The following is a 109,687-nucleotide window of genomic DNA, read 5'->3' as shown; positions in this document are numbered from 1 at the left end:
ATTTCTTCCTGTTAAAAACGACTTTCTTTCTCCCCACTCTTGATTCATGGACTTGAATCATGGACTTTAACAATAGTATATCTTACAATTTAATAAACTAACTTTAAATTTGCTCAAGGTTACTATTTCTATATTTGAATTCAAACGAAATGCTTGCTGTTGCTGCTTGTGTTGAGCAGATTGCAAACTTTGCTGCAGCTAACACAAAAATAACCACAACTCAAATATTCAAAATTATGGAGTTATATATACTTCTCTGGACCTTGACTCACATGTAAAGTCTTTGTTTCGTCCCTGTTTCTTTCATTTAAGGAACATCTCTAAACTCCAACATATGGTTTCCTCAGAAAAAATTGTTCATGCATTTGTGTCATCACGTTTAGATTATTGTAATGCCCTGTTTACCAGCTTGGGCAAATCTTCTCGCCTCCAAACGATACAAAATGCAGCGGCCAGGCTACTAACACGTTCTAGTAAGCGTGCGCACATTGCTACCATTTTATATTCTTTACATTGGCTCCCAATAGATTTTAGAATCCGTTTTCAAATTCTTGTTTCAACATATAGAGCACTAAATGGCGAAGACGAAAGGGGAGAGAGCCTTTCAGTCTTTGGCACCACGGCTGTGGAGCACTCTACCACCACAACTACGTTTGGTTGACTCTGTGGAACCCTTTAAAAAGCAGTTAAAAATTTTTTTTGTTTAAACAGGCCTTCTTTTAATCAACGTTTTTGAATTGTTTTGAATTTGCATTGTTTATATAGTCTATTTTATTTTACTTAACATTTTCCTTATTTTAACATTTGTGTATAGCGCTTTGTGACTGCCTGTCTAATAAATAAACCTTACTTACTTCCAAAGTTCAACAATGGTGAGGTTATAAGGGCAGACTTTGTTATGCAAGATTCATATCTAAGAACTAATGCCATTGTGTGGCTGCATCGTGAGGGCATCTGGTGTGAAAATTAAAAACTGCCAAACTCTGCCAAACATGCAGAGCTACCTGATGTCATGACTTCTTGTGACAAACGAGCGTCCACAAGTAGCTTTTATATCAGTAATAATGAAACTTAACCTGACATGTAACACAGACTTGTCGTCACTTAGATCAACATGTGAGTTTTCTCCCTCTTACAGAATGAAAATTCTCCACTCTTCATCTGCAAGTTAAAAGCGAAAATATTTGTCAGATGTCACACATCGTCAGGGTTCTGTGAGAGAAAATTAATAAGATTTTCCCAGTATACCATCGCAGTGTTGTCACAGCTGGACTTGGAGTGGTTCAGTGCCCTCACTGGGGATCCTTGGTGATAAATCTTGTTATTCCTGAATTAATAGCTAACTATAGCACACCACAGGATGACAGTTTGTCATTAGTTTCTGAAATATCAAGCAAAACTGCTTTGCTAAATGAGCTGCTGCTCTAATTTTATTCCCTAACATATGTCTTCCCTTTTTACTGTAACAGGACAGTGAAGAAAGTGGTTTGAGTTATTTAGAAGATTCTACTATGTAAGTGTTTCCTGGAGGTGACTGGGACTCTGTGTAGTGCCAGGGGACGAGTACATGTGTGCCCTCCACATCAATGTTTCAGGGTCTGTTCACTCCACTGGTCCCCACAGAAACGAGAGCACTGCTCTTTTTGCTGTAGGCCACCAACAAACACAGTGTATGGATCCAAAGCAGGGGTGAAGCAAGGACCGTGTTTTCTGCTGAACTGTTTACACACAGAAACATTTATTTAATCAAACATGAGCTCTCGCAGTTCAGCAGCTAGAGTAAGACTTTTATTAAACAGATCCTCATGAGCCTTATTAAAAAACTAATTAAAAATACAAACTATCACCTGTTAATTCAACTCATCAACAGATTAATTTTTTTAGAGATTGTGAAATATTGTTATTTTTGCCTAACACTATTTCTAGTATCAACAATCAAATTTCACCACAATATTTAGAACAACATGAATAAAAAGTCCTTAAGATTGTCTTGAAAATGGAAATATAAATCCTCCATTGCGAAGATCAGTAGCTCCCATTGTCATTAACAGCTACAGGAATATTTTTATCAGTACAATTTTCTGTACATTTTACATTGTAACTCTCCCTTCTTGAGTCTGATAGGATACAGTAACTACATTATGATTAAGAGAGAGGATTTTGCAACCCTTCCTGCATTTAATTACACATAATTGTTACACTTGGTTATAATCAAGATCATTATGAATGAACTGAATATTTATAAGGCCTAAGAATAGGTCATGTGAAGATAATGGTGTTAAGCAAGTACCAAATGAAATTTAAATGACTGGTCTAATTAAATATCTAAGAGGCCACATGATTCTTTGAAAAGTGCCACACTTGTCTTTATTTCTAATTGAAGCTGCAAAGTCTGCTGGACCTGGAAAATTCTTTGCAAATAATCACCAAATTTTATTCAGTGATGTGACTCTTTGTAAAACACAACTGCATATCTTCATTCATGCTTTACAGCAGTGTTTTGAATCATAAGTTGTAATTTTTGCATGAATATCTATTGCAGGAAGAGATCAATTATCCTAGGACAAATCCCCTGGGACCCCTCAGCAGATCGTGTTTACAAAAACACTGAGAATCAATCAAAAGCAAGTCCTGACATGATAAATGGCAGCCCTTACCAACACAAAGTGAATTAAACAGCCTCACAGCGAGGCAGGGGGAAACTGGGTGTCAGGCTACAATCAGAGGCCCCTTGAGGTTAATCTGATCTCTCAAAGAAATCCAATTAAAAGGCCACAACTAAAGAGTCATACATTACTGGGCATCTTTTATTGTACATAGCTTCTGTACAAGAGAAACAAATCACCATGACACCTGGGGAAATAAAGCCTGGTTGCTGTGGCTATTATAAAAGTCAGCATTTCCTTTTGTTCAGGGGAAATGTGGAGTCTGTCTGATATGAAGACTCTTTGTTTCTCTGCTCTGATTGTTTTCCAGGGGTCACTTTGCCATCTTTCTTTGAGGTGACAGAAGGGAAACGTTAAGACCGCAGTAGTAGCCACAATTAAAGTAAACAACAGGAGACTCTTTGCACCAAGAACATTTCTGCTTTTACTGGCTCATGTTGTGAAAAGAGGAAATTAAACCTTGAAACCATGCTATGCTCCAGCCAGCCACAAATTATTCAGCATCCATCGTGCCCATCGAAACACACAGTCTAAAATGGCCTAGTCGGTGATCTGTGATCTGTATAGGTATTAATGTGATCGTAAAATGTGTACCTTTCTACTAATGTTTTTTTTAAAAAAGGATTCAAATAAGTATCTCCCTGGTCACTAATAAATACAAGCAGTGTGAGAGCTATGTCTCAAAAACTCTATTGACTTTACATGTTATTTGATCTTTATTATAAATTAGGGCTGGGCAATATGGCCTAAAATCCATATCACACTATAAGTTGAAGCATGTGTGGTAACGATATATATTGCGATATATTCTTTTCTTCTGTATAACGGATTTTACACACTATAAGGCACACTTAAAATCCTTTAATTTTCTCAAAAATTGACAGTGTGCTTTATGTATGAATTCTGGTTGTGCTTACTGTCCTCGAACCGATTTTATGTGGTACACGGTGTGCAGAAATCTGTCAAAAAATGTTTTAGTGCGACTTTGGTAAGCTATGAAGCCGCACCGCTTGATGGATTGTCGGAGCATTACGGCTACCGTAATCAGGAGCCTTGCAGAGTAATCTGGGTCCAAACTCCGTCAGCTTCAGGTCCCAAAGTCAAACGAACACTGCGGCATCACTGAGAGTTAAAAACTGTCTAAATTCTTTCATCTTTAATAAAATGATCAGCGTTGCTGCTTTACCAGGTGTAACTATTAAGTTAAACATCCAAACATCCATGAAAAAAGAATTTATTAAATTCAACAGAGTTAGACGTCAGCTCGCTAGTTTCCACCTAAACATGATATAGCATGTTCTGACTGAGAGATTTCTGAAAAAATTTAAACGTACAGCTCTGCTATCACTTCCAACATAAATGAAGACTAAACAGCAGTGACTTTTGTAGGGTTACTGAAGTTGGGGTAGCTGGTATATAATGATGTCCTACATGATTGCTAGCAAAACAGCTACGTTAGCATAACATTAGCACAGTGAAGCTGGGGGATGAACGCTAACTTTTTTCCACTCGATAAAAGTTAATGTGAGGGTTTCTGGTAGTCAGGGACAAATGCAATTGCATGGTAGGATGCTATAAACGGACCAAACTTCAGTCAGGAGAACAACTGAGATAATCCATCCACAATATGAGGTTAGTCATTATTATACTGCAACAACATGCGAATAGAGCAGCTGCGAGAGAATTCAGCATTAATGAATCAATGTTACGGAAGTGGAGGAAGCGCAGTTTTTGGCTTTCCCCATATTCCAAAAGTGCTTCGACTCTTTGCTATTACTGTCGCCTGGTGTAATTTGCAGATGATGTTGTTTGCAGCCGCTGCAATGCTTTCGACCAAAACAGGCGCAGCTTGATGACGCCATCAGCAAGATAGAGCGGTATAGTCAAAATCTCTACCGTTGGCCAAATTTATATCGTTTCTACTGTATACCGCCCACCCCTATTATAAATCCAGTATTTCTTTAAAACAAAATCATATGCAAGTCTTCACCATAGAAATATCATGTTAGTTCAGTCCTTTAAAAGTTTACGTAACCACTGCAGATATCGAGTACAACTACTTCTTCTGCTCCAAATGTTAACATTAGCAGAGAAAGACTTGCTCAGAAACACAGGCCTGTGGTGCTGTTATCTGATTTACCTTAAATAAAAAGAACATGAGGTCATAATCACAGATGAATCCTAAATCCTGTCTTAATCCACCGCAGCAGCAATGAATAAGAAAGCTGAGTGAATTAGCTCCTGCAGTTACCCATCTAGCTGATCGCTCCTGAGCACCCACAGTTGATGGTACACCTCATCAGAGAGAAGTGATGCAAGAAAATTCTAAATAATGCAAGAAAACATAAAACTTGAAATGAGGGAAGCTCCTAAAACTTGTGAAGAAAGGCAAAACTTATTCAAAGTGATTGTAGAAGAAGATGAAATTCCCAATTTGACGCTTTGGTGCTCTAAAAATCTGACCATTTCTTGTTGAAATATTGCAGGTATTAAAAGAACTAGCCATTCACATTATTGGATAGGGAATGGTTAAAAACACTATTTATTACCTGGAGTTGAAGTATGTGGGCTAGCTGATGCTCCCAAATCATTGTGGGGACCAAAGTGTTCGAGTGACCCATGCTCTTCTTTTTTCCAATTATAATGACATGCAAGTAGATCATATTTGTTCTCAGTAGTCCTACGTCATACTATAGACATGGAGGTTCACTAAATAATTTGGTACTGTGCTCACCTGGTGTCCTTCAAGGTCTGTTTCTATTTTTAGTTCCAATTAAAGCTGCGAGAATCTCTACTGTTGAATTCTCCGCAGAGAAAATTGCATGTGTTTTAGGTGCACTCAAGCAATCGCATGCTGTGCCTGGCTTAATGAGCAGTCTTATCTGGAGCTTCTAATATTACTGGATGCAAGTCGAATGTGTTTAATGAAAAGGCATGTCGCTTTTCTAACTTATTTTGATTGAAGAAAATCATTTTGTTTGGATTTATTTGTTCCCAACAATCATTAACATTAGTATGACTTTAGATGCTGTGTGTTGTAGATCTGTTAACAGACTATTTTAGACTCACATTGTCACCATTTTATCAGCTCTATGATTTGTAGGTCAGAAAATCCACCTATTCCTAATATCAACACAACCATCTTTTCTATATTTTCAGTTTATTCTTTCTGAAGCTGAACATCCATATGGATACAGAGATAAGGAATGTGCCACAATAAAAAATAAAAATATGGGTGATCTATTTTCATCTCTAAATGGGAAATTTTAAGTGATTGCAAGATGACTGTTCTAGTTTATAATCTGATTTTAAAGACTTCAAAAGAGGAAAATCAGGTCAGAAATCTTACAGGCATCGGCATGGAAGATGACCTAGACAGGGAACTGGACCTGGGAACCAACAACACTCAAATTTCTGATCCAGTCGATGTATGATGTTCTGCCAAACCCTTCTAACTTGCATTGTTGGGTTCTTGCACCTAGCATACCCACTGTGCCAGGCAGGATGTTTCCTTGAGCATGTTTTGAGCTGCTACCTCAAAGCCTTGGTAAAGTAAAGAGATGCATGGCGCCACAATCAGTATTTGAAGGCAGTAGCTGACGCCATCTGCACCTGGATCCAACAGGCCTAAACTAGACATCATCAAGGTGAAACATTGTCTTCACTGAGGCAGCGATTCTTTAAGCAAAGGTAACTTCCAGTCACATAGCATTAAAATGAAATTTTGTATTTCAGTGTTAAAGTTTGAATTAACAGTATAAAGCAGAGCTCTGCTGCTTAACGTAATTGGGAATCTACATTTTAAGCACATAAATCTCCTAAAACACACTGCACTGACAGGGATCTCAAATTAAACGACCTGCTCTTTAAGTCACTGGCTTCAGAGTGAAGATCATAAGCTGCCCACTGGTTCCTCTTATACAAAAGCCAGCATTTCAATTTCAAAGCTGCCCATTTGTTCAAAGCAACACAGCGTCTCTTCTGCATAAATCGCAGCCCATCTCTTGACAGTGGAACAAATGAACGACTTAAATTGAATTTGAGTCAATTAGGCCGTCTGCTATATGTAATTGGTTTTCTGGATGGATCACAGTGCCAGCTAAGGCTTGGATAAGAGGAAATGTGGGTGGATTCAAAGATGCAACAAGGGGGAACTTGGACTGAGAAGTTCCAGATGGTTCAACAAATAAAATACTAATAAGATATTACAGTTTTTGACTGGGGACCTGAGCAATCTTTACCTCCTAGTCTGATTTCCTCTTTTTGTTTTTTCCACCTTTACTACATTGCCAACCCACTGATAGCCATATAGAGGGTGATTTACCTTATAGCGCTCTCTGCCACAGCTACTTCAGAGTGAGAATTCAGACATCAGGCTCAGAGCATTACCCTCTGTTATCAAATTTCCATAGACGACTGGCAGTTCAATTTTGCAGCTCAGCAGAGCTTATTCCAAAAGAGCACTTTCTGGGAAGTAAGGCTTCAGATTGAGCTCGGCTAAATGTACTGTTATAGTTCATGCATCACGTTTGAAAGTAAGTAAGAGTACACTGAGGAAGCTAGACCAAGACTCTGATGTTGTGAGATACAAGGAGGCCTTTTTTATGACCATAACATGTAATGTACTGTGTGGGATCAATAACTAAGAAATAATTTTGGTGACAAAGTGTGTCACATTATTTAACAGATGCCAAGAGAACAATGCATGAAATCTTTTTAAGTGTAAAAGGGAATATTTATGATCTCCCTTGTCCACTAGAAACAGCATAAAAATGTAAACGGAGAAGGCACGTGAAGATGCCTAAAATGAAGTTAATGCAATCAATGAATGAAATCCGCACAGATGATTTTTCCTAATGTGTTTTAAAAGCGGCGTCAGTCAGTCTCTAAAGACTGTTGATGTCTCTGAGGCAATGGGCCATAATTTCCATGCTCAATCAGTGTAACATAGTTCCAGTTTTAATTAGAAACAGCAGCCCTCCCAGTCTGCTCATCAGAAACCATCTCCAGATCACATAAACCCAACTCTTTCAGTTCCGACTTTTAGCTGTAATAACGCAGTAAAATGTGAAAGACGTGAGACACACGTGACAAAACATACATGTATTTGTATAGCGCTTTATTTAGTCCCTAAGGACCCCAAAGCACTTTACACATTCAGTCATTCACCCATTCACACACTGGTGATGACAGCTACATTGTAGCCACAGCCGCTCTGGGGCGCACTGACAGAGGCGAGGCTGTCGGACACTGGCGCCACCGGGCCCTCTGACCACCACCAGTAGGCAACGGGTAAAGTGTCTTGCCCAAGGACACAATGACCGAGACTATCCGAGCCGGGGCTCAAACCGGCAACCTTCCGATTACAAGACGAACTGCCAACTCTTGAGCCACGATCGTCAAGGTAAAACAAAAAATTTCTCAAGCATTTCTAAAGCTTTTTGACTTTTGCTGCCATGATGCCAGGTCTCTCTTGGAAACGAGATTTTTACCTGGAGAAATAAAGGATTAATAATTTAAAAAATAAATAACTTGCTGCGTGCTTTTGTACAGATCATTGAGGAAGTCTGCACTCTGGGTTTAGTGAGAAAAGTCTAGGAATCAATTTGGATGTTACTGAGTATATACACATGTTCACTTATAGATCCAAAAAATCATCATGGAGGTTGCCAAAATGCAAAAAAAAAAAACAAGAGAGGCTTCATAATAGTACTTCTCAAACCAATGATTGACGTCATGCTGGCTGCAGTATGTCCATCTTTTATATTCAGCCTAGTCAAAGTCAAAGCCTGCAGGACTGTCATCACAGTGTCTCTATTGTAGAAAAAAGGGCAGGGCGAAACAGTTACACACTCTAGACAACTGACGAAAAGAATTACAGGTTAAGAAAGAAGAGAATAATCTTACCTGAATACATGAAGGGCAGTGACACTAATAAAAAACTATGTCAGGTAGTACCACATTTATTTAGCTCTAAAAACAGAATAACAGAAAAGTTTGAGAATCCTGAGCCACATCAGCTGAATCTATAGCACAGCTGCTATCCCAGTGTGAATGCTGGTTGATTTATTGTATTTTTCTTTTGGGAGACAGAAGAAGCAGCACTTCCGACTGACAGATTCCCAGAAGGAGACGTTACTGAAGCGCTGTGGTATTTATAGAAGGAGGAAAACATCCTGTTTACCTCCTTCAAATCCTGATTGAGGAGTTCATGCAGTATTCATATTCCCAGTCTCCCTCTTCTGTTCTTAGATGGAGGGAGTTTTATAGATAATGCAGAGCAACTCGCATAAGGTTTCGAGGAACAGTGACAAAGACTGCGCATCATCGCATGTCAGCTATGTAGCACTTCATACTCGGAGGAGAAATGCTCGTTAATTGAGGTCAGCAGTGCTCTTTAACTGAACTTTTTAAATCCTTTTCTGCCCATTTGTCTGCTCCTTTTAACACAGTGAAATGGAAGATTGTTCCCTGGGAGTCCTCTGCTTAAATTAAACGCCTTATAATACGTCCGACCTCTTGTCACCAAGGTGGATAAAAAACCGCAGCTCCCTTGTCTGTTGCTGATATGTGTGGGGAAGGTCTCTGAGCTACTTTTTCATTAAATGGACCTATTATAGCTTCACCTGAGCTTTGCCGGCTGCTGCAATCTTATGTCAGTGGACTTGTCAATCACAGGGTCCCCAGGATGCTGCTGATACCTATCTGAGTCCAGTGGATACAGGGCTGAAAATGGAGAGTGAGGTGTTTTCACAGACTTGAATCACATTTACTTCCCAAGAGTTAATTTGCATATACATAATCACCATATGCTAATCAGAGGAGTCAGCAGGCTTATCTGTTTGGAGCAGTGTGTCCATTTTGGATTTAGTTGAATGAGAAAACACACAAACCTTTTTCAGAGTGATTTCCTGTTTCTGTGTTTTGGTTTTGCTCTGTAGAAATATGACCACACTGAACGCACACTGTTGGTCTTACTGTATGTTTCACTGTAAAACTACACAAGCACACACATGTGTACTGTTGTTGTTCGCAGACCTATAAGAATAAACTTAAACTTACAGGAGATACAGCTTCTTTAAAAGTAAACTTGCTGTTAATCAAATGATTGTGGGCTTGACATTATGCAATGAGCCAGAGAATTAAGAATGGTGAACATTCTGCTGGTATTTTGGTTGCTGCCAAAAGCATCGACTACAGGATCTCTGAGCTGATGGCCTTTGGGATATCATACAAGGACTTCAGCTGCTGGTCCTTTAAGCCTGTAAGTTGCAATTTAGGATAGCTCTTCATGTATTCCCAGCATGATTTGTTCCAATATGCTTATTACAACTGACTGTACCTGTACAGATTGTGTAATTATGCAATAAAAACCTATTCATTTCATCTGTCAGATGTGTTTTGGCATCTGATTCAGAAAACGATTCCCTCCAGCATCGCCGTCACGCAGAATAGCAGGTCAGTAAGAGCACATAAAATATGCACTGATATTATTAGTGTCACATGTTGCCTCACCTTGTTATTAAAAAGCTTCTTCTCTGGTAAATATAACCAAACCTAACCAAACAATAACTTAAAGAGATAAACATAAAGATAAGATGAGTAAATCCTCACAAACTAAAGTCTGAAAACACTCTTCTGACATTACGAGGCACAAGTCTCTAAACAGTCCAGGAAAATGACCTGTCCATTCACAATAGCCAACAGAGTTTTTCAGCAAACATGCACATACTGCATGTATAACGCTCCTTCCATTCAGTGAAGACCTGAGGATCCATCTTGAAGAGTCACACGTGTGATCGGCAAAGAGCTGTAACAACTGTTGATAACTTTTTAATGGTCTGATGAATGTAAAATGACAACAAATCCACTTTAATGTTGGAGCTCTGATTTATGTCCACAGAGATTGGAGAGTCACACTCCATGAAATCATTTCAGCTGAATCAAACTGAATTCACTTCAACTTTATTCAGTTTTATTTTTAAGCGCCAAATTACCACAGCAGGTGCCTTAAAATACTTGTAAAGACCCTACAATAATACTGAGAAAACCCCAGAAACCGGGCACCGCCTGTCAGCACGCACTCGGCAACAGTGTGAAGGAAAAACTCCCTTTTACCAGATGAAACGTCCGACAGAATCAGATTCAGGGAGGGGCGGCCATCAGCCGTGACCAGCTGGTGGTGAGGGGAGGGAGAATTTGGTTTAGCATCTATACGGTAAATAAATATTACGTAAAGACCTAATTGCAGTATGGCTGAGTATTTTTCATTTGCTTCATTCAGTATTGTGGGATTATGAAAAAAGCTATCAAACCTGGATTGTTAGATCATGAATTAACTGTGGTTAACCACAAAAAGCATCAAGTCATGCTAGCTTTAGTTGGACATTTACTTTTTCACATATAGACAAGTAGGTTTGGATAGCCTCAGGTTATCACTCAGGTTATCTGGCTATTATTGTCATTTAGATTTATTGTTAATAGAGTTATATATTATATCACAACAGTGCGACAGCAGTTCTGTCCATGTTCCCATTAAGTTTTTTATAAAAGAGAAAAAAACACTGATTCCAGTTTCAGTGTGAATGGTGTAAAGCCAGGAGTCAGTGCCCAGTAGAGAGCAGTTAATTGACATCGACTGTTGCATGTCTATAGGACACCAATAGAGCCGTGGCTCTCCTGCTGCCTAAGTGCTGCTCAGAGAGCACAAAGGCTGCTGGGTGTGAAAAAGCTGCCTCAGTGCATGAATGCTAATGGAATTGATTTATACCTCCATTTCCTGCAGGGAGACTTGTGGACTTTTATTGCAGAGGGGGAACCAAGACCCTTCTGTGTGCTCAAAAGTGTGAGGAGGTTGAAATCGTAGGAGGCAACTACAATCAAGATTTAAAGAGTCCAGAGCTGTTATGAAAATCCACTGGGGAAATGACTGTGAGCATATAGTGGCACACACAGAGACAGATGTTGGTGGTTTGGGGTGTGTTTTAATTTATTTTGAAAACTTTTTAAAACGTATATAAAGTGAAAGAGAAAATCTGTCCCATCTTTTCTTTAACAGTGATCTCAGTTAGCGTAGTAGTAATTTCGCAGCCTCGACTCTGGTGAAAATAGAAGAATATATGGGTTCATGTACAAACACAACTGACATAAGCCTTGTTTCTCTGAGTTAAGCTTGAGGAAATGCTTTGAATACGTCTTTGCTTCATTTGGTGTTGTGAATGACTCCAGGTAACTTTAGAAAAGACATTTAGTCCATTTTTTATTCAAAAATATGAAGGTTGTATTTAGTTGTTAATCTTAATATATTGCTGTTAATGCCATTTTAAATACTAATAATAACAACCTGTCAAGTGATGGGGGTATCTATGCGTGAAGAGCCGGCGGAGCATAAATTGCTCAGCATCTGCTGGAACAGACAGTAAGAAAGATTTTCCCCATGTGCACTGGAAACCACATGTAGTTTCTGAAGTGCAACAGAATGCATCCAAATTGCCTGATTTATCACACAAGTGAAAATACTATTATTTATGGATATATTAACGTGTTTGTTATTCTTGTAAAAAAGCTGTGTATTTCTGAAAACGCACGGCAGCACTGCAGAGAAGAATGAAGAATGTCAGCATACCTTTACCAAGTGGAACTTGCTGATGCATGAGTGGGAGGTACATAAATGACAAGCCTTGAACAGTAAATGCTAAAATGTGATGCTTGCAACCTTGTGGGCAAGCAACATTAGAAATCCAAAATAGTGAGATAAGGAGTAAACACAGAAATGTCAAAACACATTAATTGAATAATTTGGTTTTACTTTCTGCCTGCTTTCTGTTCCAAATTAAAACCAGCGCAAAAGTCGGGCGCCATCCCTAATCCCTCCTCGGCATACCGCCATTATCTTTTCAGTGGATTTGTTTGATGTTAAAGGTCTGCCGTTACCCGTAAACCCATTATCACAGATGCACTTATGGCAACCAGTTTGCTATGAGAGATATTTGCATCTCTTTGATGTCTATGTACTCACTGTGACACGATCACAAGTCAGGTCTGCCTCCAATTACGATTTGAACGACAAACTGCATTCTGTTTACAGCCCTTTTCGCTTTTATTGAATAGATGTTGAAATTCCTTCTGAGAAAAAAAAAAAAGTAAAAAATGCACAACAGTCATGTTGAGATGAAAAACAGGTTTGACTGACACAAACAGTAACATGTGAAATACATTAAAGGTCTTTGCACATACTTCCTCAACGAATGCCATGCAATGGGATATGATCCATGACGGCAGGCCACGTCTCAGAGTCACAAAGCGGGGATGATCCCGCCTCCCAGAAACACACTACATCACTCTACCACTCCTTCCATATATTGTTTTCTTTTTTTTCTCTTGTACACACAGGTAGCCAAAGACTTGCTGCTGTACCGTTTGAATGCAGAAACACAAGACGATGAAAAATCATATGAAATCACTTTATTCTCAGTGTGCGGTGATTCCATTTTTGCAGGAAAGTTACAGACCGAAATATTAGTCTAAAATGGCATGCAGTGAGGCTAACAGGTGGAGCTTTGAAACACAGAGAGGACACGGAACGATTATATCAACAACCTTGCCTACATCGCACACCATAAGCATGCATACATGTTGGTCAACAAATAGGGAGCTACAGAGAAAGAGAGAAAGAGAGAGGAGGAGGATGAGAAGATTTTGCAGTACAAAAGAATACACTAAATGAACATGTTTTTTTTTTTTCTTCTCTCAAAATATCAACCACCAGAGGACAGGACCGGCTACAGACAAGAAAGAAAAACATACTGCACCAGACTAAATATCTTCTCAACAAGTACAGAAAAGAGAGAGACAGATGCAAGAAGAGAGAAACGTCAGACAGTTACATTCAAGTCACATCAAAAGAATTTTTTTTTCCTTTTTTGTGCCATGTTTTTCAGGCAGCTTTTTAAATTCTATCAATGGCTGTATGAGCGGCACAAATGACTGACTGGGTGTCTGACACAGTCTACTGGACAACAGGATATTGATTACGCATGACTTGGGCAGTTTGTTTAGGCAGTGATCAAAAAGCCATTTGGAGCGCAATCAACCGACATTTACAAGATGATGATGATGATGATGATGATGATGAATGAGTCCATGATGATGTCAGTGGATGAGAAGCAAAGCTTGATCTGATTTCAGAGCACACTCACTCATAGCCTGAAGGAATGCACGCGCTAACGACGTTTGCTAAGGTGTTGTCGTCCTTTGCAGGGGCAGTAATTGTAGCTTTCTAGATTATTATCTGGGCCAAAAAAAGAGATATTTCACTCATAAAGAAAGACCGTAGCTATAGGCTTGCTAATCCGCTAGCAATGAAAATATAAAATACTTTAGCCGAGAACCCAATGAGACTCTAAGTGAAGGCTAATTATGTTTAACGTCTATGAAAACATTACTAGAATACCTGAGAATTTTAAAATAAATCAGATATGCAGGAACTAAATGTGAATGACACCCCTTGACTAGGTCTAATACTAACAGCACTATTCTTTGGTTTGACTGAATAACTGCTGTGATGATGGATTTGAGTGCATGAAACATCTACTGGCTTCTAGCTAGCTGCTAACACACTGTAGGAACAGAGGCTGGCAAAGGCAGTTTACAGGTACTATAAAATCACAGGAAGTTCAATAAATGTGCTCTACAGATGATCTTACCACACTGTGCCATTTGATTTTGTTTTAACATTTTCAGGGTATATATGTATATATATTCACCATGATTACAGAGCTCACAAAACACAGAGAGAAGCTAAATTTCCCTTTCTCTACGCCACAGAAATACACAAGATCAGAATTAGTGTCATTTCATGGTTAGCTAGCTTAATAAAAACTGTCATAATGTGGCAAAACAGCTGGTTTTGAAAACCCTAATTTAACACCTACCTATGGCTACTGCGCACAAGTGGATCACAAAAGTATTTTCCAACAAAATTTGTCACAAAATGTAACTGATCACTGCAAAAAGCACATTTATGATTTCCCCTAGACTTCATGCGGGACTTTTCCTAAATGGCAGCTAATATAACCTCTCTGCAGCAACATTTTAGTGCCATTAATTTTGCGGTTACAGCATCAAATTTAAGTTATTCATTGTGATGTACTTGTAGGCTGAAAAGGCATTTACTGAGGTGTAGTGTAAATCTAAGTTTGCGTGTTACCAGCTCGAGTCTGGTGGAATGTCTGAAATATCTGGAATGTTTAACAAGACACTGGGAATGATGGAGAAATTTAAAGAAAAGGCATGAGGAGAATATATTTATTCTGTCCTCATTTGTTTTTAAATTTGTGCTATTACAGTTACCTGCAAGGCAGAGTAAACTGTAAGCTATAAACAGCAGGTAAATGTTATTTTTTCATGATGCCAAGGATGACTTTGATTTGTTAATGTCTGCTTGTAAAAACCTGCAGTTTGTAACTTTGAACACAAACCCTGGATGCTGTATGTCACGTGGATGAACACTTCTCACAACATTAAACGAATCATCCCACTTTCTCTCTTCCTTGTTTTAAGTAAATACCTCTGACCAATGAAGGCTTAAGTCTCGCTACAGTAAGTAGCCACCCTCGCGTCTTTAACATCGACTAACATTAAGGATTAACTTCAAACACACAACAATGAAGATTGTCTGTTATTGCTGATTTGGGACTCGACTCCCATCAGTTAAACCAACGGACACGAGACAACTTCATTTTGAACAATATATTGCACTATTGTCACTGTCTGTTCACATATAGTGTATTCACAACATAGTTGTGTTTGGGAAGTGTCTTTTTAAAAAGTAAAATGATGAAAGTGTTAGCACGATTCGAAATTAACAAGCCTGGCCAAACGTTTACATTTCCTATTACAAAACGCTGAGTGCGCAACACCACAGAAGGAAAAGAACTTTGTTTTTTTTAAGCCTCAAACATGTATAGCCAGTGACTTTATGGAATTTAAGGATCTCATCTTCATCTTACTCTTTTTAAGACAAACTTTATGGAGAACATTTATAATTTCCTCCATGGAAGAACATTTTAGACACAAAGTCAATTATCACTTACTGTACACGGTGGTGGATGAGACGTTAACTAAATAAAAATGAAAAACCAGTTATTGCCTCAAATTTTCAGTGTATTTTGCTTCATCATAACAAAGGAAATGGTATCCATATATGTACTTCACAACTTTACTGCATGCTTAAAAAAGTAAACAAAACAAAGCAAAAAAAAAGAAGTTTCATTTCAACTGAATTCCTTCACTTTTGAGTTTACAGATGTATTGGCTCTGCCAGTGTTCGTACCACACGTTTACATTAAAACAGTGAGAACATATGGGACAGTTTGTGGGACTGATCCTAACCAAGGAAAACCAATAAAAATGCAAGTATATATACACTGTATGTATCAAATATTAGCAAGAACATAACAGGACGATTCAATTAAATTTGATATGATTTGGATCATTTCTTACAAGTTAAAAATATGGCTTATACTCTTAGTTATCTTGTTATACGTCATATTTCACTGATATATAGTACTCTTTTTATATAACCGAGGCTATTTACAAACAAAAAGGGTGGATGATGGGTGATATCTGGTCGTATTCTAAGTGCTGGGCATTTTGAAAACATGCCATCAGTTTGCCTTAAGTAAAGACATTTGATCTGTGTAGGTGTTGCATACTTTTTAAAACACGATAATAATCACAGGTTATCAAGAAAGATCTCTGTCGGAGATATTAAAAAGTATGAATCACCGTGAGATCAGAAAGTTTAACTTAAGGGCAAAATCACAGCATGTTGTGTAATTCCAGGACACTTAGAAGTTGAGTTGACTGGGTGGGAGGGAGGTGAAGAAAGGTGTGGCTGCAGCTGGAGGTGGGGCAGGGTGGTACAGCATTGATTAGATGGACGTTGTAAGAAGTTAACCATTTTTCTGCCAGAACGCTGTTACTTTTTATTGAACATATCCATGAGTGGTGCAGGGATGAATTTCATGACCGTATCCACGATGCTCTCTTCTTCCTCCTCATCCCCGCAGCCAGCAGGAACTGCTTTTTTCGGGCGGGTGAGGCTGCCCTCGGAGGCCTGCTCCATAGCAGCTGCTGCCTCGGCTTCCTTCTCCTCCTTCTTCTTGATGCCATACTGCACGGTAAAAGGAAAAACAGGTAAAAACAAAAAATAGTTAGAAAATGAACACAGTGTAGATGTTGCAATCAAGACAGAAGCAAAGACAGAAGCCTGCAGGATGTTACCATAAAACCACCAAATCTGTACAGGTAGGCTAGATGGATGAGTTGACAAAAAATTGAATTTTAGCATAATTCTTTTAAGTTCATGTAGTCAGTTTTGTTACAATGATGAAAATGGTTCTTTCAGTTGAATAAAGTCTATCCTTCAAGCTTGGATCCTCTACCAGAGGCCTGGGAGCTTGAGGGTCTTGCGCAGTATCTTAGCTGTTCCTAGGACTGCGCTCTACTGGACAGAGATCTCCCGATGTTGTTCCCAGGATGTGCTGGAGCCACTCGCCTACCTTGGGAGTCACTGCACCTAGTGCTCCGATTACCACTGGGTCCACTGTTACCTTCACCCTCCACATCTTCTCCAGCTGTTCTCTGAGCCCTTGGATTTTCTCGAGTTTCTCGTGTTCCTTCTTTCTGATGTTGCTGTCATTTGGAACCGTTACATCTATCGCTACGGCCGTCTTTTTCTGTTTGTCTACCACCACTATGTCTGGTTGGTTAGCCACTACCATTTTGTCTGTCTGTATTTGGAAGTCCTACAGATTCCTTGCTCTGTCATTCTCCACCACCATTAGGGGCGTCTCCCATTTTGACCTCCAGGCCATACTTGGCACAGATGTTTCTGTATACTATACCAGCGACTTGGTTATGGCGTTCCATGTATGCCCTGCCTGCTAGCATCTTGCACCCTGCTGTTATGTGCTGGATTGTCTCAGGGGCATCTTTACACAGCCTGCACCTGGGCTATGCTTCATGCATGAAACAACACCCCATTCTCATTCACATACTTCCACTATGTGTCAAACCTGCTTGAGTCTCACAAGATACACAAAGTGTCCTTTGTTGTTGAGTTGTGTTGCCTAAACATAACAAAGCAATGACCAAAATTTCTAAACAGAACAGTGTCCTGACTGACAAACTTAAGCCTTTCCCTACCACAACCCCCTCAAACTCCTATTTACCTAATTTGTGCTGTTCTTTGTTACCCGATGAAGGAGCTCTAAAATCACTCAGCATCTGATATTAGTATGGAGGGTTCAAAAGACACCTTGTATCTATCCCTGCTATGACAGCAAAATCTGACAGCAAAGCTGTATCTGATGACAAGGGATTAGAATATGCAGTTTTATTAAATTTGTATTAAATATTCACCAACCAACCTGCATAGTTAAGGCCAAAATTCTTCACCAATTATGATCAACTAATTTTGTCAAGAACTTGAAATATGAATGAATAATAAATTTCATTGTTACATTTCATTAAGCAGTATATTTGCCTCTTTTTAAACTCAACCCTTTATAAAGTCTATTCATTCTGTCAATTAGTGTCTGTCCAAAAGCGTATTTATTATATTTGTAGACACAGGGCCTTAAGCTAGTTAATTGCTTTTTTGTTTGTTTTGTTTTTGTTTTTTGCTTTAATGCTGGTCACGAGGCTTGCAGAGAAAACTAGGATTCACTTTAAAATATCAGTTTCTTTTAAATATAGGAACATAAAGACATGAATATTTCAAGCAATTCCAGGAGGTGGTGACTGGTTAATTGGAAAGCAATAAGTATTCTTATAAAGTAACAGATTTCTTAATTTGCATGGTTTAGCTTGAGGCTACACGCAAATTAAGTTAAACACAATGTATATAGCAACCTTTAGGTCCTGTTGCAACTGATTTCTGCAATTAGATGCAGAAAGAAGTTCAGGTTCTTGTTTTATTTTTGGTTATGTTTTTGTGGGTGTATATGGAGGCTTGAACTGCTGCTAGCTCTAATTTAACCTTCCTGGATATTTTATGTAGCTACAGAGGCACTTGGCAGGTGTCCTGGACAAGGTTTGCTTTTAAAAAGCCCATTATTAAGACTACTACTAAATCAAGAGTATGTTTGGAGAACAACAAGCTTGTTAAAACATTAAAGACATCAGCTGGGAAATGCATTCCACTAGTAAGTCCACTGACACAGCCATACTGTAATGTCTGTGAAGAACTGCATGGAAGATAGTATGGAAGTGATTTTGTATTTTATGATATGCCCATAACTAACCAAACACTGTGACAATATGACATGAAACATGAAACAAACAAGTCCAGACAGGCTGAAATAATTCATCGTTATTTCAACACATTAGTTCAAGCACCACAATTGAACCTGAATCTTTTATGAATTCAGAATAGATGGATCGATTGAATTTGTTGCCATACGGAAACTAGGATCCTGACTTCAATTTCTGCATTAAACCTGAGGATCTGTGTCCAGTTTGGTGTATTTTGTGCATTTGTGGTCATAGATTGAGAAAAATCAATACAGGAGGACTGCAAGGAAAAGGTTGCAGTGCACGGGGAGGTCAGCGGGCCGAGTGATAGTTGATCTTGAGGCAGGGAAGGGGAAAATGAGCTGCACTCCTCCATGACCTCTTGACTGCTTTGCCAGGCACACACTAATGTGATTCTGTGGCAATAAATATCTTAAAGGAGGAGTTGCATTTCCACTGCAGAGAGGAACAATGTGGGTATGTCTGTGGAGTGAAGCTGTATGACTGTTTGAGAGAACAACAGCTGAAAAAAACTGTTGCTTTAAATATTTTTTGTTTTTTGCCTTCATGACTAAACCACTCTTTTGTCAAGATCTTGTGTTTTTTTCTCTTTGAGGTTTGAGCCTCAAAGACTTGATTACAGTTTAAAAAAATGAAAAGACAATCTTGGAAATAAATATGTATCAAAGAGCTGAATCAACAGAGTTGGACACACTGACAAAGCACTTGTTATTTCTGGTTTCTCATTATTTTACTTGAAGCAGCCAGTCATGACAGAGATTATATCTAACATGATCTGGTCTCTATCCTCAGAATGTCTTTGTCTAAAAATACTGGCTACCTACAAGATGTTCCAGGGCTTTATTACATTTTGACAATTTTAGGCCTAAATCAGGTATCATAAGGAAAGAGTGGGAGTCGACCCTGGGCAGGCCAACAGTCTATCACAGCACTAACGCCGCGACAGACTATAAGTCACATTTATGGCTGATTTGGATTAGCCAACAATGATTTTTGACATTATTTTTCAATTATACCGCATACTAAATTGTGTTTTATTACAATATATTATTTTAGGCTAGACTGGCTCAGATCAGGCCAACAGAAGAATCCTTCAGAACTGTTGAATTGTAGGTTTTCATTTTCTCCTCGGTTCAGTTAAATCCACTGATTTTCAGAAACGGCATCAAATACTGATGTTTTGTCACATCTCAGCCTTAACCATCAAATGGTGAGGAACGACATCAATGCTAAAGGACAATGTTTGTGTATCTTTAGGTGGGTCAAACTCACAGCTCATCAGGTGTATTTTCTTGTAAACAATCCTTTGCATACATACACTGGGTAATATGCAATGTTAATGTTAAGCTACCATCTTTTCCAAAACCTAACCAAATGCTTTTGGTGCCTTAAACTAAGAGGTGTCTTAAAAACAAAAAGAAAAAAGAAAACCCAAGTGAAAATTAAGCAAAACAAAAACATGAAACCTCCATATAGGACACAAACTGCAGTCCCTAGCAAACATTTGACTCACTCAGCCGCTCCAGGCTGCACACGGACTGTCAGAGGTTGAGTGGTTGGTGGATGTTGTTGCCATTTTAAAGAATGACGTAATCTCTCAGCACTGATGCTTTCCTGTGTCCCCAGTAGTACACATGAGCATAGATATCTCTTACGGTGTCGACTGCTTTACTGACAACATTTTATATACCGGTAATAATTCATAAACTGTCACAAATCTTTCAATACCAAAAGTATATTAACACTCCAGCTGCTGCAGTTGGAAATGTGGGAATCCTCATATACATATCTTCAACAATGACTATTTTAAAGATGTGACTATGAAGAAAAGTTTAACTTGAGCAAGATCGAGAAACTAAATATTTTTTGACTGGGTGGAGGGGTGTATCTTACTTCAGTACCTAAGAAATATTTCTTCTGAATTTCTGACAGAAATAAAACAAACATTGGTATAATTGGTTGATGTAGCTCTCTTCTATAACTCCCTCTGTTTCCACTCGGTCTCTCTCTCTTTTTTAGACTTGTTCCACAGTGACAAAGACTTGCATCAGTTGAAACGAACAGCCCCTTAGTGCTTAGTCAGCCCCTCTCACCTTGCTATAATCAAACGCTTCCCAAAGATATGCTGTCATATTGTTCTTTTTTGCCTCTTTTCTACCATTGTTTCAAAAAAAAAAAAAAAAAAGACAGAGAGAGCGAGAAGGAAAAGTGCTGCGGCTCAGCAGAGTTTAGAGTTGATCCCCAAACTCCAAACATAAGTTTTATAAGAGCTACACATAGAAAAGTTTCAGTCTCTCTCAGGGCATTCAAGTCAAATATCTAATGCATTATTAGCAGTGTGAAGGGTAACCCTTCCCGGCAAGCTGCAGATACTTTGATCATCATATCTTATTACAGCCTAATCAAATATTAATTTAAACATTATCAAAGCCAGAATTATCTTAGTGACATAAAAAGGGCCACTAAGTCAAGAATTTCTATTGAACTTTGAAAATGAACTCCAGAAGGGAATATGTTTAAGGACCTATATGCAGTAATTAAAAAAAATTAAGAGTGCAGAGTTTTAAATCAAAACAGAAGGACTAATATATAGTCCAGTTTTTTAAACCTCCATTCTCCATTAGCTAATTCATTTGAAAGTGCAATTTGCAGTATAAAGCTTGATTTATAGTACTTGCTGAATCCTTATAGAGCCATGCCAGAGAGGCTGATGCTGTTGATTATATTTGTGCAATGGTCTCGCTGCACTGTTTTGTGACCATGAGTAAAGCTGAGCTGTTTATGACGGGCCTGAAGCTAATCGGTCTCGAACAACAGTCACCAAAATGCAAGAGATGTTTTTTTTTTTAGAGCAGATTGAATTTATTGCAGTCAGTGTATAAAAGATGGATGTAACCACCATGACTTCACCCTCTGGTTCTGACCCTGCAGTTTGAAGCCTCAGTATGTTTATCACTATGTTTTTCTGTCAGATGTTGCAGTTTTTGGATCAGAAAGGGTAACTGTTGAGTTATTAGCCAATACCACCTAGACTGGTTCGCAGCCTGGATTCATGGCCCTGTGTGGGCTGAACACAGACACATATATCACTGACGACTTTAGCTAACAAACTAGTAAAACCAAAACTGAAGCACAAACTTCTGGACAGTCTGTACCTCATCACAAAAACAAATATTTCTCAAATAATTTCATTACAAAAGCTCAAGCAGCATAAAATGAGCAGAAAGGTCCAGATCAGTGACTCCAACTGTCATCAAACACATGCAAAAAGTTTTTAAGGAAGCCTGAGGAAATGCAGTTTTTGGGATGTTGAGTTTGCTGCTTGGTTTATTGACATGTTAGCAGAACTATACGAGAAGCAAAAGCAGCATCTCTCTACGACTAAAGCCAATCCCACTTTGTTTTACAGAAGTTATATTTGTTTTTTTACACTGTTTCTATTCTCTCCTTGTCCAATTTAGGGTCAGTCGGAGGCTGGAGCCTATTCTGTCTAGGGCAAGAGGCGGGGTATGCCCTAGACAGGCCAGTCTGTCATAGGGCTAATACAGACAAACGGGCAAGCGTTCACACTCACATTCACAGCTAACGTCAATTTAGAATCACCAGTTAACCTAACCCTATTACTTGCATGTGTTTGGACTGGGAGAGAAAGCTGGGGGAGTACCCGGAGAAATGACACAATCTCCACACAGAAAGGCCCCGGACAGGTGGCGGAGCCGAACTCACAACCTCACGACCTTCTTGCTGTGAGGCTGTAACCATGCTGCCCAAGTTTACATTGCATATTTCTACTAAACAGACCTGTTTGTAAGCCTGTATAACAGCTGAACAGCAGTTTGTTTAGTCCGTGGACTGGATAACAGTTTAAGAACAATGAGAGCTCTTCGACCATGATTAACTCGTGAGGCTCTATTAGTATTAAAGTTTACCTTATCCCTGATGCCCTGTCGGATGTTTTCTCTCTCTGCCTCCATTCTTGCATATTTGGCCTTCCTCTCCTCTTCCTGTTGCCTCAGCGCTTCTTGCCTTTCCTCTTCTTTTTTCTGAGCATCAGGATCCTTCTCCTCCTCTCCACCAAGCATCTTGCCCATGTCTTTGGTGGCCCCTGTTGTTGGTAATAGACAGAAAAAAAATGGTGGAATAAAAGAAATTCAATCATTTCTTTTATGGAGTGACACTGGCAGTTCATAGTGATTGCACATAATAGATCACAGCTATTGGGCTGGTTTTCAACATTTGATGTGCCCAGCAGTACATCTGAAATCTGGATAATTCAATAGATACTGCTTTGTATTTAAATCCTCTCTCAGGCCAGTGAGAGAGCAGCACTTGACTGAACCGGAGACAAAAGGGTCTGACAATAGAGAGAACAAGAGGTGAGCAGCACGAAGAGAGCTGAGATAAAAGACACCGTAATAAATTATTAGCAATTCTCTTGATTGCCTTTGTGCTGCTCATTTTGGCCCTTTACTATCTCCAAGAGCAATTTAGATACAAGCGCCCACTTGGACCATGGGTTAAGACCAGAGAACAAAGGGCATGGGGAGCTTTTGAAGGGACAATAACAATCAGATAAAGGGGCTCATTCTGCTACTGACGTCTGAACTTATTAAATATGTAAAAACTGAGGATGGAGAATGTGGTAAAAAGATCATATCTTCTGTGCTTCACAGCTGGCTGCTGAAGGTTTAACCAATGTGTGTCTTATCTGTTCAATTTAAATGCTGCTTATCTTGGAAATTAAACATTCTATCACTGATCTGTATCTTAAATGTGAATGTTTGTCAGCGATGTTTACGTGGCATTAATGAAACACCTGATTCTTAATTTCGGGAAATGTAAAAAAGAATAGGGAGAGAGAGGTGCCAGAAAGTCTTTTTAATGGGGTGCTCTCTTGATAAAGGCTGGATTATCGAAAGTCCTGCTGGTGCTGCAGCAGGCACTGTCATACTGCTCTATCTGGACCACTTCTTTCGTGTATGTGTGTGTGTGTGTGTTAGTGGATTATCTGGTGTGTGTGCTGCAGGCGTCAATTGACATTCCTCATACGTCACTATATGGCCAGTGTGTTTATTTCCACCCCAGCGCCTCTTGGAATCATTCTGTAATTTACATCAAGCTTCAGCCAAGGAACACGCCTGCCTTTGTAGAAATACACGGGATGTAAGGGTCTGAACATTAATCGCACACGGCAACCGTGAACTTTTTATAGGAAGAAAGAATATTAAAACATCGGCTTTGGAAAAAAAAATGCATTAAACATGCCGGCTCCACACTGTCAAAGCTGTCAGAGCTCAAAGTAAGCCAAATACTGCGCTGGAAATGAATCAAATAAAAATATCTTCCACACAGATCTTTGCCCCTGAGAGGAAATATTTTGTTTGTTTTCCATTTTATTGTGTTTTAAAAGGTATGATTACTGGACTAAGATACAAATCCATCCAGGAAAACATAACACTCACAGGTATTGATGCTTTATGCTTGAAATGGTTCCCGGGGTCATTTCAATGTTAAGCAGTTCAGCTAACCAGTTCATGACCCTTTTAGTGTCCTTCTGGATGAGTGTCCCACAGTTTTATTCAATACACTCAGAGCAACAAGAATGTTGGTTTAAGTGAAAACCCTCCGCTAACATCCTTAAAGTGACAATCACTTGAAAAGCCAAAGATCAAATCAGGAAGTTACCCAGGCTAATCCTGACTGTCAGTCTGCATGTTGAACTGCTCCCGAGGTGCTTTTGCACACTGGCTTAACACGGAGCGCAGCCTGTATGTGCAAACTCCAGAGGCATTAGCTCTTCTTTCCAGCTCACTGGCTGGAAGCAAGCCAGCACTCTAACAGTGGTCTGACGAATCTTGAACCCATGACTCTCTGCTCACTTCCAACTTGAAAGAAGGGAATTGATTTTAATGAGAACTGGACCTTTGGACATGAGTAAATTTGAAATACACTCGGTTCTCTCTCTGCCCTTGGCCCAGCGTACTTGCTTTCACTGTTAGGGCTTTTGCTTCCTCCACCGCTCTGGGCTTGACTGTAAAGCTGAGCTTCACTGGTTCTCTGGAGGAAACACTCAAAGACTGAGCCATCTGTTTAGGCGGTGAAATTGATGAGACAGCGATGACCTTAAGGTTCTTGGCTGTAGTTTGAGCTTGCCATTTTGACATACCAGTACAAGCCCCAGTCGTTACTCACAAAGCGCAGGGCGATTGCTAATTAATGTTTCTTCACGGTAACTCTTTAATGTCTCTCACACGTGGCATGCTGTCATATTGAGAAGGTAGTGCATCATCATTGATATCTGTGAGATTTTATGATATACGTGTCAAACATCTGCTTGCACAGTGAGCAAACGTGAGCCCTTTAATAGCAGTCTATGTAAAGTCTTATTTTGATAGTTTTATCACTGCTAACCAGGTGGCACGTTGCTTTTGATAGTCCTCAGTGTCATTCAGCTGGCTCTTCAGTAAGCCTCCTCGTCTCTCAGTGACCACAGACAGACTCTCTATGCCATCTTGGGCAACTTGTTCTTGTTCTGCTCTCCAGCCTTGGGGAGCTTGGCATAGTAGCCTTTCTACAAGTGCAGTTTCTGGTGGGAGTATCCCTACAACTTGCAACAAAAGACTGCTGCTGCTAACTGAATCATGAAATCATAGAAAGAAGAGAATCTCTGGAGATGCCATGACAACAGTGGCCTTCCTAACTTGCAGGTAGGAAAACTAAAGATGGGACGAGGTGGAGGAGGATGGCTGGTTACTTACAACTACAATTTTTACAATAAAGATTGTATTTGTTGTGAGTTTTTATTGTCTCTGCGGGTAGAAAGAAATAGCTGCTAGCTGTCATTATAGTTTAGTCTCTCTATGAGGCTGTTATTTGTTCATATTTGCTATACATGCCATAGTTTATTTCCATTTCTTAATATTAGTTAATTGATCAGGATTACGATGCTGTTTTCATCTGCTGTTATGATCCTCTTGCTTTCTGTGCAATCACATGTTTTCCTTGCAGGCACCAAGGAACTCTGGGGTTTAATTATTTAAAACATTTTCTATGCATTTCTAAAGAATTCAGATTTGTTTTAGGCTACTTTTTTGGTATAACACAGAATATGTGTAGCCTAGAGATTATTTATTTTTGTCTGTGCCTTGCCTCGGGTTGAAGTGCTGAATTAAACTTTGCTTTCCTGTGACTTTGTTGGTAGCTTGAGGAGATTTTCCAAATCTTGTATGAGCAGCAATCACCACAGAAGCTGAGTAGACTCTACAAAGAAGATACCCTTAATCACTTAGGGCTAATACAGTCTTCTTTGGCCAAGCTGAACAGAGAAACTTTTAAAACTCAAAGTAGTTATTATACGTGAAAATCTGCAGACACAAATTAAAATGCAGCACGACAGATACTGTTACCTTGTCTGGGTTTATACTTTATTAGATATATATTCCTACATTCCTGTCATCATGAGCTATTCTCACCATCTCATTTGCACTTCCACTGATACTGAAATGTAAATTTCTGCTAGCAAAATTGGATCACACTATGCAGAAAATGTATTTCTACCCCAAATTAAAGTCATATATAAAGGAGGTTTTGAAGGGTGTTTGATTTTTGTTTGATTAAATTGTACTCATCGGTATTGTCTCATATAAATAGGTTTTCAAAGTGAATCATATTCTTCTTTTCCAGTTAACTGAGATATTTCTAATTGTTCAGATGAATAAGCTGTGTTATATTTAGGCATTTTTCAATAGAAAGAAGCTGTAACATCAGACTGATATATCGTCTGTGGCTGATATAACTTTTTCTTCCTGATTTTTTGTCAGTTCCCATGTTGCTGTTATTCTACGCTCGCTTCTCCCAAACCTCTGCATGACTAATCTCAATGCTCAAGCCTAATTAGCTCATCTGATTGTGACAAAGTTGTTGTGTAAAACTATGAGACATTTATTGTTCCCCAAAGCCTTGGTATCATCAAAAGATGCCAGCTATGAAGTCTTGAAGTAGTACAGCGAGAAAGCCCTAGAGGAAGAGCTAAGAGCCTCAGTTATGGTTAGAAAAACATCATGAGATGGTTTAGAGTACTCCATTAGAAGACACAATGCACCACAAAATCAGTCTTTTACAGATTTATAAGATGACTTTTTGTTGTTGTTGGTTTTTTTATGTTAAGACCATAAGGTTTTTAGTGGGTTGCTACATTACCTGCCCTTAGAGATTATTTAACCAAGCCAATCAAGCTCATGCACAAGGAGATATGATCTGTAATGTTCAAGATCAAAGACACATAGTCTAAGTCAACCCGGTTAATGTATCCAAAAAACATTATATTATAAACCTTTCATCATACCCATGGCTCCTTTTTAATGCAAAAAGAAAGAGAGTGGTTCTTCATGGTGTCTTATAATGTCTGTTAAGTAAGAAAACACTGTTGAAATAACTAATATCAAATATATATCAAAGCAATGCAGACTGTATGAGGATACCAGATCCAAACTGCAACATGGTCAGCAATCAGCCAGGAAACAATGAACAATAACAAAAATAATCTTAAACATGGGATAGAAAAAGCCTCCAAAGTCTCAAGACTATTTGTTGTACTATTTGAAAAAAAAAAAAAAAAAAAAAAAAAAAAAATATATATATATATATATATATATTTATTACCTCAGACTGTGAATAAATCCACACATAATATACATTTCATTCCACACATATTTAAAAAAGTTGACTTCTTTATCTTAAACTCAGAATGTATTTTCATTTATTCAGAATGACTCCATTAATACTTTAAAAAGGAATACAGCTCATTAAATCTAAACGCTACGGTGCAATGACGTGGAACATGACATGAAACAAGACATTTATGTCTGTCTGCATGCTAACACATACAAAACGTATACTGAGGAAAACCAAACTTTTAATATCAGTATATAATGTATAAAATTTTTGGACTGATTAAACACTTGAGATTTGAACACGGGGAAAAAAGACCCTAAATCTGACGTTGCAATTGAGCCACCAATCTGAACATTTCAATCTGAGCCACAAATATAAAACTGCTGATATTGCTGGAGGAAAATATAACAACAGGACCACTGAGTTCTGTAGCAAAGTTCATGGCAATCCATTCAATACTCGTTGAGACATCTAATTATAAAAAATGTCAACCTTAGGGTTGGTGAGCAAAAATCTCTTTCAGGGTACCATGAAAGGCAAAACCAAATTTCAGTGCAATTGACTGACTGGCTGAACTCATTCAATACCTGACAGACAGATGTTGCCATTTCATGAATTATAACGCTTGAGTGTCTAAAACCATTTTTTTCAGTCACTGCAATACACCAGAAGCACACTATCAATGCTAATAATCACATCACTTCTATAAATACAGTAAGCTGTATTTATGCGTGTCGTCTCATCACGGCTTTTAGGGGCCTTTTTTTTTAGTTCAGCTGAGACATAGGGGCTGATTTTAAAGGAAGAAAAGACTTGGTGAGAATAAGGGCAAAAATTTAAAAGGGGATAACGAAGAAGTTGGAAAGTTGTGGATGGTTGAGTCTAGGGACGGATTAAACTGTGCAGAGTTACATAAAAGCTGGCATTGGATTTGGAAAAATGTGGAAGCATCAGTGGTACTCTGCATGTGTGCATGGACGAAACACTGGAAAATGAAAACAAAATGTACAGGTCTCCATTGTGCTATTAAAGTAAGATTGAGTGCATGTCCTCCAGGTGCATTTGAGCTCCAAGAGTATTTCCTCTGAGTAAGTGCGTGAGCTACAGTAGCGTGTTTCATCCTGATAGACTCGTGAGATCACGAGATGTGTCCCCTGTGGAGCACAACACATCTGAAGGACAGAAAGGGAAATGGGAGCAAAGTCAAAAGAAGGGAAAAGGGAAAGAAAAAAAAAGCAAATAAACAAGGTAACATGTAAAGTGTGAGCAAGCAAATTAGAGGTTGAAATAAAAACTGGCAGTGCAGAAGATTTAGAAGAAAACAGTATATCCGAGATAAGTTAAAGAGCTAAAAAAAAACACAAAAAAAACCCAACAATTAAAAAGAAATCAAGAGAAGAAAAGAAACTTGTGTATTCAGTTAGGAGAAAAGACATAAGCAGAAAGACAGGGCAGTGACTGGTAACAAAGGAAAAGCACAGAGAAGGATGACTGAATGATAAATGAAGTTAGGTGGGAGAACAAAAGAATAATGAACATATTCGTAAATGACAAAAGATTTCTCAAAAATGATTTTGTGCACTGTGAGAATGAGATTGCTGCTGCAGAAAAAAAGTGATAGCATAAGAGAGGAAAACAGCGGGACCAGCTCAAGGACTCTGTGTTCCTGCTCTCCCATCTGTCACTACTCCTCAGCAGTCCCATAGCTGCCTACTGACAGGTCCCCCCCGTCTTGACTCCAGTGGGTCGGACCGTCTTCATCAGCCTCCCACCCCAACCTGGATGGTCCATAATCCCAGTGGGAAAACTACTAAAGACACCATGCATGGCTGCATTCTCTTTCAGTGCCTTCCACAAGTGGGATCCCACATCTTTTAGAAGCTATGACTCGTTCCCTCAAATTGCAAGACAAAATAATATATAAAATATATATTTAAAACCTCAGAATGGTGTAATGTTACAGAGGAGGAAAGTCACAGTATTGCTGATAAGAGATGAAATGTGGTTTTAATTTATGATGGACAAAAAAAGGTGGGGCACATCCTAGAAAGGTCAGCAGCCCATCTCCAGGGCAAGCACAGAGAGAAACAATCACATCCACGCCAGTTAAGTTAACAAGCATGTCTTGGAAATCTAAATTGAGTTATTTAGATCAATGAATGGGCATGACGAACATCAGAGGAGGTATTATGTACCATGACTCATCAAAAACCAAAGTAAAGTAAGCACAAAGCTTTTACATTTACTGATAGATTAAAAAGGATGCTCCAGTTTTTCCAGATTTTAGATTAAAATAGTCTAAATACGATTTTAGATTTAAATAATATAAAATAACTATGTAATAAAATTGGTGACCATTTTTTAATTGGATTCAATAATTACCTAACATGCATTTTTCCTTGACTGGATTAAAACAGTCATGCTGATGTCAAGGAACCAATGGGGCGTCAGCGTAGGTGTTTATAAAGTGTCAAAATTTCTTGCCAACTTTTTAGAGGTGCCATAGAAGTTGTGGTTGCATCGTGATGCTTTAGATCTGTGGCTGTGTTTCAACTCCTACACAAAGTTTTATCAGTGTCAGACCTTGAAAAGATCTTTTGTTGAAGCAGCACTGAGTCACTTTTCACACTGAGCTGTCTGTTCCCGTCCTAACTATTGACTCGTTCTCGGAGACTAGTCTGGTTTTTGGAACACAGCTGTCCTTGGAGAGCTCTAGCCACACTTAGTGTTGGAGAAAAGGAGAACGCCCCATTCAGTACAGAAGATTACTTCTCTATTGCTATGAGTGACAGGCTGACCAGGGAAAGATTTTATAATGCAACTGCGCCAAGTTAAATCTTCTCTGTCCTTGAGCGAGAGACAGAACCATCTCCTTTTCATTCCTTGTACATTCTTATGGATAAGAGAGTGTCCTTTAAGTGGCCTTATGTATAACACTTTTCTTCTACCAAGGTAATTGAACGCATTAACTCACTAAAATGAAAGCATTACGCTACGACAATAATAAGGAAAAACGGATATTGGTGGATAGAAAACAAATTCACTGTACAAGTTTGTATGGGGATCCCATTGTTTCTTCATTAACAATTTGCATTATAGCGTATCATTACAACAAGCCAATAAGGATCAGTTTTATTTAAAAAAATAACATAAAAGACACCATGTAGCCTTCACGGGGGACATGGCTAGCAGAAATAAAAATACTATGTAAATGAGGCATAAAAGAAACACCGAGCATTCTGACTTCCGAGTTATCACATCTATAAAAGCATAAAGCTCCAGATTTTTTTGAGTGTACACAGTAGTCCAATACATATGCTATGACACTGAGAGAAAAGACTGGTGTAATACCAACCTAATGCCTAATTATGGTAACCAAGGAAAAGCCATGCAATGTGTTTGTCATTAAGCATGTTTTTAAAGCCATTATTCTCTGTAAATGTAACCAAAGTGACAGAAAAGTTAACGTCAAAACCAAAGTAACATGAAGCCAACCCTGCCCCTTTGTGTTAAATGATTTTTGGAAGAGTGAAACAATGCGATGACGCGTTGGGAATTGAGTCTGTCCTTGCTGTTATAGGTTAAAAGGTAGTATGACAAAGGTAAGCTCAGCAGTCTTTTCCAGGGCCAGTACTGACAGACAGAAAGACATTCACAGCTCTGACCAATTTAATCAGGACACCTGCACAGCCACAGGGAGAACATGCAAACTCCACACACATGGATGCTAAAGTAAAATTTGGATGTCCTTTTTGATCTGAACAGGACACATTAGACTGCTCTCCTTCCCTGTCAGCCACACACAGCCAAGCAGTTCCAGTGATGTTAAAGTAACACTAGAGAGTGTTGTTTTCAACTTCCTGTGGTATTTTTAGTGATTGCTTGAGAGGATCGGGAGTATGACAGCCCTCTAAAGTGGAGTGTGACTGGCCCTGATTTGTATCCATCTCAGGAAATCCCAGATGGATGAGTTCAGATTTACTGAAGAGATGCAATACAGAAAAAGATACATGAAATAAAGAAGTGTGAATGAGGCCATATTGTCACCATCTGCAAATTCAGAGGAAAAACAATGTTTACTGCCCTATTTGTTTACAACATTTGATTTATGATGACAATCAATCTAGAGGATTTTGGTTGAGTATTTTTCTTTAATTTTACTTTAGGAATGAATGTTATTTAAAACCAATTTGAAGAACTAGATTAGAAAAGTATTTATTGAATGATGTGGACATCCCAGTGTTCCAGCAAGTAAATCTGATAATGCACGATGGGGGTAAAGTGGCCTTATTTTTCCAGATTCACTGAATACCTCAGTAAATCTCTGGGGCACAAGGGAAACGGAGGCTTGAGCTACATCATTCCTGTGCTTTATCACCCATTTGCAACCAGTATCATTGGAAGACAGCCTCGCAGAGGTTGGCCTTGGAGATGTGCAAGCAGCGACAGAGCACATTCATCACCTCTGAGGATGGCACCAAGCACGAGGCAATCCATCCATCCTCTTAAACACACACCACACGCAGAGTTGTGTATCAGTAACTTGAGGAGACATTAACTTAAATCAGTTTCCTAAAGACTCTAACTCAATCTCTACCCAAACCAAATAATACTAATACAGGGAACACATACCTACACATTTACACAAACAAAAACAAATCAAAGTGTTGAATTGAAAATCAAAACAGCTGTATTATCGCATCATATTATGCAAGACGAACATTTTATAAGAACTTTATCTATCTAGAGGAAAAAAGGCAAATCCAAGTAAGCCTTGAACAAAATCAAGTCAGGGATCATTTCCTTCTAAGATTATATAAAAAAAGCCCAAATAACCCTAAATGTAATAATTTCTGCCACAGTTATCTCGAGGGTAATACCACTCTAGGAGCCACTTTCATCATGACATCCAGGCCTCATTATGATAACTGGCTTTGTATATGGAATCTAGGTCTGATTTCCTTTTCTGCCTCTTCCAATAAGGACTATCAGCGTTAGAGCGTGTTCACCCAACCCCCCACAGCTCAGGGTGTCACGTTTGGTTGCGTGCCACAGATCACTGAGAGCAATAGCAGAACTTCATAAGCAGTTACTCTGGAGTCACTGCAGTAATGAGTCATAGGAGGGGACACAGCAGCAGGCTGAAACTCCACCAGCAGCACCAAAGATGCTGCCCCCATTGGAAGAAGAGGAGCAAGAAAACAGCGAGAAAATAAAGATCAAATATCAAAGTTTTAAATGGGAAAATCCCAAAAAACAGATTACTTTGAAAGAAACACACACACACACACACACACACACACACACACACACACACACACACACACACTGTGCTGGTGTTCTCAGCCATGCCCTGCACAGTAACCTTTAAGCAAAAGTCACATAACTGAACTTGAAAACAATGTAGGAGTACTTTAGGATGATGGACAGCAAACATTTTGGCATCAGAATATCCTCGATAGATAATTAGATTCTAGTTTCATTGATCAGATATTTGGTTTCTACATTGTTTCAGCTGTTGTTTTGCTGTCCAAGGGGACAAAGAAGACACCAAAAGGCAGTTTACCGGTTTAAAAAATAACTTTACTGCAGGACTCTTTTTTTATTTAGCAACCTTTACTATAAGATTTAATGATAGTATTTAAGTACTTCAGTTAACTGACAACAGAATGAATAGCTGATGAACATGTGATGTAGATTTAATGTATAGAAATTTCTCATCCTAAATCAACAACTTCCTTCTCTCACCTCAACTGGTCAAGGTACAGGGACGCCCCTCCTTGAGCCTGGTTCTGCCGGAGGTTTCTTCCTGTTAAAAGGGAGTTTTTCCTTACCACTGTCACCAAAGTGGTGCTCATAGGTGGTCATATGATTGTTGGGTTTTTCTCTGTATGTATTATTGTTGGGTCCACCTTACAATATAAAGCACCTTGAGGTGACTTTTGTTGTGATTTGGTGCTATATAAATAAAATTGAATTTAACTGAATACATGAAATTAATTCATTATATGACACTAAGCTTTTGGTGACTGTGGGTAGCCTTGGTAATAAAGATTTTCCAATTAGTTGAGGAAATTAAAAAGTGTGGTATCATAAAAACCTCATTGCCATCTGTTGTTTAACCATTAAAAATTTAGCTTCTTCTAAAAGTTATTCATTGACTGTCCCCAAACTTGCACAGTCAACATATATGACCATGAAAGCGTCCATAAAAACACATATAGGAGCTTTTTACAAACACATCTGCTTCAATTGGGAGACAAATTAACTTTCAGCTGTGACCAATTTTTAGGTCTTGATTTCACTTCCTGTTCACTTGTGTTTGGTATCTGCCTTTACTATTATTGGAACCCCCCACTGTGTAGGTTTCCAACTCCATCTGAAAAACAATCTAAAAATGTGATAAAACAAGCAGGTGTTTAAGCGTCTGTTTAAAATATAGCTACAGTGCAGGTTATAATAGCAGCTTACACAGATGACCTATCGGATCATTTAAAGGGGGAGGGCAGTCTCCACAATTTATGAAACTGCATGGCTGTGTGGAGGTTAAGTCATCAATTCAAGGTTTCAACCTCTATCACAGCACTGCTGAAGAGTTCTTCAGCAAATTACTGCATATTTGACTGCTTCAAGGGCCCCGCTCTAAAAACCACAGATCTGTTATGGCAGACTCTGACCTGTCGACAGGGGATGAGAGATCAATAAGGTATCAGACAGTGCTTTGAAGGCATAATCTTATACCACGGCTCTTTTATTGCTATGTCTGAGTTTCTGAACGTTGTATGTGCTCACACTATAGAAAATATCCAAACACAGCCAGCAAGACAGCTCATTAAAGCAGCGAGAGATGAAGCATAAAAGTTGGCCTTTTAAATAAAATAAAGAACCTTTGTGCACTGAAGGCCAAATTTACAGTCATCTTCAGGTCAGATTTTAAGTTTTAGTTACAAAAAGTAGATGAAAAGTGGGAGCTACCTCTACTGACCTGTTGTTTCCCCTTCCAGTTCAAATCTTCTCAGCCCATTGAACTGTTTAGACAGTTCAATGGGCTGCATCAAGCCAGAAGGTGAATAACCCCAGAAGTAACTCCTTTTGCATCAGTCTGAAGAAACACTTTGGAGAAGTATCCTCTACAAATCTGTTTCATTTTGGTGCACTTATGCTCAGAAACATTTGACTGCATGTATCTATACATTTTTGTGTGTTAAAATGTGTAGAGTGTTACTGAGTGTTTCTTATCCTTGGTGCTTTTCAAGTCTTGGATTGTTCATTGTACATGTTCAGTCATTTACTGATGAAAATTAAAAAGCACCTGTTTTATCTGCACCACACACAAAACAAACAGCAGCTGTCAGCTGAAGACCACCTGGAAGTGAATGAAGCAAGGCTTTACATCCATTTTTGATCCTTGCCGTCAAGATAACATGCACTCTGCACTCTGCTATAGGACTATCTGAGGTGGCGTTTTAGTTACATAAAGCCACAGTGACGTGTGAGAGCTCACCTGGAGGACGTGTTCTGAAAAATTCAGACATTCCTCTGGTTTACTGTCCTCATTTTAAGGAATTATTAAACAAAGCACTGCAGCTTTAAGCCTAAAAAGTTATTTTAGCATTAGTTACTGCTCTACTACTTATCCACACATTCACTCCATTCATATTTCACTTCAGCTCTCCACTGCAGTTCAGACACAAATGTTGACTAGCAAGCTAATTAGCTCTGTGAAGACGCTGTTATGTGACAGGGGAAAAGTGAGCAGATAATCAGCTCTACAATCACATTTAAATGAAATGTTCATTGATTAAATCTTTTATTGCTTTTCTATGAATGAACAATGGGAGTGTACTAAACATAGTTTTTTTCAGTATGCTGGGGTAGTTCAGCACATTTTAAGGGCATTTCGCTGAAGCTAACAACCAGTTAGCTCACAAATTACAAATGTAATGTAAATACATGTGTATTAAAATGTTTTTAGATGGATCAGGTGATTGTCCAAATTTTGTCTGAATGAAAAATCTGATTCACTGTCAGCTCTGTAGCTCTCTTATTGACAAGAATATTATCAAGGACATGCTACAATACAGCAATGAAAGACAAGTTAACCCAAGGAGCCATGCAAGAGATTTGCTTTGAGATAGTAAACTGAGAAATTTGTTTTTTGTAGACAAATATTTTATTAACATGACGACCTGTGGCTGTATGTCCATATAAACTAAAATCAGCGTTGCACAATTTTAATATCCTATGGAATCTACGATTAGATTTTTACATATTTCAGCCACTTTAATGTTAAAAACATGGTTTTACAGCAGTTGCTACATTTAAAATGTCCTCATGTCTTAAACTGTAAAAGTGTAAACTACCAATGAGTCACTTTCAGGGCTGATTCATTAAAAGTGTTTTAAAAACAAGCTGTACAAACCTGTAGATGTAAATTATATTATATAACCTCACATATTCCTGAATACATTCGCTTTATTTTTGTGTCCTATTTATACATCTTTTTTTTTCTACATATGTGAGATGTGACTTCTAACACATCAGAATTCATACCAGAGCTAATTAACAGGTTGATTAACAAATTCCTTCATTTTCCCTTATTACAGCTCAGATGAACAAACTCTCGTGCTTTATAATATTCATTAGCGATAACCAGGCAACCAGGGGCTATGTTTAGGAGAATCCAGCATTCCTACATTTACATTTAGAATTAGTATTTCCCACATGGTTAAAGATGCTAATGCAACTCCCTCGTCAGCTCTGGGATAAAATTCCCCATCAGCTATTCAGCAGACAGACTCTTTGATGTTATGGACAACAGCCTTTCCCAACATGACTTTCACTTTAACCCATTTCTGCATCTGTCATCTAAAAACCAATCATCCAATCACTGCCATAATGACATCCCGATCTGCCTGAACAGCCCATCACATCTAAAGGCTAACATTAAAGTAAAAGATCCTCGCGATCATTTAAAATACAGGAATAAATACAACTAGACGTTTTAAACCAACCAGTGAGATTAAGAATCTAAGCCTGCAGCATTCAAATCCCAGAAAGATGATTAAAGAGAGAAAAAGCTAGATGTTTAAAGTTTAACAGACTTCTTCAAGTGGGTCAAACTTTTTTTATAAGCCAGCTTGTTTACTTTATTAGTAAGGAATTGGGGCATCACAAAGAGTCAGTTCTCTGCTGCATTGACATTAATGAAAAGCTGACTTTATAAATTGATATTCAAAAATTCAATCTACATAAGCCAAGGTAAACAGAGTCTAAATCCCAAATTGTGGAATGACCTTTTTGGAAAGTCATCTTTTCAAATCCTGCAGCTCCTTAGAGAGCACCGTGAAGCTGCTGTCGCCTCCTGAAACAGGAATTATGAAAAAGCCAATGGAACCGAGCTCACTGAGATCCTCCTCGGGTATGTGTTGTCAGTATTATGCACATGCATATTGATCCCTAAGACCCTAGGCTTTGCTTGCCTTTCACCCTCCCCTAATATGCTTTTAGCTTTTTAGCTCCAGTTTTGCCTCCTGCCTCTAATATCAGGGGCTGTGATTCAATCCTCTGTGCCTCCTGACAGCTTTGGAGAGCTTCGGTTTGGGAATTAGCTAGATGGATTCATGGTATCCTGCTATGCGTTATCACTCTAGTCTCATCTTCCCCTGCCACTCCCTGAATATACTCATCGATCACGTGAGGGAAATCTGATTTCAATGATAACCTAACACCATTACTCAAACATGAGATCGTGCCGACCTCCACGCCGTCACCCGTGCTTTGGATTTGTGCAGCTTTGGAGCATTTTGAGTGTGTGAAATATGAAAATGCAATTCATACCAATCCCTCGAACAGCATGAGTGGTCATGCAGGGGCGAAGACAGTGCGTGCATACAGAGCTGGACTGTGGAGCTCTGCATGACTCAGATGAGGTTGCAATTTATAAATCTGCTGCTACAAGTGTGAAAAACAACAACTGCCACTTTATTTTATTTAATCTGCTGAACTATGCTTGTCTGCAGTTCAATGTTCAACTCATGTCATTTTGAGGTAGTTGTAGTTTAAATATTTCTATTATAGACTAATTAACGGATGAAGGCACACTGTACTTTGCTGACAGAACAATTTTGCTGCTGCTCCTTTATGTGCCACCATAACAGCCATGACCCCCTGAGGCTTGGAGTGCACACGATTTCCCTGTTGTCCCTAACAGCAGTATGTTAATAGCCACTAATTTAAACTAAGACTGGGAGCCAGCATTGATCAGTCTCATTACAGCACATTTTCCATCACATAGAAGCTTTAACCTGATTAACAATAGTTCTCCTCATTAAGTATTTTGACTTGAGAACCAGCTTTCTGACCTTCCACTAAATACTAAAATATAGCTGACAATCATTAAAACCTTAGATAACAGAGAAATTTTATAAACATGTTTTTTAGGTTGATACAAGCACCAAAAAAACAAGACCACGTAAACCACCTAAAACCTGGGTGTCGAAAATAAGACCAGGGACTCAATCCGGATCACTTGTGAATGTGAAGGAAAGCATACATTTTTGGACTTTTAAATGTTTTTTTAATACCTTTTACATCTTTTTCTGGTGATAAAGGACTCCCACATGGCCATTCATACTACACCACACTAATTAAGTAACAGATAAACAATTAAATGACTAAAGAAATCTGCCTCCACAAAGAGGCCTTTTTTTAAATTAACATAAACTTTCTATTCCATAATTACAGGACAGTCTGGTCAGTGTGATGCCAGATGTGTTTCTGTAATTTTACACATTTATTTCTTAAAACTTAAGCTGAAAGAACCATATTCAAAAATGTATTTTATTTATTACAGCAGCATTTCTATATCGTGAAAATTTGGGACTGTTGGAACTGCACTTCTTTGTCATATATTAAGCTATCTCAGGGATTACATGTGCTGTCAATTTACATATTCCTACTCTCACCTATGGTCATGAGCTGTGAGCAGTGATGGAAAGAATAAGAACATGGGTAGAGCGAGCGGAAATGAGCTTGGGTTGAAGAGGTTCAGGCATTTGACCAGGATGCCTGTGGGGCACCTCTTAGGGTCAGGTGTGGAAGGAGGTCTTGGGGCAGAACCTGGAGCGATTACACCTCAGTAATCCCGCAGAAAACCTGGAGGAGGGCACCAGGGAGAGGGAGGTCTGGGCAACTCGTTTTAAACTGCTACTATCTGGACAAAGAGGAACAAACGTTTTATGAAGGAGCAAAAAATTTTAAAACTACATTTAAAAGTGTAACGGGAAAATACCTCTAAATATTTGCAGTAACAATCTGCATCCTTATACACAAATTACTGCTTCTGTTTCGAAGATTAAAAAGTCTCTCTGTCGCTCATTAGTGAAGGTTCAAAGAGTGAATTCAGACTTGGGAACTGGGTGAGCGCAAAACAATGTAAAAAAAATGTGACACTTCGAAGTCAACCTGGCCTCAATGAACAAGTCTGACTGGCGGAGAAAGAGATGAATACAAATGCTAAAATATATTTTAACTCTAGGCACCGAGAGTAATAGAAACTCTGACTTTCCACTCCTGAATTATTCTGACTTATCATCCTGTCTGGAAGTAAAGCAACAGTTGGTAATGGGATACAGCCGAGCTGATTCATACTGTGAATCAGAACCTGTTGAATAATTATGGCCTCTCTCTTTGTCTTCAGCTCCATGTTCCCATGTGCCCCGTGTTCCCAGTCGAAGTTGACCGGTATGTTTTAACAGCTCTTAAATTAGCACAACAAACATTTTTCGCCACCAAATTCAGTTCGGTGGGGGTCATTCAGTGGGCCATTCAGTAAGTAAGTGAGTGGATTCCCATTAATTTCCTATGGCTGTAACTTTTGACCAGGAACACCATAGGTGTCACGGTCCTGGACCTGTGACCCAGTGTTTTGATTTGTTTATTGTTTATTTGCGGGGTTATTACTGTCTGTGTTTTGGTTTTGTATTTCTAGATCTTTTGTTCTGATCTCATTTGTTCCGTCTGTGTTCAAGTCAGTCATGTCCCTGTGTGAAGCCCATGTCCTTGAGTCTGTGTACTTCCTGTTTTACTTTGGTAGTCTTCAGTCTGTGTGTGTCAGGTTCTGTTTTTTTCTGTCCTCCGTCTCGTCATTGTAGTTCATGTCAGCTGCGTCTCCAAGGTGTTTGCTCTTTTCCCTGTTTCCCTTTTGTATTTAGTGTCTGCTCATTGTCACGTCGTACCCTCAACCAGCTGTGTGTTCTGTCTGTCTATCTGCCTGCCTGCATACTTAGTTTGTATTCTCAGTTAAGTTCAGTTTGTGTACAGCAATAAAGCTGTTTTACAGTTCACTTTTCACCTCCATGAGTCTGCATATTGGGTCCTTTTCCTGCCTGCCTGCACGCAGTCATGACAATAGGTGTAACAAGGTCGATTAAAACACTCAAAATTCAGTGAAAGAGGTGATTGTCACTTTTATATGTTCAAGTGCATAGTTTGGAGGATATCATAAGGACTTTAGATCTAAAACACAATATTTATGAGTGTTTTAAGTTGTAAATCGAACACAATGGGAAGGCTAGGTCAAGTCTTAAAATTTCTTATGGTCCACATATTTAATGGTTTTCTAGTTTCTTTGTTTTCCTATTTATGGCTTCATGTTTCCCAGATATGCACTCTTTGAAGGTTATTTTCCCCCACGAGTGTTACTGTCTTTGTTCTCGATGTTCTGCACTGGCTTGATTGTTTCCACCTGTGTCTTGTTCCTCAATCAGCCCTCTCCCCGTCAGTCGGTCCTGTTTGCATCACCTTCTCCCTTCTTCATGCTCCTTTCTGTATTTTGAGTTTCTTTGATTTCTAGTTTGTTTATCTGTGGGTTTTGTATAGTTGGCCGTGCATTTTTTAAAGCTCATTTTTTGTTGTTATTCATCCTCATGTGTCCTCTATTTAGATTTTTCTCCAATGGATCTTAAAAAAAAAACACCTTTCAAAAAAAAAAGATGAGGTGATAATGTGAAAATGAAAAGTTTTATTATTTGTATGCTACAGAGGACAACGATAACTTAAAAAGCTCACACATATGTAAACAATGTTTTTGGCTCGCACCTTTCTCCAAATAGACGACTCCTACTTGTCACCCACTGTGAGAGCGGTACGGTAAGTAGGTGTAGCTGACAGCGTTCCAACTAAAAACAAGCCGAAAGGTTATCTCTGCACAGCACACATTTACTTTATTTCACTTTCACTATTAATCCTAAGGAAGTCATGTGGCTGCAAATGGCTTTTCATAAATGAAAAGAACTTCCATTAAATGACGTTTTTTTCCCCTCTTAAAGCCTGGCTTGACCTTCAGTTTGACAACCTCTGCTGTGACACGTCCACTAAGTTAGGTGTGAAAAGTGGAACTGTCTGCAGCATAAAAATCCCATCATGCCTTTCGTCTTGACTGAATCTTAATCGTGCCGCCTGCTCTGGCACGCTTTCAGGCTTGCTTGGTGCTTGAGTATTTCTAGAGGTCCTCTGATGTTCACCGGGTGACTGGTCCCCTGCCTAACCCACAGCTCTTTGAAGTTCTTCTCAGGAAAAAAGGACAAGAAAATTGTAAGAATCAAACTCAGAATTCGGGTCAGCACACTTTCGGAAGCCTGATATACCCTCAATTTTTCTGTCGGCCTTTCAAGAAATTTAATACCTACGTCATAGAAAATGGAGTAATAGGAGAGGGTGAAGGTGAAAGAAGGGGAGAATCAAAGAGAGATTGGAGCAGCAGACAAAAGGAAACCAGGGAACCAAAAAAAATCAAGAGAAAAAGAAAGAGGTCGAGAAACATCCTTTTTCTCCTGGGGAGAAAAAGGAAGTAGAGTGTGACAACAGGGCTTGCGATGCTGACTCATCCATATCGGTGACCTTGGCTGGCAGAGGAAGAGGAGCAGCACAGAATATCAATGTTTTCCCCTTGGATATAGAGTAGAAGGAATGGGTCATACTTTACATGTTAAAACCTGACATTGTTTTCTAACAATGTTTTTGGTTACATTCAAACATAACCACAGTTGGCTTTGTTTTAGGAGGTCTGTTGATGAACTAGGTGTACTAATGAGTTAATTCATTGGGTGGTACAACTGGGAATCCACTGACAGCATAGAGACACTTGCTCAGTAACAAGAAAAATAAGAAAATCATCTCACTGCCTGCTTTCCTTCTTATTGCTGTGATGTGTTCATGGTGCAAATGTTTTGTTTGGGTTTTTTTTGTTAGTGGTAACTTAAATGCAAGTTCTTAAACATCTCAACAAATTAAAAGAAATGTACAACTACTGTGTGAGAAATAAATATGTGACACAGAGATGGAGAAGAAGATGAGGTTATTTTCAAAGATAAGGACTGCTCGGCTCACGAGATTAGATAAACTAGCATTTTAAATCATATACAGTAAGTAATGTCCTCAGTCATTTTACAGTTTTGAAATCAGATATTGTGTTATTCAAAGGTTGCATGAAAGTACTGTACTACGCCATTTAGTGCGGACAGACTCGGTTAGCTTGCGTATGTATGTACATCAAGTATGTACATCAAGGGTAGCAGATATTAGTTTATATTCCAGCTGATGATGTTGATTAGATCCACTCACTGAATCCTTTTATACTAGCTTTATCATGTCAAGAAGGTAAAAAAAAAGATTGTGATACATCTGCATCTATCTTGTTGAATTTAGTTAGCTAAACAAAGGGCAGCAGTGCAGGTCAGCTGATCCCAGCCTGTAACATTTTATTAGGCAACTTATTTCAAAGTGATTCTTCTCGCCTTGCTACAGCGCTACACACTTTAACTCCACTTTGACCCCTGACTGTAGTACAGAGGCGGTTGTCCCCTCTATTAAACAAATGCAGTATACTCCTGCTTTGACATGCTAAAATCTTGTTTGCTAGCTAAATAAACAGCAAGTTAAACATAAGGGATTTTTAGTGAAAAACAGGCTTTTTCATGTCTCATGGCTTGGTTTCAACCAATCATATATTTAGTTCAATTATTTGAGCAGTGGGTGGACTCAGCCCTTTAAAAGACCACACTTCAGGTACATTATATGTGTGAAGGGAGTGGTGTTGGTGAGTGTCACTCCTGATAAAAGTGCTCCTCTGTGAGATACGCAATCACCTCCAGCTGCAGACCTGCTGCTGTTTCTCTGATGTGTGACCTCAGAACGGAGGAAGGGCAGAAAAACCAGCATTTAATAATAAATATATTTTTGTTTCTTACTTCTATTGCTTTGGATTCATCATGTCAAACAAATTCAATTAAATCTGATGAAGTCAGGGAGTCTATTGAGAATTTTCTGACCTCTAAGAGCAGAGCTGTATCAAAACACATTTCAAAGCCGCTTGACTATAAATGATCTGCCGGTGTGCTGATGTATTATGGGACGCTGTGGAGGTAAGGTCAGCGAGGACAGGCAGAACAGAGATGGATGTTCTGTACTGGAACTCTGAGGGAAAATCATTAGTGCTAGTTTATGGTGTCTTTATTACAAACATTGATAAAATTACATAAAAGGATTTCCCACATGAAAAGGTAATTATGTTCTTTAGTGAGCCCACCTAGTCCCAGTGGGAGAGTGCATACGGAGGGCATGCATTTCACTGTCTTTGGATAATTACAATGTCCTCGAATAAGCATGGAATACCACACAACACAGGAATGCACACAAACCATAAAAAGACAGTATTCTCCCAAAGTTGGAGGACTTCGGGGTGCTGAGGGTGCTGCATCACCCCCTGGTGAATGATGGAGGACTTGCATGTTCACGATGACAAAATAAATCAACAAATGAGTTTTCATTTGATTTTTTCCCTTATATTACAGAGCGCTATGATATTTTAATTATAATATTAATCATTTTAGCCTAAGTGTTTAACAGTTGATCTATGGCGCGGTCACCACAAATCTTCCAAACAGGAGCAACAGCAAAGACAAAATTTAGTATTTCCTCATGGATCCATCAAAGAGAGCAAAACTAGATTATCAGCAGCTCACAGCAGCAACTACAGTTCACAGGTAACTTAACTGTACCTTGCTAACTCTTTGGATGCAAGAAAGCAGAAGGTAATATTTATGAAGCTAGTAAATGGATACAACCATTTTTTTAACTCTCTGCCACCATACAGTCGGCGTATATGCACATTAGCACATTATTAACTGTCGCTTAATGATCCAATGCAGCTTGCTTTGCCTGCAAACTCTGTGTCGTATCATTAATAGATTAGATCATTGTAGGCTTTGCTGGTAAATAACGGAGTAGCTGCTTGCCATTTCTTTGAACATTATTGCCAGATACTGTGTCTGATGTATAATATATTTTGTGCATGTTTTTTGTTCTCACATTATTATATATATAAATGTATTTAACATACAATCCAAAGAGAAAGCATGAATAAAAAATGTATTTTAAAGCAACATCACTGATGCACATCTTTCTTGTATCTGTGTTCAGGCTGTCACGCGTCAGCTCATACAGCTTTTCCTCCCTGAAACAACTTCCCTCAGGTGTGCATTATATCAAGTACTCAAAGCAGAAGCGAAAGCATTTCCAAGAACTCTTACAGTACTCTGTTTTCATGTGTGCTGATCCTTTGACTGGCACAGAGGATTATCACTGTAGCAGGGTGTTGGTTTGCTTTAAACAGCAGAACATGGAACATGAATTAAACCCATACAATAAAACAGATCACACAAAGTGCCACAAAATTCTTCAAGCAGCAACAGATTATTTGGCAAACAGGAAGCTGAAGGAAATATTCATGAATCTTTGTTTGCAGGGAGTCTTCATTAGCATCAGTAGTCCCCATTACTTTCTTTCACTACATTTGTATAGAATCTTATGAACTGAACATTAAGCTGTGCCCTTTACCCTTTTATATAAATCTGAAAAAAGTATAACAACATTCACTTGCATAACCACAAAGCACAGCAATTTTTGAGGTGGTCGTTTGTTTTTTTTAACCACAAAGTAAAACTGAATTTTAGTATCCTTGTATTGGTAATCCTAGGTGTAATCTGAAACAAGTATAACACAATTCTTCTGCCTCCTACAGCAAAGAAACATTTAGGCATCTTTTAAATCACCGTTTTTGTGTTGCAGCCCACAACTTGACTAATTTTGGTTCAGCCTCAGCTCTTAGACTAACTCTTGCTTCCCATCCCAGCAAACAAGCTGTTTTCAGTGATAATACCACCACTACCCACCAGTAAATGGCAAGCAAATTTAGGAAATAGACATGAGCAAGTGCAACATTTAGCTGCTAAAGAGGCTTTAGGAGATGTTGGAGAGCCAAAAAGAGCTGAAAGGAGAAAGAATAAAGGAGCAGCTGCTTGATCGCTGCTTGATGTTTGTAATCATATATATGATTATATATATATGATGATATAGATATACAGTGGCTCATCTGCCTTCACCTCATCCTATTTCCAGCATCCTCCTCTCTCACATCAATCTCTCTGCATGTCCTTCATTACATCCATGAATCTCCTCTGAGGTTTTCCTCTTTTCCTCCTGCCTGGCAGCCCCGTATTCAACATCACTAGTCCAATAAATTCATCCAATCCTCATGTCCAAACCCTCTCAGCCTTTCCTCTCTTTGTTTCCAAACCAATAAACTTCAGCTGTCTTCTGACAAAGTCATTTCTAATTCTGTGCATCCTGGTATCTCCCAACGAAAACTCTTCCGCTCAACCTGCTGTCTTTTTGTCAGCACCACCCTCTCATAGCAGGTTTATCATCTTGTAATCCTCCCCTTTAAGTCCCGCTGCTATCCTTCTGTCACAAATCATCCCTGACACTTGTCTACACCCTTGGAGACCTCGGTGGATGTAAGCAAGATTTTAATGAATTGTTAACATGACCGCGCTCTGCACCCCTAAAAAGTTTTTATCAGAATTTATTTAAAACTTTTCAAGCTGCCATATTTACAGATAGAATAACAAACACGATACAAATGCTACTGTGGCAGCAAGTGGTTTGCGACTCCACTGCAGGTGAGATGGACGCACCAGCGTGGCATCTACAGTCATGCCTCACCACCTTAAAAGCTGTACCGGGTCCTGTATTGAGGGTTGTTGTGTGCGTGTGTAAATAAAACCTGCTGAAACCAAGAGAACCGTGGTCCTGTTGTGCCTCTTACCTGTCACAGCTACCAAAAAAACAAACTCCTTAGGGGAGGTAAATATATTGTAGATACTCATAGACAAATTATTGAATATATTAAGTTACTAGAAAATGTTAAAATGTGTAAGTTGCTAAATAGCAGATTTGATGTTTCCAGGTATTGAAGTTATTAAGCATCAGTTATGATGAGTACCGGGTTTCAGTGAGTAATTTTATCCAGATATAGCAGAAATCTGTCTTTGTGGGACTGATCCAAAGTGTCACACACACACACACACACACACACACACACACACACACACACACACACACACAATATAAAACCACTCACCACTCATATTCAGCTTTTTTTTGTTTTTCCTGTGTCTGAGCTGGACAGCAGGACCAGTCATGCCAGAGCTCACTGAAACCTTCTGACAGTCTCGATGTCCAAGAGTCACACAAGGTCATGAGTCAGGGCGAGATACACTCTCTGCCTGGAGTTGTATACATATCAACACAGAGCCACTACACAGTTTATGAATTAGCATGTTAATGCAAGTGACAGGAGCAGCTCAGTCGGAAAATTAACCTTTTTTCCTTAGGGTTGAATGGCGGTGGCTGGCCATGTTCAACCCGGGAGGAGAAGCTTGTGTTTATCAGGTTTTAGGAGGCTAAATGGACCTGGAAGATGTCAGATGTGAAGTAAACTGATGTCAGACCAACTTAGATCACTCAGCTGCCTGAAGCTTGGCAGGAACACCACACTGTCAAAATAAGAGCGTGAGTACTTACATCATAAAATCGGAGACTGAAATCTCTCAATTTATAATATATGTACAGTATCTCACAAAAGTGAGTACGACCCTCACATTTTTGTAAATGTTAAACAGAACCGATCAGGACAACATTGACACTTTGATACAATGTAAAGTAGTCAGTGTACAGCTTGTATAACAGTGTAAATTTGATGTCACCTCAAAATAACTCAGCATACAGCCATCATTTGTCTAAACGACTGGCAACAAAAGTGAGTACACACTAAAAGAAAATGTCCAAATTGTGCCCAATTAGACATTTTCCCTTCCTGGTGTCGTGTGATTCGTTAGGTCTCAGGTGCAAATGAGGCGAAAGTGTGTTGAATTTGGTGCTATTGCTCTCACACTCTCTCATACTGGTCACTAGTAGTTTAACATGGCTCATCATAGCAAAGAATTCTCTGAGGATCTGTAAAAAATAATTTTTACTCTACATAAAGATGGCCTAGGCTATAAGAATATTGCCAATACCCTGAAACTGAGCTGCAGCATGGCCAAGACCACAGAACAGTTTAACATGACAGGTTTCCACTCAGAAAAACAAACCTCGCCACAGTCGACAAAAGAAATGGAGTGCACATGCTTAGCATCATAATCAGAGGTTGTCTTTTGAAAATAGACGTATGAGTGCTGCCAACACTGCTGCAGAGTTTGAAGGCATGGAGGGTCACCCTGTTTTTTTTTCTGCTCTTGCTCTTGACGAAGGCGGTCGCACTTTTCTCCTCTCCTCCTCTCCCTTAGCTTCCCTGCTTAGCCTCTTATGTCCTTGTCTAGTCTCGTGTCTTTTGTATTACTTCTCCCTGGAACACTCTCTCACAGTCTGTTCTCTAAAACCTAAAAGAGGAATTATGGATTTGATCAACTGGTCCCTAAATGCAATTGACACCCCTTTAATGAGAAGTCTGGGCTTGGGTGAGCCTGAGTGCTGAAGATATCTACCTATTCGGAACCATGATAACAGGGTTCTGGCTGATCGGAGCTGGCTTGGCCCTGACTTATCGAAGAATTAAGAAAGCGGAACCGGCTGTTCAAACCCCCACAAGGCTGCCTGCTGGGATTGAAACGATGGGAAGAGGCGTGAGTTTCTCAAAATGGGCTCATTGAGTGCAGCATGGATAAGATCTTGGAGAAGCTTACGGCTGCCGTGAATACTCAGAACAAGACCTCTGAGTGCAAACTGGATTACATCTTGGAGGGGCTCGCTCGGAATAACACCTCTGAGCGCAAATTGGATCACATCTTGGGGAGGCTCACTGCGGTCGTGAGTTCTCAGAATCGTCTCTTTTAGCACAAGAAAGACAACATCACAAAGGCAAGTTATATCATGGAGAAGCTCACGGCTCTCCAACGGGAGATTGAGAGACCAGTGTTGGACTGTTAGAACAGCTTTGAAATTCATATGAGCTGTTCGCACTAAAGTAAAAAGCACCATCACTTCATGCGGATACCCTTTCGGATACCCTTCGATGCTTGTTCCCTCCTGGGAACACGGCATATCGGAATACTCCGACATCAAATTTACACTGTTATATAAGCTGTACACTGACTACTTTACATTGTATCAAAGTGTCATATCTTCAATGTTGTCCTATGAAAATATATAATAGAATATTTCCATAAATGTAAGGGGTGCACTCACTTTTGTGAGTAAGTGCATATAGCTTATAGTAGCCTGAGTGCAAAAGGACCTTCAAAGTACAACATAAGGCCTCTTTGACGTTTCTGTCGTTATTCCAGTGTTGCCCCCTGACAGCGAAAACAAAAGAAAACTAATTAATCAAAACTTCTTATGTCACGTGACTCAGTATCATCTCATTTTTCACACCAGCTCGAACCCTCATTAATTAGCAGCTTTACATTAGCATGCCATCAGTGCTGCTTTGCAAATCACTCTCTCCCTCTCTCATTTGCATGCTCTTCATCACGTCTTCTGAGTCTCATTGTGTTTTTCTCAGCTTTGAGCTGAGCTTGACAAGCACAAGAACACACAACAGCCTTCAAGTGTAACCTCCTGTTAGGATTTCTTCTGTTTCCTTTTTGTAAATGTTGCCTAATGTGAGTCTTTGATGCCCCTGGAAATGTTAACGATATCTGCATTGAAGATAAATGAAGTAAAAGTTTAGTAAAGATATAAACTAATGTGATTGATGCAGAGTTAGCCTATATGGGGAGTGAGCGCACATACATTTTTCAGCCTAATGGACTGTGGTTGCTGGCATGTATGCATTAGCTGATAAATGAATAGCTCTAATGAAACCTTTATTGTACTCCCCAGTGCTTTGTTTTCTGCCGGTGTATCTTAAATCTTAACGTGGAAATAAACTCAAAGGCCTGAAATCTCAAACCTGTTTTTCCTTTTGTAAATCTGGAGGTAAAATGGCAGTTTGCTGCTTTTACAGGCTGCTCAGCGAACTGTTAAGAGGTACAAATATCAGAGATTGTCATTCATTAGTGACATAGCTGTGAGACAGCGAAAATATATGTGTATACGGAAACAACGTAACTGATGCAATATAGATTTGAGGTTGTGACATAAATTCATTATTGTTAAAACATTTTAAAGCATTTCTTCTTGTTTAATTTTAAAGACCAGCTAAAAAAGTACATTTTAAAAACACAAAAATCTCTTTCCACCACCGGCATTTCACACATTTTTTTTTTTTACAAATAGCTGGTAATCAACATGCAGTGTTTAAGTTTTCATGAGTACATACATTAAAATAACAGAGGTGAATACAAAATAACAAGCAGTATGTGTTCACTGAGAATGTCGGTGATAGATTTGAGAGATAAACATATTTCTTGTCAAGTAACTATAAGATTTCAGTTTAAAAGGTTGAATCAACCTCATCACAGCGCAGACAGCAAGCTTACTGTTATGCCTGCAGTAGACGACACAATCAAATTAAAGCCTACAACTCAGAAGCCAGGAAGGCAGAAATTCCCCTGAGGAGACATTTGTGTGTACTGGATCTTTCGCAGGACAAAAGAACAAACTTGTTTGGATGCTCTGATGGGTTCTGTTTAACAACACCTACAAGGCAATGGGCAGATGCAAAGATGCTGCTAGTTACATAACCCACACAGATGCACCTCCACACTGAAGTGACTGTGTGGCATTTCACGTCTGTGGTGTGATAAATGTGCCACGTAAAGCCAGTTAATGCGTTTCTGATGAATGTGTAGCTTCAGTTCAGGAGAATTTCTGAGCTTTTCTTATATATTTATAACTATTTTTTCTGGCAAATGTATGACTTTATACTTTTTTTAATACTTTTATACTTTTTTATGTACCCATTTTGACTTTAATGACTTTAATCTCAGCAGTTGTAAATATTTTCTCAAAAAAGCAGCCCTATCCTTGTGCACTACTTTAAAGAAGACACACTTTATTGCCTAAAATTGTTACCTCTGAAGCATGCGAGTGCATAAACTCTTTTTTCCTCCTGAACAGCTGCTGTCCTGTTTCTTATCTGCTCTGACAGGTCGAGGTTTTTATGCTGCTCGTTTGGCACGTGGGACAAGTCTCTTTGTAGCTCTATAGATATGGATTTAGAAGATATCTTCTCTATTGTCTTGGAGGACAAAAACCAGCATTGGCGTGCAAACTGTGCACTACCCTGATAACAAAGCTGTCAATTCTCTGTCACGATCACAGTGGCAATAGAAAGAGCAGCATGGCCCTCGGGTTGTTGTCGATTACTTGTTTGTTCGGTCAGTAGTCAGGAAGGTGACACGATTACACTAAAAATATATGTAGCTTTGAGTCAGTGATAGCCTGAATGCCTATAGAGAGAGTGGCCTTCACAGCAAAGTGCATCTCTACTTCTCTTTTAGAGACTTATGGAATCTATTCATGTCTGCATCCTTGGGCAGCATGCTCATAAATGTCTGACAGGAGCTACTTTTTCATTCACCTCATTTCTGACCCTTAAATCTGAGAGGCAGGCTCACCTAAGACTATTTGCATCAAGGTATGCACAAATAAATCATGTAAACAACAAACTGCCTTTCAACTTGCTTATTATTTCTCCCATCTAAACACATCGTTATATCTCTTAAATGTTCACCACACATACCCAGAATCTGATAGTTTAGTGCGTCTGTTGTTGTGGCTTGAGGTCCTAGTTTTGTTGGGAGGTATTTGTTAATGTGACGCTTATGTTCAAATCGCACCTTAATACTTTCCCGATGTCCTCAGTGATTCATTATTCAGCTGGGAGGGATATAAGCGAGGCACACTAATTTGATGCCTCTCTCTTTTCCTGCCAGTGACACATTTAACTGTCCCCAAAATTGAGGCACTTGCCATCCAATTCACATCTGCAACCTAATTAGCGCTGCATTGTGGCAGTTGGCTTCTTTTTTATTCCTGTTTTTTTCCCCTAGAGTTTCTCTCTTCTCGGTGGTTTGGCATCTTACAGAGGTTGTATTTGCTCAGTTCTTTAAACTAGCCTTCAGTTAAACACTGCACAGAACGTGGACACCGTTTAGCTGAGAAAATGCTACTATCGCAAAGACCAAATATGTCAGATTATGCAGATAAAAAAGCAAATATATCAAAATAGGGCTTTTTTTGGATAGAAATAGTAAAGGAAAAAAGCCACCTGATAGTCAGTTGAATACAGAGTGTAGTTCCTATAAGTTTTACTCCGGTTTCTGCAGAGATTTGTTCTTTCTATTCATCCCCATGGCACAGACACGTGACTCAAAAGCTGCTTCCCTTGTGGGCAATGGTCAGTGAGAGTCAGTGAGGCATGCATAGTGTGCTTCAAGTGCACTGGCTGGAAGCTTAAAGGTCCTGAACATATATGCCGACACCGAGAGCCAACAGTTATGCCTGCAGCGAACTAGTTCAATGAGACAGCCCAGAGCTGAAGGAGGGACCTAGTTGATGAAGGGGACTCTCACCCTCTTGGTCATGACTGGATGAAAGACCAGTGTCAAGTGACTTATGGTCTCTATCTTGCTGCTAAACACAATTTTCCATTACTAGTTAAAAACAGCTAATCTCAGGTCCCTTCTGCCAACAATGATGGTTTGATCCAGTTTCTTGAATCCCACCTACTGCTCTTTAGGTGGAATAATCCAGGTAGCTTCATAAAACCTTTTAGCAGTCAGTAGAAGTTAACGCCCCCACTCACAGCAACCCAACTGCTTTTTCTCCACACTCATACTGCATGTAGCTTCACAAATGTTCACAATATGAAGGTATCCCAAGCAAAATCTTTAGCACTTTGCCTTTACTGTAGGGGGAAGAACTGATGAAAAACAAGGTCAAAATGGCTAAAAATCTATTATGAAGTTTCTTTCTGAAATCTGTTGTTGTGCAGTGTTTCTGTTGTCACACAGGTCTCCCTTTAAACAATTCAACTGCTTCATGAAGACAAATTCAGCACTGAAACAGTGCAGTATCCAGATTTACTGTTTTTTTTTATGAAGGGATCTCATAGAAATCTACTCAGACAAGTATTTTTTTAACCAATATCTGTAAAATATTGAACTTTAGCAAAATTGAAAAATAAATCATGTTATCTTTTAATTTGGCAGAATAGCTTAGATTTGTGTCATTTCACAGAATTTTTTGTTTTAATGAAGAAACTGTTCAAAAAGTAAATCAAGGAAGCAAATTGCTTCCTTGCTGCTACAAAGCAGTAGTTGCTATTGGACCTACTGCAGAGCTGTATGAAAACCAGAAAATCCTTAATCAGCTTCAGGACACAATCATCCTCCCCACAATCATCACCTGATGTCAGGAGTTTGCTGGAGGATGCATGAATCATGTTATGACTCAATGCTCAAGTAGGAATAAATAAAAAAGGGATTCCACCCTCTGTAGGATTTCAGGTCAGTAAGAGACAAACCATGATACTCAATCAGCTGTGCTATTTACAGCATTTCCTTCTTAAAATCAATATAAAAATAAATAAAAGGACATTTGGGAATGAACACTTGCCTGACTTTCTGGATGAACTTACCTTAAAATCAGAACAGGACAAACAAAAATTAGTTAAACATCTTATGTACTGTTTTAAACAACAGTAGAGCATGTGGAAAAAATCTAATTCTACTGTAACGTGCTTCTACCTCCCTGTACTTCACTTCTGTCTGTACAAACTTCCCCGAAATATACGGAGGCTAACGTGGTCCTGAGCTTGGCAGCATAGTCAGGGCAGCATTGGGCGCTCGCCATCATCCTGTTCTCATCTTCATGTCCCGTTCTCCAGCAAGTTCACTGCTACCAGGCCAAATACCACAAGCTATTAATCCCCAGTACCATACTATATCGTGAGTGTATACATTTTCCGCTTGGCTTGTTCCAGCAGGATTCGAACCACAGAAACCTTGGCAGTGCTTGAGACCAAGGACTGTTGAGGACACTCGGCATACGACAACCAGCAGGCTATAAAGCTTGTCCTGTACAGACTGTAAAAAGATAATGTTCATAGTTACGCTTCTAGAAAACATCTAGATGCATGGGATAAGCTGGAAGAGTGACATAAATAGCAGAATTTGAATTTTTATTAATGCATGACTTCCTGATTCAGTTCTGTTTGAACTGGACTTCACAGCGTTGTCGATGAAAACAAAAGTTTCTGCTCGCAGTCCTTTGGATCCAAAGTCCTGTTGGCTTTTATTCCTGCCAGCTAATCAGGGACTAATCTACACCTGGGAAGCCATGTGAATTCTGTTAACACCAATTAACTAAGAAGAAAAACCAGCAGTAGTCATATCTGTAAAATACAGAGGAAAGAACTGCCCATGATTAAACAGAGGGAAAGATTATGTTAAGGTATTTAGACCTAAACTAGTGCATATGATCATGGCTGCTTTGTATGCCAGGTGGGCCTATTCAGAGTTAGATGTATTAAGATAAACTAATGAGTTTGTTTGTTTTTAGTTTATTTTGGATAGCTAGAATCTAACATGCCATTTAAAATCACGTAAAAACATCTGAACAATTGTCATGACCAAAAAAAAGTATCAATACAGACAGAATTTTTCTCCACTTGTTTGTATTCTGTGAACACAGTTCAATGTTTTTTTTTACATTTCCGTGACATGCTAGACTTGTCGTGTGCTCAAATCTGACACTAGTCTGACAGACTTATGTTGCTCTACCTTTACCAAAAACGTCTGAAGCATGTGCACATCTGTGTCCAGTTTTAGTATTTATAAAATAAATATTTGCCCAAAAAATCAGTTTATCCAAAAAAAAAAGTAAAAGATTCCTCATGATTCATGTTGAACTCAATGATGTACAGATGCACTTACATTTGATTAGAGTTGACTAACTTGCCCTATCCATCATATCAAACCACACGTATCCTCTCATGGTCTTCATGTGAGTATATCCATATCGAATATGGAAGCATGTCTCTCTGTATGCTTCGCTCTGTATGGATATAATATGGATGAGGGAGATGCTGGAGGAGGCCAAAAGTCCACTATACCTTACAAAGCTCTCTTCAGTGATCTAAAGGATTAAATTACTTCCCTCCTTTAAGTACACCCGCCTTATTTCATTTGAGTCAGAAAATAAAACCCAAGTGATGGAAGCTAAAGATGGTGTAGCTGCTGTTCACTGACTTTAAAAGAAAGAACACATATTTCAGATAATGGCTGTCCTCTAGGTATTGACTATTTGTTCCACCGGTAGAGTTGAGATGAGCAGAATCATAATTGTTCTGCTTCCTGGCTGAAAATCTCCTTTTAACCTTCACGGAAGTCTCAGTGGGCGTTCTGCTGTGTCTCTTTGATCTGCTGGCTTTCAGCTCCACCTTTCATTGCATCCCAGACAAAATCACCAGTGTGAATCCTTCGGGCTCACAACAACAGCACTAAACATGTCTGGATGAATGCCTGTGTGCAGGGTTAAGAAACGCACACTTGCAATGTTTGCAGCAGGCGTTAGAAGTGTTGTGATTAATGATATAGCAGAACAAATGCAGCTGAACAGTTTAATGGACCCACAGCAGCTCAGCCTGCGGTAGATACAACTGACGGTCCTGTTTGTTTTGCATGAGAAAAGTGTGTGTGCTCAGAGCGTGCATCCATATGTTTGTGGATACTCCGTGCAACGTAAAGGGGAAACACCCCAAATCCCATGTTCCTCAGCAATGGAGAGGAGAGCAATGCCATGCCAAGATGACATATTGAAGGGGGCGGCCATTTTGGATGGTGGTCAGGAAGGTGTAGAGAAGGTCAGCTGTTGCTTTTTGCCTTCGCCAGAGAATTACACATTGTTCTCATTGGAAAGAGCTGCACAGTGTGCTGCAGCAGAGAGCCAAGTGGAAAATTAGTGATTATCTAAGTAGGGAAACGTCACAATAGATATTTTAGGCAACAGTGTTTCCTTTACATAATCAGCCACAGATTTTGCATTAAATTCAAAAAGTCTTCTTATCACAAGCTTTTTTTTAAACACTGTTATCCATTAAAACAAAATTTAAAAAAAGATTCTGTTCTTGCCTTCATAGTCTGCAGCTTTAAGCAGCCTGTAGCTATCAACACTTTAAAGATTCTCATTAAAGCAGAAAACTATATTTATACATAATTATCATATATTACCATAAAAACACAAGAATTTTTTATATATCCCTGTTGTTTTGTGTATAGCTCTTTTTATTCCTATTTTTTATTTCTTTTTATATTTTATAAAGAGTCTCTTAAGTATCTTAATCTTATTCTTATTTTACAAAACTTGATCCTCAATCACAAAACAGAAGTTTTTCCAGAAGTAAAACTGGTAGTTTGTGCATTTCCAAGCGTTGGGATGCTACAAAATACTTAAGCAACAGCCTTAAAAAGGATCTCCTTTGTTACAGATGTAGTACCCATTAGCTTGGGTTAATAACTAAATAGTTAATAATTGTACACTTTAATTTTATACTTCAGACTAGTTCTGGATGACTCGGATGTCTTTGTGCTGTACTTTACAATAACAAGGTGTCCTTTATTCAAACATCTGATGGTCTTCCTCTCCACGGCGCCGATATTGTGTTTTAAGCCATTTGACCAACGTCTCACGACACGAAGCAGCAATTTTGACATGTTGTTGCAAGGATTAACACAGGTGCAGGTAATTAAAATAAATATGATCATTACATTTAGTTGAGCGTAGAGCTGCTGGTTTGGGAACTCGTGGTATCTTTCAGATAAAGATACGGGGCAGGAAAGCCTGCTCATGTCTACTGGATAAACAGTATAAAGTAAATGGAAAGATAAACCGATACGCTTCCAGGGCCACGGTATCTACTGACTTACTGGAACACACAGTAAACAGTATGGAACTATAATTAATGTTATAAATTACACCTGTGTTTACCCTGCTAAGACAGGTCAGAATGGCTGCTGTGAATGGGGCCAATTCACTGAAGAGTTTCCTGCTATGAATAAGAGCCTTTTAGCGGCAGAACTGATTAACTACACTGTGTACATTTTTTTTCCTCTCTTTATATTCCAAATTTTCCCCAAAGTTATTGAAGAGGCGCTTCTTAATCTCCCCGAGTCCCCTGACTCAAACTGAAGCAGTGTTGCTTGACGTTAAATCGCCATTAAGTGGACGGTGGAGGCCGGCACAGTGTTCCATGCATAATGTAGGTGCAAATATCCAGGACAAACAGATGACTCGTGTCCTCACAATTCAACCACTGCCGAGGTAGCGAGCGAGCCCATCTGTGGTGTGCATATGAGCGGCTAACGTGCTGCGATGTATGTTTCTGCACACTGTTACATGCGAGTGTTAGCGTATGTGTTTATTTCTGCATCTAGCGCTTTCATGCATGCCAATATGCACACATGAATCGGTCCCAGTTTGGCATGTTTGTGTTTGTAAGTGTTGTATATTTGTACTGTGTGTGTGGAAGTAACACGACTCCCATTTATAGGCAAATTTATTCATGAGCATATTTATTTTTTTGTGTATATGTTACTCTTGGTAGACATTCAAATGTTTATGAGTGTATGTTTTAATGCCGTTGCCACTTGATGGATTGAACTGGCTTCACTACATCTGCAGGGGTTTTTATAAGGTTACAGAATGACTCAGCCACTTATTGGCCACATGCATGAAAATTCACTTCACAACCCAACTTGTGCAAAGGAAAACAAACTGCAATATCTAACACTCCTGCAGCAGCCATTGATAACTTCTCACCCCTTGGTGAGTGCATGTGTCACAGTGGCAGGCGGTGTCTCTTTGCATCAGGATCCTACGGGTGGCACAGCGGGCCACAACACATCACTGATTCCTTCTGCCCTTGGTTCAGACAGCCCTGCCGCTGCCAGTGTGTGTGTGTGTTTGCCAAATGTACAGCTGCTGAACCCTGCAGAAAGTTCTGGATGCTGCTGGGCTTCTGACAGGATGTCCTGGCCAATTCTTCTCTCTGTGCACTGTGCAAAGCCTGAGATGCAAACTACGTGCTAATTTAAGAGCAGCCTTTTCCGATTTCCAGGGCTTCAAGTATTTCACTGGGATTTTGTCAAAACCCCTGGTGTCTCACACTTGATGAACAAAGTGTCTGAGCCATGTTGAGCACTAGGCTATGGCAACAATGATACAGGTCCATCATTTAGCTGTAAAGGAACTCTGGTGTCTTATTTAAAGACAGTAGTTTTGCCATTTTTGGACAGTCAAGCTTAATGTTGTAATTCTGCACATTATAACCTAATTAATTACATTTTGGTTGCTTACACTGAGTAAATGTAAAATGCAAAGGAAAATTAAAAAGTGAGTGAGGGCAAAGTGGAAAAACAAAGCTCCCATTAACCGTGGTCTCCGCCGCCTCTTCCTGCTGTGCGATACTGCAGAATTTGGTATTGATCCAATACCAAATAAATACAGGACCATTACTGACAATACGTGGCGATCGTGGCTGAAGGTGACGATCGTGGCTCAAGAGTTGGCAGTTTGTCTTGTAATCGGAAGGTTGCCGGTTCAAGCCCAGGCTCCAACAGTCTCGGCCGTTGTGTCCTTGGCTAAGACTCTTCACCCTTTGCCCACTACTGGTGGTCAGAGGGCCCAGTGGCACCAGTGTCCAGCAGCCCCACCTCTGTCAGTGCGCCCCAGGGCAGCTGTGGCTACAATGTAGCTTGCCATCATCAGTGTGTGAATGGGTTGATGAGTAAATGTAGTGTAAAGCGCTTTGGGGTCCATAGGGACCAAGTAAAGTGCTTTGGATAACTTGAATCTCTAAAAATGTATTAATAAACACATTTCCTTACATTGGACTTTTACTTTCATTTTTACAGCCAGCCAGTATGTAACACTGGATATTTTATGGTCTTTATCCTACAATACTCTCTATAGATTGGAATTAACTAAATTGGAACTGCGACATAATTCATTTCTTTTGGTGCTTGCCATCATAACATTACATTTAAGTCTATCCTTGATATACAGCAAGCCTTTTACAGCCTTCTATAGCTGCATGGACAAAGCATTATAGTATATAAGATGCCTTCCATTATGTGTGTCTGGGGTGAGAGCAGCCCCAGCAGGAAGCCCTTTAGCTTCACTTTTACATTTGTGCACTGTACCAGTGTGCAGAGCTGGGAAAAGTCATCCTACTACCAGGAAATCATACACGATTAGTTTTTGTCTGATTAAATGTCAGGAACGCTGACTGGTGATGCATAAAACCAATGAGCAGATTATGTTAAAGAAATTATAATTGACTTAGAATATATTTCTTAAGATTTATGGAATAAATTTGAAGGAACAAAAGGATAGGAGGCAAAGCTGAAGGTGGAAAAATTGAAGATTTTTGATGGGAGTGACCAGGATGGATGAATTAAAAATGAGTGCACCGGAAAAAGGAAGGCTGAGATGGTTTAGATAAAGGATGATGAAGCTCGAGCAATAGGAAAAAAGGATTTTGCAGATGGGGTAAAACATTTTCTATCTTATTTATGTTTTGCAGTTTTGCAGTTACCGAGCATGTTTACTGTAGTTTTCAAACTTTTGCCACAAAACCACGTGTAAAAATTAAAGATGTTTGGTGTAAAATGACACCATACCAACTGATCTTATAACTGACATTTCAGCTACACTAATCTTTGTTCAACATTTTAATTTCTGAGATATAAGAACAACAGAAGCAGTTTTTGGAACAGATGGAATTTTATATCCAAAATTATGAAAATGTTTTCAAGTACAGGACTACTTCTCTGTCAAATCCAGCCTGCCATGCTGGTGTTACACTAAATATTTGACAACAATATTAAAAGTGTATGAAATGTCAGCGATCAGCCAACAAAAACGATATCATATTCTACATTAAGCAGTGAAGCCGTTATGTACATGTACAGAAGCTGTCAAAAGCACAACATTAATATTTCTATACAGTTATATTTTACATTACATTTGAAAGCACTCGAGAGCCACAAACCTGTCCATAAAAAATAAGAGGTGAGTCAACTGCAGATGTTGGCACCGTTCCTACCAGATAATGCTGATATACTGTATAACACTGCACGCACAAACTCAATCACGTAGGTGCTCCATAACATTAATGCGCGCTATCCAGTCATCCCTCTCACTAGCGTATAGTTAAGTGCCATGCCAGCTCGGCGTACACTATTAACTGCTTTCTAGGTCAAAGTGTGAATCAGTAATAAGCATCAGTGGCTCTCACACAGAACAGTGTCTCTCAGCTCTCTGGCGAGGCAGGTAGGAGTGTTTTGATTCCCTGAACTCCTCGCCAAGATCACACACACACACACACGCACAGAAAAATATCCATTTGGAGCTGTAATTAGCACCGAGAAGCAAGAGAACTGTGGTGTTTGTATGTTTAGGTTCAGAAAGGCTCATTTGTCTGCACGGCTCACTGAGCGGAACTGCCACGTGGTGAAACTGTGCGTGTTTTTGCTTATTTGTCATGCCGATGGCAGTCCTAGTAATGCCATTTGCATTATTTAGTAAATATGGATTCACTCAGTTAATTAGCGAGAGACATGGATTTGCTCATCTCTTCAAACGAGAAGGTGAAGGGCAATAATCAAACCAAGGATAAATGTATATTCAGCTGAGCACAATGACTAAATGGATGCATCTATCAGTGAACTTTGTTTCTGAGGCTGATGAGACATGTTAGAAAGAGAGCAGAAAGATTTTCACTAATTACGTGTCTGATAACATCACTGATCTACATGCAGATACACACAGTAAGTTGCTTATACACTGCTACAGGATTAATGTGGGGGAAATGAGTCTAAAAATCTAAAGAAAACCAGCACAAAAAACACTTTTCTTATGTGATGCTTATTGATATTCCTGATCTGTAGCTCCCTTTCCCACTACAGGTTACTCAGTCACTAGCTTATGAATCATTTTCACCTCATTTAACCACATTTAAACAAGAATGTTTGTTTTGGTGTCCAGAATAGGTGTGCGTTTATGCCTGTATTCTGCTTATTTCTTTCATGTCTTCACTCACAATAGAAGCCTAAGGGAATTTCCCTGCTGAAAGTGAAAAGTTTAGATTGACAGACGTGTTGGTCACATGGGGACTCCCTTAGCAGTTGATGGGCTGCCCACTCACGGCAAGTTGTTGCAGGGCAGAAAACCCCCACAGACTTCTGAATGTCAGTCTATTGTTGTTACTATATAAGGAATATAACTATATAACACTTTGCAAAGAGCATATGGTAGGTTGTAGCTCCCGTAACCTGAGAAACTTGTGCTTTGATTCACACTAAAACCTTGTTTTTGTCTTTGCATCGCTGATGTTTGATGTCAGATTTTCACAAACTTGTATTGACTTAAACACCAAGTCAACTGCTGCTTTTCTCTTTTAACACTTTTTGCCAATAAGTGGAGATTTTATTGTGTATATATGAGTCACTAAGCTGCTTCGGCTCAGATGTTTGTTTTTTGTCACTTAAAGATATACAGTGCAAGAATATGGCATTTTCTCTGAGTCGCGACTATTTGTGTGCCCCAGTTAGACTCAGAATTATTCAAGGTTAAGGGAAGATAATTTTCCTTTTTAAATGATAACAGTATCCTTGTGTGTATACACCTCAATTTGCTTCAAACCCTATGATAGATGATTTGTTAAAAAGAATGGCCAGTGCCCAAATCAGAATCTGGTCCAGCTGCAGCTGTAACACTGGCTGGTAGTCTTTGTGATGTTTTTTTAAGTGGTCATCTGAATTGTTAGTTAGTTGTGGTTTTGCCTACAGAAGAATGTGATTATTGTTCTTCTTCACTCACATAACTTGTGAGATAGTGACTCATCACAACAGACAGAAGGGGACATAAGTGCACACAAAGCTGACCCAATAAATTCACTTTTTGTGTATCTGATGTCATTAAATCCCATGCCACACCTGGACTTGTGTCACGGCACACCAGTGTCGCTCTGCACACCATTTTGAAACCACTGGGCTGTAACTTGAGTTTCAGAAAATTCCCCCAGGTTAGTTCCTGTCACTTGCTCTGTGATCATCGCCCAGACAAAAACACAGTGTGACATGAAGGCCTTCAGGGTGACTTGCTGGACCATGATGACAAGTAAAACATCCATACATCAATCATCTTCAGGCAGGCATTTTTTTAAATTGGCCCTTTCAGTTCAGCCAGGTGGAGGGAAAAAATCTTTTGTGTGGACATTCTTCCTTTTTCATGGTGGTTTTGAAAGGGTTTCTTAAGTATAACTTTAGAGCCAAGTACACAAATATGCAGTTAGCATCTAGCGTTTATCTAACATCTGTCAGCTTCTGATAGAAATATATTACATTTCATTTGAAGGTGCTAATGTATCCTTTTCGCCTTCTAGTACATTACATTTAAATCCCATTACACAATAATATAGTTCAGAACCATGTTACTGTTGATGTTTTTAAGTTAGCTAATTTTGATGGAATCTGATTAAGATATATCAGAATGTTTCCAGACACAATGAGCAATTTGGGATTTATTTTTCTCGTGTAAAGATTGATCCAGTTATTCAATTCATCTTCAAGGGGATATGTAAAACAATAAATAAATAAAACATGCATTTATAAAGCCTGCCAGAATACAGCAGTTGGTCACATTGTGGTTTAAAGGAGCTGAATCGTGTATTCAGAGATGTGCACTCTTAAAAAAAAACATCTCTGCACCACGCATGATAAAAACTGCTGCAGCGGAGGTGTCTAAAAATGGCAGATATCATTACCGCAGCTCAATTTATCAGCATTACATTGCCTTCCTCCTTGCCTCATTTCTTTGAATTCACTTAAAATTGGTTAATATCCACCATAAAACATTATTCTTTATATGCCAAGTCAGCTGAAAGCCATTTAAGTGTGAAGAAACTCATCTGAATTGTTCACGGAGACTGCACACTCGGGCACGGAGGTTTTACATGAAATCCAGCAGGAAGTGTATCATGTTGAAATTACATGTTGTGTTATCTAACCTTGTGGTTTCATAGCCAGCTCTTCTAAATAAGTTATGTTTTAAAACGGATGATTTTTTTTTTCATTACAGGCCCGAGGGACCAAAATAGCTTGTTGCAATAACACAAGCATGCCGGCAGGACTTCAGCTGCTTTACGATCGCACTTCCGTTTCCTGTTTTTCAATAGTTTAAATGAAAGAAGAACTAAAAAAAAAAGAAAATTGTGCCTTTACAGTTTTAAAACTGACTCTCTATTATCAGTGCAAAGGCTGCTCTGTTTAAGGACAGTAAGAGGATGGAGGTCATGCCTGTAGCTCTAAGGCTCATTAGTGAGAGTGGACAGAGCGTGAGGATGAGTGGGGTGGAAGACAAAAGGCAGAACTCTATGAGGACAAGCAAAGAGTAAAAGCATGGAGTAGAGGGCACGGAAAAGCCATTAATTTACAAATGTAGGTTTGTTTAAGGATTCTTTGAGGGAAAGGAAATCCACATTAGTGCTAAGAAAAGTGTGATTTGAAAGCACAAAAGTAATTATGTACAATACAGAAACTCATGGCGCTGTCTGAACGAGCAAACAGCATCAGCGGGTGAGTATGGTCATGTGGGAGTTATATATCTTCATACAGACATATATGCTCCAGGGTTCTCCAGCTAATCCTAATTAAGTCCTTTAGGATAATTATGTTTGATCACCTATGTAATCGCACAGCCACAGTAACACTGTCACTATTAGTCATGACACTTCAAATTAATGCATTTTTTTTTTTTTTTGCACAACTCTATGTGGACTGTATTTTCACACAAACATGGCACCCACATTAGCTTAACATACGCACTTTATGTGAGTATTTGTGCGACTAAATGTAGTGATGCTGTTATTTTCAGCAGTGGTTCAAAGCTTTTTATGTGTGACGACTACAGATGAGCTTATGACGGAACCGTCAGATTGGCTTATGTGTCCCTCCGCTCGTCAGATGTTTAGTGCTTATACTGACTGTAATATTGCACATAGTCATAAAAGTTTAGCTTGGCCATAAAATAATTTGCACATTTTTCTCTTTTTCTCAGTAGGCCTGGTGAAGTCGCAGTAGAAGTAGTCAGTACAAATATACAGATGTGTTTATGAGTACCAAACATTATTTTTAGGTAAACCGCTGAGAATCAGAGGGATGCAATGAGATATGACATAACTATGATCAGTCGGAAATTCTGATAAACACTGAGACTCAGATCTTAAAAGCAGATAGAACATTAGGATAGGTCTGTTTGTCTTCCAGTTTTTATGGAAACCCATTTGGAAATCACTGGATGCCTGAATGTTAGAATATTCTTCCTGTCCGTACCTGATACTGTGCGCTCTTGGTTCACGTCTCTGACCTTCGTTACCACAGCTGAACTACTCTTGAGGACTACCTTCAGTCCATACGCACTTGTACTCTGGACACTGAAAGCACAAGTCATTGTCAGAGGTAGTCGCTATGTTTGACAGCAATTGTACACAAAATGTGCACGTACAATTCATTTTCTCTTTTAAATCACATACTGCTGGTAAATCACAAGTAACCCATGAGATAAAAAACGTGTCATAGAGAAGAGCTGGAGCTGAAAACTGACAGTATTGTGGGCGTTCTTTTACGTCCCTCGAATGTGTATATTGGTATTGGCATTCCCCCCAAATGCATGGCATAATAGCATTATATGCAACAGTGTTATCTAGTGTTATTATCTGTTGACACAGAAGTTTGTCTAGAGAATGTTTACATGTTTGCCAAGTGGATATGTGAAGCTGCAGGCTGCTGTATCTGCACTGTTGTGGTGCTGTTTGTCCTCCTGTGGTTTATAGCTGGGGGCACGAGGCCTGTCGCATCCCACTGATTATGGCCCCAGAGTGCGTGCGTGTGTGTGTGTGTCTGTGTGTCTGTATGTATGATCCTCGGTTTGTTTATCATGTCACTAACTTTGAATGTGATGTTTTTCTCTTGGTTGTGTGTGTCCGTGTTCATGCATCTGTTGTTTGCCAGTTTCATGTTGTTTGTGCGTGTTCGTGTTTTTGTCATTTCTGTTGCAGTCTTACTTGGAAAGCCAAAAAAACCCAGAAACACACACACACACACACCTACGCCTACACACACACACACACACACACACACCTACCTTATCATCTAATGCCAGCTAAAGCCAACTACTAAGGTCCACCCTAGTCTCTCTGTTTGTCACAGACTTTGTCACTCTCTCCCTCTAGCTCACTCCCTCTCTATCCCTCTGTCACCATGCACAAAAAACACACACATGCACACACACATGCACACACACCTACACACATATTCAGACAAACATATCCTTCTTTCCCCTGTGGCTGCCTGATTGAGGTTTCTTTGCCTCGCCCTTCAGATTTACTGTAATCGGTGAAGGAGGATGGCAGGAAAGAAATAGATGGAAAGTTAAATTGAAGGATGGGAGAGCAAAGAAGGGGTAAAATGAGTGATGCAGTAAAATAAGAGAGGCTTAGGGAGCCATTCTGGGAGGGTGGGTGGAGGGGGTGATTTGGAAGTGAGAGAGGTAGTGACACGAGGTGGAGTAAAGGTTTGGTCTACAGTGATGCAACCAAAACCTTGGTTGGTTGCTAGCAGTGGTGAAATTGAGTACAGAGTACAGAAAACAGAGACTGTTTACCTTCAAAGTAAAAGTTGCACATTTTGAAGCATGTTGGTTGGAGAAATAAGCCACAACCTTTACTTTGGAGGTGCACGTTCTGTTCCAGTTTGTGTGAGTGATGGCGTAATACCACCCTGCACCACAAGATGGTACACTGAGTTAGCGTAACTTTAATTTAACCAGGCACATGAATACCTTTCAGTGGCAGCCGGGCAAAACCAAAAATTATCAAAAGTGAAACAGCAGCACACTTCAAACAACATCAACACACTTAGAGGTAAAGCGCTGCCCCCTGGTGGTGAAAGGGTAATTACAAAATGTACCTTTAAGTATGATTTGAAACTTCCAATACATATTTTAAAAATCATAAAATTGTATAAATCATTTTTCTATGACCTTTTACCACAACTTCAGCTAATCAGATGATGCCATGGCAAAGAAGGGAAAAAAACAGAAATCGGAGAATGATGAGCTTTGAAAGCTAGCAAGCCGCTAGTGAATGAAAAACTGAAAAAAGTCACTTTCAATAAAAAAGGATTGGGGGAACCATCCATCTCATCACATTTGAACAGCATCTGTAGCTGCAAACTCAGTGGCTTATAGTTTCTCATATGAGGCTGACTGGTCCAAACTTCCTGCTGCAATGAGTTTCTCCACCACTTCAGTCGCCTTTCTACAAAGGTCAGACATTTTACATGCACTTATGTACACATGCATGTGCACCAGTCATTTTAACTTCCTTCAAAAAAAAAAAGAAATCAGCTGCTATTGTCATTTCTGTGTTGAGGTCTGGCTGGAAGGCGAGAGAGAGAGACTCAGAGGCTGCTGAGGACAGAAAACAACTCCAATTAAAGAGAGATTACAGCTTCTGCCGGTCCACAGTGCAGCGTGACTTTACAACATCTGCCGTCAGCGGCCGATGATAAAACACCAAGTTTTAAAGATCAATTTGTCACTTTTCATCTCCTCCTACACCTCATTTACTTCCAAGGCTGAGGGCAGGAGGAGGCCAGAAGAGAAGGGGGGAGGAGGAAGGAGATGGAACTGCAGCCTTATTGCGAGAAAGAGGTGAAAGTGAGAGAGCTGACTTCTCTTTACGAGCACTTTTGATGATGTCATTTGGAATAAATCCTTCCCTCTGTCCCTTGGCATCGATTCCCGTTTTTGAGATAAGAGCTCTTCATGCACACACAAACATGCACACATTGCTTTAACGGCAATGGAGATCAAATCAATTCCTCATTTGTCCTGATTTTTTTCTCCCTATGTGACACTAATGAGCTGTATCAAGCAGTTATAAAACACAGATCCAGGAAGTTCAGGGTGGGATTCATCCCAATAAAATGTTTAGTCTGCATACAAGTTGTACGTTGTAATATGTGAATAAGAAACCTTTTATTTTGTGTCATATTTCCACCACACATAACTGTTTGAAGCACATTTTGAAATATGTCCTTGGAGAAGTGAAGGTTAGAGAGCTAAACCTGATGTAAACAAAGCCAAACACACAGAAGGATTGCATGCTTAGGAAGAAGGTCTCACTTTCATAACCTTCTTTCTCTTTTTCACTTCTTTCTCACGCTGTTTTTATTCTGGCTCGATAAAAGTTTGAATCTGGGTTCAGCTTTGTTCGGGATTACATGTTTTAATAATAATAATGATGGATTTGCTTCACCCACACTGGTACATGACAGCTAATGATAGGGTGATGTGATGTCAATCGAGCACAGACTGTACACACTCACAGTCAAACTCTTCATCACACTCATTGTGTCCTCACCCTTTTTACTGTTTCTCTGTAATTAGCATGAGGCTGGACCTTCACTGTGAAAATACAAATCCATACGTTTAGTGTGTTTGTCACAAATCACGTGAGTTGCCAGATTGTCTGTGAAGCACAAATTAAGAATCTATTTTAGCAGATTTAATTTGGTTATTGCAAACACTGTTTGTTCTGCTATACACATCTGACTGTGGTTACTCTCAGCATTAGTTTAAAATACTTTAACAAGCATAAAATCCCTCATATAAACACTTAAAACAACACTTAAAACAAATTCTGCAAAATTAAAAAAAGCAATTATTTTTGACTCTTAAAAACTGATATGCACAATCTCAAAATTAGCCTAAGGAGGCCAAATGAAAGAAAACACATGAATGACTATTAATCATTTCATAGCTGGATTAGCTGTCTTAGGTGAGTTTAAAATATTATTATATATTATTATATATTTGTGAAAAGTGTCTAGAAACAGCAGAAGGCAGTTAATTATGCTACCTTAATCTGTACAATATAGACCACACCAGAAAGAGCCACTGCAGCACTATGGTGCACTTAGGTGGCATATTGACTAGTCAGAGGAATGAACTGTTACGCTACCACAGAAAGCTAACACCCAGCCACTGGGCATGGCAGGATTATTTAGTCCTGTTCTCCGAGCTAGCTGACATACTAAGTTTCACCATCCAGTTAATAATCGAGAAATAAATGAATAATAAATGATTAAATTCACATTTGGGAAACTGATCTGAATAGTTTAGGGTGTTGTGGAGCACCTCCCTCACTCTCTGACCTCAGTAAATATTTTCCTGATGACTTTAAGGACTCTGATGTTAGTTTCAGGTTATTTTGATTAAAGTGTGAAGTTCATTTTGTAAGTTTTAGTCAGTCTAACAGTCAGAATGGAGGATCATCCAGGGTAGTCGACAACTTCTGAATCACAAGTCTTTAACCGATCAGGGTGCAGTGTTCTTAAATTCACAGTCAGATTGTCACAGTCCTGGGTCGTATGACCCAGCGCCTTGTGTTTTCTTGTATTTTGATATTCATTGTTTATAGTTAGTCCTTTTGGCATTAGGTCCTAGGTTGCTTAGTTGTAGTTATTATTCATTGTTTAGTATGTTTAGTTGTCTTCCCATGTGTTAAAGTTCCCATTGTTGTTTATTGTGTCTTATGTATCATGTTTCTGGTCTGCCTAGTTAATGCTGTCATGCCTGTGTCTTGTCATGTTTTCCTGTTTATTTTGAAAGTCCAGTTTTCATGTCATTGTGTTTTAGTTTACATTTCCTGTGCATCATTATGTTCATCCTAGTCAGCTGTTTCCTCACGTGTCTCCACTTCCCCTGATCACCTCATGTGTGTATTTAAGTCCTTTGTCTCTTACTGTTCATTGTCAGGGCGTCTGATCATGATAACCTTTTGTTATCATGGTCAGTCATAGGTTTGTCATAGTTTTTTATAGTTATGGTGTTTGGTGTTTCATAGTTTCATGTTTTCAGCCGAAATAAAGGCTCGCCTTCTGTTTGCAAACCAGCTCCTTGCCTCCAATGTCTGCTTTTGGGTCCGCTTTAACAAACACACCGGCGCTCCCCGGCGTGACACAGATCCACCACTCCCTTACCGTGTCCAGCAAACAAGATGGTGAAGGTGAAAAAACACAGCTTAAGGCTTCATAACAGGACTTTACTCACCAGTGAGTGACATCACATCTTTTATACTCTCTATGGTAGCAGGGGACTTGGGTAGAAGTGGATATAGGTGCAACAGTGAGGATGTTTTGTGATAACTTCTACTGTTTTTGCCTCTCTGGGTGTCTCCTGCCTCACAGCTCAGTGTTGTACAGAGTTATATGTCAAAATACACCAAAATGGAGGATGAGGGGTTGAGGATGGAGTATGTAGTTACCACTGGTTAGCATCATTACTCTATCAGTACACACAAACTTTGATTGACAGAGTAAACACACAAACCAGCGTATTTGTTCTCACATCTTTTTCAAAGTCTTCTCTGCATGGATCCTTGACATGAAAACATTTTTGAGACCTCCTGATCTATGACTTGCATTTCAAAGGATGAAAGGCTCGCGGATGGCAGATGAGTACACCTTGCGAGCGACCTTTCTCTTCAGCGTATGAAACAGACAGAGCACAGATCGGTGCCTAGATGGGAGCAGATGGAGTGTGAGTTTCTCCTAAGAGTGCGCAGAGAGAACGAGAAGTGAGATAATAGCTCACAGCTAATCCACTGCACACTAAAAACTCATTACTTCTTAAGAAGGAAACAAAAAACTTGCTCCCCGAGATGGAAAGAAATACTCTGCTCAAGGTGAAGACCTTGGCACAGCCTGCCTGATTTTCCTCATGTGTGCAGTTTCTTTTATGTGCGGTTCAGCAGATTTGACTCGTTTTTATTGACGGGGAGCTTTGCACCAGCCTGGCAGTGGGCACCTGCAGCTCCCAGGACACCCACTAACTTAACAGCCAAATGTTTGAACACATGATGAACACATTGCTACGGAACCTGTCAAAAACACAAAACAGGAAGCTTCGTAAGTACAGATAATAAATATTTTACATGTGTAGACTTTTCGATGTCATATTAATCATCGGTGCCATTGAGTTATAAGTATTCTATGGGTTTTTCTTTGCCTGAATCATAACAATTTCTTAACGAATTTGTCTAGGATCGTATAGACTGGAACAAAAGTAGCTGTGTGTTTTACATCAGTGATGGTTGCTTTTACATCGCTGAAGAGAGAAGCAACAGCAAGTAGGAAGATCCCCAAAAAAGTTTCGGGTATTTGAGATTAAAAGAAATTTGCTGTTCAGAGGAGCGATTAAAGTATATATTTTTAAAAAGTCCTTGTCATCTGCACCTGTCATTGTGCCTCTGATGATGATCGATGCCAGAAGTGGGAGACAAAAGCTGTGCATTCAAGGTTTAAAAGAAGATTACGCACCCATTTCACCTTGCATTTCACTTGATTATTCAGTAAATGCTTCCAGATTGCTTTGATGCTACCCTGACTAGTAAAAGGGAGCATTATGCTGCTCCTGTTTTTGCATGATGTAACTTGGGATGATTGGTTACAACAGCCTTTAGGGCACTACGTCAAACTGCAACCCAACTGTGATCTTCAGCTACCTCTAAGAAGATGTTAGCTAAGGATCTGGAGATCATGGCGGAAGAAGAATCGGGGAAAAGGTGGCAAGCAGGAGGTCCAGTAACAGTAATTTTCAAACTGGCTTTTAGTTTGTTTTTTTAGAGCTTCATGAAACAAAAGTCTGCGAGACAGACAATGAGCTGATCTTTTTGCTGTGGGAAAAGTAATATTAGCATGCTTGCTTTGTCTTACTGTAATACACTAGCATTGCATTTCACAGTTTCACTGCGTTTGACCAGCGACTGACTCTCCAAATCTTTTAACTTGTTAAAAACATGCATGTGTAGCTGTCCATATGGTGGTCAGTGGAGGGTTGCCAGGGTGGGATTTCTGAGTCTTACAGTGGTGTAAAAATGAATCACAATTCAAACATGTGGGGGTATCCAGCTGTAAAACTGCATGGCCTTAAAAAGACATTTTGCAAGAAATGAAATTCAATCCCCAAATGTAACATTTTAATAACAAATACCTGCTCGTCAAAGAATTGTGATGTTTAAAATAAATAACTAAAGCTTTCGCTTGATTACTCTGTAAATGAGTAGTTTCCATCCAAATGTTTTTAATGTTCTATATAATTAATGCACTTTTTTGGAGAGACCTCCTTGTAGAAAAGTGGAGTAGGCAGGTTTGTGTCTCCTATAGCAATGTAAAGGCTAAATAGTGCATGGAAGAAGAAGAAGAAGCCATTGTAGCATAGTCATCATATTAATGAACCACTGACAAAAAATAAAATTAAATAAAAAAAATGTCCAACTGGCAAAATGACAAGTTCACAAAATGACACCAGATACCAGAAGCATCATTTTAAATCCAGCATCCAGCGAAAATGTCGCCATTCTGTTATATATTCATGAATAAAGACAATCAGAAAATACATTCCCCACCATACAATATGCACTACATTACGTTTCAAAGAAATTTACTGTGATTCATATTAAAATATGTTGGATCCTCCCTCGATAAAATAATTCACATCGTCATCGAGTTTTACGATTTTTTTTTTATTTTTTTGAAAAAAAAAATTTGCGTAACGTTGAAAACAGACACGCAGTTGGAGAGATTAACTGCTCTGATCACAAAGCGACCTCCGCAAACGCAGCTTACATGCGCTTGAAAAGTCAAACAGCCTTTCGGTACCTTTGCTGTTCAGGGGGAAGGTGGACCACTTTCATTCTTTGAACTGTCCGACGAATCATCACGAACCATCCGCTGCTTTGTGAAACCCATCTCCGTCATTTCACCTTCCACTGCACTGTCTGCACATTCATAACAAGTTCATACTCCTTCAAAATCCATTACTCTGTTTTAGTATTCACATGTTCAGGGAGTCACTGCAGCACAAGCCATTAGAAAATCACCCCCGTGCCTGCACGCGGGAATGAAATTATTTAAGATTAGATTGTGCCTTGATTATCTTTTCTCCCTCAGGTGGAAAATGTGCATTCAGCATCTCGTGATAAGGAGTCGCTGCAGAGTCCCGGTCAAAAGGCATCTGTGTTTTTGATGGGTAAGACTGAAAAACCATAAAAAACGTTTTTAACTCGTCTTGGTGAAAAGTTTGAACTTCTTCGAACATAAAATGCCCCTTTGGCCTCACTGGTTTAATCCGCGTTAGAAATCATGAGCTCACTGAAGTATGCGCCACAGGGGCCAACTGCGCCACGCGCGCAAAGAGCCACCAGCAGATGTGGGAGAAATGCGCAAAAAAGCACCAAAGCGCAAAACAGGAAAGAAAAAGAGATAAATTCTTGAGATGTGACAATTCAATAATGTTTGTGTGGAAAAGGAGGGTGTTGGATACAAAAGTAATCACTTTGGAGAGTAATTAAACCTCTACAAGAAGCAGAAACATCGGCGGACTCACACTCATCACATCCGTCGTTACAGCGGATAAAAAGGGAAGAACTTACCTCCCAGCGCTTGTTTCATAACGAAATTCATGATGATGGCTTTTAATTCCCTGCCTTCCTTATCCTAGCGATGTTACATTCAATAGTTGCGGAAGATGAGAAGTCCTTTGTTGCCAGATCTGCAAATTAAAACGACAAGCACGTTAAGCACGGAGACGTGTATTCAGTTTAGACTACAGTCGACGCTCTTTATACTACATTTGTTAAGCTGAAATATGAAACGGTGATTTCTGAAATGTTTGCAGGAGGTGCCTTTGCGTGTGAAACACATTTCTTCGATGCGCCAACTGAAGGGCACCGAGGTCAATGGTTCAACACAAAAGCGCCAAACATGTCACAACTACTGACCAGCTCAGAAACTACTGCTCGCGGTTTATCTGCGAACGTTTTGTTTTAAAATATTTTCCAGGACAGCTGACGGTCGTTCAAACCGTGTGCGGCTGAGCTTTGTCTGCAGTCAGAGCACTTCTGAGAAAGTGCACCGTGAAAGACCCTCAGTCTGGCAGGACGGTCTGCTGTCACGCATGTGAATCCCGGACTAAACCACTCCTGTGTATTTTTCCTGATCATGTGGTAAAACTTTCCATCCTCCATTGGAGGGACGTGGACTCAGCCATCCCGCTTCAACATTAGAAAAAAGAAAAAGCTACTCGCACGTTAATGAAGCAGAAATATCGGGCTACGGACGCATGTCTACAGCTGAAATTGCAGTTGGAACATATGTTCAAAATGACCCCCCTTTTATGCATGCATGTGCTGGGATTATGTGAAAGGAAAGGCACACATGCACTTCCTAGTAGCTACGAGCCTGGTTTCAGCACCACGGCGAGTGGATAGCTCCCTAAACCGTTGGCTTGTGTTGAAGCAGCCGCATCAAGCGTCGATTTACCTTCGTCCGGCGCCTGAATTAAATTCTCCTGGCACACTCACACACCGAGCACGGATCGAGGAGCAGAGCTTCAGCTGCAGTACCCTCCGGAACGAACTTATCCTGCAGCAGGCAACAGTAGCACGGGCTAATCTAACTGCTCGTTCCTTGCATCTCCGTCTCCCGGGGCTGGAAAAAGGACGTCCTTGGTGCTTCCTCCTGCTTGCCGCTTCGTCTTCCTGCACTCACTCACTCACTCACACTCACACGTAGAGAGAAGGAGGAGGAGTGGAGGGGGTGGCGGTTTGCGGAGGGTGAAGCAGCTGCCGTTAACACTGTGATGGGAAGCAGGGTATGAATCACATGGAGGGATGGAGAGAGAAACGTCCCACTAACGTCCCCCTGACCGATAGAGAGAGATCAATTATTCAGCCCTGACGCTGGCTGGCTGCTCGGTCCTACAGCCCGCCCTCCCATCTCTGAGACGAGAAGGGGGACTCTGTGTGTGCTTAAAACGGTGGTGCAGAATATCAGCTATAGGCTAGGGGTGTTAAGACACAACATTTCTCGCTTCTTGGTTTGGAGGTGTCGTTGTTTGAGGTGACCCACATTTGGTTTGCATTCAGGTGTCCCCGTGGGGGGGGTGATCACATCATGTTCCAGGTGGCTCGCTACCACTATGTCGGAATTCTCTGTATCCAACTGTTCCTTCCTTCCTTTTAAATTATATCCACTTCTCTCTTTAAACAGCGTCAGTGTCGTGCACAGACTCTGTAAGGGACACGACCTAAGGGGGAAGAAGGCACCTCTGCTGTTTTACATTCATTCATGCTGTGGATCGCTGCGGGTGGGGGGGGGGGGGGGGGGGGGGGCTCCAGTATTTAAGGATATGCAAAAAAAAACAAAAAACAAAAGACAAAACAGAAACAGTTCCTTTATGTCCAAGAGAGTGGTGTGTGTCTACTACCCTGTAATACTACCCTGCACACAAATAGATTTTCTACTCTTACCTTTAATTTGACTTTGATTACATAAACACTAGCTTTGTGTAAGTGTGGGATGTACTTGGCAGGAAAATAAATTGCAGACATGCATGAAAAAGGAAGGTGTCGGTTGCACAGCGTCAATAAAATTGATAACAAAAAGAGTAAAAGCTGACCTGAAAGAGACTCAGAGAGGACACACAAACTAAATGAACATAAACAACAAAGGGGCAATAAGGCATAAGTGTGCAGGCGGGAAAGAAAAGGAGTGCCTCACAAAGAATTAGGCTTTGAAGTAAAGCGGGAAGTAAAATGAAAGAAAGACCAAGTCATGCAAAAAGCAGAGACACACAGACACGGGGACGCAACACGAAAAAGGAAAACACTCAGCAAAGAATGAGGTAAGCAAAAATTACCGGGGATAATTACAAAGACCATGACAGTGTTGTAGAGTTTGTTTTATATTGAATTTCTCATTCAGGAAAGACGTTCACCAACATCTGGTCTACTAAATAGAAAGACTGATGCTTTTTTGCTTTTTTTTTCATCTGCATGGAAACAAAAGTTTCTATTTCATCTTTATTGGAAATCAAATGCTGATTGAAACTTTAATCATATAGGATTAGTTTAAAGATTTATGGATGTAGTGATGAAGGGTTGGTGCAGCAGAGGAGGATGGCATGACCAGGGTGACCTTGACACTGATTATCTGCTGTGGTGACAGCTACACGGAGGAGGAGGAGGAAGAAGAAGAAGACTATGCTGATTTAATGATGTTTACTTTTCACAGCAAGTGAAAACACATGTCTCCTGCAGGTCTGGGGGACCTTTGAGAATATGTGGAGGCATAGTTTACAGATTTTATAATGCTGTATGGAATTTAAGGACTTTGATAGCAGTTCCATCCATCCATTCTCTTCTTCTTATCCAGGTCACAGGGGTGTGGAGCCTATTCTAGCTTGAGAGCAATTCATCTTCTGAAAAATAATCCAAGTTCTATTAGAATTTTACACATAGAAATGATAGACAAGCTCTCTTGGCCTCAGGAGCCTTGATTTTGACATTTTTTTGTAAAGTCGTCTCTTGCTATTTACCAATGGTTTGAATTGCAGGAGCACCCAGGAAAGTAATCGGACAATTTTTATTTTCTACCCTGAGAGTGCTGGTTTTTTTTTATTGATTTTAGGTATTTTCATAGCTTTTATGTCACGATCTGCAGGTGCAGATCATGTATTCGAAGCGGGGACCCAAATGCAGATGCTTGGACTCAAGTTAGCAGAAGCTAGTCGTTTATTAAGGCTGCCCAAAAATACAAAACGAAGGCAAGAATAAGACCCTTACTAACAGTAAACTAACACTAAGAACATGGATCGTGGCAGGGAAACATGGAGGGAGAACTGAAGATCTGACAAAAAGCAAGGGGAGACTGGGACACACAATGCAGGTGTTTAGGAGAGTGGAGACAGCAGGGAAATGAAGCTGGAACAAATTAGACACAAACAGGGGGAGCAAAACTGAATATAACACATATGAGATGAGGTACTGTCAAAATAAAACAGGAAGTGACACGTATACGTGAGCTGACACTAGGATGGGGACAGCAAACAGTGGAAGACATGACAGGCTGAGGAGAGAAGGAGGAAACACTAGGAAACAGGTCAGGAGACAAAACACAAAGGCATGACTTAGACACAGGAAGGGTGAGCGATATACACAGCGAGAGAGAGAGGGGGCAAACAGAGACATGACTGGGGAAAGACACATAAAAACAGAGGACATGACAGATTCTTACTGGAGACACAGGGACGAGACAAAGATACAAAAGGAACCCAATATGAACCAAAAAAACCCAAACTCAGGGACAGCAGAAGAACTGAACTAAAGAACTAAACTGAAGACTAAGCTGTATAGAGCTTAAATAATCATTATAATACAAAGAAAGAATCAAAAATACAAAACAAACTCAAAATGCTGGGTATTTCTCTTTTTATTTTTTTTAAATCACCTGTCTTGTGTTCATTAGCGTTTACTTTTCCCCTGTGTCAATTTGCATGAAGTGCTCTGCATATTTTTTGCCTGATTTATATCCAGAAACTTTATTTTGTGTGTCTTGAATGTTTGTGTTTCTCTTGTGTGTTTTCAGGTCAGCATTTTACCCGCTCTTTCATTTGAAACCTCCTTGTTTTCCAATATTTTGGGTGCCTTGCTTGAACTTTACTTGGACTTATCTTGTTTTCTCCTTTAGCTGTTTTTCAGCATCCATCGGTTGATTAGTAATTTTGGTATTTTACAGCCTGTTTCTTTGTGCATTTCAGGAAGATTTTGGAAAGAACCCTGCGACATAAAACCAGGGGTTCAAAAAAGGATCATGTTAATGTGAAGAAAGTCACAACCACACTGCTCTGACCTCTCAAAGCTTTTTTAAAAATAGATGCAACTAAAATCAGATCTTCACCGGATTTAAGGTCTACTCTAGCGTGAAGGCAAACATACACCAGTTAATAAAGCCTGGTGTATTTGTCTTGCGAATAAAGATGATTAAATGATCATTGTTGTATTGTTTTTGTTGCTTTGATTTTATAACTATGTAATCACCTGTGTAGTGAATGGGACTCTTTCATTCAGCTTCATTCTACTGAATTATATTCAGCTTTTCTTATTGCTCTGTTTGATGGGAAAATAATGAGTCTCCACTGATTTGCACATCATTTTGTTCACAATATGTCAGTCACTGATGACACAAGCATATGTTTTCTCTCTCTTAAAATCAATTTTAATTTTTTTTCCTTTTCTTCTCTTAACTCATGTCAGACCCTAAATTTCACCCATAAAATTAGTTTAAGCTCTGTTTAAAGAGAGAAATCTACCTTCAGCTATTTTCTTTATTGATTGCTGTGTCTTTAGCATTTGACATGCTGACCGAGGCCTGTAGAACTGAGATGTAGCTCTTGGTTTTTTTGCAGTTTCTCTGAGCATCGCACAGTCTGACCTTAGGATAGATTCGCAGGGACATCTATTCCTTAGAAGACTGGCAGCCGTCTTGAATGTTTCTCACTTGTCAGTGATCCTTCATGCTGAAGAATGAACTGCAGATTATTTGGAAATGGCCTTCCGACACTTCTCATACTGACAGGTGGCAGCAATCGCTTCTTTAAGCCCATTGCAGATGTCTTTCCTCCCTGTCATCATGTTAACACACACCTGAATGCTCCAGATAAGAAAACTGCAAAACGTCTGCTTTCATAGCGGTGCTCACACTCACCGATGATCAGTTAATCAAGTGTATTTGATTAACAGCACCTGGCTACTATTTATGCTTTTCGTTTTGAAGCAGTAAGGATGTATTTGATTTTTTCAAACAATGTTTCTGCATTTTGTCTTATTTTTTACAAAAACATAATTACATGGCGCATATGATGTATTTTGTAGTTCATCTGAGGTTTTGTTTAAATAATTTTAAGACATCCTGAGATGCACATTATTCTTTATTATGTCCTGATTATCTTCTTGTATTTTATTTGTTACCACGATTCTTCACCTTCACACTCATCAAACCATTCAGTGAACTTTTTTGTCCTGTGGATCGAGCTTGATTACTCCCATCACGCATCAGGATGATCTCTCAGAGAAATGTAATGGCAGTGACGGTACCAAAACTGTGCTGGCAACATACCCCCATATCAATACAAAAACCCAACAGATTCTCTCACTGAAGGTCTTCGGCATGTGTGCAATTCGCTTTAATTCGTCGCCCATCTGTATCCACCTGCTTCCCCAACTTGTAATAAGAAGTCACATGTATCATTTTATACATTTAGAACATTTGTATATGAAATTTTAACATTGTGTTCAGTACACGTTAGATGTAACACTACCTCTGTCTACCGAGCGAGCTTGAAGCCTGGCAGACGTTTTATGATTTTAATTGAGCTTGCTTCAGTCCATAATGCCACTTGAGCCCTTTTTGTTCCCAGTTCATAACATTTTTTCTTATCAGGATCTTGCTTTCAGGGAGGTTTAACCTGCTAGGTGTATCTCCCAACATAATACAGTATTAAATTTTATCCTGATAGATGGTGTGCTCTGCAAATTTATGCAAAGCTCTGACACTAAAACTTCCACGTCTTACATGCTTTCAGCTGTTCCTCATTTAGCATCCCATTCAGCATTCAAACTTGCTCTTTGGTTTGCATGATTTGTATGTAAAATCATGCCAATATGAGGCCCTTCACCATTCAGCTGTATTGCAGGGACTTGACATGTTTCCTGGAATTAGGCTTCATGTAGAGAATTTTAATCCCCGCTTTCGTTTTATCTTACTTGCTCACCTATTTGAGGATTCTCAGTAACAAAAGGTTGAGCAGTCTGCCAAACTCAGGTAATTAGGCTTCCTCAGTTTTCACGAATATTGTACTCAGATGGGTGAAAATTCTACCAATTTTCTAGGTTATGTGTTTAACTGCATATACATGAAGCTTGGTTTTCACAGAAGTCACTGCCAGTGAAAAGATATCACAGCAAACTGGAAGGAATATTGTGTCCAAAGCTTTTCCTTGGGTTAAAGCATCACATAGAATGCATTTGGCTGTCCTTGGAGAGGCTTCAGCATAAAGGAGAGAGTATGTAAACCTTGTCTTTTAGTTTTATAACAGGTGTTGTATATATACAGAGAAATTATGAATACATTTTTGTAGTTTTGAACTCATTTGGTCAGGAGGTGAACTTAAACTTAAATGTGAGGTATAGAGTTTCTAAAAAACGATTCCTTGCAGGAAGAGCAGAATTCACCACTGCTGAACCTTTCCTAATCCCTTTGGCTCCTTCTTGACATATGCAATCAAAGAGCCACTGGGAAGAATAGCAAGGCTAGATTCTGCATGTCTTGCTAACGTCACTTTACAGGATTTCTGTAAGTCCTTAAACTTCAAAGTGACCTCTCCTTTTCATTTTGCACTGAGTGCTATTTTCATGCAGACTCTCTATTTTCTATTTACTGTTTTTTTTTCTTTTTTTATCCAGTTTCTCTGTATATGTTTTTAGAGAACATGTCTTTCCACCACAGCACAGCAAGACTAAAGCTTGGATTGATATTTATAGTGAAAGAGATGTAAAAATGAGCTTGTAAGGCATAAAATGGCATACAGATCTTTGGAAATAGTAAATATGTTGCACAAATAAAGTGGATAAGAGATACAAATAAAATAAATACACCCAGACACTAAAACTATACAGTAACTATCAAATTTGAGTTCTGCACTTGACACAGGCTGCCCTCCAGGATGCCTTCGAGTCAAAGCATGAGTCCACCTATAAACCTCCATCTGTGCCTTCCATCCAGTGCAGTCGTAATTCATGTGAAGTGATTTGTTAACACAGAGCTGATGGGGATTCAGCCACTTGATCAACTGTACTGATCAATTATAGAGCTGTAAATATTCATAGCACTTGTTGTATCTGGGCACTAAACACGACCCCGAATCCTTGAGCAATCTATTAAACAAAAATTAAGGTCAAATCAAAAGGCATGTGAAGTTTTATATTTTTAATGTGAAACTTAATATTTAAGTCCTTTTTATTAAAACATTATTTATTATGACATTATGTCCCTTTTGCAAATAATTATTATCCTGTTTACAGTAAGATAACTGAAAAAGCATAATGTGTGTTTTAGAAAACAGCTACTTTAATAAATGGCTGAAATGGTCACTGCTAGAATTCTGTTTTTTGCAGCATATGTATTTTAACTTCTTTTTTTTTTTACTTGAAGTAATTAATCAGATTATTAGGGCGTATGTACCTTTTGGTTTATTATTTTTCAAAGTCCAAGTATTTGGAAGTTTTACACCCTGACTAAAACCCTTTTCATTTGATGATACCAGTGTTTTTATATTTGGAGCCACTGGTGCTGCCAGAAAGACAGGAGGGCGAGCTGAGGAATTTAAGATTTTCATTGGGATTCACCAGAATGGACAGAATAAGAAACAAGTACCTCAGAGGGACAGCTCAGGCTGAGCAGTTTGGAGACAAAGAGAGGCAAGGCTGAGGGGATTTGGACAAAGGAGGGATAGTGGATATATTTGACAAAAGATGTGGAATATGAGCTGCTGGGTACAGCTCAGTGAGAAGATTCATGGATGTAGATAGAGGGGGATGCTAGGGATAGGGTGTGCTGGAGGCGGATGATGCAGTGTGGCAATCCTTAAAAGGATCAGCCAAAATATATATATATATATGATGGACGGGAGGAAAAAGAAGACAAGTAATGAGTACCTTTAAAAATTGCAGAGTTAAATAGACTGTTCACATCTGTCCACACAGAACACAGCTAGAAACTGTAGAAACTCAAGGACATGATGACACAAAATACCACGTTGACTGAGGGTAATGTGGTGCTTGCGGAGGAGCTGAACCACTTCTTCGCACGCTTTGATACACACATTCTTCTTTTTTATTACTAAGTTATTATACTGTGTTGTGTTGTTTGTGTTGCGTTGTGATGCGTCGTATCGGGTTGTGTTGTGTTATATGTAGTGCCGACGTAGGACAGTTTTCCAATTTCATTGTACTATTGTACTATGTATGACTGTGCAATGACAATAAAGAGTTATCTTATCTTATCTTAAAAAGAGCAGGTCCTGAGATTAAACCTTTCTCAACTTCAAAGTGAGAGACTGAAACAAGGGATTGCTTTGACTGACATGTGACAGGGTGGAAAATGCATTAAAGGGTTACCTAGACAACCAGTGCTTTGAATGTCCACTAGCAGCCAGCCATCACCAGTGATGAGCAACTTCCTGTGTGGACATCCCTTCAATGTCAGAGGTATTGTGCAGTATATACTAAATATTCTGTCTTCATACATGGAGAAAGAGAGTTTTACCATTGATACCTTCCAAATCTGCAGAGCGTTTGATTAGATTAAAGTGACGGATAGTCCAAATCTAGCTGTTATTCCAGATCCGAGTTCTACTCTGTGCTTTAAACCTAACCTGATGTAATAACCTTGGGAACTCTGTCAAAGGAGCAACAACATGATAAGTTCACTTTTCCTCAGTGCACAAGTACAAAAAGGCACAACACACACTCACATGTACACTCTCCTCTCTTGCACACATGCTGTACTCCCCTGACGTCTTGTTAATGCAGCTCAGGCCCACTCTTAGATACTAGATCCTCCTTTCTTTTCCCCTCTCACTGTATATCTACTAGTGACACACTCACACATACATGCACACACACAGAAAGTGTGGCTGAAATCAGAGGATACCCACTGACCTGCCAAACTTCATTTATGCGTTTAAGCAGGAAGGTGGCCTGCAGATCAACATGGGAAGCCAGCAAGACACCACTGACGCATTGTATTATTTCCCCTGTGTGGCTGCTGATATGTGCTCAGCTCACAAATTTCCCCAGAGGACGTGTTGTGTGACCTGTAGACTGGAGTATGAGGGCAAACGCTTGTTACTTGTAATGTCGGCTTGCTTCTTGTGTGTTTGTCCTCACTAAATGTACTCACAAGCAGAGAAATCAGGCAATCTGCTTTGAAATGAGGGTTATTAGTTGTTTTATGTAATCTTGCATATATAGTATTATCCTTCATAAAGATAACATACTGTAGACCATGTTTGATTTGACAACGGCTTTATAATGTGTAAATTATCTTAGGTCGACATGTCGTTCATCATTGCTTGTTATGGAAATTATGATGAAACCAGGTTTGCCTTGTTCAGGAGATGCCGGTGAGTAATATAAACTTTTATCATTTTTATAATGGAAGGTGCTTGATATCAAGGACGAGAGAGATGAACATGTTCCAAGTGCTAATCTCACACAGAGTTTCATTTACTCCCTTCTACAGCTACTTTCAATATAAGTATGTCTCTGCTGAGGGGCAATGAAACACTGGTCACCATTATCCAACAGACTCCACTGGGCGTGACCTTTCAAGTCTCCCCAGAACAGAGAAGCCTCATCAAATACAGTGATTGGCACCAAAAATATATATTACACAAACTTTCTATGTCTATGTCTATATCATATCATATCAAACAACAAAATACTCTGTAAATAATACAGTTTATTGGAAAACAACATCATTTATCTGTTCCTTCATAAAATGTTTTCAAATTACTGTTGTATGTACTGTAAACCTGCTTTATAAGTTATTTAATTAAGTTAGTTCAGTTCAATTTGATTCTGTTTGATTTCATTTGGCACTAAATCACAACAACAGGTGCCTCAAGACATTTTATGCTGTAAGGTAAAAATCATACAATAATACAAAGAAAACCCAAACAATCAGACGACTCCCTCTGAGCAAGCTCTTGGTGACAGTGGCAAAAAAATCCTCCCTTTTAGCAGGAAGAACCCTCAGAAGAAGGCTCAGGGAGGGGCAGCCATTGGTTGGGGTTGAGAGGAGAAAGAAGGACAACAAACATGCTGTGGAAGAGAGACAGGGATGAATAATAACTATGATCAAACTCAAAGAGGTGTATAAACACTCAGAAATACTCAGTACATTATGGGAATCCCCCAGCAGCCTAGACCATTTGCAACAAAGCTAAGGGAGGATTCAGGCTCACCTGGTCCAGCCCTAACTATATGCTTTATCAAATAGAAAAGTTTTAATCCTAATCTTAAAAGTAGAGATAGTGTCTGTCTCCTGAATCCAAACTGGAAGCTGGTTCCACAGAAGAGGGGCCTGAAAGCTGAAGGCTCTCCCTCCTATTCTACTTTTAAATACACCAGGAGCAACGAGTAAGCCTGCACTCTGACAGCAAAGAGCTCTAATAGGTCATTCTGTACTATAAGATAAGATGGCGCCTGATTGCTCATTAGCGAAACATCAGATTTGGGTTAAAATGTTTACTTTGCTAAGGTTAGAGGAACCTTTGACGCTGAGATCATAACTGACACTAAAGGAAGAATCTTTACATCTTTAAAGGAGTGATGAAGCAGTTATATATTATTGTAGCACGAGCTGCACAGTGTGACTGCGCATGCTCGAACAATCACAGTTAAAAACAATTCCCAAATACAGCTGATCAGTGTGTTTTATGGTAAATTGCACACACTTGATTATTTGCGAGTTGTTTCAGGTATCAGTTGGAGTGATGAGTAAGGGATCACATTATCAGAATTAACAAATCAGTGTTGTACAGTATAATTAGCTAGTTTATGAATTACCAGCTTACTTTTGAGTGGGTGTTACACAAAGTTATGATTTCTTAATTTTCAGCAATGATTTAAAATTAGTTGTTTTTCCAGTTATCATGGCAGAAATCCAGCGAGTATTTACTGTTAGTGTTTTACAGCTTGTGACATTAAAAATAAAAGTATTTGTATAAATACAATTACATGTTTTCACAGTGAGAACAGTCTATTTGTTATTGTACATAATCCCACAATGGCATCCAGTCTTACTCACAGTACAGTGGTTATGCAGAAATTATATCTTCTACAGGGACTGTAGGACTGTAGTTAAATTAAGGTGGTTATTTTATAGTCTTTTCTGGTTTGACATGGATGGATGGACTATGAAGATGAGATCATCAGGGCAGTGCATCAAAGATCCATTAGCCCTAAAATTAATAAAGAACACTAATTTCCCTCAGGGCCTCCCCACAATGCAAGTGTGGGAAGAGATTTCAGTCAAATAGTTTGAATAATTTTTTAGTTTTTAATTTTTTTTTTCAATTTCTCTACTTCTAAATATCAAAGTCAAAACTCTTAAATTACATATATCTGCAAGTTGGAATCTGTCAGCGAAGCCAATATTCAGTTTACAGACTCCCTGCTCTGTCTTTCCCCTGTGGTGTTGTTTCTTTTTATTGTTGATTGACCTGGAGAAATTAATGTTTTATTAATATGCATTCACAGTGGCTGCACTTGCATGATTAAATTGCTCACAATTAAGTACTACTGTGGAGTTTTGCACTTTACTCATTCTAAAATAAATGCTTGAGCTGTGCCTCTGAATACCACCCAAAGGCCTTATTCTAGTGGGCTAATCCAGGACGATGTTATTAATGCTGCTCTTTACTTGAGCAGCATGAAAGTCTGATATTGACTCGGGAGGAAAAAGCAGATGAAGGTTTAAACCTTGTATATCAAAAAGTGTCAAAAAATGGATTTACAGTCTAAGCGACCGAGTGGTCCTTTGATATCCTGATCGAATGTAAATGAAAGAGACGGGGATGGAAAACTTTAAAACTATTGTTGCTCTGACAGCATTATTTGGTTTTCTTTACCACCGAGTACGTTTTTGTTGCTCATGCACAAGAGGACTGCAGCAGTAAACCAGCCTGACACGAGAGTGTATAAGTCAACTGCAGCAAGTACAGCAACTGAAATCTGAGTTAGAATCTACGCTGTAGAAGTTTGTACTCCATCACCTTTCCTCTGACAGCTCACTACAGCCAGAGGGAGGTACACAGACACAGAGACAAATACACTCACAGCTCTTTTGCAGTGACTTGATACATACCCAGTCATTTCACTGGGATCAAATGACTTTTATGTGGAATTTTTTTTTAGAACAATTGTTGCAACAGAGTGGAAACTCCATCATGAGATCTTAAAAACTGAAAATTGCGAATATAAATAAATATGACTTCCAGTTTCATGCATAGTAGGGCTGGGCGATATGGCCTAAAATCCATATCGCAATATAATTTGAAGCACGTGCGGTAACGATATATATCGCGATATATTCTTTTCTTCTATATAATGTATTTTCCACACTATAAGGCGCACTTAAAATCCTTTAATGTTCTCAAAAATCGAGTGTGCCTTATGTATGAATTCTGGTTGTGCTTACTGACCTCGAACCGATTTTGGCTTGCAGAAATCTGTTAAAAAAATGTTTTGATGGATCGTCAGAGCATTACGGCTGCTGTAGTGAGGAGCTTCGCGGAGTAATCTGGGTCCAAAACTCCGTCTGTTTCAGGTCCCAAAGTCAAACGAACACTGAGAGTTAAAAACGGTGTAAATTCTTTCATCTTTAATAAAATGATCAGCGTTGCTGCTTTACCAGGTGTAACAATTAAGTTTAACATCCAGGCATCCATGAAAACAGAATTTATTAAATTTAACAGAGTTAGAAGTTAACGGGAAGTTAGCTCGCTAGTTTACACCTAAACATGACATACCATGTTCTGACAGAGATTTATGAAACTACTTAAAACATACAGCTCTGCTACCACTTCCAACATAAATGAAGACAGGAAACTAAACAGCAGTGGCGTTTGCAGGGTTACTGAAGTTGGACTACCTGGTATATAATGTTGTGCTACGTGATTGCTAGCGACACAGCTATGCTAGCATAACATTAGCACAGTGAAGCTGGAGGATGAACGCCAACTTTTTTTCCACTCGATAAAAGTTAACGTGAGGGATTCTGGTGGTTGGGGACAAATGCAATCGCATGCAGGATGCTATACACGGGGCAAACTTCAGTCAGGAGAACAACAGATTATTCATCCACAATACGAGGTTAGTTATTAATATACTGCAACAACATGGGAATAGAACAGCTGTGAGAGAATTCAACATTAATGAATCAATGTTACGGAAGTGGAGGAAGCGCAGTTTTTGGCTTTCCCCATATTTCAAAAGTGCTTCATCTCTTTGCTATTACTGTCGGCATAATTTGGAGATGATAATGTTTTAGCCGCTGTGACACTTTCGACCAAAACAGGCGCAGCTTGATGACATCATCAACATGCGCTATCGAGATAGAGCGATATAGTTGGAGGCCCTTTCTCAATTCTCAAGTACGTGAGTACGTACTCGCGTTCTCGGCGAGTACGTACTTGCCGAGAACGCACGGGAGTATGGACTCGCCGAGAACGCGAGCACAGACTCGCGATTTGTACAATTGGAACACCAGCGTACTTGATGATGTCACAGGTCCGGAGCTTTTACTGCTGTCCCCTCTTAATTTAACTGTGAGTAATATGTTATGAAGCTTAACTTTAATCACAGCCAAACCGGTTTACTCAGGAACAAATAAAACACTGAAATAAACCAAACATTAACATTTAGAAGTGATCTAAGTGACCTATATATCATGTTTAACCTCAGTAGTGAAATCTCTATTAAATAGTGTACATGTACATACGTGTACATACCTTAATAAAAACAAGCAGGTGAGCTGTTAGAACGCTTTTATTTTTATTTTAGTGGACACTCAATACAATAGACAGCTACTGGGGCTTGGGGTTTGTTTAACCTGAGTAGCGAAAAGACCGCGGGGGGGGGGGTTGAAAACGATGTGCCGGGAGTCTGCTGTTCTCGCCGGCTGTAATAATCCTCGACTTCGCTGTCTGCTATGGAGCTGGCGGGTCACAGACGTCTCCGAAAACGTCGGAGCTCGTTTGGAAATATATGATATCTTGATAAATCGAGCAGATATTTGAAGTTTACACAGCTACATTCTCGCTTGAAAAGAACTTAAAAGTTTATTTTGTGACCCAGAAAGAGTAATATTTAAAAGTTTTTAGCCCCGCTCGTCCGCCATTGCCGCGTTTGAGTTTTGGACGAAATGCATTCTGGGATATTTAGCTGTACCAAGTCCACACAAGTCACCACCGATGCATGCTCGATAAAACGGGCGGAGCAAGAACACATCCGGGACTTTTTCGCGTTCTCGGCTTGATGCGTACTTCGATTTGGAACAGTACTTGGTCTCCGACTGATGACGTATCACGAGTACACGAGAGCACAAGTACGCACAGGTACGCACAAGTACGCATATTGAGAAAGGCCCAAAATCTCTATCGTTGTCCAAATTTATATTGTTTCTATCGTATATCGTTTATATCGCCCACCCCTAATGCATAGTGATTCATATTTTGTGTGGTGCTTTCCGAAGTCTCATACAAGTTAAAGCACTCAAATGTTTGCTTAAAAAAATCACAAACTAAAGTTACCTAATGATCCTGCTTCCTATATTCAACACATTTTCATTCCTGTAACACATTCATGCTTGTAGATGTCAATCAAAATAAAGTGCTTATCTTCAAATGTTGCAAATGCAAATGCAAATGTTCGACTTGCTGTGTGAAATATATGTCTCAATATCAAAGGAAGTCCTTAATGTGTATTTTGAGGGTAATTTCTGGTCCCCATTGCACTTCTACATCAATCTTAGGGTTCCTCCACTGTCCAAATCTTCCTTGAGCCCCTGGACTGAGGTATGACTTCCTTTTTTATTAGAGTTTTTATTAGATCCAGTAGACTGAAAAGCTTTATAGCAGATGCCTGCAATACTGAGCATGTATTGCATCCATATATCATACAGAACATTAGTCAAAATGTTGTTGTGCAAGAAGAAACATAGATTTTGGATAATTGTGCAGAGCGGCAATTGCACATAAAAGGGTTGTCTTTCCAGTGGTTTCAATCAAGATTTCTTGGCATTTTGTCATGGACTGTTAAATTCCTGATTTTTCTGCTTCAGTCCGTTGATGAAGAAAGCTCTCTGAAGAAGGAAGAGTTTCTGCAGTCACATGTAATTTTTCTTCTTCTTTCTTTTGTAGTTGAGTGTCTGTAAAAGCTGTAAAAAAAAATGTACCACATTCATATAGGTACGTATGCTATCCACCCCAGTGGCGGTCCTAGCCTGTTTGGCGCCCCGGGCGAACACTCCCTCTGGCGCCCTCCTCCTCCCCCCCCCCCTCCCCACACACACACACACACATACACACATAAAACATATTAAGGATTATACATTAACATAAAACTGTTGTCGGAACCATACCATACATAACCCCAGGGCAGCTGTGGCTACAACCGTAGCTTGCCTCCACCAGTGTGTGAATGCGAGAGTGAATGAATAGTGGCATTGTAAAGCGCTTTGGGTGCCTTGAAAAGCACTATATAAATCCAATCATTATTAATAAAGTATTCTGATTCTGATCCTGATTGTTTCAGGATGACCTGCCATTATCCAATGACACATCTGCTTACCTGCATCTTTTGCTTGTTTCTCCTCCTCTTCTTTTCTATTTTTTCTAAACTGAGGACCTGATGGCTTTGAACTTTTCTTGTCCATCTTACATTGGTTTTAATTTTGCACTCCAGTATGAACACAAATCCCCCAACTTGAGGATCGCCACAACATAACCTAATAGACCTACACCTTAGTTCACAGATTCACTTTGTCTAGGGTTTATTTCTGGGATTTCACACAACCCAGGATTCAAATCATGAATAGATAATGGGTTTGGATTTACAACATTATGAATGAAATGTGCTCTATTTGGAAGCAGCCGGCCCCCCTCCCCTTTCGACGGGTTGTGTGTGAGACTTTAAATCATCAAACTGTAAATTATAAATTTTCAATTGTTATTGATGTTATTGATTTTCTTACTCTTCTTATATTTATTGTTTGTTTACTTGCACTGCTGTAACTGGAGCCTCGTCGTCTCGTCTCTCTATATACTGGACTGTATGTGACGGAGATGACAATAAAGTTTACTTTGACTTCAGCAGCGAGCAGGCATACCGAGGGCTCTCGCGCTCACTTTTCCCGTATAGAATTTCGAAAAAACATCGGCGCAAATTACAAGTCTGTATCATAATGTCTGGTATTTTCGCGTTTGTTGTTTTGTTTTTATTATTATTATTTTGCGAGTTGGTTATTAGATGCTGCTCCAGCCAGCCAGACAATCCCCCGCCGCCCCGCCCTCTCCTCCCTGTGCCGCAAGCAGCAGGCGCACCTCGCAAACGGAGGGCGTCCTTACTCCCAGCAAATGAGCGATAGAAAACCGATCGGTGCCTATGACATTCCCAATATGCGCTGGCTGATGTCGGGTAGCATGAGTACGAGCAATTTTTTATTTTTTTTTGCCGATGCCTGTTATGCCGCCCCCCACCACGATGCCGCCCCGGGCAACCGCCCGTGTCGCCCGTATCAAAAACCGCTACTGATCCACCCACAAGTGTTTTCAGTTTTTAACTAAACTATACACTCATATTTACGTTATTATTTTTTTTGCCTTCATAATTGTCTCTGGTTTTTGTAACATGGATTCAGCAAGTTGCTGGAAACATTCCTCATGGATTTTGTTCCATATTGACATGGTAGAGTCACACAGTTGCCTCAGCTCTCCAAATCCCAAAGGGATTGGGATCTCATTACTGTGGAGGCCATCTGAGTGCAGTAAACTTACTGTCATGTTCAACAAACAGGGCAATCCACCCCAGACGATGGGTACACTGTGGTTATAAAGGAATGGGCATGGTTAGCAACGATGCTCAGGTAGGTAGTGGAAAGGATGGTTGGTTGGTGTTAAAGGACTGAAAGTGTGTCAAAATAAATAGCTGCCACCATTACACCACCAACAGCAGCCTGAATCATTGATACAAGGCAGGATGGATACATGCTTTCATGCTGTTTATGCCCAATTGTGACCCTACCTTCTGAACGTTACAGCAGAAATCAAGGCTTGTCAGACCGGAAAACATTTTTCCAGTCTTCTCTTGTCCAATTTTCAGTCAGCCCATGCAGATTGTAGCCTGTTGTTAGTTGACAATAGTGGCAGCTGGTGTGCTGCTTCAAGGTTCAGTGTTGGACGGTATAATCATAATTAGCTATTGTAGGGTTTTTGCCTTACAATATAAAGTGACTTGAGGCAACTGTTGTTTTGATGTGTTGTTTTGCCATGTCAGTAAAATTGAATTGAAATGAATTCTTTGGCTATTGTTACCTTTGTTGTAACAAGTGATTATTTGAGTTACCTTTGATTTCCAATTAACTCAGAGCAGCTGGGCCATTTTCCTTTGATGTCCAGCATAAACAGAGCATTTTCAACTGCTGCTCACTGGATATTTTCTCTTTGTCTGAATATTCTTTGTAAAGCCTAGAGTTGGTTGTGTTGGAAAATCCCAGCTGGTTCTGAACTTGTAAGACCAGCCCATCTGGCACCAACAACCATCCATCCCCATTCTGCTGCTCTGCTTGAGCTTGAGAAGGCTGTCTTCACTATGTCTAAATGCCTACATGCATTGAACCGCTAACATGGGATTGGCTAATTACACTTTTGAATTTAGAAGCAGTTGAAGACATGTAACAAAGTAGTATACAAGTATACAATTTGATATGCTTCAAACCCCAAACTCTGTTTTGGCAAAAGAAGCTATGTTTGAAATTTCATTAGATTTCAAAGTCCATGTACCAGCTACAGACTCACTTTCTGACAAAAAGTGAAAAGCTGAATATTTTAACAGCTACCACAGAGTGCAGATGATTAATCAGTAAATCTCTCTCTCTCTCCTCTCAGCTCTGGTGTCAAGCAGGAAATCCTCAGCATTTATTCCTATGGAGATGCCACATGCACTGATAAGGACATAATTGAAAACACCCAGAGGGCTGGATTGTGTGTCACTCATGTTTCAGTCAGAACCGCAGCAACCCCCAGACTATTATATATCTTGGAATATATTCCTGCAGTGTTTTCCAGGGTTTTGCTTTAGTCTTTGGGTGCAAATTGGCATATTTTTATACTTTATTAACAAATTTATCTTCCTCTGAACCTTGTTAGAGGAGGTCATCATCTTGAGCAAAGGAGCAGAGTGATGCTGAAATTTCCTATTACTCAACATCATCTGCTACATTCTTTTTTCACCCACATCCATCTCTCCTCATGTCTACTTTATTATTTTTACATCAATCAAATTCTTTACGCTTGCATATATATATATATTTTTATTATATATCTATATTATATTTTTAGACTGATTCAGATTTTACGTGGGGAAATTAAAGTATCAGACAATCATTTGCAGACAGATGCGTGCCTACTTATGTGTTTACTCATTTTTTCCAATCATTATCTTTTTTTTTCCTGTTTGGTCCCAGCATTTCAGCTCTTGATGATTAGGAAATGGATCACGGGTAATAATGTTCTGTGAAAGAAAATGAGCTGCTGAAATGAATTGTGGTTATGCTCCTAAATTGGTTCAGCGACTGGATGGTGTCTATAATTCACATGTGAAAGGACAGCAGATGTGATGTATCTCTAAAGAAAGGAAAACTGACAGCTAAAATCAGAGGGTACAGCCTCAGAATGCACTTACGTACGAGTCCAGGCTTTCAGGGTTCTGCTAGTACAATTTGCTCCATTTTGAGCAGTGACTATGGAAGATTAACTATTTTCCCACTTATAAATCACTTATGGCCATAATAAATAACTGTTTCGGAGATTTAGCAGTACTTCCCAAACTCTAATTAAGCATCGTTTTGGTAAGAGGATGTAGCAATGAAGTTAATTAAGCACTCTAATACTGTCTCATAGTTCCCATAGTTTTCCTTTTGTTTATCCCCTGTGTTTCTAAGTGCTGTCCTTTCCCCTGTCATCTACTCTTTCCTACCTCTCTCTCTCTCTCTCTCTCTCTCTCTCTCTCTCTCTTTCTTTTTACTTCTTTTCCTCACTAGCTACTTACCTATTTATATGTTTGCTGACATTTCAGATTTTGGTTGCACCTGATTATTCAGTTAGTTCTCAGTGTATTCTCGGTGTTTGTAACCAGATTTGGCAACTGGGGGTCAGTCAGCCAGGGTCTCCACAGCACTACAGCTACAGCCTGAGCCTGGATGGGCAGAGGGCTGGCTACCAGGTGTGTGTTACTCCTCCACACTGAAGAGAGCAAGTTGAGGTGGTTTGGGAATCAGCCTCCCCTCCTAAGTGAGGTGTTCTGGACATGTCCTAACTAAGAAGAGACGCTGGGTGATACTCAGGATATGCTTGAGAGATTATATTTCTTGGCTGCCTTGGGACCCATATGGAAAAGATATATATAAATATTATAAAGTTTGTATCTGTCTTGTGTGAAACTTGTATGAAAAGCATACAAGAGTGAAAACAGATATAAGATCCCTTGAAAAATTATATAATGAAACTTGTATGTTTTGGATACTTACTAAAACAATATATGAAAGTAATGAGAAAGTGGCCACTTTCATGAGTAAATTCTATAAGTTTTTACTATTTCTTTTCCATATGGGGAACACCTTCTTGTTCCACCCAAAGAGCTACAAGTGTCACAGTCAGCACTGGTTTGTTTTGAATTTCAGTCCTCTAAGCCTGAACTCCCTTTGGAGTGGAGTTCTGAAGTTTCCCACTCGACAGCCAGACCATCTGTTCATCCTCATCCTCATCCGCCACAGTATGTAAGGGCCAGCTTTTGCATCCAGTCTCCGCCAGATTGTCTGCCTCCTAAATGGGTAGCCCTCATTTGCTGAAGAACCCAGGCCTCATCTCCATTACCTACTCTTTCCTGTAAACTGACTGTTTTCTCAAGGCCACCTGTGGATACTCTCCTCTCACCTGACTGCTCACCCTCCAGCGACAGCCATCCTCCCAAGAACAAACCAGTGCGCTCATTCCCTTCTCTCAATTTATCTCATAAATACCTTTGTGGAAAAATCTGGACCATGTGGATTAACCTCTGTCTCCTCTCTCTTCCAGTGAATCTCCTCAGACCTGGAAAATAACAACTGTGTCCCGATCCGTGCTCCCACTGCTGCCACTTCCCTGTTCAGATTAGGGGTCAGTTCAATTTTTTTTAATGGACTTCAGTTAAAACTTGACAGAATGGTTAGTTAGCAATTTTCCTCCTTTGTTAAAGAAAGAGAAATAATCTTCTTCCACAGTTGTAACAGTATATTTAACATGAGACTATTAAATGTCTAGACTCAATATACTATTTTTTCCAAGTTCCAGTGAAAAACTATTTTCTACTTTCTTTTGGAAAAGTTTTGGGCTTCTGCTGATTTTAAACAATTTTGGCTGCACAGCATGCCTTTGGAGTGATGGAAACTCCACTGGTCTGTTTGTGTGGTTTCAGAGGTTAGAAAAGGGCACTTGGAGACCCAGTGGGAGAAGCATCATGGGTAGTCCACCCCCACCAAAACTCTGTGCACACCACTGTGATCATGTTCCTCAGCTTTTAGAGAGAAATATGTTTTCTACAGCTCTGGTTTTTCAAACTACTCTCTGGTTCTCCTTCTCCAACTTCTTTATTAGAAGTAAACAAGTATTTTTTTCACTTCTGTTGAGCATATTTCACAAATGATTTTGATACCAGGTCTGCAAGAAGAAAAGTGTGGTAACACAATCATAGTTGCATGATTATATTGATCTTTCTCTGGACCACTGGGAAAAATACACTTACTCCCCTCTTCTTCCTCATTTCCCTCTATATTCTTTTCCTTTTACCTTCAAACATCCACAGATATGAGAGCAATGTGATAGCCATTTATTGAAGTGTGGCAAAAGGGGAATGTTTTTTCAAAGTGTATGAAGCATGCATAATTGGCTTTTTGTCTTGAAGTGCAACAGTTTGGTTAAAATCTAATACTCTTGTGGGAGTCTGTGAATAGGTTCTTTTGTTAGAACAATGACTAGTCATCGTAGGCTGCAAAAGATTCATTTCTGCAGGGACTTTCCACACCCTGTTTGCTTAAAGGCTGAAGAGGAGGGGTAAACTGAGTCTCTTTAGTATCACTTCTCATTGTTAATAATGCACCCCACCATGCAGGTCTGAGTCATGATGGAAGAAGGTTTAACCAGAAAGTGCAAATTTTATTCAGCTAACCATGCCCTGCACATTCTGAGGTGGATCCAGAGTCATTACCAGGCCTAATGAGATGTGCATTGCCTCTTTTGTATTTTCAGTCTGCAATCTTTCTCTCAAGGTAGACTGGTCCCAGGTAAGGGCTCAGAGTCAATAAAAGGTCTTCAGGGCAAATAATCTTACATATATATATATATATATATATATATATATATATATATATATATATATATAGGGTGATGTTTGAAACATTTCTATCTGAACCACCCTCTGGCTAGGAGCTGTGTTTGTATTATGACCAGTGTTGGGTAAGTTACTTTAAAATAGTAACTTAGTTACATTACTAGTTACTTCTATCAAAAGTAACTCAGTTACTTCAAGTTACTCGTTACTTTCAAAGTAACTAGTTACTAGGGAAAGTAACTTTGGTTTTACTCAGAATTCTCTTGTTAATGTGTTGCTTCCATAACTTTGCCAGTCTTCTAGCTTGCTTACTTGCCACAAGTGCACTGTGCCACCTACCAATAGAAAGGAAAAGATAATGTGCATATTTCCACGAGAGAAATCCCACGCCTGGACCGTCATTGACTGCTGCCATGAGTCTAGCCTACGTCACAGCGTCATGTGCGCCTTTTACATCCAACACAAAAACTGCAGTCGTGGTGCTTTCGATTGTACTCAGAACTCGGAAATTCTGCCTTCTAAATAGGAAGATGTAGGTAACACCAGACTGCAGATGAGCTGCATACAGGGCTGGACGGGGACAAAAAATTGGCCCGGGCATTTTGACTAGAGACCGGCCCGCCATTATAGGAAAAATCATAAAGCCTTGAATGAAAACAAACGCTGTTGTGACAGTGATGTATACTGTTTTGATGGTATATATGCATCAATCTATCAATCGTTTGTTGTAAGATTGAGATAATTATTTTTTAAAAGCGAGACATTTTAAATGAGAATAAGAAAGAAAAGTATTTCTTTGTGCCCACCTCTCCCTGTTAATGCCCTACCTGGCCCCCCTGGCAAAACTTTGCTAGATCCGCCCCTGCACAGTTACCAGCTGTCAGCTACCTAAAAAGGATCCTGGTGTTATTTGTCTCTCAGAAACAGTTCATAACTTCCCTTCAACTCATTCATGTCACCTAAAAGGTAAACCTGTTTCTCCATCACCTGTTCAGCTCTGATGATTCAGTAAGGACATCTCCTGGTTTCATCTTCATGTTTCCCTCTCACCAGATAACCAAACCGATATCATGACCAGCAGCTATTTTGCAGCTGTGGCTCCAGCAAACATCAGCTGATACTAGAAATTAATATTAAATAAATTCTAACAACACCTGATCAAGCTTAAACGTGCTGCTGTTGTTTAACGCGACATCGGCTGGTTTCCTCTTTCTGGCGCAAAGTGGGCGATAAACAAACAAGAGAGCCGATCAGCTGATCATTGATCAGTTTTCATGATTGAAGTAGAAACGGGAGAGGGAGGGGGGAGAATGAAAGAAGAAGAGGCAGCTGTGCAGCAAAGACACAGAATAACTCCAGCTTTGTGTCTTTTTCATTGTAGCTGAATTACGGGACAAACTGTTCCTTTTCAACTCAATAAGAAACGCGTAATATTTTCTCTGGAATACCAGACGGGACGGTTGGCAACTCTAATAACTTATGAACAAAATAAAGTTCAACATTAACTTCATAGCACCCACCCAGCTGTATAGAAACTCCGTCATGCTAGCTAGCACGCAGTACGGAAAAAGTCAGAATAACGAAAATAAACTCCACCTAAACTTGGTTTATATCTGACCCAGATAGACTGCAGGTCATAACTTCTTACCTGAAGTTCAGTTCACACTTGGACCTGCGGCCGCCTCGGGTCTCTTTTCCTTCTGCGTCCCCTTTCCCTCATCCACCTGCTGCCTCCACCACTTGCTAATGTTATTGAATCTGTGGAAGCTCCGCGATAGCCACCACACGAAGTAACGAGTAACGACCCTATCTAAATCCCAGTAACGACTAACGCGTTCCTGATTTTGGCATAATAACTAGTTACCGTGCTCGTTACCACAATAATAACGTAGTTACTGTAACGCGTTACTTAATAACGCGTTAGTCCCAACACTGATTATGACAGAAAATGGCACGAGCTGATTAAAATAGAAAATAAATCTCATTCTGTTAGTTTGCCAAAAGGGGCCTGGGCCCAAAGTCTGCTCCTTTGGAACTGTTAGACTTTATAGAGCAAAGAAGCATTAAGTTAATTTCTCATTTTCACACATGCATACAAGAAGGCAAAGCTATATATAAAATTAAAAAGGCCATGGGTTTTATTTAAATACCATACCAAAGTATTATAGACTATTTAGAGTATATAGACTAAGCATGCAAGCAAGGTTTGAAAGGCAGTAATGAACAAAATACCAAATCAAAGTTAATTTCTCCAACATGATTTGTGGTTAAATGTTACTTTCTTACCTTTTTTCCCCTCAGAAAATTCAACAGGAGCAAAAGAATGGAGAAAACCAGCACTACGAATACAAGCCAGCATGTCCTGATGCCGGTCCAACTCTCCCGAAATAAATGGGGAGAGAACAAAGGCAAGACTGTGGAGGTGTGTTGGGGTAATCTTGAAGGAAGAGGATGTGAACAGTGTTGTGGATGTGTACAGAGTGACAGACAGGATCATGAGATGTGATGTTGAATGTTGTCAGTCTGCATACCCCACAGGTTGGATGTCAGAAGAGAAAGACCAGCTCTGCAGTGAGCTGGCTGAAATAATGGAGAGCGTTCCCAGAGGGGAGAGAGTAGTGATTGGAGCAGACTTCAGTGGCTCTATGGAGAGGATGTGGCTCAGGTGTTAGAGCAGGTTGTCTACCAATCAGAAGGCTGGTCGATCCCTGGCTCCTCCAGTCCATGTGTCAGAATATCTTTGGGCCAGATACTGAACTTCAGTGTTGTCCCTGAAGCATCTATGGATGGGTGTGTGTGTGTGTGTGTGTGTGTGTGTGTGTGTGTGTGTGTGTGTGTGTGTGTTAGCTAAAAAAGCACTTAAGCATACATAAAAGCACTGTCTGAATGTGTGTGAGAAAGTGCTTTGAGAGCTTAAATTAACTAATTATGAAAGGTGCTTTAAAAGTACCGGTCCATTCCAGAGATGACGATGAGGTGTTGTGTAGGCAAAGAAATGGAAAAGGATGGGTCGCAGTGGACTCTGCAAAGAGCATTGAAATGGCTGTGGTGTACTTCAAGAAGAGGGTGGAGCATAGAGCGACACAGAAAAGTAGAGGAAGGTGCAAACAGGTGGACTACATCTTAAGCAGAAGGTCCAATCTAAAGGAGACAGAACACTGCAAGGTGGCGTCAGGGGAGATTGTAGCTAGCAAGCATCAGATGATATTCTGTAGGATGACTTTGAAAATCAAGAAGAGAAAGTAATGACCAAGCCAAAGATTAAATTGTGGAAGTTAAAGAAAGAAGAATGTCACACAGAGTTCAGCAAGGAGGTTGAAACAGGCTCTGGATGGTAGGATCCAGTCATTCAGAAACGACAACCGCTGGACAGAGGTAAGAAGACAAGGAGTCTTAGTGGTAGAATGAGGAAGTACAGGAAAGCATTCAAGATGGTGATGAAAAATGATGAATGTGTACAGGAATACTGGGTGACTAACAGCATACAGAAGGAGAGAGGAAGCAAAGGAAAAGGCTTATAGTGAGTTGACAGGCTGAACAAGAAAGAAGGACTAGCTAACAGTTAGCTAAATAGTGAAATGTATGTAAAGAAACATAAGGATCGGAGCTACTGCACTTTTGTATTTTCTAATTTTCTAATTTTTATTTTAATTTTATTTTGACTTTTTAGTTTTAATTCAGTTACTAAAACTAAACTGTTCATTTCAGTTTTTAGTTTTTTGAAAATGTTTGTTTTCATTTATTTTTTGTTAGTTTTAGTCTTTAGTAATTATTATTGTATGGGCGGCATATATCAGAGGCAAGATCAGTACAGGTATTACAACAAAAACACAGAACGTTTAAAAAGCAGTTGACTCAGCAGTTGTCTTGTAGACATCCAATGTTTCAATTAATTCATGTGTCAAAGGCTCACAAGGCATGTTTTGATAAAATTATTTACCAGACTAACCAACACTAAAACTAATTATATTTCCTCTCGATTTTCATTTCATTTTATTTTTCCCAGTTGACTTTGAATGCAAAAAATGAGATAGAGAGAAGAGGAAAGATGGAGGAAAGTTAATGAATCAGTCAAGAGTGAAAAAGCAGATGGAAGAGAGCCTGGAAAGGTGCAGAAATCCATTGAAGAGAAGAGGAATTAAGGTCAGTAGAAGCAAGACAGGATAATGTGTGTGAATGAGAAAAAAACAGGCGGGAAGGTGAACATGCAAGAAGTAGAGAAGGTGAAGTTTGAGATGAGTTTAAAAACCTGAGGTTAACCATCCAAAGCAATGGACAGTGCACAAAAGAGGTGAAGAAAAGAGTGCAGGCAGGGTAGAGACAAGGGTCAGGGGTGATTTGTGACAGAAGGAGAGCCGCAATGGTTTGGTTTGGACATGTGCAGAGGAGGCATAATGGATATACTGGACAAGGGATATTGAAGATGTAACTATCAGGCAGGAGGAAAAGAGGAAGACCTCAGAGAAGATGCATGTAGTGAAGAAGGACATGCAGAGGGTTGGTGTGACAGAAGACGATGTTAGGAATAGGGTGAGGTGGGAGCAGGTAAACCCACTGTGGTGACCTCTAAAGAAAGCAGCTAAAGAAGAAGATAAACATCTCTTCTAGCTTTCATCTTGAACTCCAAGGAGCTTGGAAAGAAAGCAACTGAACTTCTGTAAGTTTTTTGAAGACCTGAAAGGCTGATTACTATAAAGACACCGGGAACTCGTTTAATCACTACACTGCAATCACTGGAATTTTTTCTAGAAATGAAAGGTTGAAAATCAATAAATGTACATTAAAAACATATTTTAACAGCATTTAACCTGTTTCATACATCTTACATTTACCAAACAGGGCATCAAGCCATACTAAAACTAAAATGGATGTGGCATAATTTGTGTAGCGTTACATTTGTTGTAACTGCAGTTGAAGATTTAGAAGGAAGTGTTTCCTTAAAAATAATGTGTGATGGCTTATGATCGAAATCTGTTATTATTTATTCCCTAAAATAAGCTTTGATCAAAGTCTAGATTAAGCTGACGTGAGCATCAGTATTTAAGTGTCTCATATCCAAAGAGATCAAAATTCTTCATGTTATTTTTTACATTTTTGCAAATGTTTTTGGGTTGAAATCTTTTGTCTGCCTGCCAGAAGGAAGGAGTATTTTCCATTGCCATTGCACAAAAAGGCCAATAAGCACTTCAGCTTTGGCATTTGCACTCATTATTACTGGTTGATTGTGATATAAATCTTTACTAGAGCAGTTATATAACCTTAATGACCCACAGTTTACTTTGGCCTGTCTCTGACCTCTGAAATCTGCTTGCTTTTCAAATTTTAACTTGATTATATCGCTGCTATTGCAGACAAAATAACATTTTTCAACTTTTTTTCCAGCTCCTTTTCATATTTGAGATGCTGCTGAAGATTTCCAGCTACAGGTTCAGACTAAGTTCACAAAGACACTGCTGCTGCATCATGACAGATCAGATACCTCGTCTTCTGCAGGGCAAGAACTACAGTGACAGTGACACTCAGACAGAAGAGAAGAAAATAAAGAGTCTGATTTCTCAGACTAGCTTGAAATGAAATGTTTGCTTTACCAAGTTTTATTAAAGGTTCTGCAAACATTTGTTTCATTCTAAGATTTTTTGAAGAAGAAACTTTATTCATGGCAGTAACAGTTATATGTAGCTTCCTCCATAAATATAATACAATAAAGGGAGGAATCAACATGAAGTGTTGCATTCAGGGTTGCTATCGGTGGCTGCTAGAGCACCTTTACTGTGCCTTTAGTGTGGACATCAAGCTTTTAAAAAGATCTTAATTTCTTTGAGGTTCTGGTCAGACTCAGTTCTATGTGTGTAAATGGCAACAGATTTGTGATTTCAAAGATTTAAGTCAATTAATCGCTAGCGTTAGTGTTCATTGTATAAACACAAAGAGTATGCCGGTAATTACCAACATGAGCCAATTCAATCAATTCAGATACTGAGACTGACTCTCTTCTTGCTGTTGTAATGTATCAAAGTCACTTCGAAGATAGCATCTGGTACACATCGTTGAAGCAATCATTTCAAAGGAATTACACTGTAAGTTCATTGCACGTATTCTTCTTCAAACCACTGTTTTCCCTGCTGACTGTAGCATAAGCAAACTCCACACTTGAAAATAAAATAATAAGAACTGTGTATCCCTGGTTGCCACAGCTGTTTTTGCGTGTGTACTAAAGGGAACATAATATCTTCTTACGACCTACCTTACTTCAGTGTTTTATTTCCATCATCCATTCACTGTGATTTGTCTGTGGAAGAGTTATGGTACCATTACTATACAAATGTTTCATCACAGATGAAAATAAAAATGTAGCTCTTGATGGATCCTTTCACTTCACAGCAGCTTGAGTTTAAAATTTACCTTCTAACATTTAACTTACCTTCACTTACTATTTGACTTTTTTCTGTGTTACTATATCTGTTAAACCAATTGCTAGGCAACTGACAGCACTGTTAGTGCTTACTGTTGCATGAGTTAGAATAATTAATGTGCTGGAATAACAGGAATCACAGGCACCTGTGATGAAAGCAGTCCGGAGGTGCACAAGAAGATGACCTTGGAGGGAAGATTTCCAAATTTAAACGTATGTGCATGAGAACACTCTATACATCTATACATGCATCTTTAACTTTTTTACTCCCAGACGATCTCAAACTAATAAACAATACTTACAGCACAGACTGGATATAACGAAAGGATGGCATCACAGTTTCAGATGCAATACTGTGCAATCATGAGTCCACATTATCTTCCACAGCTCCTGTGTTGGTTTGCACATGTCTGAGAAGCTGAAGAAGTCCTAATAGCAGACTGTAGATTTTAGCAGCTGAATAACAGTGCTCAAATGTAATCCAGACCCTGGATCAGAGCTCCGAGGAGGCTACAGTTTCTGTTTCTTTCTTTTTTTTTTAACTTCTTGATTATAGGAAACCTTCCACGACTCCCCTTGCATGCCAGTGTGAAAGCAAAGAGGCTGTTGCTGCACTGCAGTCAGTCTCAGTGGGATAGGGGGCCAATGGTGGTAAAAATAAAATGTTTGACCAGAGCTGACTCATTCTGGCTGATTCCCAGAAGACGACAGAACTAGACCTGGTGCCCAAGAAAAAGGGCTAAATGAGAAAATAACATGGCAGAATTTTAAGCATTTAACGTATTGTCAGAGGACTTAAAATGTAAAAATGTATAACTTATTTATTATTTAATTTTAATTATATAATTTTAGTTACCAGTGTGTGGTATAAAGGAGTAAAAGCCTTGTGATAAAAGCTTAAGATCAACACAGAGAGTAGCCAAGACTGTTTACCACAGAGTTACACCATGATGACTTTTTCCCCCCAAGCAAAAATAAAAGTGATCAATGTGGAACACAGTGCAGGTTTGCCTTTCCCTGCTATGCTCTCATTTGGTATTAATAGAAATGATCAATATTTAATGAAGGTCTGTGTGGGTTTTCAGGGAACTTGTGCGAGGCACAGGTGTGCAAGAGAAAGTTATAAGTGCTGTATTTATTATTTCAATACATCACGAAGGAGGGAAAAGTTCTCAAAGTGTCATGGTCCAGGTGAGTACGGGGTTTTTCCACTCCGCTGGGCTCCACCTTCAGGCAGAGACTCCAATCGGCTTCCACACCTGGTTCCAATCAAGTCACCAGCATATAAGACCAGCATTCACAACAGACCTCTGCCAGATCTTCTGCTAACTCACGACCCACCTGGCAGTCACACTTCCCAAGCTAAACTACTCACATCTCCACCTGGATGCTGGTTCTGTCATCTGGTTGCTTCCTTTCCATCATTGGACTTTACCTGCCTGCCTCCCTGCCAAGTGCCTCACTCCAAGTATATTCTGGATCCTCTCTGGACACTCCTCACCCAGAACCCCTTGGACACCCCCTCCTCGCATGACACTTTAACCTGCAACACATAAGCCCTAACCACCATAGTCTAATCCTTCGGCTGTGATTCACTAAACTGCCACTGACTACTTGTCTCCTCTCATTATAGTGACTGAGCTCCTCCATCCAAGCCGCTGCCCCTTTTTCCATTCCCAGGATCCATCCATGAAATCTAGCACCTAGTCATAGCACTCAGAGTTTCATGTTCACAGTTTGGCCTCATAGTTCTCAGTTCATAGCATTCTCCGTTCATAGCATTCGTAGTTTCCTGCTTTGTAAGTTAACTAGGCACTGTAAATAAAGCACTGTGTTCACGCCCGTTTTGCCTCCCTCTGTGTCTGCATTTGAGTCCACACCCACAGCCTGGCCCTCTCGGCCGTAACACAAAGATCATCAAATGCTGTTGAAAATGTTGTTTGTTCTGTTTAAACCACAGCCTTAAGCTGCTGTTTTAGGACACAGTCCAATTTACCACTTGATTAATGGGAAAATGTCCAAAACAGTAAGATGAGAATCTTAATTCGATCAAACTGAAGTCAGAAGAATCTGAGGCCAAAATGCACAACATCATTTTTTCGGGCCCAAAATATAAAATATGCAATAATTACTGACTAGAAGCGAACACTGCATCATGTTCCAAAGCTGTTCAAATGCATTAACACCTGTAAGCTTGACATTTTAAAGTGCAGACATCTGATGAAGAGTGCAGTGCTCACAGCATCACCTTGCGGATGGCGATAATTTCGTACACTTTGACTTTCAATTCTTATTTGTTGCACTTGTCAGATCCACCTCACCGAGCAAAACATCCAGGCAGACAAAATGGAAGACTGGAAACACAATGTGCAGACAGTAAATGGGCACATCATTTTATCTCAAGGCTGAAAGTAAGCAGGGATATGAAAAATACTGGACAAGGATCAGCAAAGAGCATTTCCTTAGAAATAGTTTCTTAGAAATGGCTTTCACAAAGACAAATTTCACATCTTTCATTATTGGCATATTTTTTAAGGTGGTTTTGTATACTTGACAAAATGTAATGTTACATTTGATATTAACTATCAGTTATTTGACTGTTAAATAAATTAAAATGTGATTAAATTAAACAGCTTAACTCAGACATGAGTTAAAGCAAATCCATCTATATGAAAGAAAAATGTTCTTTAAGCCCTTAACACCGGTTACCACTTCCAGTTCACAGATTAATTATAATTTATTAATTTTTCTATAACCAAATACAATGAAAAAAGCCAAAAGCTAAATGAGCAAATTGTCATTTTTAGGTGGCAGCTTTCTGAGGAGTATAATATGGAGGAGGTTCAACATAACTAGGCTTTCTTTGTTTAGCTGGTTTGATGAAACCTAAAGCCCAAGTCAGAGATAAAAAGAGTCACGATGGTTGTTATCAACTTTCAAACATTGCAAACATTAGATAAAGCCAAAGACCGGTGAAGAAAATGAAATGGAACAAGTGTCAGTTAAACAGCTGTATTGATGTCTCTGTTCGAAAAGGCTAAAAACAGAGGTAGGAGGACAGTTTGTATCCACAAACATGTACTGAAATGTCCGACAAACATGACTAAGCACCTTTGTCAGAAACACTTCTTAATTATTTCGCTTGCTGACTTGTTACTGTAATAGTTCAGTTAAAATATGACCTAAGAAGACGCCTGGAGCCAGAGTAAAATTCAAAATCCTAATCTTAAATTGTCAGGCAGAGTAAGCACACTTATCAGGTGAGGAGCAGGCAAAAGGCTAGAAAACAGTCCACAAGGAAAAAATGCAAACTAGGAAAATAAAAAATGAAAATAAAACACAAAGTATACAATCATGGAAGCTAGAGGTAATAAAAACATGGAAAGATACCTCTGGGTCACTTCACAAGTAGTCTTAGTCAGTTAACTAAAGAGTTGGAGGTGTGATGCTGCCATCTCACAGCGAGAAGCTTCTTTACTTGAATCTCCTGGTTGGCCTTTACTCGAGTTTTCTACCACAGTCCAAATTGTTAGTTTGGCTGCTGATTTGAACTGGCTTGAAGTATAGACGTGCGAGTGTGTGATGGTCTTTTCCTGTGTGTTAGCCTGCACCCTTCTGTACTATGATGTTAGGTAAGCTCCAGCTGACTGTGAACCTACATTTAACAAGCAGTAAAAAACTTTAACTGTGTCCCAGCTCACTGTTTTGCATGATTTGCAGTTGTCTTCGTGAGCTTGTAGTCTGAATCATTGGTACTTTAAGATCCCAAGTACACAGTATTTTTCAATGTTTCTCTATTCTGAGACAATACAAATAGTGTCTGACGCACACACTGCAACGGGCGGAGGCAAATATTCTTCCTCATTAAATTCATTAGGAGTCTAAAGGTCACAGAGGCCATCATCACGCAGGCTTTAGGTGATTTGGGCAGAAGGGTGAAATCTTGTTATATCTCCTAATGAGCAGAGAATAGCACCCACAGCACCACAACACATGACAATGTTGAGGGCCAGTCTGACACCTTGTTTTGGTGACATTCTTGTCCCTGCTCAGGCTTCAGAAGTAAGGACAAGGTTGGGGACAGCAAAAGTGTACAGGGACGCTCTCACACAAGCCACCTCCTTCCTCTGCTCGTTTTTCCCCAGTGAGTCAGCTAACTGACAGCGAGTACAGGCGGCTAATGAGGGCAAAGCTCACTCACCATGACTCTCGGCTCATTGTGAAGGTCGCTGTCATTACCAGAGCATACACTGAAATAAGTGAGAGAGATGCGGGTTGAGGAAAAGTGATTAACTGTCACACCACTTTCAAGGACAGATACGAAAATCTGCTTTTGCTTCGCCATGATTAATACAGAATCGGTGTTAGGAGCTGTCCAGGCTCTTTCATTTTTAAGTTATTTACAGTGTATTGGTTGAAGTGTTTTTCATATATTATTTCTTAGCAGATAAAAGGTAATCGTACCTGTGCTGAGTGTTGACAGGGCATTCTGTAGAGCATTTTAATGTTCTTTACAGTATGAAAGAACTGAAAAGCTTGCTTTGTCAGACCGACTAATGCATGCCATTAGCAGAGAAATGAAAAGCAGGAGACCAGATGAAATAAAACAACAAACCCGAAAGCACACAAAGCCACATAAAAAGGCTGCAAATACTGAAGCTTTTTAAGACACTGTGCATTGGATGTGTCATTTGATACAGGGGATTAATTAGTTAACCTGCTGAATTATAATGAGCTTAGCTTTCACACAGTTGCTTTTTAACTTCACCTTCTCATCTAACCAAATATATCCAAATTGCATTGTTTAAAAAAAAAAAGAAGTGATCCCGTGATCCTGCTCATGTTATGTTTTTTGATACCTTAAAGTCATAAACAAGGTAAAAAAAAATGCTGGTAAGTCCATTCTTTGTCAATGAATCGAATGAAAACCGACTTGGTCCTCCTAAGAATTGGATTTGATTCCTCTGCACTACAGAACTCCTTGATTAATTAATTCTAATTGTACTAAATAATAAATAAATTGCACAATATATTTTAAGCATTAAATTCCAAAAAAATGCCTGGTGTAGCAAATATGGTATGATACAAGTTTAAACTCATATGCAAATTTACACTTATTTTTTAAATGTCAGCAGCTTTTTTTTAAAAGGGTAAATTAAACAAACAAAAAATTCCCCAAAAAAACAAACATTTTCTGGATATTATTCCAGGGTTTAGGCTTAAAACGGTTCAAGAAACAGATGCAGCTAAACAAAAGTGCATATCTTTAATTTTAAGATTTAAACAGAAGAGATAAGGAGGTCATGTTTTTACACATCTGTATGACTGTCACAATGCAGCCCTGTTTTTCTTTTTTCATGTATCTTTCTTTCCTGATTCAGTGTTGAGTTTAACTTATGGTTTAATAATAACCTGATGATCAAGTTTATTTTTGTTGCTCGTTCTGATTGGAAGATGAGTGAAGTTGTAATGGTTACTTTTTGTTTCTAAAGTCTCATCTCTTAAAGTCAAGTTTAATAAGTTTGTTAGTGGTTTTTCTTTGCATTACACTCTTCACCAGCTGATTACACAGACAGCTCTGCTGCCTGGGCAGAAGCCTGTAATCCCAGAGGATCTGAGGAGGTAACAACTTGTTTTCAGAGCTTTGTGCTGTTCCAGCAATCATCATGCGGCGTGTGAGGTGTTGGGCAATGGTAGAGATGGACTGAACGAGTTTTTGTAGCCTGAATATTGAGCCACTGGATGTTGGAATGCATCCATGTTACTTCCTTGGGGAATTCATCATTGCTGTTGCTGATTGAATCCAACATTCAGTTTGGCAACCTCCATCAGAGGTCATCCGAATGACGGTGGCTGTGGCGAATGGCTATGAATAATTAATGGATCCTGACTAACCTCTGTGTTTCTTACTGGACAACCAGCTGAACACTTTCTCAAACATCTGTATCCGATTCACTAAAGAAAGCTCAGATATTAAAAAAAACAAAAACATTTACCAATCCATATCAGAATACAAGCATTCATTTTTGTATTATTTTATTATTTTTAAGTTTTGATTTATGGAATGACCTCACTCACTTGTTATATTTTTTTCTTTAAGTCCATTCCTTAGTTTACTTCTCTATTTTATCTGTCTGACCTATTTTGTTCAACAGTGTGTTTATTTCAGTAAATTAAGTTGTTCAGGTTTCAGTAAGTTCCCAAGTTTTTCTTTATAATAATAAAATTCCACTTTATCAAGTCTGTAAGGCTGTTTTTTGCATTTGTTATTAAACCATCTAAATATCTTCTTGACTACCTGGTTTGTCTGGAATCATTTTCCCTACTTTCCCAACACATAACAACCACATACCTGATATAACCTCAGAAAATGTAATAAAAAGCTTTGTATGCCTGCTTAAAACCTTGCACATCCTGTGAGCGACATTCAACATCCAGACTGAGATGCAGCTTTACTTTACAAAGTTTTGATGCCGGTATATTTTGTGCAATGTTTGTAGGTATATATACACTTGCACACATGATAACATACATCCTTCTGTTCCTGCCATCTTTTAGCCTGTTGGATCCTCGACACTGATTTGCAAACTTGTTATTCTGAGTTACCATTTGGGTGGGTATCATCTCGTAAACTTCTGAGTGATGAATTGGTTATTTTCTATAGAGAGAATAAACGTAATATTTCTCAGACTGAAAATGTTAAATTATGGTTGTGCAGACACTACTCAGCGATCTCTCTGAGAGCGGTAGAGTTATAAATGAGATAGGCATCCTAACAAGATGGAAATTCAGCTGTGCTACCATTCGGATTTCACCACTTCTTTCATTTCCACATCAAAAGCAGATTTTTCTTCAGTGAAAAGAAATTTCAGAACTGTAAACAAAAAGACGGAGTGAGCACACATTCAGCTTTTACTGCAAAATCCCCTTTGCTTATATGGAAACACTGTTTTTCAAGGTGTGCATGCACTGAAAAGCTCTTTTTATGTGTTTCTTGTCTTCTCCTGTGTGGAGGATACATGCCAAAAGAATAAGAGTAGCCCACATTATCAAACGCTTGACATATTTTTGACACTGACCTCAGGTGACAGCAGACGACATATAAATATGAAATGCAAATCTGCGTAGCACCTATAGACTACCCACGCATCATACCTGGACTTTAACAGAATATAATTTGAATATAAGTTACTTCTGTGTTATCAGAGCAGTACAGGCTTGTTAAACAACCATCTTAACACCCACCCACACACCCCTTGTCCTTCAACATCCTCACACTTTTTTCCAGTCACTGGACCCTTCTCTTCCATGCAGACCGGTCCCTCATTATCCAGCTCTGCAGGTTTACCACCTGGTTACTCCAGTCTCGTGTCAATTTGTGTTTGTTGCCTTGTCTCAAGTGACCAAGCCTTTTTTTCCCCCTCCGCATGCTTAACAACCAGGCTGTCTATTTTTTTGACCTTGGCTTGTTCCTAGACCTCAGCATATACCCATAGAAAAGGTTTATATGTTTTGGGCAGACAGCCAGTGACTGGGTAGAAATCTGCCAGCTGGCTTTGACCTGAAATTCTCTACTTTAGAGTTCAGCCTTCTCAATTCATGTTAACATGCTCCTGTTATACTCTCTTCCTTTTAACTAAACTTCTCTGGAAAGTTATTTATTCTGTTTTTTGATGGGTAAATGACAATCGTTAGGTTTTAAATAATCTAGGTAAGAGCATTTATTTTCTTTATGCAGGGTATCTGCAGGTACTATGTGACTGTGTGGATGATTACACAAAGATTTAAACATTTTTGAAGTGGGCAGATTTTAAATATAATATTTATGTTTGCATATTTATATCCCTGATTATGTTCCTGCAAAATAAACCAAAGACAAATATCCAGCTTTCGTTGGATTAAAATGTTTTCCACAGTATTTTTTTCCCTACCACTGGAAACACACTTGGGAACACAACTCAAAATTTGCACAACAAAAGTGTTTTTGCTAATGTGGTAAACTTGAAACATTTAGTTGTCAGAGCAAGTCAAAAAAGTGAATATTGTTATTATGCAAATGCTAATTCACTCTCCCTGTCTGAGGAAAGAGCAGCAGTGGTGCCTCTTTCGGGCTAATGTAATATTACATAGACGTCTGCAGGCTTTGTGGTTATATCTGAGCCCCTAAAAGCCTCGAATGGACTCAATTATGCTTCCATCAGAAAAAATGAATCAGAATGTATTCCCCTTATCTCCTTTGGCCCCCAAGCTTCTTTCTCCTCCCCAAAAAATAGACACTGAAGTCGCAGAATGCAGCCCTCAAAGAGATTAGATCCACTCAGGTCAGCCGCAGTAATACAGGCAGAGATGGGAAATTAATACAAGCCAGCAGCCAAGTGATGAAATAAGAGAAGTTAATAGTGGTCAGTTTTAATTTCATGCTAATGTAATGATATTTGGATGGTGTTTAACTTCATTAAATGTTATAAACTTGGTAGGCGCTTTATTAGGAGGACCATATAAAACTTTGAATGGTCAGCCTTTGCTCTCCAATTAGCTGAAAATGGTGTTTGGATTCATTGAGATAATGAAAACATTCATTTGCAATTCTGAACCCTGGCAACATGATTGCATCTCATGATTTCTGCAGATTAGTCAGTCTCCTGTTTTACCACATCTTATAGTTTTTCTCTTGGATAGAATTAATGTCAATAAAGTGCTCGCCTCACTAAGGTTCATTATGTGGATAGAAATGCAAACTTGCCATTGGGTTTATGAAACAGGAGCACCTGACCATATGTTAGTGAGTCAGAATCATTCCAAATCTATAAAATATGGAAACACTTTTTACCTCGAGGCAATGTTGTGAGAAAGAAACAAACTCGAACAACAGAGTAAGAGGAGGGATTCAAAAAAGTGGAACCTATCCAAACTGTTTCCACGAGAGACTGAATTAACAGAGGTTTGGGAAATCATTTTAAATAGACTACAAACTTTAAAAGAAGCATACGGAGCTTCTGTGCTCATCTCAGTCTTAAGCCCAAGTTCAGTTCACTCACTGCGATAAAAAACATCAAGATTCTCCCACATCTAATAGAAAGCCAGGAAATTAGACAGTTAATGATGACATGATGTGATGTGAAAATGTTTAAAACAGAAGATTAAAGCTTACAAATTTTCATGCAGTTCTTTGTTATTTCTTTTAACCCAACATTTGTCTTTGTAAACTTTAAATACTCAACTAAAGGAAATAATATTAAAAATAGCAATAATGGTATAACGAGCAGTAGTAGTCATATTACCTAGTTTTAGTAATAGTAGCAGTACATAAAGTATGAACAAATTCAGGTGTGAAAAAAATCTTTTCACACCTGAATTTGTTCATACTTTTTTTTGTGTGTGTTTGGTGTGTTTGTTGATTATTAGTGTTATTCATGGGTTTGGTTCTTCTTATTGTTCTCAGTATGTTAGGATTCTTTAGGGTTCTGTTAGTATGGCTTCCCGTGTTCCACATTTCATGTCATGTCTCCAGGTCTCAGTGTCAAGTCTGTGTCTTTGTGAATGTCTCTTCTTTCCTGTTTTACAGTCTCGCGTCCTAGGTTAGTGTTTGCAGTTTTGCTTCCTCCTGGTCTCGTTGTGTGTGATTATGAGGGAATGTGTGTCATTCCCTCGTCATCCCTCTGTGTATTTAAGCCCTTTGTCTTCCTCTGTTTGTCGCTGGTCATCTGTGGATCACCCACTGCATTTCCCATGTTCCACGTCTCGGGTTCTCAGGTCTTTTGTTTATTTTTAGGTTTTTCCCAGTTTAGGTTTTGCTACTTTAGTGATGGTCTCCTTTTGCACCAAAAAGTTGATTCTGTTCATTTGGACGTAGCATTTTCAGAATCAATCTTTTGGGATTTGGTGATGGTGCATGCATGAAGATGGTCGCAATTTGCTTTTGTGTGCATTTTGCTCTGCCGAAATAAAGGATCACTTTTGCTTTAAGTCAGTCATCGTCTGTGTCTTCATTCGGGTCCACAATCTCTCTCCAGTCTACATGTCTGCTATGGCAGATGTGACAGATAACACCAAACAGTGGAATATGAATGCCATTCCATTTACCCCTTTTTTTCAAAGAACATTAACCTCCTAAGACCCGAACTCTTCCACATCATGCATTTTTAATTTCTC

The 109,687-nt window shown here is 39.4% G+C and overlaps 1 protein-coding gene and 1 long non-coding RNA gene across 3 annotated transcripts; both read right to left on the bottom strand.

Moving 5' to 3' along the window:
* Positions 1-13,115: 13,115 nt before the first annotated feature.
* Positions 13,116-72,785, bottom strand: cplx1 (complexin 1). Of its 2 annotated transcripts, none has more exons than XM_085171601.1 (4): positions 72,398-72,785; positions 71,509-71,627; positions 22,916-23,091; positions 13,116-16,842 (listed from the first exon to the last, which is right to left on the bottom strand). In XM_085171601.1, the coding sequence occupies exons 2-4, from the start codon at positions 71,537-71,539 to the stop codon at positions 16,648-16,650; spliced, it is 402 nt and encodes a 133-aa protein (XP_085027727.1). In that variant the 5' UTR covers positions 71,540-71,627; positions 72,398-72,785; the 3' UTR covers positions 13,116-16,647. The 2 variants fall into 2 exon arrangements, with proteins under 2 accessions (XP_085027727.1, XP_085027733.1); XM_085171607.1 differs by lacking the exon at positions 72,398-72,785 and adding an exon at positions 71,857-72,324.
* LOC146523909 (uncharacterized) lies at positions 41,766-71,502 on the bottom strand. Its single transcript, XR_014875909.1, has 2 exons — positions 47,825-71,502; positions 41,766-47,773 (listed from the first exon to the last, which is right to left on the bottom strand). It is a non-coding gene; the product is annotated as an uncharacterized LOC146523909 (long non-coding RNA).
* Positions 72,786-109,687: the final 36,902 nt, after the last annotated feature.

Source organism: Neolamprologus multifasciatus, chromosome 2 (genome assembly GCF_963576455.1).
Source record: "Neolamprologus multifasciatus chromosome 2, fNeoMul1.2, whole genome shotgun sequence".
NCBI lineage: Eukaryota > Metazoa > Chordata > Actinopteri > Cichliformes > Cichlidae > Neolamprologus > Neolamprologus multifasciatus.
The sequence above is the reverse complement of the archived record's forward strand: the minus strand, read 5'-3'. Positions and strand labels throughout refer to the sequence as shown.

What these genes read in the sequence shown, in the direction of transcription:
- cplx1 (XM_085171601.1), bottom strand. Translation starts at nt 71,539, where the DNA reads ATGAATTTCGTTATGAAACAAGCGCTGGGAG. An exon ending in TATGAAACAAGCGCTGGGAG is followed by an intron (nt 23,092 to 71,508) that starts GTAAGTTCTTCC and finishes TACCAACAACAG; the next exon opens with GGGCCACCAAAGACATGGGC. An exon ending in GACAGGGCATCAGGGATAAG is followed by an intron (nt 16,843 to 22,915) that starts GTAAACTTTAAT and finishes TTTACCGTGCAG; the next exon opens with TATGGCATCAAGAAGAAGGA.